The sequence below is a fragment of the Agelaius phoeniceus genome, chromosome 15 (assembly GCF_051311805.1).
Source record: "Agelaius phoeniceus isolate bAgePho1 chromosome 15, bAgePho1.hap1, whole genome shotgun sequence".
Lineage (NCBI taxonomy): Eukaryota > Metazoa > Chordata > Aves > Passeriformes > Icteridae > Agelaius > Agelaius phoeniceus.
Window position 1 is genome coordinate 270278 of NC_135279.1, and position 130578 is coordinate 400855.

At 51.8% G+C, this 130578-nt stretch overlaps 4 protein-coding genes across 8 annotated transcripts; 1 reads left to right on the plus strand and 3 right to left on the minus strand.

Annotated features, from left to right (window-relative positions):
• Window positions 1-1266: 1266 nt before the first annotated feature.
• On the minus strand, window positions 1267-20978 carry STK32A (serine/threonine kinase 32A). The gene is made up of 13 exons (XM_054643031.2): window positions 20840-20978; window positions 18272-18448; window positions 15548-15603; window positions 14760-14911; window positions 13146-13319; window positions 10530-10567; window positions 8550-8639; window positions 7917-8014; window positions 5931-6047; window positions 4072-4197; window positions 2985-3113; window positions 2585-2649; window positions 1267-2333 (listed from the first exon to the last, which is right to left on the minus strand). Exons 2-13 carry the CDS (start codon window positions 18321-18323, stop codon window positions 2246-2248), a joined length of 1185 nt encoding a protein of 394 aa, XP_054499006.1. The 5' UTR covers window positions 18324-18448; window positions 20840-20978; the 3' UTR covers window positions 1267-2245.
• A 3548-nt stretch (window positions 20979-24526) lies between these two features.
• PPP2R2B (protein phosphatase 2 regulatory subunit Bbeta) lies at window positions 24527-85463 on the plus strand. 2 transcript variants are annotated; one of them, XM_077186514.1, is made up of 10 exons: window positions 24527-24578; window positions 24749-24826; window positions 71631-71728; window positions 73059-73224; window positions 74492-74604; window positions 79780-79957; window positions 80898-81062; window positions 82176-82345; window positions 82840-82931; window positions 83448-85463. In XM_077186514.1, the coding sequence occupies exons 1-10, from the start codon at window positions 24569-24571 to the stop codon at window positions 83725-83727; spliced, it is 1350 nt and encodes a 449-aa protein (XP_077042629.1). In that variant the 5' UTR covers window positions 24527-24568; the 3' UTR covers window positions 83728-85463. The 2 variants fall into 2 exon arrangements, with proteins under 2 accessions (XP_077042629.1, XP_054498698.1); XM_054642723.2 differs by lacking the exons at window positions 24527-24578; window positions 24749-24826 and adding an exon at window positions 44338-44539.
• Window positions 85464-86792: 1329 nt separating this feature from the next.
• Window positions 86793-116417, minus strand: TCERG1 (transcription elongation regulator 1). 4 transcript variants are annotated; one of them, XM_077186512.1, is made up of 21 exons: window positions 116312-116417; window positions 115259-115484; window positions 112513-112665; window positions 112180-112417; window positions 109400-109642; window positions 105775-105837; window positions 104345-104542; window positions 102985-103100; window positions 101782-101867; window positions 101345-101505; window positions 100495-100561; window positions 99920-100055; window positions 98608-98697; window positions 97766-97884; window positions 95668-95818; window positions 91117-91281; window positions 90236-90418; window positions 89501-89680; window positions 88580-88663; window positions 88223-88323; window positions 86793-87893 (listed from the first exon to the last, which is right to left on the minus strand). In XM_077186512.1, the coding sequence occupies exons 1-21, from the start codon at window positions 116383-116385 to the stop codon at window positions 87692-87694; spliced, it is 3036 nt and encodes a 1011-aa protein (XP_077042627.1). In that variant the 5' UTR covers window positions 116386-116417; the 3' UTR covers window positions 86793-87691. The 4 variants fall into 4 exon arrangements, with proteins under 4 accessions (XP_077042627.1, XP_054498891.2, XP_077042628.1 ...); XM_054642916.2 differs by having other exon boundaries at window positions 101782-101870; XM_077186513.1 differs by lacking the exon at window positions 105775-105837 and having other exon boundaries at window positions 101782-101870.
• Window positions 116418-124674: 8257 nt separating this feature from the next.
• Window positions 124675-125928, minus strand: POU4F3 (POU class 4 homeobox 3). The gene is made up of 2 exons (XM_054643085.2): window positions 125809-125928; window positions 124675-125535 (listed from the first exon to the last, which is right to left on the minus strand). The coding sequence occupies exons 1-2, from the start codon at window positions 125926-125928 to the stop codon at window positions 124675-124677; spliced, it is 981 nt and encodes a 326-aa protein (XP_054499060.2).
• Window positions 125929-130578: the final 4650 nt, after the last annotated feature.

Here is a 130578-nt window from a genome sequence, read left to right on the forward strand (position 1 = left end):
AAAGTGGTTGTTGTTTAAAGACTACAAAATTAAGGGTCAGTTTTGGCTATGCTAAACAAATAACACTTTTTTCCCCTCTTCTTTAGTATTTGACCTTGAAATATTTTTTTTACATGTCTGCAACTCAGGCAGGGCAAGCTGTCTCTGCCGCAGTCCTTAAGGGGCCAGGCCATAATAGTTGTGCCAGGGTAGGGAAGGCTGTGCTTACAAGCATTGTGAAGTTCTTCCATCAAGTAATTTAGGCTTTTTCCTGTTGCCTGGTAGAGATTAAGCTGAGACTGTGCCTCTGTGTACAGAGGAAGAGGGGAAGAGAGAGATGGTTGTAGAAATATTTAAATTTCTACCTTTTAAAATTTTTAAATATGCAATGTTCTTTCCATTTAAGGACTTCATTTGTGTTGGGGCTTTTCTGACCAGCCAGTGGAGAGGTATTTCTGCAGCAGCAGATTTTTCCCTAGTGAGGAGCAGAGCTGGGATTTCAGATAAATACACTTATGGTATGTGAACCTCTGCCTGCCCCAGAGCAAGGCAGCGATGGCGATGTGCTGTGCAGGAGACAGGGACAGCTGTCAGCACAGTCTTGCCTGGTGCCAGACCTGCTGGAGGACTGGGCAGAGAGCAGAGGATCCATGGGGAAGGCTGGAGGTGCTCTGGATAGCCTTCCTGGGAATGAGGAGTCCAAGGCAGAGAGACAGGGAGTCTCCACCCCACTGTGAAGTCCAGCTGCTTGAAAGCCAGCAGGGCTGGGGAGGGGGAGAGCAAGCACACCATGACATAACTGGGGTTATAACTGCTCTCTATGGAGAGTAAGCAGGAAAAGGTGACTTTCCCATGGCAATGACACTCACTGGGGACGCCCATACCCTCTCCCTGATGAATTAATTCCAGCTTTACAGCTCCCTGCGCTCGCCTTCCCGGGGCTGTTCCACAGGCGGGGCGATGCGGAGGGAGGTGGTGAGGCTGCAGACACAGAGTGGGCAGCCTTGCCCTCACCCCCGAGGGGCTGGGCAGCAGCTGGCCGAGGGACACGGACCTGGCCCCACCACTGCAGGAGGGACCAGAGCATGGAAGACACCAAACTAAAGCTTGTTTTGAGACACAAACTGCACTGCAAGCCGCTGCACAGACACACGGGGCAGAGAGGACATTTACCTTCGGGTTAATGGAAGGCAAACTCTTCATCACACGTTCACTACATTGCTAAGAATGGGAAAAATGTCAAATAAAGAATGAAACCTCAGGCCTGCCAAAGCATTTAAATAAAAGCATTATTCCTGGCATTACCACATTAGCAATGCTTTTGTCAATCTCAGTCTTGGAAAGACCACACCAGCAGTGCAGTTGTTCCTGAAGACAGTTCCTGCTTAAATCAAGTGTGATTTCAGTGGTAGAGGCATTCAAAATACACATTTAAATTCCCATCTGGTTATGGAAGCCAAACTCCATCAGATTCAGTGAGCTGCAGCAGTTTTAACATGATGGTGAATGTATTTTTCAGGCCAGACTGGTAAAGCATCTGGATTCACCAGCACCTGGTTGTTACAGCTTGGTGTCCACATCTGTCTGCACACTGGCCACCAACCATGCCAGCCCTGCTGGGTACATGGAGAGAGCACTAAATGGGCAGGAAACCTTTGCTGCCTCCTCCCAGCTAAGGAAGGAGCTCATCTCCAGCCTCCTGTGCCCACCCTCACAGGATGTTTGCAGGAGCTGTCTGTAAGCAAAGGCCACTTTTGTCACAATGCATTGGTGAAGACCCTGCATCTGGGAGCCACCTCTTCTCCCTGGGGAACCAGCCATGAGCCCTTCCATGCGGGAATGCCAACATCTGCAGAGCCCTGTGGCACAGCTCTGGGCACCTCTCAGCACAGCGCAGCGCAGCCGCTCAGCGTGATGCAGCAGCTGCCTGCATGGCGACACCAAGGGCTGTGGCACCTGCCAGCCAAGCCAAAATAGTGAAAACTGTCTTATCCATTGTCTTGTGGTCCCATTCCTGGCCTCAGGAAAGGCAACACGATAGGATCTGAGTCTAACCAACTGTGGCCAATTGCAAGGCGACCCCCACAGCCTCTGCCCCCATGCTCAGGACCTTGGGCTGTGGGGATGAGCTGAGGGAGTGGTGCCCCAGCTCTCCTCTGTGCCCTGGGCTGCTGGCAGGGTCCCAGCAGCAGAGGACAAGTCCACGGCCTGACATTGCGAAGGTGGATGGGTGGGTGAGCCCCAGTGCCATGAGGCTGAGCTGCTCTCAGAGGTTGATGTTCTGATTGTCCTCCCTGTGTGGGCCTCCACTTTTTGTCGTGGTCTCTTGGATGCTGTCATGGTGGGGTCTTACCCTTGGGGATAGAAAAGGATGATTGAACTGTGAGGAAAAGCCCAGGCAGTGCCAGGGCCCCATAGAAGTACAGCTGCCTTGGAGCTCCCCACTGCCTGGCATGAGCTGCCACTCACTGCACAGCTCCTCCAGCCCCGAGTGCCCCAAGCTCCTCCAACACAGCCCCCCCGGCCCCGCCCTGGGTCCCCAAAAACTGTCAAAGGCTTTGCCAAGGGCCAGTGCCTCTTCTGCTGCCTCTGGACCAAAACTTACTTTTCTCTGTTGAAAACAATGAAGTCTCTCTGGAGCATTTCCAGGTGCTTCTGGAGGTGGCTGGCCTTTCATATTGGAATGGAAAAATAAAAGATATAGGGGATAAATTCACAGTTTACACAGAAGAACATTGCAAGGACAGTTTCAATGACACATGGCAATATGTTTAGGCACAGAGCATCTTTAGCCCTGCAGTGGGAAGAATGGCATTAAGGCTCTCCTCTTGCAGTAAAGCAGTGCATACAGATTCTGCCCTTCACCACAGAGAAGATGGAGAGAGTTTTAGGAATAAAGTTGGTCACAATAGAAAAAGATATTCTGTTCAGTTTACTGCGGTCTTGCTAGATGTCAGTCATTGAAAAATGAAAGGCCTACCACGCTTGTACCTGTTTGCTCTCACCTGGGATGAATTGTTTTTGCTTGTGTCTTTCTCCTTCTTAGCCAAGCGCTTTTTTTTTTTGTGAAGAGGTTTGGATTCCAGGATCATTTCTTCCAGTTCAAAGGCTGGGTCACAGTTCAGTCTGCCTTTCTGGAGGGGAGAGAGAAGTGGCCTTAAGTGATCAGAGCCTGTCTTAAGGAGTCTCTTATAAACTGGGCTGCATTTGGGAGCTGAATTTTGTAAAAAAAATGCACTAATTATAATTGCACATGCAGCCAAGAGCACTGGCTATCCTTCTGATATACTTTATCAGTCCTTTCAGATATGGACGATATTCAAGGTGGCTCCTTTTGTGCTCCTGCTTCTACTCTGCCCTTTGCCTGCTTTGGAGTGGCAATGAGGATGAGGACAGTGTCCTGGCTGGGTTGTGCCTTTTTGAGAGTAGCACAACAGCCCAGTGGAACTGCTCTTCAAGCAATAGAGAATCATACCCACCACAGAGAAACCCAGCAACAAGGGCAGATTTACAATTAACAAATATACATAGTTTAGCTCAACTTCTGCTGAAAACCAGTTGGAGTAGTTGGACTATTCTTTATAAGGGTTATGTTACTTATGTGTTGTTTTAATTCAATTTAAAAAGGCCCATAAATACAACTCTAGTGCATGTGCTATTTACTGTTAACATTGAGCTTGTTGGGGAAGCATTGCAGGAGAAAACAATTCCCATAAGATGGTGGGTGATCTCCAGGCTGCTGCTGAGTCCATCCTGGTGCACCAGGATTTTGGATATGGGAGCAGCATTGCTCAGAGCCTGGGTCAGCACGAGAGGGCTCACAGGCACTATCCCTCCCACACAGATGCACAGCCCAGTGGGCTGTAACACCAGTTCTGCACCCAGAAATTCTGGGAACATTACAAACAGGGCGGATCATTTTGGGGCACCCACACTATAGTCTCCCTCCATGACTCTTTGCGACACACTCACGGAAGAGACAGCTCTGCCTGGGTCTCTCTTTTCTCCTTGGGACACCTGATGCTTCAGTGGAAATTTGTCAGAATGTCCCAGTGCTGGGTGTGAGGAACCTTTACACTCCAATGGCCTTACCACAGGAATGAATTCTGGCAGTATTCTTTTCTGGAGAACAGCATCCCAGTTCACATCAGACAGGTACGGGAAGGACTGGATGTCCTTCAGCTGAGAAAAACGTTTCTCGGGGTTCAGCTCGAGCAACTGCAGCAAGAGTTAAAGGGGAGAGATGAGACCATCCCACAGGGCACACGTTCTGTGGAGCACGGCTGAGGACATGTGGTGCCAGAGACACTGCATCGAGGCTGGCGTTTGGAGCAGTGCCTCTCCTGCTCTGGCTCAGAGTCCCTTCACCAGGGTATGCGACAGGCTCACAAGCTCTGCCTCTGCTTATTCCTATTTTTACAAATTGCTTTTATCCCCATCGTAGGAGCAGGCAATGAGGCAGTACAGTGGCATTAAACAAATTGTCCAATGTTAAAAATAAGCGTTTGTTTGGAATGGGAAGTTCCACTCAGGTGTTTGTGCTCTGCTTTCAGTACTGGATCAGTAAAACATCCTCTTTTCTCACTCTACTAAAGTAATATTCTTATTCCAGTGTGAAAGTATGCCTTCACACTGCTCATTTTCATAATTTTTTAACCTTGCTGTAGGGATTACTTGTGTGGAAGGAAAGGGTTGAGGTGGTCTCTGTTCAAGGATTATACATTACATAAACTCCTGATACCTTGTGCTCCTAAAACTCAGCAGGAAAACCAGATGATCCAAACGCTTTGGGGAATTTCCAGGCAAGGTGACCTGCACAGCCCTGCCCTGGTGTGCAGCCAGGCACAAGCACTGTCCCCAGAGCCCAGCTCCCTCTGCAGAGCCCTGGGCTCCAGCTCAGCCCAGCGCTGCAGCTCCGCACCACAAACACAGAAATCCACAGGGCACGGCAGAGCCAGGAAGGAGCCACAGCTGGCGCCATATATAATACATATGGCTGCTAAACCAGATGCAAAGGAGCACTGGGACATTTAAATAATTGCGACATTGTATTATTTATTCACAAGGGAGCCTCCATGACTTGCGGCCTGCTGTGGTTCAGGTTCTCCTGCTGGAAAATCAGCAGGCAACACACTGTCAGCATAGGCACACACAGGACATCTGCAGCAAATATTCCTGTATTACTGTTAGGCTTAATGAAATACTGGCTTCATTGAATTTTCAGCAAATGGAGATATTCTGCAATTTTCTTCCTTGACAGCCTCTTTTTGTTAAAATGTTTGATAATCTATTTCATTAGAAATTACAGAATACATATATATATATTATTTGGAACAAAAACCAGTTGAAAGCTACATGAAGTACTACTTCATTGCCCACACTTATTTGAGATTAAAAAACTATTTACATACTTCCTTAAAATTTGCTGCCAGTGCTGCTATGCAGGGTGTAAGTGCTCAGCTTTGCTGCCACTGTTAAGCCCAAGTCTTGTTTATTGAAGCTATGGCTTCGTTTCAAATGGGATTTCAGCTTCAAAATTATTCCAGTAATGATTTTGAAGCAATTTTTGTAACAGCTTTATTGAAAAACAGTTGCAGTGGTGCATAAACCACATGGCATCAAAAGATTACAACAGTGTCAGCACTTCTTGCAAATATTTCCATTACTGGAAAAAGTGTTTCTTGAGGATTAAAAAAATGTGATTCTTGGACTAAATTTATTGACACATGTCTCAATATCTGCTTCTAAGTCCGTTAATTCCAGAGCCAAGGCTGCAGCAGCGGCTGCCCCGCTGCCCGCCCGGGACCAGCGCAGCTCGCTGCCATCGCCTTCCTGCAGCTGACGTGTGTCCCACAGTGGGCTCTGCAGGGACCTGGCCCCGGCCATTTGCAAGCGCTCCCCAGCGTGCAGGGCTGAGAGTGGCAGGAGCACTGGCCCTGCCGCCCCCTCACCTTCCTGATCAGCCCCACCATGCCCGGGCTCCACGCCGCCGGGAACGCCACCGCAGCTGTCTTGAGCACGCGAGCGATTTCACTTGGGGACGTGTTGGACCGAATGTGGTATGGCCTCTGTGGAAAACACCACAAGACAAGCATGAATTTATCTGCTTTTCAGACTTCTTGAGAAATCTGGTTAGAGCACAGAAGCTTCATACAGTCTCACTGTCCGGTCCCCAGCCTCCTGTGGGACATCTCTCCCTGTGTGACCATGGCTCAGTCAAAAAACCAAAATGTCAGCAAGAACTACACTAATAACTGGACATTTAACAGCAGGACAGGCAGGAGCAAACCCCAGAAGTCAGAGTTATCAGCCAGTGGGAATTTGCTTGGTCTTTTCACTGTTTTTATCTTACAAGGCTGTGACACATAGTGCTGTGGTTAGACCACTCCTGATACTGCCTGTAAAACGTTTTTCACTCATGCTGGGGACAATGCCAGTGAAAAGAAGACAAATATCCCCCAACAATAAAATCAGCTCAGAAAGGGATGTCCCAGGAAGGGTCATCAGGACTCAGGGTGACAGTCCCTTTTGCCCTGTGGCTACTGTCATGTCACTGGGACAGGTGAGCCACTGCAGAGGAGCACATGGCCCTGGAGCACCAGGGACCCCTCCACGTGCAGTGCACAGCCAGTGAGTGACACGGGGACACATGCAGTGTAGAGTGCAGGTGAGGTCACCTCCCTGTTTATTTTCCATCTACAATTCTGCCAATTTATCTGGAGAGAGAACTTGAAATGGCAGTGTTTCCATCTTGAAAGTTTTGATTCACAGATTTTTACCTTATTTTGTGGGGAAGAAGGCAGGAGTGTATTAAAGGTACATGTAAAGAATAGTAGCTATAAATAGTGAGATCAGATCAGGTGCAGTGTGCTTGACGTGTGCCAATGCTAGATGGACCTCAAGGCCCCTTCCCTTCCCCTGGGTGGCAGCACCCAGGTGCCACCATCTCGCCACAGCTGTGCCATCAAGCATGAGCACAAGACAGCATTTCCTCTCCTGCCTTTAGAAACAAGTCAAAACCCAGTGTGATTCACAGTCCTGCCATTCATTTAGCATTATAGGTGGAAAACTCAAATATTACATTGAGATGTTTATTGCTTCAGTTACCCAACAGGTCAGACAGCCACATCTCTTCAATGTCTGCTAAACTGATCTCTTGCAACTGAGACACACAGATTCAAATGAAAAAATCTGTTCATCAAAATGTCTTCTGCAAAGACTGCTGATAAGAGGTTTTAAAAACCATGTTTTGCATACTTATACTGAAAGAAGCTTCCAAGTCTCACAAGATCTTAAATGTTCCTCTTTAAATTACATTCTTTTGTTTAGAATACTGTAATTTTAAAATTTTTGTCCCACTTTTTTTCACAACACTTTCAAAACACTCATGTATTTGTCTATCTACAAAGATCTCAACCTTGCCCGTGTCAGCAGCAGAGCCCTGACTGCATAGGCAGGGATTGGGCTTTTCCCATCATTTGCTCCAACTGCTCAGTCTTGTTACAACAGCAGCAAGTTTTTTTTCAAGTTTTATTTTTCCTTGGAGAATAGAAGCTCCAAGTAAAGGATATTGCACCCCAAACTTCAGGAGCTGTTGCTTATTTGCCTTGGCCCCTTATATCAACCCAGAGGGCCTCAGCTGCACAGGGAACTGCCACAAGATGCTGTTCTGTATTGCAGCAGCTTCTCTGAGCTCTCAGCCATGATCACAAGAGCCCTGGTGAAGATGTGATCTCTGCTTCCTCTGCTGTAATAAGTCCTAAAGCCTTGAATTCAGCTTGGCCATCTCATCTCATCTCATCTCATCTCATCTCATCTCATCTCATCTCATCTCATCTCATCTCATCTCATCTCATCTCATCTCTGCTGTAAAGCATTAACCCTCCCAACAGCGTGTCCAAGGGCAGAGCGAGCCGGGCCATGAGCCACACACATACCCGAGTTCTGAGCAGCTCGTAGGCAGTGACTCCCAGTGACCACCAGTCCACGGCAAAGGAGTAGCTGGTGGGTTTTGTGGAGCTAAACATTTCAGGTGCTGTGAAATACAGGGGGGGAAAATTGCCTTGCTGCAGTCCCCAATGGAAATGAGCAACAGAGAACCCCTGACCCCTGCCCTTCCCGTGCTGCCATGCTCCTGCACCAGGGCCACCCAGCAGCCCACAGCCCTCTCCACATGAAACTCTCTGTGCTTCTCTGCCCCAAAGCCCAGAAAGAGCAAATTCCTTTTACTGACGCAGGAGCTGCCCACCATTCACAGTAAATGTGCTCCAGAACAAGCACATTCACTCCACCTAGGCATAAGGTGGCCTAAGTGTCTCTTCACCCCCCTGCGAAGTAGGGCACACGTTCCCCAGCTGCACTGAGGCATTTCTGGGGAGGGACTCCTGTCCCCACCCTGCATCCCCTCCCCAGGGTGCTCCTCACTTCAAACTCTGTGTGTTTTGATGTGGATCGGGAAGAAAAGAGTCCCAGCTCTAACCAAAACTGTCTTCACCTGTGTCCCACCACAGCCCTCCCCCCAAGCCCACAAAATGGAGATTCCAGAACATGGAACTGCCGTTGGTTCTCACCCATGTAGGGCTTGGTGCCAGCGATGGTGGTGACAGGGCTGTCCTTGGTCAGCATGGTGGCAATATTGAAATCAGTGATGTGCACGTGTCCTGAAAGACAGAGGCCAACGTGTAACAGGCTTGGCTTTAATTTCACACAAGAAATAGCTCTGAATCAGAAACATAAAGTAAAATACCCAATGGAAAGGAGTTTCCAGGTAAAAAAATCTGGTGGAAGAACTGATAGAAAATATTTCAGCTTGCAGGCTGTTTGCAGATGTCTCTTGTTTCAAATGCCCCCTTATTTTCCCTTTGGGGAACTAGAAAATACAAGAGCTCTCCAAAAAGTAATTTAGCAGTGATTGTTTTGAGTCTTCCTATATTTCAGGATCAGTCTGGGGAAAAAAATGAACTCTGTGTGTGTCCAAAGCTTTCTTAGCTTTTCTAAGTTTGTTGGAAGACAAACCTTTGCTGTCATGGATGAAGAAAAAGAATACTACAAGTCACAGTCAAAAGGACACTGGAGCCAAGGGTATATACCCAGAAAAAACACTCTGAAACCTCTGCAAGAGAGAGTTTAAAAAAATCACAGTGAGCAGAGAATAGACTCAAAATTCATCCCAAACTGTAACATCATTATAAAAGTTAGTAGGTTGTGTCTCCCTGTGCTGAATGCAGCTGTAGTGACTAACAGAGCCTTTTCCTCTTTTTTTCCCTCTTCAGGGAGTGCTGATCCACATTCCCGTGGCCATGGTGATCCCAGCTCCTCTCAGGAAGCTGTGTCATCCCCGTCTGAGCAGCACAGAGCTCTGGGACAATGGTGATGGGTCCCCAAAGCACCCAGCAGTGAGGACTGACCAAAAGCAGCCCCCCATGGGATGGGCAGTGCCAGGCCCTCGACGTGGCAGGGAGGACAGGGCTCTGCAGAGTCCGTGCAGGGAGCAACAGCCGGAGAAAGACGGAGCAGGGCGGGACAGGGGCTCCAGCACCGGGAGGCAAAGCCACGTTGCTGCCAGCTCCTAAATAAATAATCAACCCCTGCTCTGAAATGAGAGGTCACATGCAAACGGATCGGGTCTGGGCTCGGTGCTGCCAGGCAACCTTGGTCACACACACCCAGGCAGGGCCTCCCTCGGGAGCTGCAGCATCTCTGAAGTCATAACAAATGCAGGTATGCCTCCTCCCTGCACTGACTTTTCAAGCACCTTGCTCTAGCTACTAATGAAGATTTCTCACAACAATACAGTTACTTGAATTTTAAAAAAAATATGACCTAACAAAATGTTTCTCTTTACAAACTAAAAAATATCAGACAACTCTTCACTGTGAGATCTTTGCTGGGAAAAAATGTGACTGAAGAGCCATGCAAGAATATAGTCAAGAGTTTTGCCTATGAAAAACTATAGAAAAACCAATAGCAACATTTATAACATACCTAGCCCCTAATCCTCTTCAGAGCTCCCTCCCCATGCCAAATGCTCAAGGAAAAATTAAATATGTGACCAAGGCTTACCCATTGCACCATAATTAATTCTGTTTGTGCACAAACCCTGCAGTGACACAAGCATTGCCCTTCAAATGATGCATTTTGAATAAGTTTTAAACAAGAACCAAGAAAATGTTAAAATCAGGCTCCTGATCCCAAGCAGCACCAAACATAAGGTCCCTGCAGGTGTCTTGTAGGGACCATCAAGTCAGTGAGCCACAGAAGGTGTTGGCTAAAACACCAAGGCAACCCCAGAAACACCACAGCATCACAGGCTGCCCAGTGCCCTGAAGGTACAAGACGCTGCTGCTCAAAAGGCAAGAGACAGCAAGTGAGCACAAAAGGATGGGAAGATCCTGCTCCCAGCTGGGCTGAGCAGGAGAGCCCAACACAAAAGGATGGCAGCAGCAAGCAGCGAGAGTGCAGCTTGTCTCCTGCTGTACATTTATGTAAAGATATACAGGCTCCTGACTGCTGCTAAATCGTGGCATGACCACAGAGCACCTGGCACTTACCGTGCTCATCCAGTAAAATGTTGTCGGGCTTGATATCTCTGAGAAACAAAGCAGAGAAGGAGAGACAGCCATTAGCCTGGAGAAGGGGCAGGAAGCAGGGCTGCTGGCACCCCAGGAAAGCAGCTCTGGGACACTGGCAGGGACACTGGCAGGGACACTGCACCCTCACAGCCTGGGCTTCCCAGAGCTGATGCTCCCCCTTGGCTCGGGTGTAAGAGGGTGACCAAGGAATCAGCAGCAGCAGCGGCTGCAGGGGTCTGGGTGAGCAGCACTCAGCTAAGTGCACCCACAGCTCAGTTAGGAGGCTTCTTGTTGTTTTCCTCCTGTCACTTTTCAATCTATTTCAATACTGTATGAGAAGGGGTCCCCAGTACAAATTAAAGTATTTTAACATCATTGTTCTAGATACAAGTAGGCTACCCACAGGTTTTATTCCTAAGTTAAAGGACCCCAAAAAATAATACCTATAGCAATGCTGTAGGGAAACACTTTAACTGAAGGCAGAAAGCATACACCTGATACTCTGATACAGCCACAGTGTCACCTGAGTGACTTTACAAGCCATTACCTGGCTTTAATGAGCTCATTACACCAGTCCCCATTGAGCACCTGGCCAGCTGATGCCCCAGAGAAAAGGTGCCAGCCAGCAGGCAGGCAGCAGGTGCTGGTGCTCCCCACCAGGCACAGGAGGTCCAAGTGAAGAAATGAACACGTTTAGGATTTTATCTTTAAAAATTCAATCATTAGGATACAGTTTGAGTTCTCCAAGCCACCTGGAATCAAAGCCCCACAATATATCTAATTGTCATCTAATAGCTTACAGTTTTCTGGCATCTTGTTACCCAACAACTTCCAGTGGGTCATAAGCACTGGTTCCCTTCCTGGTGCCATCCCATCATACAGGTGGGTATAGGGACAGGTGTCATTAGCAGAGCAGGACAGTGTCAGGTAAGCAGCTGATTTTCCCCCTAAGCACAGTGGAACTGTTTACTTTTTTTTTTTTCAAAGTTATTACTTTTTAATTTCTATTGTGTCTGTTTCTGATCTCCCTCAGTCTGGCATACAGCCTCTGAAATTACACTAGCACAGTAAGATCATTCTCAGGATGCAAACAAATACCAGAGATAATTCTTGTTATTGCTCATTTATATATTTCATTTTATAAGCTGGTTCTAAAATTTCCTAACCTAAAAGATATTAATATTTCCCATTCTTTTACATCTAGGTGGGAAATAATTGCAGCCTGAGTTTGGTGTCTCTGCACAGTTTTGTTCAGCCAAACAAAACCATTGCTTCCCTGTCTCCTGATGTTCCCAATTACAGCTGTTGCAGTGTAATTGCCTCAGACGAATCACTTTATCAATCAAACACTATCCCACTGGGTTACAGTGTTAATTAAACAACTCGCATTACAGTGTTAATTAAATAACTTGCAAATTTTACAGCCTGCCATACATGTTTTGTTGTACTTGATTTACTTAAACACATGCAGCTGTGTGAAAAGCACACTGCAGCCCCACCTGCAGTTTCTCCCACTCCTATTGACACTGGGGCAAAGATCCATGCAGGTAAAGCACGAAAGCAGCAGCGTGAAAGAGGAGACCCTGAGGGGGTGGGAGCTGTGCCCGGGCCTGGCCCCTGGTGGAGCAGAGCAGGGCAGAGCTGCTCTGGGCTCTTGTGGTGGTGCAGGGACAGGCAAGGGTCATTGTGCCCTCACAGCCTGGGCATGGCAGCTGGACACCGGACAGGACAGGCACTCACCCTCACCAGCTCCTCACCAGTGTGTGCCTTCCCCACTACCTACCAGCACCACTTCAATTTTACACTTTCCATGCTTAATTCTTGTACTGCTCAAGAATGCTCATCTGGAGTGGTATTTCTAAATGAAATGTGCTCATCTGGAGTGGTATTTCTAAATGAAGTGACCTCCTTCCTGCAATTACTGACCCTGACAGACCCTCTCTGATTATCCTCCCTGACAGCAGCTAACTTGGCTAAACTCTTGGGCCCCTGAGCTTTGTGCTGCCCACGACAGCAGCAGAAGAGCCATGTGTCTATCCATCCACAGCCAAACCCTGCTTCCCAGCCAGGGAAACCTCTGCCTCCTCTGCTATTCTGCAGGTCTTCAAAGGTATGGGAAGAGCTCAGGCATTTTTTTCACTGGCCATGAGAAATTGTGGTAGCCAAAAAGAAACTCTCAGCATTTCTAAAAAGGGATTTACCTCATCCAGGAAAAAGTTGTGTTTGGGCCCAGTCCTCGTATTTTGGTGCAATACAGAGGGGGGCAAAGGGAGACATCTTCAAGCATGAACACAGGAGTTCTGAGTGCTGACACCTACTCTCCCTGGATGAGGATGGACATTAATGAGTTACAGCTAATTAAAACCTATCAGAGACATATTTTTGCAGGATCAGTGAGCAATCAAATATGCTATTTCACAGTATCCCAGAGGGACAAATCAGATGGTTTCTGCTGTATTTGAAATACTTTTCTGGGGGAAGCCTTGTGTTTCACAGAAAAGCAAATACACATAGGAGAATATGTTGTTTATCACTTCAGCTTCTATTTGTTGTTTCACATAAAGGAGTAACAAGCCTGCCTGTGGCCTGGCTGACCTGTGGATGATGTGCCTGCTCTGCAAGTAGTCAAGGGCCAGCACCAGCTCACAGATGAAGAGTTTCACAGTTGCCTCTTGGAACCGCACGTTTTGCTGGAGGTGGTAGCGCAGGTCCCCTCCAAGCAGCAGGTCAACCACCATGAACATATCCTCCTCATCCTGGAACGAGTACCTAAAACAGCACACGCGTGCTTCAAGGACAGCAGCATTGAAAAATGACAGGTAATAAAGGAACATGGGGTACCTCTGGGAATACTCTTAATGTCTTGGAATATTTCACTCCAAATTTCACGACCTTTCCATGCTTTGTTTCCCACTATTGTCACACTTGTGACAACAATAATTCAGTCTCAGGTCCGTAGCAGAGTCAGAGCAGATTGTATGAACAGCTCAGGATGGGCATTCTGCCCTCTCTGAGCACCAACAGGAGGTGACCACAGGAGCCAGGCAGAGGAGCCTGGACCTGCACCCCTGGCCAGACCCAGCACTGAGGGCCCTGTGCCAGGGCAGCATCTGCTCAACACCACAGGGTGCAGCTGCTCTCTGCTGGTCCTCTGTGAGTGATCTCATCTGATGGACTGTGTCTCTCTGAGAGGGGCTGACAACCAGCCATGAGCCCTTTTCTCATGGACTTTTCCTTATCAGCACACTGCTGGATGTGCTGACCAGCGCCACGAGCCAGACCCCTGCTCCACACAGAGCTTGGAGGTTTTGAATCACCCGGAGTGCAGGAAAGACACAGGAATGCTAAAGGCATCCTGAAGCCAGGGCTGGCAGGGCAAGAACAGCAGCAGGGATGGCTTGCTCTGTACAGATCTCTACACAGACACACCGGTCAGCTTTCAGCTGCTGAGAGAGCTTTGCCTGGAGCTTTGTGTTCAAGTAGGAAAGACAAGGTTGGAGATATTATATGGGAGGTGCAGCTGCACCTTTACCATTCATACCCCAATAAGAACCACTCGAAATGGCAACAGCAGCAAAATACCAAGAGTTCACTGAACTGCACTCAGGTTTCAGGAGATTTTAAAAAGGAAGAATTATTCAAAGATTTTTGATCTTCAGTGTCTTTTAGACTATTGTGTGTGTGTGTGTTATTAGCATTGATAATTTCTACTTTATTCTAAAAAGAAATCCAATTTCCAATAAATGAAATTACCCACAACCCTAGAGGAATGCTGAAACTACAGGATATTCGCCACTTTATCATGCAATATGTGAACTCACACCCCTTGGAATGTTACTGCTGTCCTCATAAAATTAAGAAAGAAATGTCAAGGGATAACCAGCAAAGAGCTCTGCTTGGCCATCAATCCCACGCTGCCAGAAGTTGCTGGTGATTGCAAAGAGCTCCTTTAAATACAGGTGGGGTTGTGGTGACAGCCAATACCTGCCTGGGGGACACTGCAAAAGGACACATGAATAAACTCTCTTGTGCTGTCTGAGAGGAGAAGGGTGATAACTGCTTAACCAAACAGGATTCCCCTGAAACAAGAGCCCCAGTCAGCAGAACACACCAGCTGCTCCCAGGACAGGCTTGAAGCAGATGAGGAGGGTCTGATCTCAAAAGTGTCTGCAATTGACTCAACCAGTGAGCCAAGGCACCGCCTCTTACCATAAATTAACCAAGAAAGGGTGTTCCAGGCCCTGCATAATCTGCAGCTCCTTGAAAACATTTCTCACTTCATTTCGCTCCACACACTTCTGTTTGTTCATGTATTTCATGGCGTACATTTTCTTGGTGTCAGTCTTCTGCACCACACAGACCTAGGAGAGCAGTCAGGGGATAAAACAGAGATGATTTGTCAGCAAATTTGGGCAGGTAAAACCCAGTGACATGAGTGTTTTCCAGCAGCTCTGGCAGTGCCGACACTGCCAGGGCACAACTGCATCCACCAATGCTGCAACACTGACACTGCCTGGGAATTTCTTGGGAATTTCACCCAAAGAGAAATTTTGTGGGGAAGATAAGAGGAAGGAATTTATCATGAACAACATGGGAGACAGGGAATCACAGAGAAGTCAACATTTTATTTAATGCCATTCACTAACCACCATGTCCATTCCTCCCACACTGATACTGCTGGGAAGAGCCCCCTCCACCACAGAGCTATGGGTCAAACACTGGGACCAGCACCTGATCCTCACTTTCCTGAGAAGTGTTACTCAGTCCACAGGTAATCTTGGGCTTTGTTTAAGGGGCACTGGGCTTTGGTTTGTGGCTACAGAATGGGAAAGTATTCAGGCTCTGGTTCCTTTCTGATTACCAGGAATTGAAGGTCAAGGCTCACTGATAGTGCATGGGCTTTGGTTCTGTACTCTCATGTGAGTCTCCAACTCATCTATTTCCACCCAGTTACATCTCCAGCTGCCCACATGGTGATTAATTTCCAAAACACTCACTTTTCCAAAGCTGCCCTTCCCAATAGCTCGCAAAATCTCAAAATGGTCGAAGGTAACTGCAAGAAAGAGCAACATTTCAATATTAAATGGCTGAGAAAGCATTTGATGAAATTATTTTATTTCTACTTTTTATCCCTATGAGCTTTTGCCCTTCAGGGACAAAACTCACATGCTCAGATCAAAATTCACCAGCTCAGATGAACTGGTTTAAGACATGCAAAGAAAGATAATACAACTGCCATAAAGAAGCAACTGGTGTATAATCACAAAACACTGTTTTGTAAACAGGGGTCATATTTCTAAACCAAGGTTTAAGGAACAATGTTTAGATAAAAAATACTGACCTAACCAGCCACAAAAAACATCTTTAGCAAAGAGCAGCCAACGCTGCTGAGGTCCCCAGGCTCATCTGCCAGGCAAAGTCAATGCTTGGAGGCTCAGGTTCCCTCATCCCTGCTGCTCACCCCAGCACAGCCAGCACAGCACCACATGGTCTGTTACAACTCATCTCCCTTTTCTCGCGGTGATTTCCCCAATTTTTATTATATTCCCTCCCTCGCTCTCCCCTCCTCTGCTCTGCAGCTTCAGGAAAACTCGGCCACACGACTGGGAGCAACCATGCCAGTCCCTCCCCACCAGGCAGAGGAGCAATGACACAGCTGATGCTCTGCTTGGTCCAAGGGTGATTTAACCCCAACAGCTGCTGGTGGGCTGGAGAGGACACTGGCAAAGGCCCACGACTGATGAGCATCCTTCTCAACCCACCACTGTCCTCACCTTTACCTATTTCTTCTTTATCTTGCAGCAAACTCGGCCAGCTGGGGGAACATCTGGCTGCCATCCCCAGGACACTTCCCACACCCTTCTGCCCAGGAGCAGCACAAACAAAATCTGGCTTCTTGAATGGTCTCATCTTGACTACACTGGGAATCAGATCACCTCATAGCCTTGAATCTTCTGTCTGGTTATTACATTTTCATTTCACTTGCTTATTATCCACACCTGTCTGCTCAGAGGAAATGCTGAGAGAAAAATAATCCTGTAACCCTACTTCAGCTGAAGGTAAACAGTGCCCTTCAAGAAGTTCAAACAGAAATTGTGGTGCTACAGAAAATAGTGAAATTATAGCAACAGCAATTTGGGAAAATATGCAAGAATTGTTAGGACTGTCACTGGAGCACCTACACAACACCAAAGGAAAAGTCTCCCTGTGCCACAGCTGCAGAGATGGGATTGGTGCCCACCACCTGCTGCCCGGGGGAGGAACCTGCCCGTGCCATGGAGCAGTGTGCTGTTTCCTACTGTACCTAGAAGCTCTTAATTAATTACAGTTTTAATTGAAATCAGAATGAGGACAAGATTGTGACATCTAAGGTGAGATAGCCTCTGGTTACCAATTTGCAAGATAATGGAAAATTCCCTAGGGGGCATCTCTGTTTCAGCTGGGTTTCTCTCCCCTCTGTATATTAAAACATGACTTATTAGAGAAAAAATGCAGTAGCACTTTTTAAATTTGTGCAGGGCCATGGAAACAGAACTGCACTGGTCTGCACACTGTGTCAGCATGCAAGAGTGGCCCTGAGCTCACTGAAACCCAACAAACTGACAGCAAACCACCGACAGGTCAGGACAGGGCCTTTCCTGGCACTGCGTTTCTCAGTCACAGAAGCTGGTGCTGTATGAACACTGAAGCCAGAGACAGACCCAGCAGAGACCAGCCAGGAAAATCCCACAGCCAGAGCACACTACCCTGAGGAAGGTGGTCAGGAACACAACTGCTCATTAACCCAAGCAAGCATAAGTGGTTGCTTATGAGAAATGCCAATAATGAGCATTTAGATGCAGCAGGAACAAAATCTTTAGGAAAACTTCACAGCACAGATATCTTTTGAACTACAGAAATGGAAAAAATATGAAAACCAAAGAAAAACTGTAAGCAGTTGCATTAATCATTTGGAAACTGAAGCTGGTTTTGCTGAGCAGCTGCAGACAGGCAGTGGCACTACAGGGCACATTGGATGGGTTACCCAGCTCTTTGTATGCTTTATGTTTATTACTATGTATTTGTATTTATCCACATATGCATTTTGTTGTTGTACCTAGGTGAAAGCCCATATGGCAGTCAGCAAGCTGACTCATGCAACAGCAAATATATTTATGGAGCAATCTTTTAATGACTGTCTCTGTAATCTTGGCAGCACGGGGAGCCTGGCCTCCAATACTGCTCCCAGCAGTAGTTTTCCAGCTCCTTTTCCAGCCAACCCAACTTGCAGGCTTGGCCTCCCAGTGCCTGCAGGCAGTCCTGCCCAGCTGGGCAGCCACAGTAGCACCCATGGGAACATCCATCGCTCCAGCCACCTTCCCACCACCCTTCTGCCACTGCTCCCTGCACTGGGACCCCAGAACAGACCTCTCCAGGCCCCAGAGCAGCAGCATTGTGTCCCTGCCCTCGAGGTGCCTGGCAGTGTCCCAGGGACTCCTCAACACCAAACCTCTGCTGACAGTTTCACTTTCAGAGCTGCTGGGAGGGGAGGCAAAAGGGACCCCAACACCAGAGCACAGCTCTGCAGGGACCAGGGGCACACTGCTGCTGAGCCCACAGCCCTCTGCTCACCTGGGGCACCCAGGAGTGTGCAGCCTCAGCACAGGAGCTGGCTGCACCCCCACAGTCAGTCTGCACTGGAGAACTCCGCAGCCCCAGACAGCAACAGGAAAAGTTCTTACCATCCTCATTCCCATCAAAGGGGGGTGACCTGCTGGAGGTGCTTGCCCCCATGCTGTGCTCAGCCCGGGCTCAGCACTCTCCACTCCTCTGGGTTCTGCTCCCACACCCGAAGCCTCTGGGACAGTTCTGCTGGGGGTCACTCCTGCCAGACCTTGGCAATGTCCTGCTGACGCATCCTGCAGAAGGCAGGAAGCAAAAATTCATCATTTACAGCTTGCAAATGTCTCACTGGGGGTTCTCTGCTCTGAGGACAAGCCTGACTGTCAGGGAAAAGCACATTGCAATGGAGCTCACTAGAGAAACCAGCAACACACAACCTTGCACCTCAGAGCAGGACTGCTGCCCACTGCAGGAAGGGCAGGAACAGACCAGCAGACCCAAAGATCTGGCTCGTGTTTTCTGTGTCATTCAGCATGTATTTTGTAGCTTCGGGGGTGACTAATTGTAGTGAGACCAATATCCAAAATAAATGGACATACTGACTTGGCTAGATAAAACCAAAAAGCACTTTTGACTGATGAGGTCATGTGGAGGGGTAAAAACTGCGGAAGAAGAAAATCACAGAATTCACCTTTTGATTTAAGCAGTTACACAAGTCTTTCATTTGAGAAAAAACCATACCATTCTGGTATTTCTAACAAAAAGATTCCATGTAAAATCAAGGTATAGTTTCCACTCAGGTTCTTCAGAGGTTTTTTTTGGATACGAACTATGAACAGAACAGTAAACCTGATTTCTGGCTTGATGCTGGCTGCAGTGACTGGATTTCCTCTCCCTCTGCAATGGGACAGGTCCGTTCATTAGCAGGGAGTACAGGAGTTTTCCAATCTTTCCTGACATGTCTGTAGAGTTTACTGGCAGCTGAGAGAGCTTGAACACTCTGTACATTACAGCAGCCACTATATTTTTTAAGCATTCACATGCAATGCACCTTTATGTGCTTGTTTTTGATAAACATGCCTGTGACATACAACTTTATACCTTGTTGCAAGTACGAAGCCTTAAAAGAACAAAATGAGGGAGTACCAGTGCAGCAAGATCTGGACCGGGTCCAGCCCAGAGCATTCTCCAGGGCATCTGTATGTTCACCGAACATTTCCTCAGATCTACATTTTGGAAACTACTAACTAACTTCACTTCTTTAAATTAACAAAATTATGGTTAATTTAAGCAGAAGCAGAAAAGCATCTAAGAAAGATGTTGGAGAAAAGAGAATTACTGGAAACTGGGTCTGTCATGGGATACAATGAGTTACCCCACCAGCATATGCAGCTCCTTTTCTCCAGCTAACCAATACAAAATCTTAATTTCCCATCTCAGAACTGAAACAAGATCCAGCAAGAAAACAAATGAAGCAGCAAATGTTTACGATTCCCATCAGTGCTTCTGGCAGGAACAGATCGAGCCTTCAGTCTCAAACAAACCAGCAGCAGTAACTCTTTTTGAGCCCCAAAACGTACTCTTCAGAATAAAAATAGACCTTCAGATGCAACAGCCATAAATCAGGTTCCCATATCCCGGGTTCCCAAGGAAACTTCCTTGCACAGCAGTTTGGAGCCAAGTTCATTTTTGAAAATACATCAATACATACAAGCTCTGAGGAAGGAGTGCAGATATTCCTTGAAGTTAAGCTAGCCTGAGTAATAGTTACAAGGATTTGCACATTTACAAAGTGTAGCCGGGGGATGGAAATGATAAATCTTTTACTGTTTCACGCTGCAAAGTCACAAAACTATTAAAATCATTACTTTTCCTCTGGCCGAATTTACTAGGTCTCCCACGCTAACGTCGTGCTCAGTCGGACCCTCGCTCCCTCAGCAGCGCGACAGCAGCTCCGCTCCGCAGCGCCCGGGGCTCCTCGGTCCCCGGCGGATTTTACCGGCGGGACGGCACTGCCGGGGCGTCCCAGCTCACAGCCCCGGAGCCGCAGCACCCGCACACGGCCCAGCACGCCTTAGATGAACGGAAACCCCGAGCAGAACTGAGGAATGCAGCCACGGGCGCGGGGTGCGCTCCGAGGGGACGGGAGCGCAGCGGGACCGAGGGAAGGGCTGGAGGCTCAGCCGAGGATGGGCACCGGTCGCACCGGCGGAGTCACCCCTGTGGAGCTGCCGAAACCCTGGAGGGGACGGCCGCCTCCGAGGGCTCACAGACAATTTCTGTCAGCACCTCCGCACTACCCGAGCGCTGCTCCGCCGAGGAGCTGGGACTGGGCGGCGCCACAGCCCGGAGGGACATCACCCTGAGCTTCGGTCCCAGAGGAACTAACGATGAGCCTGAACTCCCCCGCAGCCACAGCGGCGTTCAGCAAGAACGAGGGAGGCGCCCTGAGCTCCTCCATCGGTGCGCTGGGCGTCTCCCACGGAGCTACGGGTGTCTCTGCGGTTCTCCCCGCCGCAGCCGGTCTCGGGCAGGACCCCCGGCCCAAACGCTGCGGGCAGCGGCGGAGCTGCCGCCGGCGAACCCCGCGCGTTCCGAGCCTGCAGTGAGCGCCGTCCCCCTCTCGCCCCCCGCCCAACCCCGCGGCCAGAGCCCGCTCCGGGCAGCGGCACCGGGGAGGCGCCTACCTGGGGCAGCGGAGCGCAGGGACCGGCGCAGCCTGCGGGAGGAGCGGAGCGGGAGCCGGGGCGGCGGAGCGAGGGAGCGGCCGGGCCGGGCCGGGCGCCGGTGGCGGCGGGAGGAGCCTGCGGCACCGAGAGCGACACTCGCGTGGGGCCGCGCCGCCAGGAAGGTGTCCCTGTCCCTGTCCCTGTCCCCGCCCTGCGGCGAGGAACGAGAGTCCCTCCGGTGACCCCACCGCCCGGACCGCTCGGCCGCCCCTCGCTGCGGGGTTATCCTCCCCCTTCTCTGAGCCCCGCGCCCGGCCCTCTGCTGTTTTCGGGAAGGGGGATGCGGGCTCCGGGTGCATCCAGCCCCGCAGCCGCCTCGGGGCAGCTCACAGAGGGCGGTGCCGTCCGAGCCTCGGTCACTGATCTTGGCAAGGCCGAGCGCCGGGGTCACGCTGCCTCCCCTGCCCGTTCGCATTCCCCCTGGAAGGACCCCACAAGAAGAGAGACACCACATTTATTGAGTAGGCCAGAGATACAGCAGATGAGAGGACAAAAGGCAGACCTGCAACAGCTCCTGTGAAACAGCCAACTCTGTTCCCCACCGGGCAATGGGAAAACACCATTCTGCTTGCAGCAGAGGGATTCATTTTCCATGGGAAACAGAGAGCCTCCTGTCCCAGAGCTGGGGCTTCGGTCTGCAATAAAAAGAGGGCACACTTAGAAAAAAACCAAACAGTTAAACATGTCTCGCAGTTTTCTCAGGAAACGGAGCTTTTCTACTGTGTCAGCTCAGAAAGAGGAGGCGTGTCCCAAGCTGGGGAATTTTTTCATTCGTACTCGAAAAGGAAACTCAGGGGAGCGCAGTGGTCTTTCTGTCACGCGTCATGCACAACAGCCACCACGGCTTTCCTGGCTTGAGAAATGGGAGCGCTGTGGTGGATCTCTGGTGCCTTCTAATGGACAGGAGGCACGGCTTATCCCTCTCGTCCAAGAGGCTCCTGCCACCAGCCCCTACACTCCTCCAGCACATAAACCCCACCTCTCCCCCGGCCTGGGCACACCAGGCAAACCCCTGGGGTCTGCAAAGGTCAGAGGGGCAAAGCCCCTAATGGCTGCCACTGAATTAAGAAATAAGTTTTTAAAGTTTTATTCACCTTTACAATTTTAACTATTTAGCTAACTGTACTTTTGGTTCAATTATCAAACTAACTTTTATCAATGGCTTGCAAAAACAGAGAAGTTTTGCTATACTTATTCTATGTATTTTCTGGAACCACAAGTGTTTAAAGAAGTTAAATTATACTGAGCAGTCATAACTCAGCTGTAATCTTCCATCAAACTTTAACGTTATGGTATGCCTGTGATGTGCTAGATTTCAATACCCATTGCTGGCATCTCCTGTGATTAAAGTGGGCTTACCTTCACACACTGCCCACAGCTCCTTCAGAATAAGAATTGTCTTGTATGCTGTGCAGGTGGCTGCCAGTCCCAAAGTGTAGGTATTGATATACATACTTAATCAGGGTTAAAACTCACTGCAGGCTGTGCAGAGGTGGGGACCACCCAGGGCTCCCCTCCTGTAGCAGGGGCTCTCCCATGATCAGGGATTAAGTGTTTTCTGGATGGGCAAATCTGTCCCTGGTGCCTTATCCCATCCACAGCTTCCCCAGCCCCTGACTCAGCACAGATGATGGCACCTGCACCCACTCTGGTATATGCTGTGAGGTGGCTGCTTCTGAAAGCAGCTTGGACATCCTTTTCACAATGCAAACCACAGCGTTCCAGAACCTGCAATTTAAACACACCAATCCCAGCAAGATTTCTGTGGAGTCTGAGCTCCATTTCAGAGAACACACTGAGGAATGTCTTTTCCTGGCTGCAGGATGTGAAGCACTAGGATTCCTCAGCTAGGGGTCACTAGAATTTAAGGCAGGACAGGACTTCAGAATCCAAAGCGACAGCTCTCCTCCAGCAAGCTGGGTTGTTAACAGAGACTAACAACTTTTCATTTCAGAGAAATGGAACTCGTTAGTTAACACTGGTTCATTGTCACACAAGGTGTCAATAGGTGTATGTACTTCATTAGTGAAATTCCATCCTTAAAGCAAGAACTGGTGTGCCAAGAGAAAGAACTCCAAGAATTACAGGGGTGGTCTGCACTGTCCAGGCAGAAATTTCACAAATTAAGCTAGCAATAAACCTTAAAAACCACCACAGCTTTCTCTAAATCACTCATCTCCAACATAGACTACAGGCTCTTCCCAGCCTGGTGTCTGCAACAGTGGAGTGTCTGTGCTCTGGAAGTCTAGGGGTACAAAGACCTGAGAAACCCCGTCTGCTGCTGCCAGCACTTCCAGTGCAAAGCAGGAATAAGCCATCCCTGGTGTCAGTGGGAGAACCACAGTGGTGAGGACAGAGCAAATCCCGTCAGAGACTGCTGGGCAAAAAATATATTGATCAGCAGTGTTTATGAGAGTGAGGATGTGAGACAGAGCCCTGCAAACTGCCCAGAGGTTAGACTCACTGTCACTCTTATCAGTTTCTGCCCAAGCTGCAGGAAGCACCACAGAGCCTCTGGAAAATGGCCATCTCCTCATTGCTTAGATGCAGCATTTAATCCTTTCATACCCTTAAAACTCTATCTTTTCCTTGTATTTGGCTTGAATAATCCAATAAAGCTCACTCTTGACTTTGTACCTTTTGTGTATTCCAGATGATTACGTTACTTTTAATACATACCTGTATTAATATACAAAAACCTAAATAAAATCAGACAGAAATCTCACAAAGACATCCAGTTAGGCTACAGCATAGTCCATATAGCTTGGTCATATCCCCTGCTGGACATTGTCTCCCAACCCCATCTTTTCCTCTTCTTTTGTAGAGAAGTCACAAGTCTGTGTCTCCATGGCATGACCCCAGACTGAGCCCAGTATCACACCTGCCAACTGTGAAATACCTGCATTTTCTGTTACACATTTCACCTGTGTGTGAAACAGATGAGATGAAATTTACTGGTCCTTGTGGCTCCATTTTCCTGCTTTCCTCATGCCTGGAAATTCATTGAGGTAAAATGCGTGTTAGGATGAAAGGAAACAAGTTGGCCTTTGAGGCAGTGGATTTTTTGTGGAACAGTGAAAACGGTGTTACAGAAAGGGAAATTCTGCTGAGCTGTCTAGAAACAAGGAGCATTGGTAGATGAAATCCTAAATTCTCTCAGAGAGTCTTAACACAGGGCATTGCTGCAGCAGCCAACACAGTTGAAAGCACTACAGCTTAATAATGTGCCTTTCAATGGAAATGTCTGTAGTAATCATTTAAGTGCAGCTATCAGGCACTTGTGATTGCAGGCAGATTTTGAGGAAAGTGTTATAATGTATTGTAAAGCAGCTCCATGCTGCTTGGGTTCATTGCCAAGCACCTCAGAACTACACTGACCACAAATGTGAAAAAAAATTCTTGTGGTAGCAGGAGCAGTTCCTTTTCTCTGTTTCACTCCTTTAAGTGTGCTGGGAATGACTGGGAGCATCAGTATCATTAGTATTCTGACAGAGGGAGGCTGTGACAAAGCCCATGACTACAGGGCCTCCTGACTTCTGTGCTGCTGCCAGGGATGTGGAGGGGACTGACTCTGGTGGCTCCACTTCCCAACAGCCCTGCCATGGCACGGGAGAACAGAGGCTGATTCATAAGGCAGGCACGATGCTCTTGGCTCTGCAGTGCTAGCTCTGCACTCTGCATGGAACTATGACACCAGGTGAGCAGACATTTATCTCCATGCAGAGACTGCATGTGCTTGTGTGTGCATATATGTGCATGCGTGTGCCTGTACATTCATTAAAAAAGGACAAGCTATGTGATTGTGTCTTCACAATCACATTGTACCAATGTGATTGTGTCTTCTTTCTGAATGTGTTTTCCTGGCAGGATTTGGAAGCCTCATGCAGGATGTGCTCTGGTGCTTCAGTCAAGTAAAAGGAGCCATAGATGCTGGGGTGACAGAATGTAAGTTTATTTTTCCTTTTGTTGCTGTGACCAAAAATAACTTGTCACATACATCTTGCCTAGCTGGTGTGCAGGGAGGTGGTTTGGGTGCTGTTGGGAGCTGCTGGCACAGAGCTAAGCCATGCTTCTTGGTTTCTGCCCTCTTTATGTACTTGTGCATCTGACAGAGATGGGCCTCTTAAATTAGCTATTGATCCAAGAGTTCATTTGAAGGCATTATAGTTTAATCATATTAATAGCCTTTGAAATAGATTTTCTTTTGGTTTTCAGCTGTTATTTAGAATTTTTCAGGGAATTATGAGACAGCTTCTGCCACTATAAACTTTACCAGAATCAATTCTGGAACTGAGATGGACTATTAGACACTCTCCTTATATTTTGTTGTGGTCAGTGAAACGTGATGACTTTTTTAAAAGCACAGTCTTGTGAGACCAAGAGAACTGAGTTGGCCCAGGCCTGTAAGAGCCGAGCTCTGCCTGGAGCACTGTCACCTGTCCTGCTGTCCTGCTTCAGTGGCAGCTCTGTCCCGCTGCTTTTGCAGGAGAGGGTTTCAGTCTGGGATCTCTAGAGATTACAGCAGGGTACAACACTCTGAAGAATATCTAAAAATTTATTAAATCTCTAGAGAAAAACACCATGGTAGTGATTAAAGCAAAAATATTTTTAACTGATGTTTTGTTTTGTTGTTTTGGGTTTTAAAAAATTATTTACAAGTGTTTTGAGCTTTTACTGTAGAATCTGCAGATCACTGTAACTTGTCAGGAGTACTTGTTTGCTACTTTAGGATTAATGAAATGTTAGGTTGCCTCTCTTGTTGTCTATTTTCTTAATGTAACCACTTATGAGCTGAGGGCTGTAAGCATTTTTTTGGGGTTTTTTGGGGTTTTTTTTTTTGTTTGTTTTTTGTTTGTTTTTTGTGGGTTTTTTTGTTTGTTTGTTTTTTGTGGTTTTTTTTTTTTTTTTTTTTTTTTTTTTTTACCACTAGAGATTTAGTGGATGAACCCAGAGGCACGATGGCAGGAAAGGACTCCTGCAATTTTTTCTTGGGGTAATCTGGGCTCACAGAACAGTAAAGGCTGGTGAATAATACTTAAAAGCTGTATTCAGTAAAACTAGTAATGAAAAGGTGATGCCATTGGTACATTCAACCTGAACAGGCACAAACAGCATGGCCATGGCTGAGGAGGAAGCTCACACAAGTGTTACATTGGGATGGGCTTTGGTTCTTGTGCTGGTTTGTGCTGGTATGTGAATACACACATATATAGGTGCTAATGTGTGTACATGAATTAAGTCATAAATGTGGTATTACAGATGCCTCACCTTCATCACTAGTTCATCCATATCTTGTTACTATTATGCTAGCATTTGCAACGCATTTTTGACCTTCAGAACTCTTGGTAATATCCAAGCATGCTGAACTTGCACAGTATGATTTCTTTAGTGACGAGGAAGCACAGTTGTGTCTGATCAGGTGAGAGGTTGCTATTATTAAAATGCTCTGTATCTTTGAATGCAGTAGAGCCTACCTCCTCCAGCAGAACGGACTGTCATTCTGGCTTTCAAATGGTACTTCAAATGTTGCCAACAATAATTCTGCATTAATTCTGTGGTAATTTTGTGCTCTTATCTGCACAGAAGCCACACAAACATATCTACATAAACCACTTCATTTTGTTCTTTCCTTGTTTCTTGCTTTAACTTGGAGAACGGTGTCATAGTCTGTGGTACTTGTCCAGATGAAACCAGGGGTGTAATGGATCCTTTAACTGAAGCAACTGTGGGGATGAATGAGCTCCCTTGTGCATAGATGGGAGGCCTGATACATCTTTCAGCTGCTCAAACACTGATTTCAGTGTTAAATGTGAAGTACATGATGTTGCTGACTACCATTGTCATATCACAGTGCTTTCAACTACATTTCAGTACTGCCAAAAGCAAACAAGTTTTTGAGATCTTGCCTTATTCTGATATATTGACTATTAGGAGTCTATTGTGGAAAACGGATTAGCGGGAACTTTAGAGGTGGGACCCGCTGGAGGCCGGTGCGGCGCGGGGCGGGGGTGGCTCGCTCGGCTCCGGGCGTGTGGCAGCGCCAGGACGCGCGTCCGTGCCGCCGGCCCCGCCGGTCAGGGATGCGCTGCCGGGGCGGTGCGGCCTGCGCGGCCCCGCCGGCGGCTCCGGGGCGCGGGGACACTGCGGCGGAGCGGGGCCGGCGGGCCCGGGGCTCTGCGGGCCGGCCGCGGGGCCGGGGCTGTGCTCGCGGGCGGGACGGGCTCGCTCGGCGCTCCCGGCCGTGCCGCACCCGCTGCAGGGGCCGGCCCGGGGCGCTCCGCTCCGCTCCGGCAGCGGCGGGACCGGCCCTGCCGCCGGGCAGCCCCCGCCGCTCCGCGCGGCCCGGGGCGCCGCTCTCCCGCCGGCATCGGCCGGTGCCTTAGCTCGGCCCGGCGCGGAAGATGAAATGCCTGTCGCGGTACCTCCCGTACCTGTTCCGGCCGCACGGCGCGCTCCGCTCCGCCAGCTGCCACGCGGAAGGTACGCGGGGCGCGGGGCGCGGGCGGGAGCGGCGGGGCCGCCGGGAGACGCCGCGGGGGCGGCGGTGATGCCGCTGCACGGCTGCGGGTGCGGGGGGTTTGTGGATGTGGCTTTAAATGCATCCGGATATTCCCGAGGAAATGGAACAATCCTGCCGTGCTCTGCCCGCCGCCGGCCACCCGAGCCCTCTCCCGCAGGCAGCAGAGCGTGTTTCCCGGTCTGGGCGAAACAGCTCTGCAGCAGTTCGGGAAAAGGGAAATGTTCGCAGCAGTGTTTCAACTTTGCACTTCCATGGCAGGAATGCAAAGTAGCGGGACTGTGTTTGCCGAGAGTTCCGTGGGACTCCCGCAGCGGAGAGCCCATTCTTGCGGACTCATCCCCGTGTGACGCGGTGTGAGAGCTGTCGGACGGGTCTACGGATCATCCGCAGGCACCAAACAGCTCCGTGGGATTTACATTCCCGGCACTGCTGCTCCCCGTGCGGAACCACAGCGGTTTTCCTCATTTGCCCTACACAAAATCAGTTAGTGATGAAAACCATCACCCTGTCACCCAGTTTTCTGCAGACCCATCAGTCTGTGAACACGCTGAGTTGCCAACCTGACCCAAGAGGAAAATCCAGGTGAACGCGGGAGGGAAGTTTGGTTGCTGAGGGTGTGGAACGGAAGGGGCAAACAAGGAGCACTTGGCAGCAGACAATCACACTCCAGGCTAAGTTATTACAGCTACTCGGGCTGCTGTAGTTCAATCCAAGCAGACAGCATAAACTTTTTTGTTTTAAAGTTTCTCTGAAGTTCTAAGCAGATCAAATTATCCAAATTGATATCTGACCCTTAGCTTCTTTCTTTGAGAATTTTCCTGAAGATTTCTTTTGTTTTCAGGTTGACTTTATCCAAAGGTACAGTTCCTTAAGATATCCTGAACAAGTCACTTCTCAATTATTGTACGGGAACAAGTAACTCAGTGGAGAAGCACGCCTGTGTGCTGTTTAAAGGGAGGTCATATGACAGGACTGAGGGGAAAAAAAGGAGTTTAAAAATGTCACACTGGTGTGCTACTCATTCTTCTCCATAGCAAACAATATAGACAGAATGAAACTTGAACAGCACTCTTTCTTAGGCCATGATGAGATGCATATGATAAACTTGGGGTAAAACTGCGGTCTGGAGAGTTTAAAGGACCCTGTTCCACCCTAACTCATTAGCAAAACCAAAAAGAGAGCCCAGGTAAGAGCCACCTCCTGTCTGCAAAGGCAGTTTAATAAATAGCTTTCAAAAACGCGGTGGGGTAAATATGATGTATTTGGCAATGAATGTTTCTTTGAAGGCCTCTGAAGAACGGCTGGCCCCGCGCCGAGGCTGTGCCCGGCTGCAGCTGCGGGGACACAGGGCAGGGACTGTGCAGCCCCGCTCCGCTGGGGACACAGAGCCCTTGTCCTCGGCCTGCAGCACCCCCGGAGAGGGCCCGGCCTCGGGGCTGTCCCGGGCGGCCAGGACAGAGGGTGGTGCCTGTGGCCGGCAGAGGAGCTCGCCTGGCCGTGGGCAGCTCTCCTCCCGCCGGCGGGCCAGGTCTGCCTGCCGCGCTGCAAACAGAATTTACATTTGATCTTCAGAAATTGCATAAGCTTCCAAATTACACACCGAATGTCAGGAGAGCAGCACAGGTGAATTCTGATCCCTACTGCTTGATAAGTCACAGCAACTCCCCTGTCATCTTTTGAGTAGCTCCTGTGTCTTTTCCTGTTTGGAAGTTATGATAATTTCCAGAATATTTGTATAGTAGTACCCTGGCCCACAAATGTTCTGGAGAGTGGAGCGATGCCTGCATTTCAGTAGCCCTGAGGTAACTCTGTTTGTTTTCTCTGAAGCTTTTTACAATTTTCTGTTTTTTCACATCTCCCAGTTTGTGTCTAGGCTCTGAAGCAGCGTTTTAGGAAGTTCCAGTGGAGGTGATATGAAAGCTGGGATGTTCAGTCGCTTATGTTAGAGCTGATACTAAAGCTTAGCTCAAAGGTGCCCTTAAGCTAGATGGTGAGCTTTGTAGGGGTCTTTAAGATGAAAGCTCACCCAGAGGCACCTTAAAACTAAGCTCTTTACCTTAGGGGCACCTCTAGGCTAGGCTTTTGGCCTTTTAAATACTTTTGAGTGATACATGTAAAAAGTAATAATTATTTCCTCATACACTCCGGACAGCAGATTCCTCCCTGGGTAACCGCAGAAAGTGCAGTCAGGTTTCAGTGGGATCAGCAGGACAGGCCAATTAACAACATGAAGGAAGGTTCTGCTTGGGAATTGTTTCAAATGTGCCTCAAAGCTCCCGGTCCCTGGTGCCAGCTCGGAGGTGGGATGGAGCTGTGAAGGGACCAGCTGGCTGGGGGCTGACAGGCTGCTCAGTCCTGGCACAGAGCAACCTCTGTCCCCATGCAGGAGAGCCCTCACACAAAATCCTTCACCTGGAGTGAACCTAAAATAGTAAATTTTCTGGTTTGGAGACTTTGACTTTGTTTTTATGATGACTATTACGCTTACCACCAGATTGTCAGTTTTGTTGTTGCTGTGTTGACCACAAGTGGGTTTATTTTCCTGGTGAGTCATTCCAATGGTTCCGACCTGAGTTAATCAGGCACCAGCAGCTGTGAGCTTCATGGAAGTCCTTATGGCTCTGGAGAGAAAACCACAGAAATTGAGTTTACAGCAGACCTAATTTTACAGGATGGTGTGTGAATTAGAGGAACAGTGCGATTGCAAAAGCATGCAAATATGGTTTGGTATAATTAATAGTCTATAATTACATGAAAAGAGGCCATTAGTGTAAGGCTGATGGAGGAGAACACTGAGTTAAGATTGAGCTCTCTACAATGATTACATATCCTGATTTAGGTATTTTGCAGTTTCTCATTCTGAATGCTGCATCAACCCTTGCTTTTGAGTGAACATCAGCCTGGCTTTAATTTCAGGTCTCACATTTATCAGGACATGCACCACATGCAAGAGTCCAACTGCCTGGTCAGTTCATTCCCTAATAGCAAATGAGGTTAATTCTGTGTGTCCACAAAGAACTGGATTTTGGCTAGGGCGAAAATGGCTAATTCCCTATCCCAAATACAAGGCACAGTGTCAAACTGAAGCAGTGTGGAAATTATTTCTTCTCCCAGTGAGTTTAAAGGCTTGTTTCTGTGATACCCATTCCTTCTCTTTTATGTCTGCTTGCCTGAGGGGGGGATCCCAGAGCATGGCTCTGTTGCTGTGGCAGGGCCTGGCATGAGGCAGGTGCTGTGCCACAGCAGGGGCAGGACAGATGCAGGTACATCCTTGGGCTGCTTTAATTGAAGACATGAGGAACGGTGTCCTGACAGGATGTGCTGGGGAGCTCCCATGCCAGAGGAGCTGCTCAGAACATGATGGGATGCCCAACCCACAGCCTCAGGCTCGGGTGCTGGTGTTCAGGCTCAGCACTGGTGCAGGTAGGTTCTGTTTTCTCCACTGGGGATGATCAGTGCACCTGTACTGTTATTGTAGTGACTCAGGAGCTGGAATCTTACCTCTCCTTGGCTGCACTGATCGCATTTCCTTTGCACTTCTCCTTATTCTGCCCATATCAAGGCTTTTTACAAAAAATGACTTTTTTTTTGTGTGTGTGTGTCTGTTGCTGCTCCTTGTATGAGCAGGTTCCATAGCCATGTGAGCACTGGACTGTGAGCTGGGAGCTCATGAGAAAGCCAGATAAACAGGAACAGAGGTCTGTGATCCCACTGTTCTCTCATCAGTTCAGGATGGAATTTTTTAATTCTTATGAGTGACATTTCAAAACCTGTTAATGCCACATAAAAATGCTTTGTGTCTCTAAGAGACCTCTGATAGTATAAACATTTTTGTATTGAGGCCATGATCCCTCACATGATCTTACACTGCTGTAAGTTTACAGCCAGAAGTGATAAAACTCTGCTTAAATAGATGTATTTTAAAGGAAGAAAAAGTAAAAATCCTGGTAGCTCCTAGGCTCAGACATGGCTTGATGTGGAAATCAGCTTTAATTATTTCAAAACTCTGTGCTTTTTGCACCTATTTCCCAGGCTCATGACCTCATTTGTGCTCTCTCAAAGCTGTTGGGTAGAGAATGGGGTTGAATTTGGTTTGAGTCACGGGTGCGACACTGTTTTAAACAAATTAATGTTCATGTTCCCCTGTGACGCTTTGAGTGAGAAAGGAAGCATCGCTAAGGGCATTCTTGGGGTGTTCTCCTGGGGTGGGCAGTGGGTAACGCCGGCCCCGCCCCGCCGGCCCCGCCCCGCCGGCCCCGCCCCGCCGGCCCCGCCCCGCCGGCCCCGCCCTCCTGCGCTCCCGCCGGCGGCCGCGAGGGGGCGCTCTCGGTGCTCGGAGGGGTCCCGGTGCCCGCGGGGGGCGGTCCCGGTGCTCGGGGGGGTCCCGGTGCCCGCGGGGTGCCGGTATTCGGGGGGGTCCCGGTGCCCGGGGCGGTCCCGGTGCTCGGAGGGGTCCCGGTGCCCGGGGGGGTCCCGGTGCCCGCGGGGTCCCGGTGCCCGGGCCGGTCCCGGTGCCCACGGGGGTCCCGGTGCCCGCGGCGGTCCCGGTGCCCGGGGCGGTCCCGGTGCCGCGGGTGCAGGGCCACCCACGGCCAGCGGCGGCAGCGGCGCGTCCCGGTGCACGCCGGCTGCTGGGAGCAGCGGCCGCTCCGGCTCCGTCCGTTCGCCTCTCCCCGCGGGGTCTGACCCCTCCGGAGCTGACATCGCTGCCGGGATGCTCGGAGTGGCCCCGACCGGCGCTGACCCGCGAGACGAGCGCTCGACTTTAATGACACGAAATGTCGCTGAGGGATTTTTTTTCTCAAAAATACTTTTAGTTGTGAGTGCTCCATCCTGGCGTTGGAGGATTTTGAAAATTATTTTTCTTCTCCCCAGTTTGTGTCGGGATGCTGCTCCCCACACCTCTCCCTCTGATCCAATTCCTGTGTGACCATCGGCCACTGCAGGCTTCCTGGAGCTCAGACTCCCTGCAATTTTCCATGTCGAACGGCTCCAACAAAAGCATAAGCTGAATTATAAGCACATTTCCAAGATATCTCTGGAGATATTTCCATTCTGTGACTGTATTTTCCTCACTACAGATGGGTTCAGCTGTAGCTTCCCAGCGTTCCCCTGTTGTCTATATTTAGTTAGTGCTTAAATCAGCACAAAGGTGCCTTCTGTCATCCCTCCCACTCGGAAGGGACCTGATGGAGGTTGCAGGGAAATGCTTCGGAGCGAGAGGGAAGAGCAGCTGGCGGGGGCTGAGCTTCAGAGCAGATCTCGGGCTGCGGCTGCCTTTAAATGGAGTTATTTTGGGCACTTGTGGGGAGGGCAGGATGCTGAGTGCGGTGTGGTCAGGATGACCCACCAATAGGAAGAAATAGGGAAATTGTCTCTGTTGTCCCTGCCACGGGTGGCTTTGTCTGTGGAATTGCTGGAACCGTTCTCCTGCCCAGGGCCAGATCCAAGGGTGCCCATTTACCTGAGCATCAGGGGCTGCATTTGACACAGGCACAGGTCAGTGTCTCTGATCAGACCCACAGATGTGTTTAGCAGCTGTACTGGCTCGGTAGAGCAGATGGGAAACACCCAGCAACAGCCTGCAGCCCCTTGGGTTCTGGGTGCCATCTCTACCAAGCCCACCCAGGACTGTCACAGGTCACCACATGAAGGGTCACAGGGACTCAATGGAAACATTAAAAAACCTGATAGTTTGGGATTTAACCGTTTTTTCCTCTGCAGGCAGCTTTGCAAAACAAGGTCACCAAAAAGGTCCCTGAAATTGCTTAAATATGCTGATGTGGTGGAGCTGTGCAGGTGTGCTTGCTGTACATGAGATGCTGCTCTTACTGTGAACTCCTTGTGTTACACCAGCCACTCCACAAACTGTGTTTGATACTACAGTCTAAATAATTTTCTGACATGGATTATAAAAGAAAGCCAGGCTGTCAGAGGCTGATTTGGCTATTTTTGGGAAATAAACACCAAGCTTTGTAAAGCCATATGGCGGATTTATTCACAATCAGCAGTTCCTTTCAAATGCAAGTTCATCTCATTTAGTAATACATTTTCCAGTATACAGCTCAGCACTCTGTTTCTCTGTTTCCTCTTCCAGCGTGTGCTCTGGGAGCGGTCAGCTGGCTGCAGCCATGGGCCACCTCCTGTTTCAGCAATGCACACTCAGCAGTATAATTAAGCACTTACATTAGTGAGTTCTTACCAGCTCCTGTGGATTTCATCAGCAGTTTTTGTCCCTGCTCGTTTCCAGTGCTGCTGGCTGCTATTTTACTTTCTGTGCAGTGTTGCACAACAGTGCAATTTTTGGCTTGGTTTCTTCTGGACACGGGGCTGTAAGATCCTGCATGGAAAGTGTGTCTGGGCGAGTCAGAGCCACTCTCCTCCATGGCTTCAGGCACTTGCCTGTCCAGTCCAGCTCGGGGCTTGGGGGCCTCAGGGGCACGGGCTCTGTGGGAACGGGGACAGGGGACATCCTGCTTGTGCTCTGTGGGCTGGGGGCAGTCACATCCCGAGGGAGGGGCTCTGTGTCCAGAGCCAGTGCCGAGATGCTGGGCAGCAGTTCCTGCACTGCCAGGCTCTGCCAGGCTCAGCAGGCAGGTGTGCTGAGCGCCTGGCCGGGGCACAGCCAGCCCCATCATGGCTGTGGGGCTTAGTGGAGGGCGTGAGAGCTCCTGTGGCTGGGAGCAGCGGCTGCTCCCCGTGCTGGGGCAGCCTGAGTCCCCAGGAGGGGCCCTGGGGGGGCTTCAGGGCAGTTACCAGCTTGAAGATCCGGAGCTCTGCAGCTCGTGCGTGGAGAAAGTCAGGAGTTGCTGGGAAGGGTGAAGGATGGCAGAGCCAATTCCTGGTGCAGCAGCAGGTCCAGGCCCTAGGACACCTGGTGCAGAGCAAGAAGCAGGGCTTGGCCCCGTGTGGGGTGAGCGGGGCCTGCCCAGGGCTGTTGTGTGCTGCCAGGGGTGTCCTGTGCCTTCTCTGAAGGCAAACGGCTCCCCGTGTTTTTCTGAGGGCTCTGTATCCTGACTGTGCACGTGCACAGCTGCACAGCAAAGGCATTGCCTGCAGAATTACAGTCCCCTGCTGCTTGGGCTGCCCTGAAATCTTCTTCTCCTTTTTGTGCTGGCTTTGTAATTTCTCAAGGGTAGTTGTCCTTGAGAGGAAAGATATTTCAGGTTTGCTGTGCTTGACCTCAATCCCCATGTTGTTGAAACTTAAAAGCCATAAAATTCACACTGATGAATTTTCACGTGTGAGTCTGTGAAGGCCATGGAGAATGTTTTTGATGGGCTGTCATGCCCATATTTTTCTGACACCCACTTTTGGAGGGCAGGAGTGAGGGGAACCTTCCTGTTACATCTTTGACATTCTGTTCCCATAAATTTGGGTCTCAGGAAATGAAGCACCAGAGCATCTTTATCAAAGCCTGTTGGCAAAAGATGTGCATGATGGTGGTGGATAGGTCTAAAATAGACTCTGCAGTCAGCAGGATGAAAAGTGACTCTTCCTTGTAAGTTAAGGCAGGTTGGAGTGCAAGGGCTGAGCGAGCTGAGTGTGGGGAGTGCTGGGGTCGAGCTGGGGAGCCGGGAGCTGCCAGGGGAACGCCTGTGGTTCGTGTGGGGTGCTCTGCCTTCTGCCCAGGACGTCCTGTTGTGGCAGAGGGAGTTGCTAATGTGTGTGACCTCCTGTGAAATCCACTGTTCAGCTCTTTGTAACGAGCACAAGCACTTGCTCTAAGTCAGCAGTCGAGGTAAGACTGCTACAAGCTGGCAGCAGTAGCTGCGTGCAGACGTGTGAGGGGTGGGTGTGCAGCATTCCATGCACTGGGTGTCCATAGAACACGGGTGGATGGACAGTGCTCATGCTAATGATTCAATTACTCTTCATGCACGGATGTTTCTCCCTTTAAATGTTCAGAAATCACTCACAAACATAACAGGAATTGAATCAGTTTTGTTTATTCAATTGGATTAAAGTAGCTGTATTCCCATATTTACGAGGGCAATTGGATTTAATGTTACTTTGCATATTGTTCTGCCCTCATCTTTGGGGAGTAGTTGTCTGTTTTAGGAAGTAATTTTTTAAAAAAGACAATAAAATCTTAATGATCACATCATCACATTTCAATGTAGACTGCTATGCCTGATATCATGCTGACCTCATTGCTGATGTTGTTATATGTACAGGAAAAAGGGAAAAGCCTTGGGAAAAAGCCTATTTCCCTTTGGGAAAGGCACGTGTGTGTTCCAGTGTGCTGGAGCCCATGTGCTGCTGCTTGATTCATGGCTGGGCCGGGGCTATTAGATCTCCTTCCCCCAGGCATTTTATAATCTGTTTAACATAACACAGTCGTTTGTCTTGTTTGCTGACTGCGTAACAGATGGATATGTGATTTTCATAATTACTATACGAACATTAATAAGACGTGATATCTTTTATTAAGTAACAGTTTTCCAGGTTTATTTTTCCAAATGACATGAGGTAGATTATATGTAGATGTTAGTGACATACAAATATTAGTTTTACAGCATTTGCATTCTGAGAAGTCAGGCAAACTTTTAAGGCTCCTCATGGTGTCTCTTGTTTTTCCTTTTTCCCCTCCCCTAAGCTGTACTTCATGAAGATTCTCAGGTAGCACAACTGGGTTTATGTTTTGTTTAGGTTTATGTTTTGTTATGTTAAGTTTTCCTTAGTGTAAGGAAAGCCTAGACCTGGCTGATGTCCTAGGCCATCCTCCATATTTATCCTGCCAGTGCAGGTTCTTCCAGCCCGTTTCTGTCCCCGTGTGATGCTATCATCCCATTTTCCTGCTGCATATCTCCAAAAGGGGGAATCAGTGTGAGCAAGTAGGAAGGCTGTACACCACACAGAAGAGAAAGTTTCCCTCTGTGCAGCCAGGGCTGTTCCTGGGAGCTCTCTCTGCTCCGTGGCTGAGGAGGAGCCTGGAGACAGGAGGGCAGTTTTCCTGGAGGCAGTGGGAGGCCGGCAGTGCCAGGCGGGGCTCCCCAAAGCCACACCTGGCCCTCGCACTGGCACTTCAAAAAGGAGGAATATTTTTGTTTAGTGATGAAGCAGCCCCTTCTGCTACCTGGGAGGGACCAGCAGGTCCCAGGGATGGGGACCCCAGCCAGCCCCAGTGCCACCTTTCCCAAGCTGCTGGTTTTCGCTGGAGACACCTGGAGGACCCCAGGAATGATGGGTCACACTGGAATGCTGAATTTCAGGTGATCCCAGAGAATGAATGGCTGCTCTGGGGTGAGGCGGAGGGCAGGGCTGGGCAGGGCAGAGCTGGAGCTGAAGGGCTGGAGCTGCTCCCTGTTTGTGGCTCTGAGTCACGGAGGAGTAGTGCAAATAACTGGATTTAGGACCATGTGCACATAAGAAATGTAGAACAGGATCAGTGTAACACTCCCTGGCCCTCTGTCAATGCACAAGCTTGAACACAAACCCAGTTTAAGCTGGCACGTTCCCTTCTGGGGCTCTCTGTGTTTTTGGCTCTGCTGCAATGCATTGTAGCACACCCTAATGGCACACGGGGGGCTGTGAGGGGAGAGCAGGGCAGGGCAGCCCCCTGCAGCCCCCAGCCCGGCCAGGCCCTGTCCCCAGCCTGCCCAGCTCCTGCAGCTCGGTGCCCCTCGGTGCCCTGGCGCTGTCACTGGGGCAGGGCTGCCCTGCTCGTGGGGCCTGGGCCACAGATCCCACAGGGAACCAGAGCCTGCTGGGATGACCCCTTGTTATTTCCCCAGAAAATACCAGAGTCGTTTCATGCTTGGAATAATTCTGGGTTAACCAGAGCATGCATGAGCCAGGCTGACTCTCCAGTGCTTTGCCGGGGTCCAGACTGGTTTGTCATGGGGCATTGCCCACAGATGGGGACCCTCAGCCAGGGCACCACGGGGGGAGCACGGTCATTGGGGCAGCCCCTCTGCTCATGTTGGCTCATGAAGCACCACTGAAAATTGACAAGTTCCTGTTAATGTGGAAACAGTAGGTGAGTTGATCACTCCTGACAGGCTCTCTTGGTTCCCCAGTTCTCAGCATTGTAGCAGCAGCTGTATTTTGCTGTATCCCATTTTGCACTTTCCACCAGGCTGATTTTGGGTCACCATCCATCCTTCTGACAGTTGTGGAATTTCAGCTAATCCCTGTGCAGGTCAGGAGTGCTGCTCTGCCAGACATGCAGTTTCCTTTCCTTTGGGGAGTTACCTCTGACTGATTTGCCTTTTTGCTTTCCATTTTGTAAGGCTGGCCAGGCTATGTCTGTGTGTGCTCCACTCTGCTGCTGCTGGGTGACATCTGAGGACAAGCACAATGATTTTTATAAGATAGTAATCCCAGCCTCAGGTTCCCAATGAGCTGAAACTTACTGTGTTTGTGTTGCAAGACACGGGCAGCCCTACTTTAATTTATAGCATGATTTTATTACTTTTTGATGTGGGACATACTCAATTAACTGAAGGCTGTGAAGTAATTGCAGTTTAGGAAATACAATTCACAGTGACCTGGATGTGTTTCATTGGTGAACATTCTTTCAAATAAAAGCCACCTTTGAGGCCATATGAAATTTTGCATATTAATTACTAATTTAACAGAATAAATACTAAATAGTCATTCTTGCAAATAATATCCCAGGATATGTGGGGAAGTATCTGAGTGTCCAATGTAAATACATTACATGACAAAGTTTGCTTTTTCAGCACTCAGACTGATTCCTGTTTCTCTTTTGTTGGTTCTTCTGATCATCAGCTGATGGATTAACAGTTTGCAAATTGCTGTTTGTTTAATAGTTTTAAAGGTTACGGTTTTTTTGTTTGTTTGTTTTATTACCGTGGTGTGTGGTTGCCATCTTTGCTCTGTGGAGCTGGCTTTTGCCTTTGCCCTGGTGCCTGACCTGTTTGGGGCACAGGTGGGGAGGGCAGGTGCCACTGCCCTGATGCCCATGGGGAGGGTCTGGGCTGTGAGGAGCTGGGGCTGCGTGTGCAGCCAGTGACCACAAGCACTTGTGGCTGTTCCACTCAAGTGCACATGTGAGTTCACACATTCCCTCCCATAGAGTGACCTAACCTAATAAAAACATTTTGAGAGCTGTATTTCCATATGAAATACTCAAATTAACACAGTGATATTCTTCCCCGACTGAAAATAAATCATCAGGAAAATCCAAGAAGAAAAATACTGCCTTTATTTCTGGATTCTGTGCTTGCTCGGTTTATTAATTCAGGCGGAGCCCTCCTGCCACGGCTGTCTCATGAGCCACGTTCCCGAGTCCTGCTGTGTCCTTTAACCAATCCCCCTTTGCTGCAGCGAGCTGTGGGACACGGTGCCCGGACCCGGCTGTGCTCTGTGCCCAGGGCTCCCAGGGACCCGCACTCGTGCCCCCAAATGAGTTCCACTCCACACACCCCATCAGGGCCTGTCAGTTTTGGCCTTCCACTGTCACCTGCGGTGGGGTTTGTCCCTCCAGGTAAAACCCAAACCCATAGGAGCAGACAAAACACAGACATGGACAAGCCTTGACTGCAGCGTGGCTCAGAGTAGCTGTTTTCAAGAAAAAACTTCTTCCTCAGCGTAGACTGTGCTACACTGGCTCAGATGCTCCAATGCTGAAGCATGTGGCCTTAATCTTCAGAAGTGGCAAATCCTATTTACTGTGTAAGTATTTAAGCTAATTATATCTCTGATGTGAGGAACATGTGACAAACTGTTCACACTGTATCCTTTAAAAGACATTGATGTTTCAGACCCTCATGAAATATTCTGTGCCTCGTTCCATTCTTGGCATGTGGTATGTGCTCTGCAGTGTATTTAGCAATAGTCTAACTTAGTAATAATATAGAGGTAATAAGTATGTTATGGCTGGATCATCTGTAGAATAGAATAAGAAATAAGTTTTTCCTGCAAGCACCATGTTTATGTTGCTGTTGCACAGGTGCATTATATTGTTGCTGTGCAGCTGTTGCATTATAGGAGAAATCTGAGGAACAGGAGCACGTCTGGGCTTTTCTAAATCCTGGCATAAAATGCTTAGTAGGGAAAGACTGAGTCTGAAGAAAGCTGCTAAAATGTGGCAGAAGGTGGTTGGTCTAACTGCAGGCGGGAGGGAAAGCCCTTGGGGAGCAGCTGTCCCCCAGGCCAGGCTGGGTGTGTGGCAGTGCTCGTTACTGGCGCGCTGCTAATCGTGTGCAGCCTGTACCAGCACCTGTAACAGCATGGCAGGGGTCAAGGCCAAGGAGATCAATTTATCCTTTGACCTTTGGGAGGCAGAAGTCTTCGCCTACTTTGCATTCAATGAACTGATTCTTCCCTTTCTGCCCTGAGGTACTGACTCTTGTTCTCCACCATATGGGAAGAAGAGGGCTGCAGCTTGTCCTCTGCATGCAACCTGGCTTCCCAATTTTCTTGATCTTGGTTTAATCTGGTAAATTATTTGCCTTCCTCAAGTCATGCTAATTAAGGTTCATATGATTGGGACTTCATCACAGATGTGGGTTGTGGCTTCCCTAGCTTGCTTATGTGGCTTACAGAAGAAAATGTGAAAACCAAATCGACTTAGTCAGTGAAATCCCAGTCAGGTGTTGCTGCACTGCAGGAGCACAAGGGTAGGGCTCCAGAGGAGAGCAGAGGGAGCACAGGGGCTCAGTGAGAGTGTTAACATGTGGTGGGGGTTGTAGGCATGCCCTGGGGAGCAGGCAGCAGCCCAGCACACTGTCAGGGGATGGTCCTGCGTGAGGGTGCTCATCCAGAGAGGGCTCACCCTCATGCACGTCCCTCCCTGGCTGCGTGGGAATGGTCTTTGCTGGCTGGTGCCCTTCCTGAGCCATGCCCAGGCTTCCTGGGCTGGAAGATGAGAGCATCGGCCTCTCTGGGACAATATTGATAAACTGGCAGTGAAGGACTCAGTTGTCTGTGGTCCTCTGGATACCAAGATCCCTGACCTGGTGTCTGTGTCTCTGGCCATGCCAGGGAACCATGCCTGTGGTGTTGGAAGCTCTGGGTTCCTGCAGGGTGTGCAGCACGGGGGCTCTGCCCTGAGACAGCTTTGTCCCTTTGTGGTTGTCCCTTAAGTATGGGCCAGCCAGCCACCAGCCCAGGTGGCTGACACCAATTATATGTGGAGAATAACAGTATAATTGCCCCATTTTTGCTGCATAGTTAGCTCTTCAGATTTTTGAAGCTAAAGTGCTGTATCTATTGGAATCTGTGAGCTGAAGGACTTGTGGGCATTTTTTTTTCAGCAAGCATTTGCCAATAAATTTAGCAAAAGCATGGGACTCACCTACAATTTTTTAGTAAGTATACATGTGATGGTAATCCTCTCTTCATTTTTTCAGAGGAAGTTTATTTCTGTGTGTCACAACATTTGAGAATTACCAACAAAAGTGTTTTAAAGACCTGCTGAAAATCAGCTCACTGAGCTAACCATCAGTTAAACAACAGAAATAATTCTAACAAGTTTAAAAGAAATTTTGTTATCTATATTTAATGGTTAAAGGATGAAGGTATTGTTCAAAGAGTAATTAGGAAAATAGATTGAGTGCTCATGGGTGGGAGAGTAAAATAAATGCTGTGAAGGAAGTTCTGTACTGAGCATAAAATTGGAAGTTTGATTCAATTATTCTTCACACACTGTTTAGATCCCACAGAAAGCTGAGCATGGAATTCTTCAGCCTCTCTAATTGAAGCAAAAATCATTGGAGTGGAAAGTGTCCTGGCTCTTCAGGAGATGTCAAAGTACAGAACATGGCAGACACCTGAGGGTTTGGGGAACTGTGACAGCTACAAGCTGACCTTTGGCAAATTTAATCTACAAATGGATTCCTGCTTAGGACAGCTAATGCTTTTAGTTATTGTAAAGGCTTGTTCCTGGATTTTAAAAAGCTGAGAATAAATGGATTTCATGATGCAGCTCCTATGCGTGTTGCATAACAAACAGGTAGCTTTTAAACAGATCTGTTTAAATGATACACTGTACTGAAAAACTTTGCAGAACTTATGAATACATAAGTAGAGTTCATGCACAATCGGGGAATGAATTTTGCTACTTCAAAAAGGAGAAGGGACTTGGCACTTGTTAAAGTGAAAATACACTGAAGATGGTGTCTACTGAAAAGGAAGGGAAGGAGGTCACTGGTTGTGTTTATGATATTCACAGGCATTGCAGGGGCTTGTTACTCAGCTGGGCATTGCCTTTGGCCTGGGGTTTGGCATCTGGGGTCTGCTGGGAGGAGGTAATATGCTAACAATTGCTTATTCAAAATCTGTCTTTATTTCTCATGTCTGAAGCTGCTCTTGCCCCTTGCAGGACACCTGCAGGTGTGTGTAGCTTGCAGCCAGTTCCTGGGGAGAGTGCTGTGGTGCAGTTTTAACCTTTGCTCTCCATCTTTCCCTGGGACACAGGGCTCCAGGCAGAGGTGCCAGCCGACTTCCCCAGGGCCAGCAGCAGCTCCAAGTCCTCTGGTGTGCTGGGGTTGCAGGCACGAGGAGCTGCCAGCAACATAAAAATTATTTCTAAAGCATGATGTTAGTGCTGTGGCTCTCTTTGGCCTGCAGGAGAGCTTTGGTCAGCATTTCTGTGCTGTGCTGAAAGCCGTGGCCAGGTCCTGTGCCTTCCCACAGGGAGTGAATTCACGCTAACCTGTGGCTCCCACCCACTGCAGCCAAGAGCAGCCTCAGCCTCAAATACAATGTGTTTGCTTGACTTAAACATGTGCCTGGTGATTACAGCAAGCAAATCACATTGCAGTATAATTCAGGGAAGGCTTGGGCATGGAGACTTCAGGCTTATGCCTGTCTGATGAATGCTTCTGGCTTGTCACTTGAGTAATCCCTGTATTAATGAGTGGCCTGTGACATGATGTGGTTGACTGACAAATCCTGAAGTTATGTATGCATATGAGTAAGTGCCAGAGTTCTCCAAGGTGCAGTTTTACAATGTCTTGTATCAGCCTCTGTGTGACAGAAAACATCCTGGGGAGGCAGGCATCTGTGGGGCTGGGAGTTCACCGTTCCTCATAAGGTCACTAGGGGTAGAACAAGATTTCTCTCTCTTGCCCCTTGTCTGAGAATATGCACACACTCCTCCAAGGGACGTGTGGTGCTTGTGTGGCACAGGTGTGATGGCTGTGCTGGGTGTGCTGGGTGTCTGGCATGGGTGTGGAACCTGCTGTCCAAAAGATGGACATTCTGGACATACTGGAGTCCTTGAGCCCTCTTGCTCAGAGGTGCTCTCTCCTATGCTTCCCCTAGGATAAGCAGCCCCCAAGCAGGCAGTGAATCTCAACAGAATAATAATAAATCTTGTACCTTCCCAATGAGATTTTAATTATGATACCACAGTTGGGAGAGGAAATCAAGCTGCAGTGCACCACTGTGTTTACAATGTTATCCACCATCTTTGTCCGTTCCCTCTGCATCCTCCTGTTCCAGTAACAATTTCACTCCCCACTGAGGTGGCCCTGGGCTGTCAAGCAGCTCGTGTGCTGAGCTCTGCAGTTCCCCCGTGGTGTGGGGGTCTCGAGGGGTGCTGGGTGAGTGGGCAGGTGCCATGGGCCTGTGCCCACATGTGCCAGCTCGTGCTGCATCCAGCCAGTGCCCAGCACCGGTGATATTCCTGTGCACAGTGAACCAGGACAGTGCTCAGGTGGGTCTTGACAGCAGTGGAGCAGTGGGGTGCTGTGGGGTGCAGACTCCAGGCTGTGTCTGTGCCCATGTTTCCCTTCAGCAGCTGAGTGTGAAGGGACACTGTGGGTCAGTGTGAGAGTGGGGAGTAGTGGCTGTCCTCTCACTGCTGCCCAGTGTGTGCACTGCTGCCTGGCTGGGCATTTCTTGTGCCCTGATGCTGCGGTTGGATTTTACCTACAAATTCAGGTGCTGGAGTTGAGGGAACTTTTCCCCTGAGAATTTCCTCCCTGTGTCTGTCAGTGGCTCAGCCAGTGCCAAGGCTTCTTCCTGGACCCTACCAAGGCACACAACCCTTCCAGTGGGCCATTGTTTCCCTTTGGTGAGCACTGGATGATGAGTGCAGAATACAGCCTGTGCTTTCAGAGATGTGCCCTGAACACGAAAGCCCTCCCTTCCCCCATAGCCCTTGGGTTCATTTTCTTCTCTGGATGCCACCAGAGTCATAAATGGTCATAAATCACTGACCGTTCCTACCCCCTTCCAAAGTCAAGACAGGGTGAGCCTGAACCAGCTGCCTGTGGGCACACACCTCCTTAGCCCGGCTGGCATGGCCACCTGCATGGCCCTTACTGCATCCCCTGTCCCGCGACTCCCAGCGGGAGTTCGTGTGCTCTGGCTCTGCCAAAAAAGGGTCTGCTGCCAGCCCTCGGCTGGGACCTTGTGTTTGGGCAGGCAGGTCAGGGAGCGGCAGTCCTGCCTGAAGGCTGCAGGAGCGTCCCCATGGACAGGGGTGTCCAGCAGGGCCGGTGACGCCCCGGGCAGGAAGGAGCAATCCCCGGTCTGGAGTGTCCCCGGGGCAGGTGCGTCACCAGGTGAGACAGCATCCCGCGGCAGGAGCGTCCCGGGGCAGCAGCATCCCCGGGCAGGAGGGCACGTCCCAGGGCAGGAGCATCCCCCGGGCAGGAGCATCCCCGGGCAGGAGCATCCCCCGGGCAGGAGCATCCCCGGGCAGGAGCATCCCCGGGCAGGAGGGCACGTCCCAGGGCAGGAGCATCCCCCGGGACAGGAGCATCCCCGGGCAGGAGCCTCCCCCGTGGCAGGAGCATCCCCGGGACAGGAGCATCCCCGGGCAGGAGCATCCCCCGGGCAGGAGCATCCCCGATCCCCGGGCAGGAGCATCCCCCGTGGCGGGAGCATCCCCGGGCAGGACCGTCTCCGATCAGGACCGTCTCCGATCAGGACCGTCTCCGGGGCTGGGGCTGGGGCTGGGGCCGCGCCGCGCTCCGCCCGCCCGCGCGGTGCCGGTCGGTGCCGTATGGGAGGAGCCACCGGGCACCGCCGCCCCTGCGCCCCCCCCGCCGCATTTGGCGGCCGCCGCCGCGGAGCAGGGCGCGGGGGGGGATGATGGATCCGCGGCTGCGGCTGCTGACGCCCCGCGCCCGCCTGCCCGCCGTCAATGGAGGAGGACGCTGAGACCCGCAAGATCAGCAGCAGTTTCCTGCGAGACCACAGCTATGCCACGGAAGGTGAGCCCGGCCCGCAGCCCCCGGCCCGCCCGCAGCAGGTGAGGCCGCCCCGCAGCGGCCCCGGCCCCCGCCCGCCCCGCCGCGCATCGCCCCGCGCCCTCCCCCGCGGCCGTCCCGGCACCGGCACCGGCACCGCCGCCCCGGCCCGGGCTGCTCGGCCCCGCGGCGGCGGCCCCGGGGGCTCGCTGCGGGCGCGGCGGAGCCGCTGCGGTGACTCAGCAGCGCCGGTGCCGCTGGGTGGGCTCCCGGGGCCGGGCCGGTGCCCCGGCGGAGCGGGGCCGCTGAGCCCGGGCACCGAGAGCCGCCGCAGCAGCGCTCGGGACGCAGCCGCCCCCAGCCCCGCCAGGCCCCTCCGGGAGCTCCTGCTCCTCCTGACCCGGGAGAAAGGGGGGTCCCGACCCCCCCCCCAACCCTTCCCCGCCGGAGCGGAGCCCGCGGGGCCGGAGGGACGCGGAGCTCGCCGGAGCCGGAGGGATGCGGGCGGCGGCCGCGGCTCGGGATCGGCTTCCCCAGCCCCTGAGGGCGTTCGCGGTGCTGCAGGTGGCTGAAGCCGCTGTGGGGTGCGGGAATACGGCAAACGCTGGTGCAGATCTCGTCAATGGAGCAGTGGTTTCGGGGTTATTTTCAGTACAAGCTGCTTCAGGAAGGTGTAGTGAAGTGCATCCTGACTGGTGCGTTGCAGATGCAAGGAGATGCCAAGGCTGTTGCACATGGATAATGTCACAGCCCTGGTGAGGCTCATGGTGCATTTGAAAGTGGTTTCCCATAATAGCTCAAGAGCAGAGAGGATGGTGTGGCCATGTTCGGTTCAGGCATCAGAACATGAGCTCAGCCTGCACATGCTGCTGCAGCCACCACAAAGGCAGCTCCAGCAGCGAGGGGTGAAGGAGGGATGGGGATGGAGCTGCTGTTGCCTCTGCTATCTTCCCTGGTAGCTGAAGAGCTGTCAACTTCACATCAGCTCTGTCATAACCTCCCTTTGCTCTCTGGCTTCAGGAGGAAAGTGCAGCTGATGTAAAGCAAAAGTGAACCCCCACCCTTTCTGGTAGCACTGACACCTTCAATGAGGCTTCAAGAACCAGACTCCATACCAGAGTCTGAGCAGGCTTATTTGTAGCTTAATTAGTAGCCAAAGAGGCTTTCACTTATGGTGTCATCCTCATGAGACTTAGAGGAAGCTAGACTTTGGGAATTTTGTCACATGGCTAAAGGAGGGTTTATCTAGTGGAAAGTCTTTGGCTTGATATAGTAATGGAAAACTTGAATACCTGATGAGCCAAAGAAATGGTTTTTTTGTGTTGCTTGTGTGTAGCTGGAACGCAAGTGCTCAGCGTGACAGCCCCCAGGTGCTGGGGAGGGCTTGTCCTGGGGCACCCCTGGCTCTGCTGCTCTGCCTGGGAGTCTCACACTGTGGGCCTGGGGCCAGCAGGACGTGCTGTGGGGCCAGCAGGACGTGCTGTGGGGCCAGGTGCTGCTGCCCTCTGGGCTGAGTGGGCAGACCTGCCCTGGCGCTGAGTGAAGGACCTGTGGAGGCCACACCACGCTGATGTTTCTGCCGAGAGGGGCGGCGCGGGCCGGTGCCTCCGGGAGGCTGCTGTGGCCACGATGGGACCTCCCGGTTGTCTGCTCACATCGCCATGTGCTGTGCTCTCTGAAGGATGATTTTGTTGTTGCTGCGTTCTGAAAGGCAGCTGCAACAGCCAGCAAATGTGAAATGAGGCTGTAGCTACCTTGTTGTGACCTGCTGAGAGCTCAGGTTTCCTGGTGGGGAAGGGTGGAGGGTGGAGAGGAGCCCACAGTGATTTCTGGGAAGGCTGGTGGTTTTCAGTGGTAAGATCCAGTCTGTCTGCAATCTGTGGCTGTATGCTGGCATTTTCAGAAGGACCTTGTGCGTCGTACTAGGGAACCACAGCAATCCTCTCGGTAGAAATGAAACAGAGGCATTTGTGCAGTAGATGACAGAATCAGCCGGTGAGATCCCTGCTGCGGTGGCAGGGCAGGGGGAAGTGCAGGAGGGGATTTAATGGCTGTCTATCAGCTGGGAGTTTTTCTTCCCTTCGTGCTATATAGAACTCCTGACTCCTTGCAATGGTTCTGCTAGAGGGAGGCTGACTGCACTTTGAAATGGTAGATTCTGCTAAGATAAAAAATTTAGATAATTGAGTTTCATTTTTTCCTACATGTAAAAGCAGCATATGCCTAAAACGCTGTGGTATCTGGTTTAAAAAGAAGAAAATCCTTCCAAATACTATGCAGCAAGTGCACACTTGCTTTGGAAATGAAAGTGTCTCTGGTGTGTCAGCTGAGGGAAATAGCCGGTTATGTAATTTGCTTTAGTGAAGTGTCGTTGTCACTTAAATAGGTCTGGTATTTTCATGCAAATGTGGGGTGAGGATGGTATTTCACAAGTGCACATTTGAATGCCTTGTTCTTGTGCAGCTCGGAGTATTGCTGAGAAGAAGCGGGGCCCTTGCACTAATTCGACTCGGGTTGCCAGGGAGGTGCTGAGGTGCAGCCCACGTCCCCGGCTGTGCCACAAGGTCTGCCGGCCACGGGGAGCAGGACCAGTGGGTTCCAGGGCAGTGCCAGCTCAGATCTCACAGCACTGCTGCAGAGCGGCAGACCTCACATGAAAAATGTCCAGAAAATAGGCTTGATTTGTTCTTGTTTTGCTTAAATCTATCTTCATTGGCAATTCTGCCGAGTGCCCAGCCAAAAGTAGGACAAATTGAGACATTTGAATACAAACAACCATCGGAGCAGCTTCCACTTCTAGATGTGCTTGTTGGAGATGTGGCCTTAAGGCCTTGGTGGGGAGGTGGCCTGGCCAGGTGGTTGTGCTGTTGGAGAAGGATCCTTGGGAGTGCTCATGGTGTGGGGCTGCTGTGGGGTCCATCCGGGATCCCCTGAGGGATGTCCGTGTTTCCCAATGGCTCTGCCAAGGGACTTTCTCCCCTGCAGGCACGGGGCTGACCCTGCTGGGCAGGACAGTCGTGACACCTTGCAGCCACTCCTGGGCCCCTGCATGGCTGCTCCCTGCGCCCTTCCCTGGGGCTGGCTAAAGCCCCTGCAAGTGTTTAATCTCCTGAGGGGGTGTTTCCCAAACCGAGTAGGTTTTGCTGTTGCAAAATCTATCACTAAGCCTTTATTTCCTTTTCCTGCTTTAATCTTGTTACTCCCTCTGTAACTCTCTGTCAGCATCTCAGTCATTCCCATGCTGCCCTGCCATGGTGCTGCAGGAAGGGGCCCTGATGCCAGTGCCTCCCTGCCCTGATGCCAGGGAAGGTTGCCCCGAGCTCTCTATGGTACGGTGGTTGATTTTTTAAAAATCTGCAGGTTTTTTAGTCTCCAGAAAAGCACCAAGTGAAGCATCTCCCAGTGCTGTTTTAGGGCAAGAGCTGTTGGGTATTTCTGTTGTTGCAAACGATGCAAGTACTGTGTTTAGACATCCCTTCCTGTTCCTGAGCCTCTGCTCCCCAAGTGGGAAGGACCCACATACACGTGGGTCCATCCCTTGTTCTGTCTCATATGGGATCTCGGCAGAAGCACAGCATAACTCAACTGTTTGCAATGCTCTACGTCAAAGCCGATTTGGGGATGCTTTAATCTACAGATTAATGAGAGAATAGATGTGCCTAGGGGCTCTGTAATCTAGAGATTACTGAGAGGACTGGGAGCAGGTAATGATGTGGCTGACCCACTGCAGATGGACTGTGAGGAGGGTGCCTGGGCACTGGTAATGGCTTGCGTCTGTCTCTGTCCCCTCAGTTCTGTGCAAGAAGCAAGCTGCTGCCTCTCCAGGGCTGGGAAAGCTGGGTCACTCCCAGGAGGCACCAACAGCACCCGAAGGGGTCTGGCCTTACAGCCTGGAGTTAGCCTGGTCCCTGTTGCTGTGGGGTCTGCAGCTGCAGCAGGTCAGAACCCAGCACTGGTCAGGCCCTCAGGCCCAGCACCCCGAGCGGTGCTGTGGGCGCTTGCAGGTGATCCTTGGGGTGCCCGACAGGACAGACCCTCATCAGGTTTTGAGATGGAATTGAGGGTCTTGGTGGAGTGGTCAAGATTTATTAAATGTAGAGAGACCACCTCTGGTTGATGAGCCCCCTGGGCTGAATATTGCAGAGGGTAGGAGAATGCTAGTGGAAACGTTGCTGATTGCTGTTTGTGTATCACCTGTTGTGTGTTGGAGACAGGATGCTGGGTGGGATGTGCTCCTGATCTGGCCCAGCAGATTGCCCCTGTGGCTGCTTGTGGGAGAAGGAGTCTGCAGGGCTGTGCCAAACCCCTGACGCCTCCTCCCAAAAGAGCTGGTGAGACCTGGTGCCTGGAAGGTCGGTAGGTGGAAGGGCCTAATGCTGTGGCAGACACGGTAATCATCAGCTTCCCTAACTCTGCAAGCTGGGGCAGAGGTGTACCCCTGCCAGCAGGCTTAGACTCATAGAATCATTAAGGTTGAAAAAGACCTCCAAGATTATTGAGTCCAGACCTGCTTGTTAGTGATTGTTAGGCTGGGGCAATAAATGCTGGTGGAAAAAATCCTTTGAGAACACGCGTGCCCGCTGCTGGGTCACAGGGAAACGCTGCTGCTGCTGCCGGAGCTGGCGCCTGTCGGGGCGCGGTGCGAGGCGCGTGGCGGGTGCGGTGAGCCCCGCCCGCAGCGGTTGGCCGGGCACGGTGCTGATCAGGCGGCTTAAAAATAGCGGCTGCCTCTCGCCGCTCCTCCCCAGGGCGGCTGTGCGGCGCTCGCTGCGAGGCGCTGAGCCGGCACAAAGCCCCAGCTGCGGGCAGGGCCGGCCCGGGGCTCGGGCACCGCAGGGAGCGGCCGGGCAGGGCCGGGAGGGGGCACCGGGGGGGAGTACCGGGGCACGTACCGGGCACGTACCGGGGGGCAGTACCGGGGCACGAACCGGGCACGAACCGGGGGGGAGTACCGGGCACGAACCGGGGCACGTACCGGGGGGCAGTACCGGGGCACGAACCGGGCACGAACCGGGGGGGAGTACCGGGCACGAACCGGGGCACGTACCGGGGCACGTACCGGGGCTCCGGGCAGTACCGAGGGGGAGTACCGGGCACGTACCGGGCAGGTACCGGGCAGGTACCGGGGCACGTACCGGGACTCCGGGCAGTGCCGGGGTCACTCCGGGCTCCGGGCACGGTGGGGAGTGCCCAGGCAGCCCAGGCACGTACCGGGGCTCCGCGCAGCCGGTGCTGGGGCAGCTGCTGCACAGCCGCTCTGCCTGGAGCTGACCAAAAGGCCCCCGGACCTCTCACCTCAGCATCCCTGTGCAGAGCTGCCCTGGGCAGTGGCACCTGAGCTCTTTGCAGCCCTCCCGAATCCCCACGACTTGGGGAGCTGGCGATTGCTCTGCCCTGTGGAGGGGCAGTTGAGGCACAGCAAACCTGGAACTGGCCTGGGCCTGACCCAGCACTCTGGGAAAGGCTGAGATGCCACCGTGGCCACCTGCCCCAGCACCTGGGCACTGGAGGCCAGATGTGCACACTGGTGTGTTGTGGTGTGTTGCTTGTGTGCTGTCAGGAATGCTGTCCCCAGCTCACCTCCCTGCCATCCTCCCAGAAAAGGTGTGATTGAGCTGTTGGAGTCAATGAGGGCAGCGCTGGTTGTTGTTCTTCCCTGATGCATCATGCACCTGATTTCTTGAGGGGAAAGGGTTGCCCTGTCTGGCCCAGGGGGTCCCAGGATGGGGCAGGTGGCTGTGTGGTTTGTCTGGAGTTTCTGTTGTTTTGGTTTTCAGCTTTTATCTGCTTAAGCCTCCGGAGCACAGCCCTCACTGCAGCTCAGCTCAGTGTTTCAGGTTCAGCTTACAGAGGGTGTTGGGGTCCTCTGAGGTGTGGTGTGCCTTGGGAGGGAGGGGAAATGCCGGGCAGGTCAGGAGCTCTGTGCTGTGGCACCACAGGAAGCTGCAGGGGCCCCGACAGCCGCGCTCGGGGAGAGCAGAGTCAGCTCCAGGCAGCTGAATGCCCAGAAGGATCCTGCCTCCCTGGCAGTGCTGCTGGTCTGCATTGCACAGAACTGTTGTGCAGCCTTTTTTGTTTCCTTCAAAGCCTGTTTCCTCACTTCCTTGGGTGCCACGAGTCAGCTGTTGGACCATCTCTTCTAATGTCATGCTAAGGCAGGTCCTGGGAATGGAAATGTAACCAGAATATAAACCAGAAACCAAAGCAGCCGATTAATCCCGCATTTTGATCTGCTCTGTCCTGCATTTCAGCTGATTCCCTGGTGTGGTCATAAAACACAACCATTATCTCAGCTTCCCCAATGTGCAAACAAATTGCTGTGATTTTCCTATGCTTGGATCAGTCCATATCCATATTCTCTGAACAACAATAAAACATTAATGGAGATAAAGACTGTTATCTCCCTCATGTCTATTTTGTCATTAGAATAACAACTTTAAATGTTAAGAGTGCTGAGATTTATAATGCCAAGCCTGCTCAGCAAAAATAAATCATGTTTCATAGAGCACATTACCATTTATTGCTGCTGTATTATCTGAAGCCAAGAGTGGGTGTTAACCCTGTGATAACGTCCTCAAAGGGGATTTTAAATAATTTTGTAGTTTAATTTAAAAATTCTGTTGACTGCCTGGTTTGATCTGCAACTCATTTTAGTGCAAGGGGTATCAAAGCTGAACCTCTCCAAATGCTGGTAACGAGCTCGCTGAGATGTGCAACAGTGGGGGAAGCCCCGGACCCCAAAATGGCTCCTGGTTCATCTATGGCTTCAGTGAACCCAGCCCAAAACAGCCACACAAACAGGGCTCCCTAAATGTGCTCGCTTTCAAGGTGTTGTAGACTTTGGAAGACCAATGGGTTTTAAAAGTTTCATCTTGGTGTTTTCATTCTTGATATCTGGGTCCTCATCAGCTGATAGCAAGCTCATGGCAAGAGATGTGTCTCAGTTGTGATTTGACGTGTGACCTGAGCTGGTGTGGCTCCAGTCAGTGCCCTTGTGGTCCTGCCCTGCTCTCACCCTGCCCTGGCACCCTGACTGCTGTTGGGCATGGAGCAATGCTGTGCCCCAACAGTGCCCAGTGATGGTCAGCCAGCTCCAGAGCAGTGTCCTGGGTGTCCTCTGCTTGCTGCAGCTGTGTTTCAGTGGTGGTGCTGCCCCTGGCTGCCTTGGCAGAGCTGGGGGCAGCGCTTGGGCCCCTGCCTGTGTGCTGCTGTGTCACCAGGTAGCCCTGAAATGAGCAGTGCAGCCTCGGTGCTGAGTTATCCGGCATTTCCTGGCATTGCCTTTGTTAGCTCTGTGAGTAAAGGCAGGGTGGTTGGGGCCTGGGGAGCAGCAGCTTCCTGAGGAGTGCAGGCATTGGCCAAACACCACGTGCAGGGCCTGACTGCCCATTCCTGCAGCAGCCTGGCAGCTGGGGAGCAGGGGTGACAGATCCCTTCCCTTGCAGCCTGAGTCAAATACTGAGCGAGAAGGAGCCAGCTCAGGGAGTGCAGGGGCAGCAGCCCTTAAGTCTGTCTCACCACAGAGCTCAGGCTGATGGGGCTAGATGCTGACCAGTGCTGGGGAGGGGGGGCTGTAGCTTGTTTAACACCTGGCTCCTGCATTAAACTCGCACAGGCACACAGTGCACATCACTGGGTGTTCTCATGTGCTTGTGGGGCACTCACCTACTGCCAGGAAGACTGCCCATCGCATGCCTGGTGCTCCAGGAGCACTGGAGCCCTTTGACAGGTGCCCAGAGACCTGCAGTGTCCAGATGTGCAGTGGGAGGCTGTTCAGCCAGCATGGAGTCCCAGGCAAACAAGCTTTGCTTCCTGGGGTCCTGCTCTGCAGACCCCTGAGGTGCTGTCCTGAAGGGGAGGTGCATGGCATGGCCCCTTGAGGCAGGAGGAGCACCAGTGGAAACTCACCCACTGTACCTGCCTGTGGATGGGACACGCCTGCTCTTCCTAGTTCCACTGGAAACCCCCATAATGATTAGGGGACCCTTGCATTTGCTGTTTTGGAGCAGGAGATGGGGTCTGCTGCTGGAGGTTAGGTGTCAGCACTGGTGGAGGTTGCTCCAACCACAAGTTGTCCATGGAAACCTGCATCTCTGTGGGTTCTGGGGAATGGAAGAGAGAGAATTAGAGAGGCTGTTTTGGAGAGCCCTCCCTCACAATCCCTAAATAAACTTGGCCTTCGTTTCAGCAGGCTGACAGATTCTTAATTATAATAACAGCGTGAGCAGTGTTGCTTTGTAACTGGTTCCCCATTGAACATTTCTGGCTAGCAGGAATGGTGTGCCAGATGTCTGCCTGTGATTGCCTCTGCTTGGGAAGATCTGTTCGGGTAACACTCTCAGCTGGAGGATACGAGTCCTGCAGGGATCCAGGGGCAGTCTGCTTGTCTGCCTGATTTCTTGGCAGAAGCCAGAGTCCCACCAGAACCTTCACAAGCACCTCTGCAGCAGTTTCCTTCTACAGAATTGCTCTGTTTGAAGGCACCAGAGCAAACAGGGACCTGTGCCTCTCAGCAGTGACAAACTGTTGAGTTTTGGCTGAGTTTTGGCTAAGTTTTGGTGATGGTGTTTCTCCACGCTGGCCTCAGGTGAGGGCTCTGCTCTGGGGGTCGTGCAGCCACCTGACCCAGCATGATTTCCATCTGCAGGTCATGGCTGGAGTCCAGTGGGACCCTGCCTGCCCCTGGTGATGCCTGTGAGTCCCAGGAGCTCTGCTGGCTTTGCTCAGCCATGCTGTGAGCTGTGAGCTGTGCTTCTGCTGTGTTCTGTACGGAGAGCAGCCAGGGAGATGGGCTGGGGGGCTGGAGCTGCAGGCACTGTGGGGAGCCTCCGGACTCCTGCTAGCAAGTGTGTTATGGTGATGGAGCAAACCCCGTGCTGATGGGCTGCCATGCTGCTGGCATCCTGGGGGTACTGAGGGAGCCCCTCTGCTCCTGGGGAGCTCAGCACAGGCTCTCCTGCAGCAGAGACCTGGCTATGGATCCTGTTCCATACTGTCATGTGGCAACTTGATGCAATGTTTTTCATTAGGAGTCCTGCAATGTGCAGCAGCGAGGTGTTACTGATTGAGCAGCTCCAGCTGTAACAGGGTATTCAGCTTTTTGATGGAAGTCATCAGGCAGAAAAACATTGGGCATAAAAACAAAGCTAGGCGTCAGTACCTGTGGCACTAAATGGTTGAATTCACCCAAGATTGTGAAGATGATGCTGTGTAGAGATTACCTTGTAGCTGGGGCTGTTTCTGGTGACAGTGAGGCCAGATCCATGTCTCCCATGGACCTTTGGATGGTCAGAGTTTCTCACCATTGCCATCAGTGGCAACAGCTTCTGCTGACAGGCTGGTTTGGAGGTCAGCCTGAGTCAGAGAATTCATCTGGGTGTAGCATAGAAGGGAGAAGAGTGGCTCTTGGTTCTCATCCAACTCACCTCCACCAGCAGCTCTCAAAGCACTTCATAAACAGGATCTTACACGTGCCATGCTGGGCATGGGCCTTGCTTTGAAGTTGGAGCTGAAGTCTGCTGTGTTTCCTTGTTTGCATGGGGCTCTGGGGAGGACACTGAAGTCTTGTCATATTTGGACATTTGATCAAGTGTAAGAACTTTCTAATTAGGATGTTTATGAGTTAATCACATGTGACACTTCATTTGCTCCCTGCTGCAAGCCTGAGATGTGTGTGAGGATGTGGGGAAGTGGATCATCCTTTTTTTGGCTTTGTGTCACCCTAATGCATTATCTCCATCTGGTTGTCTCCTCCCTCCTTGTGTCCCTCAGCTGGAAGTGTGTACCAGTGGCTATTAATAGATGAATCCTGCAACAGTCTGTTCTTGCAGATGGGATTCTCAGCTTCCGAAGCCTAAAACTCATTACAAATAAAGCAATACGCTGTGTGGTCCTTAATACAATTAGCCCTGCTCTAAGTTGGGCTCTCAGGGCCAAATGCTGCTGTCAGTTTCCATGTGAAGGCTGCCTGGGCGTGTCATGGGCTGTAGATCCCAACCCTCGTGTTCCCTGGCCCTGGCTGAGGATGGACACGGCCATGGTGCTTTGTCTGCTAAGTGCAGGTGGGAGATCCTGTCCCTGTCATCTCTGGCTGTGTGCTCCCAGTGTCCCGTGTGCTTTACAGGGATGGGAGGACTGTGGTTCTACATGTCTGTGTTGCAGAAGGATGTTGTCTTTTGAGGCCTTTGACTTACCACCCATCCTGCCAGCCCCTTGAACAGCCAAAACCAGCACCAAGGCTCTCTCTCAGGCAGGCAGATGCCATCTCCCCCTTCCTGATGGGGTATTCTACCTGTGGAAGGAGGCAGAAGGACAGAGGAATGCTCACAAGCATTTTGGGGACCCTTTTCTCAGGGATGAGCAGTTGTGAATCGAAGAGCCCATATGGCTCTGGACAGTTAGCTGTGTCTCCACTTGCTGCTGCGCATGTCTGTGTGCTTGGCTGCACACACACACACAGACACACACAGACACAGACACACACATGCACACACAGACACAGACAGACACAGACAGACAGAGACAGAGACAGACACAGACACAGACAAAAACACACACAGACACACACACAGACACACAGACAGACACAGACAGACACAGACAGACAGAGACAGACACAGACACACACAGACACACACAGACACACACACACATGCACACGCAGACACACAGACACACACAGACACAGACAGACACACACATGCACACACAGACACAGACAGACACAGACAGACACAGACAGACAGAGACAGACAGAGACACACACAGACACACACACACATGCACACGCAGACACACACACACACACAGACACAGACAGACAGACAGACACACACACACATGTACACACAAACACACACACGCACACACACACAGACACACGCACACACACACGCAGACACACACACACACACACATGCACACGCACACACACACACACACACACACACACACACACACACACTTGTCACCACCTCTAGTGAATCTTCTGCTTGCTGGGCTTGGGGACATGGCTCTTGCCTTTTCTTTCACTCACCCTGTCCCTTCCCAGCTCTCAGCTTCTCGTGGGGCAAGGGGTGGGTCCAGCCATGGACCTGCTGGTGTGGGAGCAGCAGGAGAGTGGTGCAGGGTGAGCCAGAGCCCTCCTTCCGACGCAGGAGGAAATATTCTGCACAGAGCTGCCAGAAATTGCTCCAAATTGTGCTCATGTCTGGTGTGTTTGCCTTTGCCAGGGACCCAGGCAGCCTGGGCAACCAGAGGGGCTTTGGAGTACTATTCTTAAAGGCTTTGTTTCTTTAATTAAGAGGGCTCTGCTTTCTCTTGAGAAGGAAGCTGTGAGGCTGTTTTCAGGTCCATTTTACTGCACCTTTCATGTTCTGGAAGGACTCATCTCAGCAGGAATGCTCATGCTCCCATGTGCAGGAGGTGTCTGTCCATGTCAGGCTGGGTGTCTTGCCCTGGCTCAGCATTTGCTGGGGACAGGCAAAGCATCTTGCCCACTGTTCAGAGTGTTTATAGGCTGTGGCTTGACCCGGGGAGTGCCCACAGCAGTGAGTGCCAGCCCTCCTCTCCAAGCAGGCACTGCAGCACCAGCTCTGCCTTGCAGGGCTTTGTCCCACAGTGGTGGAGCAGCCAGGCTGAGGAGGAATATGTGCTCTTCACTTCCCTGGCTGGGAGTGATTTTCCTGGCTCCAGGGAGGAGCTGTGCCCTGGTTTGAGGTACTGGTATACAGCAGAATTCCAGACTTGGGAGCCACTTTGTTCCTGATCTCCCGATAGCTGCTGCTTCCCCAAACCTCTTTCTTTCCCTGCCATCTGTTTCTGACAATGTGCAAAGTTATTGATGAGGTGATGAAATAGAGGACAAGGGTTTGCCAGAAAAAGGGTTTTTTCCTCTGCATATGCAGTCTCAGGCCTTCAAATGAAAGCACCCCCTGGAAATCCTGTGTGTCAGGCTCAGGGCAGCGGCTGATGAGCAGTGGCTCCAGCCAGTGCCTTCTCAGTGCACAAGCAGGCCTGGGAGGGCGTGTGGGTGGTAATTAGCAGTAGAAAAAGCTCCATGGTATCATCCTGGAGAGCTGTCCCCGCTGGGTGCTCAGTGTGGGCTCCCACCATCGCTGCCTCAGTGGGAGCCTGCTAGCAGGCAGCTGGGCTGGCTTGCTGGATTTAGCCTTTGTTAGCCCTTGGCAGTGCTATTTGGAGGCTGGAAAGCTCTTTTAGGTATATTTAATTACAGTTTTTTCTTGCTTAGTGAATAGCTGCAGTTATTAACATGCCGTGGAAAGGGTTACAGGAGACAGCAAATATTCAAGGCATTCTTTTGTCCTGTTCTCCAAAAGACAGAGAAAACAGTTACATTTATCAGCAAGTGCTGTTTTCTGGCTAGCAGAGTTTGCAAGCAGTTTCCTGTGTTTCTTTTACTTTTCAAAAGCCATTGAATTTTGCAGTGTTGCAATTAGAAAACAAACCTATAAACTGATGTATTCCTGCATTTTAAAATGGACTTTCAGTCTCCTGCTGTCTTTTTATTGGTTTCCCAGCCCTGCTGAAAGTTGCTTAAGTCAGCATGTTGTAATTGGCCTGTGGAGATCCAGGTCTGGCTAGTGTCACTTAAAACCCAAATGGCTTTGCAATAATGTCAGTGTTTCTGGACTTCCTGCACAGGAACAAAGGTGCCCACTCCTGCACAGCTTGTACTGCATCTGTATTGACTGGGAGCACTTGGCTAATCGCTTCCTGTAATTAAATTCTTCACTAAGAATAAAGTTAATCTTCTCAGAGCATATAAAACCTGACCCTGCCTGAGCAGGCAGAAATGCTGCTGTTTATAGGCACCTTTATCCCAGTGTAAAGGGCCCATTCCCAAAGCAGAAGCAATTGGGATAATTAGATATTCCATGTCCTGAGTCAGGGATATAGAATAATGAACTGTAAGGGATATGGTATTTTTCTGCTTGAGGTTCCATAGACTCTTGAGGTTGGAAGGGACCATTTTGCCCATTCCTCATTACTCTGGTAAGACACCACTGAGCCCTGTATATGTGATGGGATCCAGTTCTCCTTGTCAGGGTGCTGGGGCTGGCTGGGGCTTTGTTGGGTTTTAAAGTTTCTTAGATTTGCATTTTCTCTGTTTGATGATGCTCAATAAGTTTGGCAGAGAGAAATGGATGAGACTTTCCCCAACTTTTTTTCTCTTTGTTTACATAAACACATTAATAAACTAATTGCCCAAATCCTTGCTGGCTGGCAGAAGCATTAAGCTTGCTATAGGCTGCTGACTTAAACCATATGGTTTGGTCCCAAGGCTTCTTTGGGTTTTTAGAAGAGGTTTAAAAAGTGCCTGTTTGCATCATCTTGAAACATTGACATTCCAAGCACAAATGGTTTTGCATAATTTCTTACTCTCACTGTAGCTTTGCTCATACTCCCAAGTTCAACGTCAAAGTACTGCATCCTCACTCCTCATTATTTATGTACAGCAAAACAAAACAACATAAAGTGCCAGCCAGGCATTGCTGTGTTTCATTGGATGGAGAAACTCAGACTTCTTCTGTGGCCATATAATTTCTTGTTCAATTATTAAGAGCCAAATTCAGAAGGAAGGTAACATTTCCAGCATCCTTTCCTGGAATGCAGGAGTGCTGCTGGAGAGAAAAAGTGTGTGATACCCGGAGGATGCCAGGTACTTGCCATCAGCTGCTCAGTTTGGACAATTACAGTACATTTGTCAGTTCCACTTCTCTTCAGAGTGAAGTCCACTTGCCAGTTCTCACACTCTGTTTCAGTGCAGCAGTATTTCATCAACAAACAGTGTCAACGGCGCCCAATAGGGCAGGGCCAATATCAATTCCCCTAGTTTATTTTGTAATACCCGTTATCTTTGCAGCAAATATTGTATCTGAAATCAGAAATGTGGGTGAAACCCGCAGCCATGCCCCAGTGAGGACAGCATTAGGGAGAGCTCGAAAGCAGAACCCTGGCCTGCTTCACTGTGAAACCTGGTGTGCCAGTTGGGTTCCCCTGCCATCATCTGGGGATCCTGCCCATCAGTGCTGCCCCAGCTGATGGACTGGCATGCAGAGGCTCTCATGGTCTGCATTCCTCCCATCCTTGTGCAGATATGGGTACCAGGAAGGTTTCAGCCACTGCAGTAGATGGGGGCTGAATAAATCAGAGTGCACGGATCATTGAGCCTCTTTGTTGTAAAACAAATGGCCTGTGGTCAGTTAATCATATAAAGAAACATCTCCCAGACCTCATGGCATTATTCATAAGTACTAAATCCTCTTGCAGTTTCATAAACAGAATCTCTGTTAAAATATAGGGAAATTACAATCTGGAACAGTGTTTAGAGATGTGGCTGCCACACAGTGCGGGAAAAAGGAGGAAGAGATTTTTTTTTTCTTGCAGAGGTCTTGTCTCTCCCTCATCTGAACCATCCCTTTGCCTTCAGCTCACAGGTGCTGGACACCTGTGCTTGCCGTGTCTGCCCACCTTGTTAGGTGCTGTGGGAGCCCTGCAGGAGACAGCACTGGGGTGCCCTGGCTGCTGGGCCAGGGTGTCCCTGTCCCTGGCTGGTGGCTGTGGAGCCTTCAGTCCCCCAGTGTCCCCTCCCTGTCCCTGGCTGGTGGCTGAGGAGCCTTCAGTCCCCCAGTGTCCCCTCCCTGTCCCTGGCTGGTGGCTGAGGAGCCTTCAGTCCCCCAGTGTCCCCTCCCTGTCCCTGGCTGGTGGCTGAGGAGCCTTCAGTCCCCCAGTGTCCCCTCCCTGTCCCTGGCTGGTGGCTGAGGAGCCTTCAGTCCCCCAGTGTCCCCTCCCTGTCCCTGGCTGGTGGCTGAGGAGCCTTCAGTCCCCCAGTGTCCCCTCCCTGTCCCTGGCTGGTGGCTGAGGAGCCTTCAGTCCCCCAGTGTCCCCTCCCTGTCCCTGGCTGGTGGCTGAGGAGCCTCCAGTCCCCCCGTGTCACAGGCTCTGCTGGGATGCCCGTGGGCTCTCAGCCACCGTGGCCTGAGCGAGGGCTGGCAGCAGCCTGGGGCCCTGGGTGCTCTGGTTTGTCTTGGCATTGCCCCTTCCATGTGATGTGGCCATCCTGGTACTGATAAATCCCCTTTGTTTCCTGCCCTCCGTTCTCCCTGCTGGAAGGTTGCCTGTTCTGATGGTAACTCCCAAACTCTGTCCACCCTCTGCTTCAGTGCCATCCCCACTGCTCTGTGGTGAGTGCCAGACAAGTGGGAGCAGCAGAAGGTCACAGATTCACGGTGTTGTTTTTATCCAGATTTACCTAATTCTGTGTTAAATGGCTTTGAGGCAGCTCCCAGCCATGCGGAGCTGGGCTCTCTGGGCCATGTCCAAAGGGGCAGTTACCTTCCCATAGCACCTCTCTGCTTGGCCTGTAGTCCCTGAAAATCCATTTCTTCTGCTGAAGGCCTGGAATTCATGTCCGTTGCTTTTCCATCATGATTTAAAACAAACCCCCTAACTGTGGTGTCCCAATTTACAGTTGGTGTTTCAAGAAAGTGGCTCTTATATGTTGCCAGCCCTCAGCACGTTCACTTGTTAAATTATGCACATGCTAATGAAGTGTGAAAATCAGCCAAATAACAACTCTCTGTAATCGCTTAATGTCCCCAGAGCATTGTGGCTTTTTTTATTATTATTATTTTATGATTTGTGACCCATTCTGAATAATGTTTCTGCAAGGCGTTCTTCCAACAACTGGGGTTAATTAGTATTTTCACTTTTCCCCCTTCCGAATGAAGCCCAAACTTGCTCACAGCCCGCAGTGCAGCTTGTTTTCTGTTTTGAATTAAATAATGCCTAGATTTCTCTCAGAATGGGAAGCAGCTTTCCAGCAGAACTGTTAAAATCCACACCCTTACCCGCAGCACACACCTGGGCATAGGGGCAGGGGCTGCACCCTGTTGGGTGTCCCGCAGCTGCTCTGGCTGTGGTGGCTGCTCTGCAGAAGTGTTCTGCTCCTCGTGCCCTGGGCAGTGCTCCCCAGCCCTGGGTGAAGCACTGCCCTGTGCTGTGCACTGACCTGCCCCAGGCGCTGTCTGGGGTGTGAGACCAGCTCAAATTGCCCAGCTCTCCCTTCCCTGCGTGGTGGAGGCCATGCAGACGTGGCTGATCTGGCTGTGCCTGTGCTAGGAGGATGCTGCAGGGGCAGCACGTCACTGTGGAGCTGCTGCTCTGCCTGCCTGGCGTGGGCTGGTGTCAGATGCAGTGTGGGATGGTGCTGTGCCGCCCAGGGGCTGTGACCCTGGTACTGAACCGTGGCCATGGTACTGACCCCTCTCTGTAGCAGAGGCTGTCCCAAACCCCTCAGCGTTCCAGGACACCTCCAGGCTTGCAGAGGCCTGGCTGGGCTGGCAGTGACATTGAGAGTCCCTGGAGGCTGATGTGTGTTGGGTGAGGCTGTGTTTGCGTGGGGAGCTCTGAGCTAAAGCTGTGTGTGACTGAGGCAGCTGAGATCAAACAATGTGATCCTCTCCTGCTGAACCTCAGCAGGCAGGGGCAGAGAGAGGGAAGCCCAGTGCCTTGTCTTTGGGTAAGTATTGGGCAGCCCATGGATGGTGTAGAGAAGCAGTGTCAGGTGATGAATGTCAGGTAACATCCAGAACCTGCTTTCTCACTGACAACAGCAGGAGGAAAAGAGATGAAGTACCTAGCTCTCACCTCATTTTTAGAAGGTGAGGGCTGTAAGAGAACATGCTGTTTATCACTGCAGCTTTTCAGTGGAAGTTGCTGGATGTTGTATGGTTGTGTCTATTGGCTGTTGACCATCTGACGGGAAGAGGGTTTTCACTGGATCTAGTGACTGTCCATGCTTCTGTTTGGAAGCCTCTGACATCCTAGAATTTATTCCCTGTAACAAACAAGGGTTTTGTTTCCACTAAAGATAGCTGTATATACGAAATCTGTTATTTTTCAAGCAGAAATATTTGTTATTTCCATTTGCAGTTTATAAACAAGTGTTTTTCACTCTCTGTAACTTACCAGCAGGAGCCAGGAATGCTGCCTTGCCCACAGAGACCTTGGGCCCTCCCCAGGGACTTGAGGCTTTTGGGTGCTTTCTGCACCCCAAGTGGCAAAACTTGTGAAGTTCAAAGACAGGCTCATTTATAGCTGCAATCTGCTCCTTCAAGCTGCTGCACAAATCACTTTTAAGCAATTCATTTCAGTGGCTCAGGACATCACTTAATGAACCCAACTAAATTGAAAGAAAGAAAGTTTAATTAAAGTACTGCAAGGAAAATGTCTTGAGACAAGCTCTTCCAGGAGCAGATTGAAAATGATGGCACAGACATCTGTCTTCCATGGGAAGAAATGTTAAAGTCAGCAGAAAATGTAGTTTGTGATGAGTTTTAGAGGGAGCAGATAAGGCGTGTGTTGTGGTCTGGCCCGTGCAGGGGCTCTGGGTTAGCCTGAGCTCTTGCAGGGCCTTGTGGAGGGTTTGTGCCCCGGCAAGGAGGGCTGGAAGTGGCTGGCAGTGGCCTTGAGCCGTGTGTGGAGGCAGCTCCCGACAGTGGCCACCTGCCACGGGCACCTGTGGCCCTCTGGGAATGGGGCACATCCCAGAGGGAGGACCCTGAGTGGCACCGGCTCCTGAGGCACCGGGAGGGCAGTGGGGTGTGCAAACAGGCCGTGAGAGGGGTCTGTGGGCACTGGGGCCTGGCTGGGACAGGGAGAGGCAGGGGAATGCTGCTGGGGCAGCGCTGGTGTCAGTTTGAGATCTCCTGTCGGCCCAGACACGGGTGCTGAGGTGGGGAGGGCACAGCCAGGGCTCTGGGCGGCAGGGCCTGCCCCAGTGCCATTGTGCTGCCATCTTAGCACAGCCCCAGGTGCTGGATTAAGCCATCTTGGGCTGATTAAATTCAAATCCGTGCAGCAAATGCCAGGGACTGTCTGCACAGTGTTGGTGTGTTTCCTTTCCTGTAGAATTGGAACTGGAGCGTTAAGAACATTTTTCAAATGCCACCACTCTGACGGGCGTGGCTGCTGTGGGTGCGCCCTGCAGAGGTGGATTATGGTAGAGAGGGGTCATTTTCCCATGCTGAAGGTGTCCATATTCCATCAGCCACATTCCCCTTTTGCCTCCCCCCGTTCCCCTTCGTGTGCCAGACCCTTTGTGTCTCCCTGCTGACCCAGCTGTGTTTCTGTCCTGGTGCTGTCCCCCAGGCTGCCCCACCTGCAGGCAGCTCATTCCTGTGCCCAGGCTTGCCCACGGGCCCCCATCCCTGCATCTCCAGTGCTCTGCAATGTGCTCTGTGATCCTCTCTCTGTGGCACCCAGGGCCAGGTGCCTGTGAGAAGCTCCTGTGGGAAGCAGTAGGTGCATGTTGTGCCTCCCATGTTCAGCCAAGGGGCTTGTTCCAGGGGCACCAAACTGGAATAATGTGACAGAGAATGACATCAGAGCAAGATGGTAACAAAATTGGGTTGTAAGCTGAAAATAGCTGCTCTACATGAGAGCAAAGATTGCTGCTTCTGAATTTTACTCACTTAGCTGACATTTGGGTACTTCTAATTAAAATTTTTCAACAGTCAATAGTTTTTGCTGATCAGCTAACAGATGGCTGCAGCAAGATGACCAGAAAGACAGACTGCACGGCACATGAAGTGTGTTGGAAATCATCCATCCCAGTGTCTGCACACCGACCCCTCGTCTGTGAGAACAGTCCAATGCAGGGCTGTGCACTGAGAGTCCCCTGGGTCTGCAAGGCAGCACCCCAGGACACAGGGGTGTGCTGAGGGTCAGAGTTACCTTTTGGGAAAAGCAGCTTCTGTGTTCCTGCTACAGACGAAGATCTTGTAAATAGTAAGAGCTCACTATTGTTACCATCTGTGAGTATCTTCCGCTGTCAGATGTTCAGGTTTTCAGCAACCAGTGATGTCCCTGGAAATCATAGGTTTTCAGAAGGTATTTTGGAACCAGGCCACTTTTTGGGTTGCTTATGCCTTTATGCCCAAGCATGAGAAGTGCCCAGACAGTTCTGTGACAGAAATCATTGGAGTTTTTAAAGATTTTAATGTGGAAAGGGTGGAGGACTTGATCAATGCTCAGCTGCTTTTTACAAAGTCTCATTATTTTAAGGGTGTATTTTGCAGATGGACTTGGATTTTCCATCACTATTCCTAAATCCAAATCAGCCATTTTGAGGAGGTTGTGTCTGCTGTGCAGCTAAGCCTCTTGGCACAGGGATGGCAGCTAAATCCTGCGTGAGCCAAGGGACAGAGCAGTGGGATGAGCTGCCTGGAATGCTCTGGCAGTGTGAGCCAGCACAGGCAGTGAGTGTGGGGGCAGCCCAGCACGGGGCAGGGGGGCAAGGCTGCTGCCAGCCTGGGTCACTGCCCCGGTGCTGTCTCTGACCCCAGCCCTGAGGGCTGCCCTGATGTGCCCGAGTGTGTGTGCAAGATGAATAATGTAGAAAAGAATAGTAAATAGAGAAAAAAATAATTCAGGAAACTGCCCAGCTCTCAGTCAGTTTGCTTTTAAACCCCCAAGGTTAGCTCTGTTGGTTAGAGCATGGTGCAAATATTGCCAATTTTGAGTCTAATCTCCATATGGGTCAGTCACGTGAGTGATGGACGCATTGATCCTTGCAGATCCCTTCCAACTCAGAATATTCTGTGATTTCCTAAAAGAAGTTGCCGTGCTCTGTAGACCATGGTTTGTGGTTATCTCAGGTGTGTGAGCAGAGGGTCTGTCCTGCCCCAGCCTGGGCTGTTAACTGAGGGAGCACCTGAGAACCTCTCCCACGCACCCAGAGCTGGGCTGTGTGGGGCTGGCTGGTGCCGCTGCTTGGGTCTTCTGGGGCACCCTAGAGCAGCTGTTGGTTTTCCTCACAAAGTCAGGGGTATCCGCACTGGTAGAGAGATTATTGGGTCCCAGGCTAATTGTCTTGATTTACGTGCTGTTCTGCCACCACAGGTGTGATGTGTAACAGCTTAATAAGGTGCTCATAGCCTGACCAATTAAAAATTGCCATTAATCCAAGAGCTAATGAGTTGTGCATCTTGATACAGATGGAAGAGTTTTGTGTTGTGTGCATACCCAGGACCCAGCAGCACTGGTGGGCAGGGATGGGTGCTGGTGGTGGGGAAGGGGCCAGGGCAGCTGGGCCAAAGGCAGCTCTGCTGCTCTGCTTCCCTCTGCTCACCTGCTCAGGTGGGCTGAGCTGTGGCTCTGCCTGAAAGGTTCCCTTCCCTTCCCTTCCCTTCCCTTCCCTTCCCTTCCCTTCCCTTCCCTTCCCTTCCCTTCCCTTCCCTTCCCTTTCTGTTTTATTGTTCTGTTCCTGTTGATGACCCAGCACACTGCATGGTCTCTGCTGGTGCACTGGGCTCTGGAGCAGCGCCTGCCCCACTCCTTTCATGTCCTGGCTCTGGGCACCTGGGGCTGTGAGAGCCTCTGTGCTGAACCCTTCCATGATGTTATTTCCTCCTGAACTCTCCTTTCCAGCAGTTCCAGTAAATTACACCTGGCCAGGATGGTGGAGTGATGTAAATTCACACTCTGGCATTCTGGAATGGGTGCTTTGGTTTGCTGGGGGATGCTGAGTGACACGAGGGCTGCTGCCAGATGGGAGTTTCTTTCGTCTAGGTTGGGTAGCACAAAATTCCTCTTTGCTGTAACAAGGGCAGAGAAATTTGGAATGTGCCAGTATTTTTAGCTGTTCGGTCTAGGAGTGTTGTTCCATTCTGGGGAAGAGGAGCAGCTGTTGGTAGCCCTGCAGCAGCATGTTGCTGTGGTGAGGAGCCGTAGGGCAGAGCTCAGCGGGGTCCGGCCCTGCCCGAGCTGCTGGGGGGTCCCGTGTGAGCCGTGACCCCGGCCCCATCCCTGCAGGAAGCAGCGCTTGGGATGGGCAGAGGGATGGGGCTGCCCAGGCTGGGAGCTCCTCAGGCACGGGGCTTTTGCACTTAGCCTGTCCTTCCCTCCCCACAGCCCTGGCCTGACTGGCATGAACGGGTTGGGCAGGTGCTGTGCCGTGCCGTGCCATGCCATGCTGTGCCATGCTGTGCCATGCTGTGCCGTGCCACGCCATGCTGTGCCATGCCGTGCCATGCTGTGCCATGCCTTGCTGTGCTTCACTTGGTGGTGTCAGCGAGCTGTGGTGTTTCAGGGCATTTTGCTGATGCTCCAGATCCTTACTGGGCTTAATGCAGTGGAATTGATTTCTGTTTCCCAGGCTATGATTCACCTCAGCAGGGGATAATCAATGCCAATCAATCACATGTGATTTTGCATGCCATTGGATTGCAGTTTAACCTCTGCTGTCCTCTGCCCTCCCACCTCACCCCCCTGCTATGGACCACACAGTTTGGGGCAGGATTGATGGCCCAGGCTCCCCACACTGCCCTGCACGTTGTACCCAGGCTTTCTCCCTCTTTAGCCTGCCCTTTCTGCACCTGAGGGGCCTCCCCCTGGCTTTAGTTCCTCTCAGACACTTTTTCATGGGAGTTGCATTCCAGTCTTTGGAGGAGCCTCCTGCTCTGCTGGGCTGGGGGCTGAGGGTCCAGCTCTGCTGTGGCCCTGCTGGGTTAGATCTGACCTGACAGAGGGGAGAGAAGGTCCTGGTTCCTCCAGGGTGCCTTGCAGTGTCCAGGCTGGGCATTGGTAGGTCCACAGCTCCCACCAGACTGCACAGAAAGCCCTGCCATGGAAGGGAATTCCTCAGCACTGCCAGCATGTGCCTTTCAGAGTAAACACTTCACTAGCTCTTTTTTTGTTTGTTTTAAGAGAAGCAGATAGAAAGGGACACCAAAGATGTCTTTTTTAAACAATGAAATGTAGAGTCTCACCATTTTCTGGGCAAAGCAAGACCCACAGCCTGACACTGAGGGTCAGACCTGGGAGTCCTCCTTGAGAGGCTGAGGATTGGGCTGTGTTAGTCAGTTGTAATTTTAATATTTGTGTCCTTCTCAAAATCCCTTTTGAGCTCAGGGTCCATCTCCTGCCATGGCATAGTGGGATGCAGACAAGGTGGGATGCACTGAGACCTCCACAGGGGATCTATGGGTGGACTTGTGCTCTGGCTCTCCCATTACCAGACATTGCCTCCATAAGCCTCCTAATTTTTCATTGCCTCTTTGATTTCTTCACCCTGAATGGTTTCAGATGTAGGTTTTGTCCTCAGTTAATGGGACCCGTATTGTTTCACTTTCTTTCTCCCTTGTGGGCAAGCAGAGTCATGGCTTGGTTGTGCTCCCAGTCAGGGCCCCCTCTCCATCTCCCTGGCAAAGCCCTGCAGCCACCACTCCCCCGAGGGCTCCAATGGGGGATGAGGGAGGTGGTTGTGGTGAGTTATTGCCCCACACTTATCAGTATTAAACTCCATTTGGCAACTCACTAGTCTGGGATTTGAATGACCTAAATCCTTCCTTTGGCAGCCTGGTTTGCTGTTATTTATGGTGCTTCCCAATTTATTATCATCTGCAGCTGGAGGCTTTGTGTGTGGTGCACCCAGTGATTTACACACACGGTGAAGAGAGCAGAGCGTCCAGAGCCCAGACCCCCAAACCCCTCCTGTCCCCTGTCCCCGGCTCTGGGGACAGAGCTGAGCGGGCAGGGGCGGCAGGGGCTGCCCCAGAAACGCAGAGTTCTGTCTGGGGAAGGAATTGGTGTCACCAGGAGAGCTCCTGGGGCTGGACGTGGCTGTGGGAGAACACCGGGGCCGGGGAAGGGGCCTGAGCACGAGGCTGATGAGGAGCAGCTGGGCAGGGGCTCAGCCTGGAGCAAAGGAGGCTCAGGGGGCCCTTGTGGCTCTGCACAGCTCCTGCCAGGAGGGGACAGCCAGGGGGGCCGGGCTGTGCTCCAGGGAACAGGGACAGGAGCAGAGGGAATGGGTTCTGGTGGTACCAAGGGAAGTTTAGTTTGGATATTAGGAAAACTTCCCTTCCTGAAAGGGCTGAGCAGCCCTGGCACAGGCGGCAGTGATGGAGTCACCATCCCTAGAGGGATGTAACAGATGTGTAGATGTCACACTTGGGGACATGGGCTAGTGGTGACCTTGGCAGTGCTGGGGGAATGGCTGGATTCAATTTCAGAGGGTTTTCCCACCTGAATGGTTCCATGGCTCTGTGTGGTCACAGCCCTGCCCCTCACTCTTTCCCAGAGGAGGCAGGTTCCCCTGGGAGAGCAGGCACAGCCTGGGGGCTGGGGGCACCCTCTGAAGGGGTTTGAGCCCAGGGGTGTCCCTGCCACCACGGAGCGGCTGCGCTGCTGGGGCCAGGGGCACCACCCTGTGCCTGCTGGGGCCACGTGCTCCTGGCACAGGTGTGCTGTCTGTGTGCCCTGTGGCCTCCCCACCAGGATAGGTGGGACCAGGGCCCTTCTGCATGGAGCTGCTGCTGCAGCTGGAGCCGATGGGATGTGCCAGGAGCAGGGATGATGTGCCTGGAATGCTTTGGGAGGAGGGCAATGCTGGGGATGCTCCAGGAGCAGGGATGGCAGCCCCAGGCCCCTGCCCTGGTGGGCAGAAGGAGAGGGGTGCAGTGTGGGCAGCTCCCTGCTTCAGACCAGGCTGCTCCAGGGATCCAGGGCTCAGCACCGACTGCAGCTTCCCTAGTTTATCTTCTTTCTTTTTAATAACAGATTCATTCCCTGCTCCTGGCAGAGAGCATGCCTTCCTCCACGCTGCGAGAGGGGGAGGGGGGTGTGTTGTAAATTTGCCATTTTTCTGATAAAACTGTATCGCTACGGCGGAAATCAAATCCCATCTTGGATATTTTTAGCATGAGAGGATGAAGGCTCAGAGATGCCGAGGGAAGGGAGGATGGGAGGGGAGGGAGGATGGCGGGCTGGGTCTCCATGGAAACTGTTTGCTTTAAATTCCCGCATTGGGGCACTGAGTGTGTAGGAGGTGATGAAGGAAATGAAAAAGCAAAAAAGAGGCAAGGTTTTTTCCTTTCTGTTGTCACAAAACTGCTGAAGGAACCTTAAGAGAAATGGGCATAAATTATTGATCACCTCAACAGGAATGCATGTGCATTTTGTGCATTTTCATTGGTGACCACCCTGTCTGTCCCTCGAGGGCAGCGGGTGGGGTGTGCAGCACCATGACCGACCTCTGGTCTGTTCAGAGGCACCTCTGGAAAGGAGCTGCTGCCACTCCTGAGCTGGCACCTCCATGGGACTCCCCCAGCTGCCCTCAGGATGTTCTGCTGTGCCAGGCTGCTGCTACTGCCCAGACACACCAGGGAAAGAGCCAGTGCCCAGACCATGGGTGCTGGGGGAATGATGCTTCTGTCAGCTGGGGTGGGTTTGGGCTTGGCTTGGATACTTCTACTCACAAGAGGGTTTTTGAATATTTAGGGTATTTTTTTAACACATGAAAGGTGTAGTTAGGCAGGCTCTGTTGGTATCCTTGTCTGAAGTCCTGATGATGGGCATGAGCCAGCAGCAGGTCTGGGGGATCTGTGGCATGAAAGCCCCTTCTCTGTGGGGGCAGTGTGTAAATGGGGCTGGGCTGGGGGGCACAAGGGTGTCCGTGGTGCCTGGCCCTGGTGTCAGACCACAGCCCTGCTCGCAGGCTGGTGCATTAGATCATGTCTGAAAAACTCCTCACTGCAGCACACAAAGTTATTTTTAATTCATTGAAAGGGGAATGACCTAAAACTGGCAGCTGGTAATGGAGAGGATTAAATAGAGCAAAACAGGTACATTTTCAATTGAGTAATTTTAGAAGGAAGCAGCATGTCCCATTATGAGGTGCACGTTAGCACTGCCCAGTCACAGCCACTGAGTGCCCTGGCTGCTGCTGGAGCAGCTGCTCCCATCCTGTTCCCAGTGCCATCCCCGTGACACCCTGGGGACACCTGGGGACACCTGGGACACCAGCTCAGCCCGTGGCTGCACAGCGATGCTCTCCAGGGTGGGGTCACCTGCTGCAGCACTGAAACCTCTGTGAGAGCCAGGGCTGAGCTGGGGCTGCTGAGCAGACTTGGTGCCAGACACAGAGGTCTCCAGCTCAGCTGGGATGCTGTCTGGGGCACACAGGTGCTGTTCTGGGGGAGCCCATGGGTGTGAGGGGGCTCTCAGGGGCCCTGTCTGGGTGATGCTGCAGCAAGGGGTGTGGGTTTGGTGTTTGGGCTGGCATCCTGGAAGGCAAACCCTCAGTGGTGTTTGAGCTGCACCAGGAGCTTGGGCCACTTGCTGCATTTTGTCTTTTCTCGTTTGCTGAGGTAGCTTTCTAGTCTGTATCTGGGATAGAACTCCTGGAGAGGGAGAGGGGACAGCTCAGGCTGTGTTTCTGAGGCTTTCTCTGCTGGCACACACCAGAGCTAACGCACAGGAGGGACCAGAGCAGTTGTGAGTGCTGGTGGCCGCAGCCTGGGCAGTGCCATGGCCTGGGAGCACGGCCAGTGTTTGACCCGTGGCCAGCACCCAGCCCTGCCCCTGAGCCAGGGCTGCAGCCCTGCCGGTGCTGCTCTGCAGGAGTGAGAAGGGCAGGCAGTGCAAAGGCAGCAGCGAGCTGGCAGCTGTCATGGCCGAGTGCTGTTCATTGCAGGATCCATCCTGCCCCGGTGCTGAGGCTCCAAGGCTGCAGTCATTCTTCCAGTTCCCAGCCTCGTGCTGCCACAGCCTGGCTCCCCAGGCAGTGGGTGAGCACCAGTTGGGCAGTAATTGCTGTGGAATTAACCTCTGACATTCTTCTAAAAATAGGCCAAATAAATCCAATCATTAGCAGCTCTGCCTGCGTTGCCTCGAGGGTAAACATGCAGATTAAAGCAGTTACAGGTCTCTGTGTGTCCCCTGGCTTCTGCCACCAAGCCCAGACCCTGGAGATGGTACCTGGTTTGTGGGGAAGGGCAGCGGTGTGAGTGCAGTGGCTTCTCAGCTGATGGAGGGCTGAAAGGCACCACCTTAATTTACCTTGGAGGTTCAGCAAAGTGCAGGGGAAAGCAGCGATGTAGACGTGGTCACCTGAGCTGTTCTACCTGAGAGGCTCGGGGACAGAGGACAAAGGTGCCTTTATTTGTCTGCTCCCTCTGTGTGAGGGTGAGGGCAAAGCACCGGCCAGGCAGAGGGTGGCACCGGGGCAGGGGCAGCAAGCTCTGCCCAGAGGCCCGGGGCTGAGGTGAGATGCTGGGGCACCGCTGGCACCAGGCCCTCCCCAGGTCCCAGGAGTGACTGTGCCACCCCAAATGGTGTGGGCAGCCCCCCAGGGTGTGAGGGGAGCCTGCTGTGCCGTGCTGTGCTGTGCCATGCTGTGCTGTGCCATGCTGTGCCATGCCATGCCATGCTGTGCCATGCTGTGCTGTGCCATGCTGTGCCATGCTGTGCTGTGCCATGCTGTGCCGTGCCGTGCCGTGCCGTGCCATGCTGTGCCATGTTGTGCCATGCTGTGCCGTGCCGTGCCATGCTGTGCCATGCTGTGCTGTGCTGTGCCGTGCCATGCCGTGCCATGCTGTGCCATGCTGTGCTGTGCCGTGCCATGCCATGCCATGCTGTGCCATGACATGCTGTGCTGTGCCGTGCCATGCTGTGCCGTGCCATGCTGTGCTGTGCTGTGCCATGCTGTGCTGTGCCGTGCCATGCCGTGCCATGCTGTGCCATGACATGCTGTGCTGTGCCGTGCCATGCTGTGCCGTGCTGTGCCATGCCGTGCCGTGCCGTGCCGTGCCGTGCCGTGCCGTGCCGTGCCATGCCGTGCTGTGCCATGCCGTGCTGTGCCATGCCGTGCCGTGCCGTGCCATGCCGTGCCATGCCATGCCGTGCTGTGCTGTGCCATGCTGTGCCATGCTGTGCCATGCTGTGCCGTGCTGTGCCGTGCTGTGCCATGCTGTGCTGTGCCATGCTGTGCCATTCTCTGCTGTGCCATGCTGTGCTGTGCCATGCTGTGCCATGCTGTGCTGCCCAGCCCTGGCCCCTGCTGCTGACAGCAGTGCTCAGGCTGCATTTAGCACAGGCACAGCACCTGGAAATCCCTCTGGAACCAGGGCTGGGGCACAGGCCAGGGCCCTAAATGCCAAGCCCATTTAGTGTTGAAGATGGTAGGAAAACAGGGATTTATGGAGATGCCACAGGGTACCAACCAGGCATGTCGCTGTGCAGGGCATGGTGCTCCCTGGATGCCTGTGGAAAGCAGTTACTTAAATTGTCTTTGTCTTCTCTTTACCAGCTGACATCATCTCCACAGTTGAGTTCAACCACACTGGAGAGCTGCTGGCCACAGGGGACAAGGGGGGCCGGGTTGTGATATTTCAGCGTGAGCAGGAGGTGAGTGCCAGTGAATGCAGAATGCCCCTTTTACCCTTTCCAGTGAAGTGTCCTGCTGCTCCCTAATCCGCCTGTGTCACTCCTGAGCTCAGGGCTCTCCTGGCATAACACAAACTGAGAAGGAGCCATTAACATCAGCAGGGCCAGATTCCCTCCTGCCAAACACCTTCCAAAGATCACATTGCCTGCATTCTTCTGCTCCAGGTGTAACAGGGGGCAGGCAGCACATCTGGGCGTGTGACCAGCGCCCACCCCACGAACCCCTCCTACCACCAAAATTCTGGAAAGTGTAGATGGATGCAACATTAGTTTCCCTTTCAAAACTTTGCTCAGGAAGTGCTAGCAAATGCTTTGTTGGAAGCTGGAGGTTGTGCCTGCTGGAGAAGTGTGTGTTTGGCCCTCAGCATGGCCCTGCACCTGCCACCTGGGATGGCCCCACCATTTCCAGAGCTGTCCCTGTTAGCTGCTCTGCTCTGAGTCAGTGGGACCTGTCCTCAGCTGTGCTGGAAGGAGAATGCATCAGACCTGGGCATGAGACAGGCCATTGTCTGATGATGGTTTTACATTTTTCTCAAAGTTAAGGCTTTAAAATTATTTCTACATACACTGAAGAGAACTCAGTGGTTAACCATCACATGTGCAGACACCTCATCAGCCTTTCCAGCACTAGTTCATTTCTCCTTTTACTCTCATTTCATTATTCTACTGCTTTTCCTGAACTTTGGGCCTCCAGCATCATTCTGAATTTATCCACTCAGCTCCTGTTGAAGGGGACATGTGGGGCTTCACCCACCCACCCAAACCAAGGCTGCCCATCCTAGTACTTGTGGCTGCTGCCAGCAGCTCTCCAGTGCTGGGTTCAGCACCTGGCAGGAGCTGGCACTCGGTCCCAGCCGTTTACCAGGGACAGGCAGTGGGGTGGGATCCATCCCTGGCATGTTCCCTCTGCATTCCCTCTCTGTTTCCACTCCATTCCCTCTCCATTTCTTCTCCATTCCCACTGTGTTCCCATTCTGTTTCCTCTCCATTGCCACTCCATTCTTGCTCTGTTTCTGTTTCATTCCCTCTCGTTCCCTCTCTGTTTCCACTCCATTCCCTCTCCATTTCCTCTCCATTCTTGCTCTGTTTCTGTTTCATTCCCTCTCGTTCCCTCTCTGTTTCCATGCCATTCCCTCTGCATTTCCTCTCCATTCCTGCTCCCTTCCCTCCAAGCACACCTGCAGCTGTGGTGCCAGCCAGGCTCTGCCCGGGCACTCAGCCCTGCACTCGCTGCCCCCAGCCCGGAGCCCCTGAGCTGCTGCCAGCGCCTTCCTCCTCCCTGTCCCTGCAGAGCAAGAACCAGCCCCACCGCAGGGGAGAGTACAATGTCTACAGCACCTTCCAGAGCCACGAGCCCGAGTTCGATTACCTGAAGAGCCTGGAAATTGAGGAGAAGATCAACAAGATCCGATGGCTGCCGCAGCAGAATGCGGCGTACTTCCTGCTCTCCACCAACGGTGCGTGGCCATGCTGCCCTCTCAGGGCTCCCTCTGCCAGCTGTGGTCCTCTCTGTGCTGTTTACTCGGGGAAATTGCCATTGAAAACTCTCCCTGCAGGGTAGCACCTGCAGGGTGTCCTGGGGGAATGGGTCTGGCAGAGCTCAGTCCCTGTGCACCAGGTGTATTTCACACAGCCCCTCCCTTTGAGGGACAGAGGGAGGCTTCTGCCCTGACAACTTGTAGTTTTTATTCTCAGGATCCTGGGAATTTATTTTTTTTTTTAAGACAAACTGCAGGTGTTTAGTTTCAATTTGCAGTCATGTTGGGCTCAGCAGTTCCATGTTATGTTCTGATAAATATCATGGGGATCTAGGAATATTACTTGGGATGAATGGAACCTTAAGATGGATGTGACTTAATTACTTCAGGGGAAAGGGAGGGGGTCTAATTATATTCCATAACCAACTTACTTTGTGTTATAGAATTGACTCTATTGATCATTGTAATAAAATTCAAAGACTTATTAAACTCATTTGGGGGAGAATCATTGAAATGAAATGAAGATTAATTATAAAGCATAATGTTCTGTTAATTGAGTTTTTAAATAGTTTTTTGATTAACAGGGATTTACACCTTCCATTTGGGTTGTGTTCCACATGCAGGCAGGTTATCAAAACATTAGTTTGGAAATACTTCTGTGTTATTCTATTTCTTTTTGTTCTTACTGTTGCACTAACATTTTATAGTGACCCCCCCCCCCCAAATAGCGCATGTTAATAAAAACAAAATTAATTGGCAATGCTTTGGAGTGTAAGAGAGAAAATGAAGATGGATGATTGGGTTTTGTATGAAACCTGGTGGAAGTGATGATAAACTATGGATGGAGTCCCTGCCAGGAGGGAGCAAAGAAAACACCGTTATTCAGAGTAACCCCACGTGTTCCTGGTGCTCTTTCACGGGGGCTCTGTGGCACAGGCGCTGGGAGGAGGCAGGGAGGCTGGGAGCTGCCCTCAGTCCTGTGAGTGCTGCGTGGGGAAGGTCAGAGTGACCCCGGGTGAGCCACAGACGCCCTGCCATGGCTCAGGGGCGTGCCCAGGGCAGGGTGCCCTGCACAGCTTTGTTCCTGTGCAGGCTCTGCACCAGCAGCCTGCTGTGGGCACGGGTGCCTCTATCACCACGTCCAGCAGTGGCACTTTGGGCACGGGAGGTTTTTCCAGCCTTGGTGTGTCCACCAGTGGGTGGCTCAGGGAGCAGCTGCCTTGATGCTCTCCCTGCTCCTCCCCAGATAAGACTGTGAAGCTATGGAAGGTCAGCGAGCGGGACAAGAGACCGGAGGGATACAACCTCAAGGACGAGGATGGCCGACTGCGAGACCCCTCCATGATCACCGTGCTGCGGGTGAGTGTGGGGGCCAGGGTGGCTGAGGATGTGGGGCCTTGGATGACAATTGCTGCTGGTGCCACCTGCATGCCCTGGGACCTGTGTGCCATGGCATGTGTGCCATGTCCCCTGTGTGCCCTGGGACCTGCAGTGCTGTGTCCCCTGTGTGCCGTGTCCCCTGTGTGCCATGTCCCCCATGTGCCGTGTCCCCTGTGTGCCGTGTCCCCTGTGTGCCCTGGGACCTGCAGTGCCGTGTCCCCTGTGTGCCGTGTCCCCTGTGTGCCATGTCCCCTGTGTGCCGTGTCCCCTGTGTGCCCTGGGACCTGCAGTGCCGTGTCCCCTGTGTGCCGTGTCCCCTGTGTGCTGTGTCCCCTGTGTGCCATGTCCCCCATGTGCCATGTCCCCTGTGTGCCGTGTCCCCTGTGTGCCGTGTCCCCTGTGTGCCGTGTCCCCCATGTGCCATGTCCCCTGTGTGCCGTGTCCCCTGTGTGCCCTGGGACCTGCAGTGCCCCTGTGCCATGCTCGGGTGGTGTCCAAGGCCATCCTGGCACCCGGGGCCGGTGCTGTGGCCAGTGCACGGGCAGGGCAGTGGACGAGGGAGCTGCCAGGGGTGTCTGGGCTGTGCTGGTGCTGGGCAGAGGTGCTGCCAGTGCCATGTGTGTCCCCTGTCTGGTGCCCAGTGCCACAGTGTGCTGTGCTGCCCTAGGGGCTGGGCCCATCCCAGTGAGGAGGCAGGGCAGAAGCTCTCCCAGCTTGGAGCATTCCCAAATGGAGCTGCTGCTGTAGGAGCAGAAGTGCTTCCTCCAAATGAGTTTTCCTCCTGGTCATGACCTTAATCAGACCAGACCAGCTTGTAATTTATTAACACCCTGTCAGAATTTGCTTTTTGAGTACTTGTGGATTTTATATTTATACATATGAAATTATTACTACGATTGTGCTTACCTCACTTTATGGGTCCCAGCTCCATTGTGCATGAAGCCACTGAGAACCCTGGGCAGGAGTTAATTCTTGTTTCTGTACAGGGCTGCTCCTGGTGACTGGCAGCGTTTTTCTTTACAGAACAAGAGAGCATTCATTTCATGTAGATGTGTATCTGCTGTTATGTTTCAGGCAGCATTTCCAGCCTAACCTGGTGATATCTGACAGCCTGTTGGAGAGGTTTGCTCAGTGCCTGGCTGTCAGAGCAGGGGCTGTCAGCCCTTGGCAGGCTGGGAGGCAGGATTTGAAAGGCAGCAGTGTTAAGGGTGTTATCCCAGGTGGTGCTTCCTTCTCTGGTCAAACACACTGGGAAGGCCCTGGGATTTCTCTCTCCCGTGTAGAAAGTCATACTGAAATATCAGAGAACCAAACAGGGTTGGAGTCCACTCACTGCCGCCAAAGCTTCAGCCTCTGCTTTACTCTCAGCCATGCACTCCTGGCAGCAGCTCAGCGCTGTGTGCCTGCAGGAGCTGCTGTTTGGGGTCTGCCACTGCTCTGGGGTCAGGCACTCCTGGGTTCCTACCCAGGGAATTCTGCCCTGGTGAGTGGCTGGCGGAGGCGCCGGGCACTGGGAGGGCAAACACGTTTCAAGTGTTGGTGTGATGCTTATTGGGACCTGCTAGGCAGTGCCCCTGGTCCCTGAGGACAGAAGATTGAGGAGTCTTCCACCAGCCCTCTTTTATCTAATGTTTTGATGATTTTACTTAGACAGATATTTACAATAGCTGTAACCCTTTGCTGCAGCTTGGTGTAAATCTGATGTGTAATTGTCCTGTGATGGGTATGTTTTAAATTAAAGCCACATCCATCCATAGTTTAATTTTCAACCACAGATAAGTGAAAAAAGGGTTTTAATGCACTTTGCTGCCATAATTTCTCATCCATTTGGCTAAATGGTTTAAATGCACTTGATGAGCATCATCCTCTGAGGAATTTCTAACCCACACAGTGCAAAAGGAATATTTAACTCTGCTCAGGCTGTGTAGTGAGGTGTTTGCTGTCATCAGAAGAGCTCTGGTTATTTGCATTGCCCCCAGTCTAATAGCTGCAGCCCCTTGTGTGAGTGCCTTGGTGTGCTCCCGAGCACCACTCACAGTACCTGAGCCTTGGGACGTGCTAGGAGATAATTAACAAGTGATATCCAGGGCTCAAACCTTTCCAAGAGGGGATGTGTTGGCTTTGGCAGCTCCCAGGACAGGGCAGGCTGGGGTGAGAGCCCCAGTGCCCCTGTCCCAGGGGCAGGTGCTGGGTGCTGTGGGTGCTTGCTGCAGCCTGTGCCTGTTCTGTGCCTGTTCCTTCATGTTCGTGGCTGTCACAGAGCCCTCTCTGAGAGCTGCCACTTCACTCTCGCAGTTCCAGCAAATTCCATGATAAATCCTGGTTTGTGTCTCCATTTTGGGGAAGCACTCAGATTTCTTGGCCCCTGTGCAGTTTCCCAGGGAGGCTGTGCCATGCCCCGCTGCATCTGATTCCCCTGTTTGGGTTGTGTTCCATATGCAGGCAGGGACAGTCCCAGTGTGGCTGGGATGGGAGATGCCTTGGAGGGGGTTGGCTGTGCTGCTGCTGCCTTTCTGCCTCTTCTCCTTGTGCACATTCTGCAGAGCATTTCAGTGACAAGGCAGGGCCCAGAGATGGAAGCAGCAGCTCCATCAGCTGCATGGATGAGCAGTGAGGCAGCAGCTTTGTCCTGCTGCAGGAAGGTCCCTTCTGCATGTCACAGGGCAGGTCAAATGTGACACAATTCTGTTGTCACTTCATACTGTGAACTCTGCCATGAAAACAGTGTTTGATGCTCATTTTGTCTGCAAAATGCTAAGCTTGAGGTGGCATTGGGCGGTCACATAATGTAACTGATGTAGGTAGGAAATGAATTCTGGGGGGTGTGCCTGGAGGAGCTGGGGCAGGTGGAAAACTCACTGGATTTATCCCTGGGCACTTCCCTGCTCCCTGATTTGCCAGGGACCGGATTACAGCTTCCCTCTCGGGGACTCAAGGCTGGGGTCAATCCGAGCTTCAGCTTGGCTAATCCCCCTGAGCAAATCCTGTGGAGCTCGCTGAGCTGTGCTGGTGAGGAGCAGGGGCTGTGCTGGCCTGGCACTGCTGCTGTGCTGCCCGGCACTGCCCCTGCTCAGCCCTCAGCAGAGAGGAATGTGTGTCCTGCTGTATCTGCACAGGTGTGCTTGGAGGGAGTGGCAGGCATGGGGTACCTGCTAAAAGCAGGAATCAAAATTAAGACTTAAGTTGTTTTAAATGACAAGTGACTGGCATTGCCCCCCTTCCTGAAAACAGAAAGTAACTGAATTTATTAGTGTTTTATTTTCTTTGACACAGTATTTCTGCGTACTTCATGCGCTTTGTTAAACTGAATTACCATTTAATAATGGGTGCGTGTGACACCAGAGCCTGTCCTGAGGTGGGCTCTGGAGCTGGAGAGGCGTGCACCAGGAGGTCTCTGCTGTTCAGGGTTGTTCTGGCAGTGCTGATTGATCTGGCTGAGGTATGCAGAAGTTCATTTGGCCTGTGCCTGCTTCAAAAAACCACAAGACCCAGTTCCAGTTGGTGTCACACTGTCCCATTGGTGTCTCGACTGTTGCTGAGGCCTGGCTGGGCAGCTGCTCCCCTTGGCTGTCCCAAGGCAGGGTCCCCTGTGCTGCTGCTGGGGAAGGAGCTCACTGTCTGCTCCCCGCAAATTCCTGACTGCTCCTGCCTCAAAGTTTCAGTGCTTTCGGGGTTAAATCCTCCTTGCTGATCCCCTTAAGCAGGAGTTTGCAGCATGTGGGCACACTGGTTTCCATATTTCTGTGCAGATTCTTGCCACTGTAGCAGATAAAAATCCCCACTTCAGCAAACCACTCATGTATAACCAGGTTTGTCCCTCTTGTGGGGCTTTACCTGCTGACAGGCCAAGTCCCAGACATAAAAAAAGTCTCCCCAGGACTTGGCTCTGAAGTAATGTGTGGAGAATGTTCTTGGCTTAAGGTTGAGAGTGACTGCAAAGTAGGAATGAGCAGGGAATTGTGCTGGGGCACCGGGAACCGCAGGTGCCAGTCTGGGTGTCAGCCTGGCCCGGGGACAGGAGCTAGCCCAGGGTGTGGCTGCGAGCTGTGCTGGCCACAGAGCCATCTCACTGAGCAGAATCCACTGCCCAAGCCCTCGCTGGGCTTGTTTGCATGCCCAGGCTGGCCCAGGGCAGTCACTGAACCCTTCCTCTCTGCACAACCCCCATGCTGCACTAGTGCACTGACAGCCAGGCCCTGTGCTCCCCGTGCTCCCTGTGCTCCCCGTGCTCCCTGTGCTCCCCATGCTCCCCGTGCTCCCCGTGCTCCCCGTGGTCCCTGTCCCCCGTCCCAGCTGCCTGAGCAGGGTCTGGCAGTGCAGATGATGCCTCATTGCCCGTGTCAGGTGCAATTAGCTGCAGGCAGCACCAGAGCTCTCGTGTCACTCGAGCTGGCTGTCACTCCCCTCCCCACCTCTGCAGCCAAGGGAATCTCTTCAGGCAGCACTCACACAATACAAGAAATGGAGCAGCTGGAGGAAACACCTCACTGGTGAGCAGGAGCATGGGCTGGCCCATTCCTGGTGTACTGAGTGCCTCCAGAGCACTGTGTCCAAAGTTATCACTGACCCCACTTCTCACACACATGGTCCCCTCTGCATCTCCCCCCTCCTCAGTGGGTTATGCTGATTTATCTAAAGGCAAACACCCACAGCTCTGTTCCTGGTCCTTCCCTCTGTCCCTTCTCATCTCTTGTCTCCATCACTTCACTGTGAGACAAATGCAAAAACGTTTAAAGAAAAAACGTGCTGGCCTGGCTCTGTCAAGCAAGGTATTTCTGTCAGAAATGCTCCAGGAATTTCAGATCCTGGCTAACAGTGACAAAATGAGGTAGAAGAGGTTCTTTGGTTGTTTTTTTGTTTCAGAGCTGGAACAGTTGCTGCAGCAAGATCAGAGCCTGGTTTACTGGGCTCTCACTGCTTCACTGTGCTCTAACCATCCTGGAGCCTCTCTCAAAATCAGATGGCTTTTGGGTCTGCTTGTCCTTCTGTCATACATGTGGGAAGGCATTAGTTTTCCCGGGAGGAGCCTGTTGGGAGTGAGTGGATAGAAGCCCTGGCAGCCAGAGCTCAGAGGGACCCTGTGGGGCCATCCCCTGTGCCAGGTGCTGGCTGGAGCCTGTCCCTGGCTGCTGACGCTCTCTCCTCACCCTGCAGGTGCCTGTGCTGCGGCCCATGGACCTGATGGTGGAGGCCACTCCCCGGAGGGTGTTTGCCAACGCACACACCTACCACATCAACTCCATCTCCGTCAACAGCGACTACGAGACCTACATGTCAGCGGATGACCTGAGGATAAACCTGTGGAACTTTGAAATCACAAATCAAAGTTTTAGTATCCTTTGGTGTGTGTGGCTCTGGGGATGGCTCTGGGTACCAGTGAGGTGCAGCCCCAGGGGAAACAGCCGGGCTGTGCCCATGCCTCTGGGATGGGGACAGAGCAGGCAGGGCTGCAGCTCCTCCACTGCTGCTGTCAATGTGTGGGTGACACATTTCTGAATTGCCTGCAGGGTCTGGTGGGGCAGGCAGAGGGGGGTGGTCTGCAGGTGATGGAGGAGACAGATGCCTTGGGGAAGATGGAAGCAGGGATGGTGTGGTCCCATTGCACCCTGCAGCAGGTGACAGGCTGCCAGTCACTGCTCTACAAATGAGGTTGTGACAGTCACGCTTGTAACAGCCACACTGGAAATAATAAACAGGGCACGAATCATTGATGGTGTTTATATGGTGTTTCCTGCTGAGAAATCCCTGGGGCATGATTTAGGCAGATGGAGAGGATTTTGGCAGTCACAGGCATGTGGCTATGGGAGCTCTGAGCAGCTGCAGGAGAGTAGGGCTGTGGTGCCTGCTTATTTGCAAGGATGAGGGTGAGCAGTACTAAATCTGTGACAAACCTCAGGGAGTTCTCCTGGCCCAAGGGACTTAGATAGGAGTTTTCTGTTGGTTGTTGTGCCCCAGGCTTTGCTGCCATTGCTGTTTTCAGTATGGTTACTCACCATGGCAGAATGTTGCACTAAAAGACATTTACTGAGGCCTGGCATGGGTGGGCAGATCAGGTCTCATGTGCCACAGAGGGTCTCCAGGCTGTGGTTCCCAGCTGGATCTTGGCCTTCCCCTGCTGGGGTGGCTGGGCCCACTCTGTGCTGCAGGTTTGCCCTGTGATGGTGGTGCCTGCCCAGAGCACGCGGTTTGCATGGGTGAGGGGAGGCCCCGGTGCCCAGGGACATCGGCAGGGTCTGGGCTGGGCTCGTGGGCTCCTTGACTGGCCCTGCCAGACATCGTGGACATCAAGCCAGCCAACATGGAGGAGCTGACGGAGGTGATCACGGCGGCCGAGTTCCACCCGCACCACTGCAACACCTTCGTGTACAGCAGCAGCAAGGGCACCATCCGCCTGTGCGACATGCGCACCGCGGCGCTCTGCGACCGCCACGCCAAGTGTGAGTGAGCGCCAAGGCCCTCGCGGGAAAGGGGCAGGAAAGGGACTGCAGAGCCCCCGGGCTGGGCCCTGCCCTAGCGCCCCATTGCCTTCCCCCGGTGTCCCCATGGCCGCTCGCCCTCAGGGCCGCCTCGGGGCTCACCTGCTCCCCGGGGAGCTGCGGGAGGAGCTGGTGCGGGCAGGGCAGCACCTCTCAGTGCCAGAGAAAGGAGGTTTGTTGTGTAAGAGGGAATTAGTGCTCAGAAATCCTTTCCATGAGCTCAGCAGCCCAGATCTGCTTCTGCAGCAGGAGCAAAGCCACACAAAAGCCTTCAGCCCAAAGCAAAAATAGCTGGCCTGAGCCCCAGCCCTGCCCAGCCACTGGCTTTGGGTCACAGACACACTCAGGGACTGGGCAGTATCAGCTGTGCGCTGGGACCCACATCCTGGCATCTCCTGTGTGTGTGTGTGTGTGTGTGTGTGTGTGTGTGTGTGTGTGTGCTGGGAGCCCCATCCCCATCCTGCCATCTCCCTGTCTGAGTGTGCTGGGAGCCCAGTCATGGCCCTGCCTCTGTGCTGGGAGCCTGGTGCCAGCAGAGCCCCTGCTGCTGCCAGTGCAGGCACGGAGCAGGGGCCACACGTCCCCCAGCAGAGCTGTGGCCATGGCCCTGCTGCCCAGTCCCAGAGGCACCCAGGGACAGAGCCCTCACAGGGAGACCAGGGCATCATGACTGACGGGCTGTGAGCAACAGAGACATGTCCTGGGTTCAGCTGCTTTCTACCTGCTTGAGCTCTTTGTTTTTTCTTGTTGCTATCACTTTTTATATGAAAAAAGCCTCCAGGTTTCTGCTGGTGGTGAAAGGCCGCAGCTCTGCGTCCTGCTGTGGGCAGTGCCTTTTCTGCATTGTAGAGATCATTATATGGGCACTTCAGACATTCTTCCCACTATAGTGGAGCTCCAGGACTTGGTGGGGGGGTGATAAACATAAGCACGTGTGGGTGCTGGGTACAGCATCATGCAAGTGCTCTCCCAGAAGCTTCCTGTGGTGCCAGGACAGGGTGGCAGTTCCCTGGCCTGAGATCAGGGAGCTCCTCCCTCAGCTTATGCTGGGGCTTGTTCTTTCCTCCTGCACAGTTTTTGAAGAGCCTGAGGACCCAAGTAACCGGTCATTTTTTTCTGAGATCATCTCCTCCATCTCTGATGTCAAATTCAGCCACAGTGGAAGGTACATCATGACCCGGGACTACCTCACTGTCAAGGTGTGGGACCTGAACATGGAGAACCGACCCATTGAGACCTACCAGGTGAGCGTGGCACAGCCAGGTGCATGCAGCAGTGGGGCACCCAGAGTTCCTTCCTGAGCCACACTCTGGGCCAGTGGCAGGAGGGGCAGGAATGCACCCGTTGTGTGGGAGCTTTATGCCCGTAGATGGTGGAAAGCAGAGCGCTTAAATGTGGGCTCAAGTGGCCTGGGGAGTTGTCACCGTGTCCCCAGGCTGGGGGTGGGTGAGGAGGGAAAGCTCAGGCACTGGCAGCTGGGAGAGCCACGTGGGAGGCCTTGTGCAGAGCAGTGGCCCTGTCACTGTCACCCTTTGCCAGGGGATGTCCCCTGGCACTGCCTGGGGTGCCCAAGCGTGTGCAGAGTGTGGCTGCGGGTGGGCACAGGACGCCAGGCAGTGCCCAACGCTGCCAGCTGGGCTGTGGCGAGTGTGGGGCACACCCTGTGGGCCAGGCTGAGTGTGCCAGTCCCTGGGCTGTGTGGCCACTGTGGGGCTCATCCTGTCCCTCCCGCCCACAGGTCCACGACTACCTGCGGAGCAAGCTGTGCTCGCTCTACGAGAACGACTGCATCTTCGACAAGTTTGAGTGCGTCTGGAACGGGTCTGACAGGTGAGCAGCACGTGCTGCTGTGCCTGCCTGCAGCCCCAGGACGCTGGCTTTGGTTTGGCACAAGGCTCTGTGGCCCCTTGGCAGCCCCTTCCCTGGCCTTTGGCTGGGTGTGGGGTCTGGGCAGGTGCAGCAGGAACCACCTCCACCTGCAGCCTGTGCGCAGGTGGGGATGTCTGAGAGTCCCACTCTCTCCTGGACAGAATCAGTCCCACCTCTCTGTCACCCGCTGCTGGAGAAAGGTGGTGATGGGTTTAGCTTCAGATTGCCAGAATCTGGGGATAATGAGCACTGGGTGTGACTTACACCAAGCTAGGTGGCAGGAAGTGTGTGAGCCCCTGGCAGGGCTGTCATGGTTTTGTCTGAGCCATCAGTGAGATGACAAAGCAGAACTGGGCCCAAGACAAATTCCAACGCTTACCCAAATCTCATTATGCCTCTGAATGTTCAGTCTTGCTCTGGTCACCAGCAGTTTGCCTCTGAAAAGGTGTGAAAATCACCTGTCCTTCCCCGTTGCAGTGTCATCATGACCGGCTCCTACAACAACTTCTTCCGCATGTTCGACCGCAACACCAAGCGTGACGTGACGCTGGAGGCGTCGCGGGAGAACAGCAAACCCCGTGCCATCCTCAAGCCCCGCAAGGTCTGCGTGGGTGGAAAGCGCAGGAAAGACGAGATCAGTGTGGACAGTCTGGACTTTAGCAAAAAGATCCTGCACACAGCTTGGCACCCCTCCGAGAACATCATCGCTGTGGCAGCCACGAACAACCTGTACATATTCCAGGACAAGGTTAACTAGGAGGACCAGGTCTTCTTTAGGAGTCTCATGTACTGATACCAGTAAACACATTTCAACTGTTCCTTTTCCTTTCCCTTCCTTCCTTCCTTCCTTTCTTTCTTTCTTTCTTGCTTTCTTTCTTTCTTACTTTCTTTCTTGCTTTCTTTCTTTCTTCTTTTCCTTTCCTTCCAGTTCTTTGTTCAGTTCCTGCTCTGCAGATCGCGGTTGTGCAGAGGAGCACTGGGGCACTCTGGCCCAGGGGCCACTGGGGGCACCCCCGACACCAGATTTACACAGGGAGAGCTGAGACTTCTTACAGGGCAGTGTGAGGATGTCAGGCCCGGCTGTCCCCTGTCCCCAGGCAGTGCTGGGGTGGCAGCAGCCAATGGCTGAGGAGGTGATGTGGAGGGGGCTGTCAGCAGGGAGGGGATTGATGGGGTAACACACCATGGGCTCTGGCCAGCTCTGGTGGCAGTGGTCCCACTCCAATTGCTTTAAACCTGATCCCAGAAATATTCCACCTGTTGTGTGGAAGATTGGAATGTGGCCTCCCTTTGCCATTTTCCACATTTGTCTTTTTATTACAATTATTTTGTTTTACTAACAGAGACAGCAAAACCAAACGTAAAATGGAGAAGTTCAGTTTTGCAATGGACAAGCTTAAGGGGCAGGGGGGGCGTGCTGCACCTCCAGATGTGTCTGCTCCAGCCAGGTTGCCCCCCAGCCCCAGAACCCTCCTGAGGATTTGGCTTTGTAGATACTGTGGTGCCTTCTTTGGTATATGAAATACCTTTATAAATGATGCTTCTGACCTGCATTGATCGCAAACCAAACCAACCCTGGGCTCTGCTGCAGTTCTGGGCTTTGCTTTGGTCATTTTTCTCATTCTGTTGTGAGCTCTTGCATGTTGTGACTAACTGTCTCTCTCTCTTTCTCTCTCTCTTTCTCTCTTTTTTAATTAATTTATTTATTTATTCAATTTTTTAAGATAAAGTATAAGTTGCTAATTTATGACCTAAAGAAAATCCAACTGTATATTGCTGTTAGCCCCTGACTGTGTCAGAGAGAGGCTGTCTGCAGTCCTACATTATAATAACAATGATAATAATAATAAAACCGGTAACTCTTTCTCTTTGCATGGCGAGGCTGCCTCTTTCTACTCTACAGATTGGTCAGGTCCCTCTTTACTTGAGCAACTGTTCAATAAAAAGATTGACTGGATTTTCTGTAAATCTGAAAACTGCTCCTGCAGCAAGAAGCAAATGAAGTCAATTACAAAATTCAACACCATCACTTTGGCAGTGGCTCCCCAAGGGTGACCCTGCTGCCATCCTCCTGAGGGGACACCTGGCACCCCCAGCACCCAAGGCCTTCAGGGATCGGACAGAGTCACCAAGGCCAGGTGTCCCCTGGGACAGCCTCTCTGCAGGCACCATGAGCATCACGGCACGCCCTGATCAGGGAAAGGAACTGCTACACACCCACAGAGCTCATGGACTGCACGGAAAACCAGGAGCTGCTTGGAGGCAGGGGCCCCCCCGACGCCACTTTCAGAGGAGCCATTCCAAGGGAAGAACAAAGTGCACTGGCTTATGGATTTATTCCAAGGGATGGCTTTCAGGAGTAACTTTTTTTTTTTAATGAAATGGTAAAATAAAATAGCAAGTAAATGCACCATTTTATAAGAAAATGCTCCTTTTTGGTTGTGTAAGGAAAGCCTGCGCTGCGGTGTCAGAAGTAAAGTTGTCCCAAACGTGTCTGTGTGCAGTCCGTGCTGTTGTGCCTCGCGCGGGGACGCGGCTCCGCGGTGGCTGAGGGTGCCCAGGGCTGTGCTGAGAGGGGGGAGCAGGGGATCCCCAAGGCCCTGAGGATTCCCAGTCCCCCTGAGGGTGCAGGACAGTGGGGCACTGTGTAATGTGGGCGTGGGAGCACTTGCAGGTGCCCCAGTGCACAGGAACCTCGGTACTGGGTCCAGCCCTGAAGGAGCTGCCAGCCCCGCCCCAGTCCATGCCCTGATTCTGGGCTGCTGCTGGTGATGAATTCAAACAGCAGCCCTTAATTAGCAGCTGCAGGGCACGGACTGTGCAGTCAGGGAGATGTTCCTCAGACACTCATTTACCTCCACATTAGCTGCAGGACCTTAATCAACTGGAGCAGGAGGAACCCAGCCCTGGCTCTGCTTCCGTGTGTACAGCACATTCTGGGTTGCTGGATCTGGCTGCTCCACAAGGCAGAACTCAGTTCAGCTTTTTTCAAAAGTGGAGTTTCTTTCCCTTTCTTAAGCTTTCTTTCTCTGCCCTGCTCTGAGGGCTTGGCCACAGAGGGAGGGCCAGCCAGGGGAGCTCCTGGGCTGCCACAGGAATGGTGCTAGGGAAGATGTCAGCATCCCTTAAATCCAACCTTCTCTCTGGATGAGGATTCCACAGACTGTCACCTGCCTCTGGGGAAACTGGGGACTCTGCCTAAGGGGATGCCAGGGGGGACCAGCTCCATGGTCCACCAGCAGCACCCCCAGCCAGGAGCCCTGCATATGGGCATGATCGTTTTATCCCCAGAATAAGCAAAAAAAAAAATTTTTTATGAACATCTGGTCTCCATAAACCAGATCAATTAAAATTAATAGCCATCTTATTTAATGAACAAGTTCACGATATTCTAAACCAGCCATAACAGACACACAGCTTCCCACTGGGCTGTGTTGAGCAAGAGGACCCCTCGCTCTTGGTGCTCAGCCTGCAAGTCCTGGCCCTGGCCACCACCACCAACTGCTGACAAGAAATCACTTGTCAGGATGAGGGAAGAAGGGACTTCTTCCCCAGCCCTCCTCCAAAAGCAAGAGACATGTGTAAACACTACCAGCAGAAAGAAACCAGCTCTGCAAGCACTGCCAGACAAAAGAGCTGAACTGCAAAATCATTCTGCTCACCCCCCTGGCCCAGATGCTGACCCCACACTGCTCAGTGCCACAGGCCCTGTTCTGCCCAGCACAGCCAAGAATGTAGGCAGTATCACTTCAGTCATTTGCTTTACTCAGAAATTCACAAGTCCAACAAAATCCAACACAAATTGGGATTAGGCCTGTACAATCCATATATAAAAAGGGTTGGTTTATTGTAGTTCAAATACATAAACTGAACAATCCCAACATTTCAAAATTAAACTTTAGAAACACAAGTTTAACATTCAAAACAGGAGTATAGTTTACAAGAATTGCCCAGAGGGGGTATGCACAGTCTAATCCAGAAGTATGTAAAGATCACTTTATTGTAAATAAAAATGTGTTTATACAACCGTCCTGGCCTGCTCGGTCACCTCTGGGATTTTCAGCTTCGAGCAAAACTCATTAGACAGAACTTCACTTGGGCAGAGCAACCTGACTGCTGCAAATCGATGGCTGGGGGCAGGAACAGAGCAGCCTGTGAATAAACCTGGTTTGGTCTCCACGTCCCTGCTCTCTGCTCAGCTCTAACCCTGGCTCTAACAGGTTTAGTTCCATTCCCAAGGGTGGAAGCAGAGAACTGGGCTGGTGCTCCCAGAGTGGGCTGTCAGTGATCAGCAATGTGAGCGTGTCACCTCCTCCTGCCCGGGCTGCGGGCACCAGGAGCAGCTGGTGGCACACGCGTAGGACACGCTCAAACCGCAACAGCGTCACCCTTGGGGCTCACACGGAGGACACTGCTGAGAGGAAAGCCCCAGGTACCAGACTCACACCTCACAAACACACCACTCTGAGAGCCACAGCCACCAGACAGCCCACACCTTGGGATTTGTCACTCATGCTCCAATTAACTCATAAATATCTTTAATGTGAGTTTTTGTCGTTGGTGGTTTTCCCCCCAGAGATCATTCTACGTTCACTAAAGCTGCTTCTGCCTCTGCTCCTCGGATGTTTGAATATATTCACGCAATGGATGTGTGTGACCTGACGGATGGCTCATGCAAGCGTTTGGATTTACCAGACACCCGTGGTGAGGAGCACTCGCTGCTATTTGGTGGTTCTGCGCGTGGGCTCGGAGGCCGTGGGCGGCGGGGGCGGCCCGCGCCGGTCCAGGTCATCCACGTAGGACACGATCAGCTTGCGCCGCTCCTCGGGCACACAGTCCAGCACCAGGTACCGCTTGTCGTTCTGCAGGATCTTCTCCACGTCCTTCAGGTGCTGATCTGACTCCTGGATCAGCTTTTTGGATCTGAAAGCAAGGGTGAGAACGGCACTGCAGTGGGGTGCAGGCAGGGAGCCCTGGGCAAGCTGCCCCACCGACAGGCCAGCCGGGGAGGCTGCAGGGCTGGGCCATCCTCCGAGCAAGAAGGGTGTCACACCAGCTGGGCACTGGCACGTAACAGTGCTCTGGGCACAGAACACACAGGCTCGTTGCCTACACTGGTGCTGTGTTAATTAAGCACCATTAAAGATTTCAGCGACAGACATCAACTAGGAAAAAACAGACATCAGTTTTGTGCTGTTTGGATGGCAAAGCAGAATAAAAGCCACATCCTGCACCAGCATGGCAGTCCCCACCTGTAAGTGATGAATTTGGTCTCTTTGAGCAGCGTCCGGAAGTCGGCTTTGGCAGTGATGTATTTGTCTCGGATGTACTCCTCAAACTCCCTCTGCTTTTTCTGAAAGACCAAAGACAAACACAAATCACTGGGTGCAGCTCCAGTACTTCCTGCAACTGAATACACTGAACACCAGCAGTAATTACATGTTAATTATACTTTTCCTTACCTTCTACATTTCTCATCTTTTAAAAATCATATTTAACTACTAACACCTGTGTCCACACAGAGCTGAACCCATTGCAGCAGCCACCAAGTCACTTCTCTGTACCCTGCACCAGACTGGAAGTTGGCAAGAGCAATGCAAACCACTCACCCTGTCGCTCGAAGAGAACTTAATACACCTTGGATCTTCTTTAATGATTTTTTTCACTTCCTTCCATGTTGATGTTAAGGTTATCTTTCAAAAGAAGCAAAAACAGTTAAATTAAAAGTAAATTAGACTCTATGAATAAGGAATGCAAACACTACTAACCTCTGAAGCCTTTAAATATATCCCAAGTCCACTGATGAACTTGCTGGGTTCTCATTACTTATCCTATTACAGCTGTATTTCTAAAACGAGTTGATTTTATATAGCGACTCTTCTTTCATATTTTGAGATGGCATTTTCAGATCAAGGTCCTCCAAATATCATTTACTTTCCAAAGTCTTTTTCTAGTACATTAAAAATTACCTGCAGAAAGCTTGCCTCTAAACTAAAATAACTAATGCATTAAAAATCACGTTAAAACCTCCAGTTTAAATGAAATCTGCCTGAAGCTGGCAGAGAACTAAAAAAGAGGAAACCTCACTAAAACCCCAATGCACAGAATCAGGGATGCATTCCACAGCATGAGCAGAGTAAAAGTTCAGGTTCAGCAGGAGAACATCAGAACAGGTGAACTGGGTAAGACCACACTGGTGGCCATTAAGGCAAACACCCTGCATGTCTGAAGAAGCCAGACAGTGAAGAGTATCAAATAACTCAGTACTGAAGAAATAAAAAGAAGAGGAAAAGATCACAGATTCAAAGTTTATGTACAAATTAACCATATGTTCAATCAAAGTAAAACTCCAGATAAACAGGTAAGGAAACATAAGGCACAAATTTTGCTATGAAGGAGAAAAGAGAGCAATGAAGCAAAAAGGCCCCGGAAATAAAACCAAACCAATCAGACTGTGGGACAGAAAAACAGAAAAAGAGAAATTCCAATGGGTTGCAAAGATTGTCAATTTGAACATCAACAGCTCTCACCGCTGAAGTTTCATCCAGAAGTTGCCTGAAATGTTCTCTCTTCTTTTTGGTAAGTGCCTCAATGTGTTCATTAAAGAGCTTCTCCTTCTCCTCTCTCTCAAGCAGGGACCCCGACTCCCATCGGTGATCTTTGCGCAGAGTCCTCCTGGTGTCAGACCAGGACACGTCTGAGGAACGCACCTGAGCCAAAGAGGACTCGTTTTAAACCAGCTTTTCCACAGTTCACTGATAATTATTATATGCTTATTCTTTTCATCTTGTTTGAAGATAAGGTTGAAATGAAACAGAAACCCTCAGCTTTTAAGAAGAGACTGTAGCAGGTTCCCCACACACACTGAACAGGCAGTGGCAGAAGGAATCCCTCTGCATTGGCTCAGAGCAGATGGAGATGTCCCACTGACCCGGCTGAGCATTCCCAAAACTAGAAAATCCAAGCACCCTCCTTTCCTTCCTGTAACACACTGTGTTCACCAGAATGCTTGGAAAGGCAGCCCTGGAGATCATTATTTCCAGAGACACCAGGAGCTCTGCAGAGTTTCCAGAGCCCTGTTTCCAGCCTGGAGAGCACCCTCTGCATGAGAGCCCTGAATGCACAGCCTTCTCTTCCAACCAAGGCAAAACTCTTAGTGGGATTTCACCTCTTTGGAGCTGAACTGCAAATGCCCAAAGGCTTTGAGGGGAACTGCAAATGCCCAAAGGCTCCCTGAGGAGCCGAGGCGGCTGGCAGTGCCTCACCATGTCTGAGAGCAGTGCTTTGAAGTTCTGGATGGCCTCCTCCCGCTTGTGCTGCTCCCGCTCGCGGTCGATCTCCTTGGTCTGCTCCGAGCGCGCCTTCTGCACCTCCCGCTCGCGCTCCCGCAGGCTCGCCTCGATGCGCGCCTGCCGCTCCAGCTCCTTCTCCTTCTCAGAATCTAAGTTCTGCAAGTCAGCAACACACTTGTCTCAGGAAAAGCAACGCTTCTCATTAGAAAGCAAATTAAAGGGCAATCAAACTAAAGGCAGCTCAGAACAAAAGACTTTCAAGGGATTTGGGTTCTGTGGATTACAAAATTCTGCTTAAAGAGCCACGCTGAAGCGTTACAGGGTTTACATGGGGGAGAGACAAATTTGGTCACAGATCAACTATTCCCAGGAGCTGTGTGCAGTGACAGACTCTGAATAAGGGAGGCCAAGGGGATCACTGTTTGTTGGCCCAGTTTTACATTCTCAACCATTAACTGCCTGGAAGAGAAAGGCAGGAATATTGGATCAAGAAAGGAGCAGCACTGAAGGAACTGGGTACGAACACACATCCCTGAAGGAAGCTCAGCTGACAGGGAAAATCACAGCAAGGGAAATGCAGCCCATCCTAGGAGGAAGTAATCAATGTGGTGTCTGTATCTGCTGCAGTTTTAGCACCAGTGATTTCACAGGAATCTTTGAGGCATAAGTTCTCCCAGCTATCATGTGTGTGCATGCACACAGATCCCACAAACATTCCACCAGGGACAGAACTTCTAAGTTCCAAGCTGCTATTCTGGGGTACTCCTACAGCAGCTCTGGTATGGAATTCTCTTCAGCACAGATCAGCCTGCCCTCAGCACACCCCAGCCACACTCCCCGTGCTCCCCGCCCACCTTGGCTATTTTCTCAATGTACTGCTTGAACAGGTCCTCCCTCTGTGAGGAGCTGTCCACCGCCTTGTACCGTGGGTCAGTCTCCACTTTGTCCTTCACTTTGCTCCAGCGAGACTGACTATCCAGGTGGTGGTTTGCCAGCAGCTCAAAGAAGTCCATTTTGATCTGTTATACAGACAGAAACAGAAAGACAACACTTGAGAAAGACACTTTAATATTCCACAGTTTGCTCTTATGACAAAAGGAGTCAACTTACCTTCATTAGAGGGATCACATTAACATTACATACCATTGCAATTTAAAGCAATCACCAAAACTCTGAATTTAGTCATAACTGCAGTCCAAATTCACTGTTCCTTGAGACAATTTTGCAAAAGCAGATACATTTAGGTGATCTGCTACATCTAAGATGAACTCTATAAAGAATGATCCACCAATACACTCTTTATTATTTTACTCCAATTTAAGGTTGGCTTTTAGCTTTTATCTATGTAGATTAACAAGTTACTGATGCTGCATGATAGCATTTTGCCTATCAGTATTCCAGAAGCCATGCAGCTTGAAACAAGGTTCTGGAGTGCTTATGGATTCATCCTTCAGATGTACAATTAGCAGAGGTAAATGCTTGGATCTCCCAGGAAAGACTGATGTCTTAAGATGGATCTAACCAATAAAGAATTATCCACATATGGTAATTAGGTAAATTATATTTAGGATGGACATGCACATTTACATAAAAGTTTAAAGAAAATGTTTTAGTCATTTTTTCAGTTGGAAATGGCATGTCATGTTTCTGTCCCTAGCTACAGCCGCTGCATGGCTGGCAGAGGATCCATCAGAGCAGGTTTTATTTCAATACAACCAGCAACATGTTTTCATCCAGCCTCCCAGAACCAGCAGCAGTAAGGGCAACTACTGTGCCTTTATTAGACAGCTTGATTTCTGGGGAAGGTGATGTCCAGCTCCTGCTCCACTTTAGCTCTTGGGTCACCATGCACTCCTGGCAGGCGGGCTGGCCTTTCAGCCTCCCCCTCCCACAGCAGAGGCGAGGGGCTGGGGCAAAGGGCTCTGCCTCCACAGCACCCCACACCCTGCCGGGCCACAAACCCAACACAGCTTTATGGCACATCGATTAAAGGCCCAAAATCCAGGAGGAGGACTGCTGTTACTTGCTACTTATCTCCCCTCCCCATCCCTTAAAAAAGGGAAACCAGGAGAAGCAGTTTAGCTGCAGAACACTGAGGCTCCTCAGGGAAGGGAGCAGATGGACAGAGCAGGCTCCAGCTTGCCAGAGACCTGGCACATCCTTTTCCTCTAAAACATGCTCAGTTACAGAATGCAAGAACGGAATGAAGATCAGCACCAACATTCTGCAACCTTGCCCACCAATACTTTTAGTTCTTCAAAATATTAACATATAAACATAAAAGGCTCTATAGGCTTTCTTTACCAGGAGACTAAGACAGTAAAGCAGAGCTCAGAAACCAGCCCCTTAGTGCCAGTGGGATGTTGTGCTACAGCTACAGCACTACTGCTTTATCTTAAAGGAGCTCAACAAAATGCTAAGCAAACTGTTTATTCATTCTAAAATTAAGAATGTTGTTTCAAAACATCATAAAACATGCATGCAGTTTCAAAATATGAAGCTTTCTAAGCCATGGCATTTGAAATATCAGTTAGAAACCAAACAGTTCCCAGCTGTTACTACAGAAGTCTCTAAGGTAAGGGTATCGCCAAGCTCTTGCTCAAATCACCCGTGCGTGTATTCCAGAGGATGAGGTGCCACACTGCCAGGAGCACCGTGGCACCAGCTGCCACACAGAGCTTCACCTGAGGCCACCACCAGGGGCTGCAGGAAGATGCTCCTGCGGGAGCTCCAGTGGCACCTGTGCCCAGCTGTGGGGCTGCCAACAGACCCCTGAATCCCCCTGGAGCTCCTGCCAGCTGTGGGGCTGCCAACAGACCCCTGAATCCCCCGGGAGCTCCTGCCAGCTGTGGGGCTGCCAACAGACCCCTGAATCCCCCGGGAGCTCCTGCCAGCTGTGGGGCTGCCAACAGACCCCTGAATCCCCCGGGAGCTCCTGCCCAGCTGTGGGGCAGTGGGGCCAGCTGCAGCCTTGCCAGCTCCCACTGGGCAGGAGACAGGAGGGCACAGCCAATTCCCTCCCAGGAATAACAATGGCACTTCAGGCCTTGGGGCTCTAAAGCAGTTTTCACTTCACTTGGGTGTCCTGTACACAGCACAGGCGTTGCCAGCTCATTTTAAATTTTAAAAAGATGAAAATGTCTCAAATAATTGAGTCTGAAGCATCTCACCGAGGAGTAGCGTTTTCAGATGCCAGCTGTGGATGGTGATTTCTGTGTGTCTGCACACAGGGACTGCTTGACCAAGCGGAGTCACCAGAGCTCTGGGCTGGGGACAGCCACCAGCACGAGGTGCAGGGCACCTGCAGCCCGACAGCCAGCCAGGCTGTGTCACTGGGACAGCTCACACAGCTCACCCCAGGGACACGGCAGAAGGAGCAGCTAGGGCACCCTGATATCCTTAACCCCCTGTACTCCTCTCTGCCATGAGAAGCATGGGATGGCATGGATTTTACTCACTGAAAATGGGATTTACTCACTGAAATCAGGCACAGGAATAAAACTGGCCATTGGAGAAGCTGGCTGTTCCATCCCCATCCCATAAGCCATAATCAAACATTATATATATAATCTAAAACCCTTACGTTAAAGATTTCTGTAAAGTTGATTCTCCCTAAGTAAAGACTTTGGACAGACTGAGAAAGCTTCAGGTTAAATGTCTTAAATTTTCTTTTATGTTTTAAGCACTTTCAAAATCAAAGGAAAATAAGGCTGAAAACATTTCAGGTGTATTTAGAAGTCTTTTTTTTTTTTTGGCAGTTAACACATTGCAGGTACAAGTCTCATCACTTCACAAGGAAAAAAACTAAAAAAATGTAAAGTACCGGAACTGCGGGAGGCTAAAGTCACCACACAGAGATACCAATGCTTTCCTCACTAGGGAATCCCATAATATTTGCGTGTCAGTGATTGACAGCTGTCAGACTGAACTGATTGACAGGCCGCACAGCACATAACTGTAAAGTCTATCCACTTGTTATAAAACAGAATACATAAAATGGTTACAAAAGGCTTTTGGAGAAAAAAAAAACATTATTTAAAGCAAAGAAATACAATCTCTTAACTTTTCAACTTTAGAACAATCATGCAACAACAAAACTAGTATTCATTCTTTAAAGTCTTCAACTGCACTATTAAGCTGCAAAAATGCTTTAAAATTCCATATTCACAATCGAACTGCAGTATGTAAATTCTAGTCTTAAACTACATCAGTTCCCCTCTGAAAGCACAATCATTTATGGAAAACAGTAGCAATAAGGCAATGTTTGAGAAAATCAAGTACAGAATCAAATTATATCAGATCACCCAGATTTTAAAAATACACTTCTCAAAGAATGAAACTGCCCCCAAATCTGACCTGTCCCCCAGCATTTCTCTCTCCTGCAAGCATTCCAGGTAGGGAAACCTGCAATAACTTCACACTACATAATGAAAATAGCAGACTTGCACATGTCCAAAATGATTGGCCTTCAGAGGTGACCTTCTCCACTCTCACACACACAGGGACGTGGCAGTAAGTGGCCCCAGGTTTGGTGACCCCAGGTTTGGTGACCCCAGGTTTGGTGACCCCAGGTTTGGTGACCCCAGGTTTGGTGGCCCCAGGTTTTGGTGGCCCCAGGTTTTGGTGACCCCAGGTTTGGTGACCCCAGGTTTGGTGGCCCCAGGTTTGGTGGCCCCAGGTTTTGGTGGCCCCAGGTTTTGGTGGCCCCAGGTTTTGGTGACCCCAGGTTTTGGTGACCCCAGGTTTTGGTGACCCCGTCTGAAATCCCGTCCCCACGGGGGAGAGCTGCTCCCCACCACTGGCAGTGCAGGCACGTCACACTGGGTTCATTAATCTCTAAAAGCTGACCTTTAAATCTAATAAGCAGCAGTTTACACATAAGATCTACTTATTCAAAACTTAAGAAGTCCCTCCCTAAGTGCCTGCTTTGAGATGGAAAGGAACTGTTTGAAACTTGAAGAGACTATCCTCAGGGAATTGCAAGTCCTGCCCGCCCCCAGTGAGGGAACAGAGAGGTAATGCCCAGCTTTGGGGTTCCAGCCAAACAGGGTAAGACTCCTTTGCCTTTTCATGCATCAAGATAAAAGAACTTAATAAAAAAAAAATCAAGCATTACTTCAGTTAAGAAGATAATGTTACTGCTTGGGTGAATTAAAGAAACTAGTGTTTAAGCAAGCTCAGCTTCACAGGTAAACACAATTCAGTTCTAAATATTCTAGAAGTTAGTAAACTGCAAACTTGAAATTGTTCAGAAAGACCAGGGGGACACTCCTGAAGTGTTTGCCTGTAACAGCTCTAGGAAAGTGCAGGCCTGTGTCTTGGGGAAGGCTCAGGGAAGCCAAGCACTGGCTCTGTCCCATCTCACTCACACCACTCACACTGCTGGAACTCAAGAGTCCCCTTACCTTCTCTCCCCTGGTCTTCGAGTCTTCCTTCTCCTTCTTTCTTGCCGCTGTGATAAACTCATTAAACAAGGCCTCTCGATCTTTCATCTTTTCAATTGCCTTGAACCTCGAGTCTTTAGCATGCTTGGCTGCAAATTCACTAAAAGTAGTTCTGCAACAAAATGGCAAGTGAACTCATTTGGCAGAGCTGTCTGGGCTGTGAGGCAGGTTCAGCAGGGAGGTATTTCCTCTGCTGCAATACATGCCAGAGCACAACTGACAAAAACCCAAAGTGCAAATCCTATGGTGTCACTATGGAGCTGCTGGACCAATGAACTCTATAACAAGAGTCAGCACTCACACAAGAGGTGTTTGTCAGAGACTTACAAGGGTGGGTTGGTTTGTTCAGATACAGCCACCTGCAGAAGGGGCAGGTGTAGAGAGAGACTACAGCGCAACCAAGGAGAAGAAACGAAAAAAATCTCAGTTGTCTACAAAACTCTTCTTTTCTTTTCTGTGGGTTAGCAGTTCAGCCACCAGTCTGTCCAGGTATTTCACAGCTGTGAAACTGAAAATCTCAGGTGCATTCACTTGCAGCCAAACCATGCTAAGAGTTCACCAAGAAAGCCAGCCTTTTGCAGGAGTCCCCAGAGAACGCTGGCTGCACCAGCTCTTCCCCCTGCAGTGCACATTGCAGAGCCTGAGCTAAAACCAACAGGGCTGAATCCCCTTCAAACACTCTGGGCAGAGGCAGCAACACTGGGCTTTCAACCCCTCATCCCACAGCGTTTCCCTGACCATTCTCTCACCTCCAGGGCCAGATTCCAACCTGTGCAGTAGGTACATTACTGCCACTTACCTCGGAAAAAAATCACTACTGTGCTTTTTCCAAGCTCTGATGCAAATCTGGCCCCAAGAATACGTGAGACACTTATAATCATACGAATGTTTTCATCACAGCATGGAAATAATTAGACTTGGAAAATCCAGCCTACTGTTGCTGTAGGGTAAATTGAAACAAGAAGAGAATTTGGTAGCTTATTCAAAAGGATTAGAAAGTGAATGTACAGCTAGATTGAAGAACAAGAGCTGCTCAAGTGAAGTGGAACACAAACTCTTGAGCATGTTGGACTGAGATAGATGATAAAAAACCAGTCTGGCACTCACAGAAGTACAGCAATATCTTTAGACAAACACTGAAACCAGAAGACAAAGGATAAGATTAAACAAGACAGTATTTCAGCTGGAATTCTCTTTCCCACCCCAGCCCATAATCAGGTAAAGAATCAGTCCCAACACGACATGCTGAAGATATGCTGAAAGCTGAGGATGTTAAAGCTAACATAACTGTTTCTTAAGGCATTTCCATGCCTCCAGCCTTCCAGCCTACTACTGAGTTATTAGTCAGATCTGAAGCAATTCAAAAGTTACCAGAGCACCGTCACCAAATTTCCAAAATGAGTCACTGAAAAAAACTGAGCTGAAGTGAAACAAATGAGCTGTTATTTCACTGGGAAAGAATTAATGCCAGATGAGCCAAGAGATGCTGAAAGAGGACGGTTTGGAGCTTATCTGGTGACATAAGCATGAATCTCATGACCTCTATGTGCGGAAGCTGTGAACCAAATAATGCCAGCAGTGAAATCTTGAATGTACATTCACTGTCATCCCCTCGCTCTTACTGCTGCCAGTGGTCTGAATGTGAGGGGGTGTAATCAGTGCTCTACTAAAGCAACCAGAACATTTTATCACATCATCATTGACATCGTTTGTAACAAGAAAAACATCCCTCCAGCCCCCTCCAAACCCAAGAAACCTCCCTAGTACTTCTCAAAGACTTATTAAGAAGAACTGAGTTATTAAAGAAACTTGTGGTGGATCCGAGGAGGTTCTCACAATCCAGGGAGCATGCTGGGTATTTCTTCAACTTGAAATATGTCAATCACAAGTTCTATTTTTTTATGGATTAGGTGAATACAAGCAAACAAAGGAAGATTTCAACAATATCTCATGATTTTTCTCCTCTTTGCCCATTTTGAAAAGATTAATCAACCCAATACCACCCAACATGCTGCATCCTAGTAGAGCTTATGCACATGAACCACAAAGAAACTCCTACCTTGGATTAATCTTTGCTTCTTCCATCATTTTCTTGAAATCCTCCTTGGCCTGCATTATTTTATTTTTCTTCTCCTTGCGCTCTTCCTCTGCTCGGGTTTTCACATACTGATCAAACACCTACAGAAACACCAGTCACCCACAGCAAACACACAAGTGACACACAGAAGCTCTAGGGATAAGGGAGGAAAAGTCCCACTTCTTTCCTTCGCCCTTGTTTCCTTTCCTCTCACCACAGAATCAACACAGAGGAGGCAGAAATCTTAGAGACCCTTTGCATTTCAATATGGAATTGATCCAAGCTGCTGCACATGCAGGGTGCTGTACCTAACACACCATCTGAGACCTGGGAAGAAGTTCCTTACACATTCCACTTAACATTTTCCCGGGTCCCATGTTTCAGACACTTCCCATGTTCTCGAAGCTTTCCATTTCCCTACATTCACTTGAAGAAAAGCTGCTGAAGTGAGAACTTGCTGAACAATAAAAATGCACTTTAGATTTCCCCCCAAACACTTTTTAAAAGAAAATAGCTAGATTACTTATTATGCCAATACTTTGACAAGATACTGATGACTCTCACTATTTCATTCAGGTTTCAGCAGTGCTCTGTTGACATACAACTTCCACTGTGTCAAAATACGAGACCTTCCAACCACGGGAAATAAAGCAACTATCAACACTTTCCCTTGCTGGTTTCTTCCATTTCCAGGCAAACCCTAATCATGATAAAAATCCCTTGCAGCACTTATTAGTCTGAAAGGTTTGCAGAAACAAAGACTGAGGATTCAGATAAACCTGTAGTAGCTGTGTCTGGATGGGAAGTGAATTTAACTTTTTTACCTGTTTCCTTTCTTTTGGGTTGAGCAGCAAGTAACGAGGATCAAAAACGATCTTGTGCAGCTCTTTCTCCCATGTTGAAAAGGCAGAGACCTTTAATTAAATGAAGATGAATATACAAACTATACAGAAGTGGTAGAGTTTTCCTTGAAAACACTAAGATGTGAGGAAAAGAGGGAACCAAACTCATCCTGCAGTTCTCATCACTAATAGATGACAGAGGCTGTCATAGAAAGTTTCAACATCAATTTCCTCTGAAAACTTCTAAAGAATAATACACATTACTGCTGTGTGACATTAAAAATGTATATTGAAAGAAAGCCTTGAGCCTGTGTTCCATAGGCAGCTGGAACCACTTCCATTTTTCAGTTACTATCCAAATTTATATTCAACTAGTTTAATTTATCAAAATTGATTGGCCTCAAGTACATTTCTTTAGTAAACTAAAAGCAAAGAGTCTCCCATTTAAGGATAAGTCTGTAAAGACTAGAGTGGAAGTCGATGCTTTTCTCAGTAGAACATTTCCAAAACCATTAAGGACATGTCCACTCTATGTGTCCTATTCATCTTCAATGGCAATTTCCACTTATGTAATTACTTAATTTGGGAAAAAAACAGGATGGGGGGAGGAAATTATCTGTCTTGACTCTGTCATTTCAGTTACAAAATCTTTGCTGTAATTGTAAGTTTCTTTGAAATCTGGAGTTTTGTACCAAGACCATTCATTGATCAGAGGAAGGATGAGATAGTTTCTGTACACAAAGTGCCACAGGTTTGGAATTCACCAAGAACTCAGGAGGCTCTGCACGGGCCTCCCTCTCTCCCCTCCTCACACACACACACACAGTTCTGCTCTGAGCCTCCCTCTCTCCCTCCTCACACACACACACACACAGTTCTGCTCTAAGCCTCCCTCTCTCCCTCCTCACACACACACACACACAGTTCTGCTCTGAGCCTCCCTCTCTCCCTCACACACACACACACAGAGTTCTGCTCTGAGCCTCCCTCTCTCCCTCCTCACACACACACAGAGTTCTGCTCTGAGCCTCCCTCTCTCCCTCACACACACACACACACAGTTCTGCTCTGAGCCTCCCTCTCTCCCTCCTCACACACACACACAGTTCTGCTCTGAGCCTCCCTCTCTCCCTCACACACACACACACACAGTTCTGCTCTGAGCCTCCCTCTCTCCCTCCTCACACACACACACACAGTTCTGCTCTGAGCCTCCCTCTCTCCCTCACACACACACACACAGAGTTCTGCTCTGAGCCTCCCTCTCTCCCTCACACACACACAGGTTGCTGACCCCTCTTTCCAGCAGCATGTCCTTGAACTGCTTCATCCGAGCCTCCAGCGGGACGATGGCTCTCTCTCGAGCAGCTTTGATCTCAGCCTCCATAGCAGCCTCCTTCTCAGAATCAATGTCTTTGATATCATCTTTCCTGAAAAAAAACAAAAAGTGTAAGTTGAGAAGTAAAATGTCAGCCCTAAAGGTGAGAACCTGAACCACATCAGGACAGGGCAGATATCACTGACCATACCAGAAGAACAGGCTTGTAATCCACGAAAGCCATTCTCAGAGGTGGACATGAATAGTTTCACACCCAGAGCTCAGGAGCCAAGGTATTCCAAGTAACTTAAGTGCCATTTCCGTTTCAAATGACTTCCAAAACATACGCTATTCACTCTCTGCACAGGTTTCAGCTATCTCAGGAAAATATCAAATACCTGATCTGCTGAGCAGCAGAAAGCTGATGACTCTTTTCACCAACCCTCTCCATTCCAATTATACTCTGCTGGACACAACATACATGGCTCAAGTAACAAACTTCAGTTATTTTACCACACAGATCACTTGGTATTGAAGAAGCAAAAACTTACTTGCGCTTTTTTATTTTAATAGGCTCATCTTCATTTGCTTCCTCTGCAGCTTCATGCTCTTCTCTAACTGTAACAGATTTCAGTAAGACTTTAAGTTTTATATTGATGAAAATTTTTATACTCATGAGTGAAACCTCATGCACAAACCAAGGACAACATGTGCAGCAATTGTGTTCTGACAAAGGGAGAAGACACACGGTTCTCAGTCACTGCCAGAGTCACACTATGGGAATTTGGGGACAGGACCAGTGGACTTTAGCCAACTTGAAATTGAAAATGACAAACACTGAGCTCTTATTTTTAGGGGAAAACAACTCAGGCTTAACAGTCTAATGAAGCACACTTGGATCTACCTGATTACCTGCACTTTGCTCTCCTCCAACTACAAAGCCAACATGTCATGCCAGGGCCATTTCCTAGAACTCAGGCCAGAGAGAAATCTCATCTCAGCAGCCTTTTGAATGTTCTCTCTCAGCAGCTATTTCCAAACTCTTTTCCAACTGATAATCTCAAAGTTAACTCATCTTCTGTAAGAGCCCATTCGTACATTATGATTATTCTTTTCTTGTCTCTTTCTTATAAAACAAACACAATCCCTTTTTTTTGGTCAATAAAAACTGTGGGGTTTTTCAACTTGTTGGCATTTAGCAAAACAATTAACCTTGTTAGTATCTACTTTCTTCAACAGGCTATCTTTTCCCAAAAAGACTCCACAATCTGCATTTCACATTTATGCACCTTTTCAGTAGATCTTTACGTTTCTGTCACTTATTTAAACGTTACAAGCTTTGGAAAGCAAAGTATTAAGTTGCGTTTACACTTCCTAAGAAGGCAATAAGACTGCTCTTACTAAGCTTTTTTCCTTCGTCCATTCCCTTTTTGTGAGGAGGCTCTTGAATGATTTTGTCCACGTCAGCTCTTCCGATGAGGTCGTCGGGTCGGTCCCACATGGACAGCCGTGTGGTGGGGTTGTAGAAGAACACACGTTCATCACCAGTCCACACCACACACCTGGGGAAGGAAGGAAGGCTTGGATCACCCTCACCCGCTGGGACCTGCTGCGTGCTCACAGCCTGCAGCACCATGGTCGCACACAGACCCAGCTTCCACTGAGTGCACAGCTGCCAGACATTCCCGCTGCCCAGCTCTGACCCTGAACTGCTGCCAGATTTGAAAATGCAGTGACTGGATTTGAAGCTGAGATATTAAAAGTGCAGCACACTAAGAACACGCTCCCCACACACTGTAACCTGCTCCAACTCCCCAGCAACAGCAGCAGTTACCTACCACGGGGTGCCCGGAATGGGGGTGGTGGCCACTGGCTTGGCCTTCTGAGCTGCCTTCTCTTCCTCTGTCATTTCTTCCTCTTTTGGCTCCTCAAGGAAAAAACAGGTTTGAGGATCAGGCAATGCCAGCTGGCTAATTATTTATTACACAGTAACCAACCTGTTTTACTGAAACCATGCTGACGAGCAGCTTACAATGACACTTCATCCATGCCTAGAACAGAAGCACTGGAATTGCAACAGCAGCTGCTATTCCAAAAATCTAAACTCCAAAACCTCTAAGCATTTAATTAACTTTTGACTTTGACAAAACCTTACTTAAATACTTTCCTAGATCTGTACGAATCCTGGAAATCTAGCAGGGCCTGGATACAGGTGTAAGGGTGCATTTTCTGACAAAGGAATTTTCATTTATTCATAAAATTTGTTTGTTTGATAATGAGACACACAGTAGGAAACAGTGAAAACCTGAAATAACCTCTGTAGCAGAAATCAGCAAACTGGTAACTACCTCAGAAATAAACAGGGCGGCTTGGCAGCAAAATCCAGTAACTGAATTCTGTGGTTTTCCCTATTAAACTACATTGAAGTTCACAGAAATCAGGCTAAAAGCTTTAATTTTAATTTTTATTTAAACACCCTTTAGTATCCTCAAAAACTATGCTGTTTAGCACAGCAATATGCCTCCAAAAGGAAAAGTTACTTTTGTTTACTGGAAACACTACAGCCCTTTCTAGGACACGTGCTCCTAACAGCCTAAACTTAGCAGTTACAGCACAGGGTGAACATGTGAGCTTTGTGTCAAACTGCTAAAAATAATGAAGCAAAGAAATAGGGAAAAAAACGATTCAATATTAAGTATTTCAAACATTCAGGACAAGTTCCATTTTATGAGTACCACAAAATCAGTCAGAGAACACCACATCTTGTGTAAAAAGTTAACCTCTCTCCCATGCTCTTACTAACTTCTTAACTGACATATTATGTATGGAAAAGGACTTTTGAAAGTCCTTTTCTCCTTCCAAAAAAAAAAAAACAAAAGAAAGAAAGATCTGAATCCAAAAATGGAGGCTTTCAAATCCCCTCAGGAATTTAAGAACTTGAATTAGTAACCATGGCTCCTGACAACCTGCCTGGGCTAAGACGCAGCCACAGCCGAGAGATGTGAGACTTCAAACTGGCTTTTGGGTTCAAGGCCTTTTACCTCCTTTATCAGTTCTTTTATAGGTTCTTCTTTAGACTCCTCTTCTTCTGTCTCCATTGGTAAAGGCTCCTCTGAGGGTTCTTTAATTGGCTCTTTGACCTTCTCCTCCATTTTTTCTAAATAAAGGTAAGAATCTTCTTGAGTATTAAGAAACAACTATAGAACCATGACAATTTTCTTTTTATCGGTATAATTTTCCAAATTCAATACGAACCCAAAGCTTCTTTTCAATATATTCTCACCACTTTCTGTCTCTTTTGGGCTTTACAGTGTCTGCTTGTGAAGTTGTAGTTATCTCCTGTGCCAAGATACTACTTGGTACTGGAAAATGAAATATCATGATGCAGCTATTATACTAAAAGGCTGGCTAGAGGCTACTAACAGAAATGCTAAACCAATAATAACTCTCAACCAACAGTGAACACTGAAGACCATTTTCACATTTTAAATGCTGTGGACAAAACCAAATAAATATCAATGCAGAACCACCCAGGAATTTCTCTGCACACAATTTTTTAATTTACAAAAAGTATAGAACATCTAATATTCTCTCAGCAAAATTAGTATTTGCTGTCTCAGATACTGTCATCTCAGTAAAAAGACCTATTTAACCTGATTCATTAGGAAGATGGGCATTAATTGAACCAGCAGTGTAAGTGTCCTGCATTTGTCTAAACAAAGACTCCTTGTAACTAAAAATTCAGGAGACAATAAAAGGCACAACTGTTTGGATTTGCTTTCTTAAAACACTTTATGAACATATAAGAGCCACAGGACTTTTTCCCCTTCCTCCTTATTTATTATACAAGAGCAATTGTATCCACCCGTGGATCTAACGTGCATTTACATGAACACAGTGTAGAGATGTGGACAGGGGGAGGTGACATTATTTTACTTCATACTCCAAATCTATTTATACTTTATCTTTATATACTTTATTTATATTTAGTTTTTCAAGATCTGAAATTCAGCACAACGATCTTCATTTTGTCCTAGTCTACAGCCCTTGGTACGACTGACTTTTCCCCTCAATTCCCCTCACTTTCTGTCTGCAACTGGAACCTTCTCCAGCATGTGTGCAGGGGAGGTACTCGCTTTCTGCTGGCACAGGAACATGCACTGGCCCTAGGCACAAGATCTGGGAGCAACTCTAGAACCAAACACTCCTGCAGTACAGTGGGAAACATGCTGCAACTTTCAGACTGAAGACCAACTCATATGGATCCTTGTAATCAGAACTCCAAAGTGTTCTCAAGGGAGATCAGGGATTAGAAATACACCGCTCACACTTTCCAACACAACCACTGGCGGTCTGAGCCACGCTCCCAGTACAAAGCTGCAGTAAAATCACCCAAAGTACCTTTCTCCTTCAGCTCTTGGGGTTTTTCCCACGTGGACTCCAGGGTCCTGTTGTTGTAGTAGTAGGTCTTGCCATCTGCTGTCTTGTACTCTGTCCACTCGGAGACGGCGGCTCCGGCCAGGGAGGCGGGGGAGGCGGCGATGGCCACCTGCGGGTGGATCATGGGCACGATGGGGGGCGCCATGCCCGGCAGCACTCCTGGGCAGGGAAAAGGAACAAGGAAAGGGACAGTCAGCGGCGCGCAGGGCCTAAGCACCAACACTAGCACGTACTGACTTAACTCACAAATATCCAACCCGGAGAATGAAACAGAAGGATTGTTTTCACAATTAAATTGGAAAGCAAGGCATTGTTACCAAATTTCTTTCCCGTGTTCTGCAATCAGTAATGCCCACTCCCAGGCAAACTGGATTTTAATTAATTTGTTTAATTCTGCAAAGCACAAAGCTTGTTAGCTTTTAGGCATTTATTCTATTATTTTAAAATAAGGTTCTCTATTTATTAGAAGTCTTTATCAGATGCCTGCAGCAAATAATTGGGGTTAAGTGTACTCCACAGCTTAATTATGCTGCCGGTGTACAAGATATTCCTATTGCTCTTAAAAAAGGCAAGAGTGGATTGAATTTGAGCCATAGAACATAGAACAGAACTCTGATAAATCTTAAATACTGGCATTAATTCATAGCCTTGGATAAAACCTGATGAGAATGAAACAGTATCAGATTGTTGGGTTTGTTTAATACTGCAAACTGATTGAAAAAAACAACCATTTTATTGAAATCCTAAAGCAAAATGGCAAGTAAATATCCAAAGATAAGAAAGCCAGAATGCTGCAGTGTCCTCACTCTCCACTCATCCCAACAAACTGAGGATAATGAATAGATTTGGAATGACAAGTTCTAGAACAACCAATTGGATAGGATTGGAACTTCAAGATCATAAATTTGAGCCTTTAACACTGAGGAAGTCTCACTTTAAATAACGGAAATCACACATTGCACACTGCCGTAACGTGTTCTCAGTGAGTGAGTATTTGTAAATCCACAATTGAAATATGAAAGTTCACACTCAGACACACAGACACGCACACAACATGCGAGCACAGCCAGCCACTGCACATGTGGAGCAGGAAAACAAAAATTCACACAAGAAACTAGGAACTAAGTATGGGCATGAGAGTCACAGTCATTACAGAACTCAATGGTTACAGAAAACTGTATGGGAGTCTGGGTACAGAATAAGCTGACACTAACAGTTATTTGGGGAAGTTATCTCCTGACCAAATACGATATTTCATTTATACTGGTTTTGAAAATAAAGTATATGTAATCATTGAAGTGGGGAAGCAAATAAAGAAATAAAAGAAACAACCACATTCACTACCATGCCAACTTACAGACAAAACGAACTAGGATGGGTTTGGAAATTACCGGTCTTGGTGGTAGCGACTGTCTTTACATACGGGCAGCTGACTATTTGCATCATTGCTACACCTGCAAAACGGATAGGAAGCATGTTGGAAAGCTGCCATGGGACGTCAGCTACCACGGGCTGCTACGGACTGACTTCCTGCCACAATTTGGAATGCCACTTGCAGCTGGCAGAGGAGAAGCCTTCCAGCAAGATAATGGGAATTACTTTTGCTTCAACGTTTTATGCCAGATCAAATATAAAACTAATTTTAACCTGCAGCAACAGTCTCTGCCTATGTTAAACCAGCTGCTTAGCAAGTTACTGGGATGTCATTAAAAAGAAAAAATGTATTTCAGTGAAGACTCAGGGGTTTAAGTTCATCCAAGGGGGAATGCGGCTCCCCTTGTAGGGCAGCACCACAAGAAAATATCCCACAATGGGGCTGCTTCCACAGGCAGCCCCTGCTGGGACAGACCTGTGGGGAGCAGCAGCACAACAAAACGGGCTTTGAGGCTCCCAGTCTGCTGCTGAGTTCAGAGAGCAGAGTAAGGGTAGAAGGACAGGTCTGAACTAGTCAGAGCAGCAAAGCAGGGCAGGGTGGGCAGCCAAGTGCAACCCAGCGGGAAAGCTGAGGGTAGGAGGGTCACTGCATCAAGGCTGGAGGTGAAGAGAGGGAGTAAAAGAAATCAAAGCAATGAAGCTGCAGACAGAGGTACACAGAGCTGCACTAGGTCAGGGACATTTCCTTTATTTTTCATTATCAAGAATGGCATGAGCTGAAAATGCTTTAAAAGCCAAAACTTGCCCTGAAAGAGGTGGCACCATGCACTGGTCTGCTCTCCAGCTCTCCAGCTGAGTTAGAAATGGCACAAAAAGGCACAAAAAGGCAAGCAGCTCATCCTCTTTGATCAGATCAAAATCAGTGGGAAATCAGACAAGGCTGAGGGGAATGCATTTCCAAAACCTCCATTTTGGGTGTAGAAGGCAACTGTAGAAGTGCTCTCTGGCTGGTCCAGTCTGGATGCTCAGAAACTGAAACACTTCCCTTCAAAAGTTCAAATTCATCATGTGAGGTGGGAAATGCTCCAGTGGAAAGTGAAATTAAACCCCTGTTTAAACCAAAGTAGTCTCTGGATTTGGTCATTAGAGATCTAGTATGCAGAGCATACATAAATACTGCCAATTATTTGAAAATAAATTCGTGAGAAGACAAAATTGTAATGTTTTTAAAAAATAATTTCAATGAGAGAATTGCAACTAGTTTTCTTTTTAAATGTATTGAACTGAGACATGAAAACATCAACTCAAACAGCACTGATTGAAGTGTTTGCCTAAACTGGAAGGGTGATCATGTTATATACTTGACAATGGACCTGAAAATTCGTTTTGTTAAGGAAGTTACAGCATGTCTCCAACATGAGTCAGTACAAATAACACTATCTGGGGATTACAAAACACCTGCTGGAGTTAGGGATGCTGCAGCATAGATTAGACTGAGCAAACACCCAAGCTGTTTCTGCTGCCAAGGTCATTCCCAAACATAAAACTGACTTAAAACATAGGAATTGAGAGAAAGCAGACTTACTTTTTAAGATCTGAGATTATGAGATATCACTAACAAACTCTTCCATTTCTCCTTCTTACTACAGTTTAACACAGAGATTAACTTTGAAATCACCTGACATTGGTATTGTTCAGCTCTGTCCCTGTGACTTCAAATCCTCTGGCTGCTATCACACCTGGTGTTGAAAGCCCCAAACATCTATAGCCTAACCTTCACATGACCTTCTGACTTCACTGATACTGTCTTGAAGTAATTTGACTTCTCTTCTGTTTCTTGTTATTGTAAAATATTTTACAGTTTTCCTTTTCTTTTACAGTGCTTGAAACCATCCCAACCAACTCAAGTCAAAATTAGCTGAAAGAAGCTGACAGATTTCATTCTGTAACTAAGCAAACTGACAAATCAGACCCACTAGTGGGAGCCAGGTGTCCTTCCTACATGCTATGGGTTCCACCTGCAGCCCAGCTCACAGGAAAAAATGGTCAGAGCAAAGACCTCTTACCAGGAAGTGCTGAAAAAAATAATTCTTAAAAATGAGTTTCAGGAGATTGATGTTCCTACTCTGTCTTTGCTCCTGTACTGCATTACTCCCAAAACTTTTTTGGGTGAGAGCTCACAATAAAGCCCAATGTGGGCATACACCCAGAATCTCCATTTCCACTGGCACATTTCTACTGTCCTGACCATCCCATTTTACCCCACAGGTCACACCTGCATAGATCATATCCCTCACAGTGTGTAAGGGCCCTTTATTCCATGCTGGTCCCTTGCTGGCAAGGTTAGAAATGGCAGTTGAGGGCACTCAGCTGATCATCTTTAAGGCTTAACTGTTTTGATTATTCCTGCAAACCCCATCAATAAACAGACTTCTTTCTCCTACCCTTTATTCATTTGTTGTTCAGCCTGGAATATCACATTCAGAATAGTATTTGTTTCCTGGTTTAATCCAAAGAGTACTACACTGCAATTTCCTTTTCAGGCCAATACAGATTAAAGTAGCTTTGCCCAGTTATTTTAGAAGACTATTCTAAAAGCAGAGGCAGCTAAAAGCTGGTGCTCTCTTCTAGTCAGCACTTTAACTGCTTTCAGGCTTTTTTCTCTCATCAAAGGAGTGAAGGGCTACTTTTCTGAAGGGTTACTTTTCATCCATGCAATTTGGTGGGGAGGTGAAGGCCTCCCTCCACACCCACTGGGTGGCTGCATTAGGAGGACAGCAGCAAAGCTACCTCACTCAGCTTGTACAGTCAGAAACATCAAGATGCTGCTCAGAGCTGCTTCTTTTGTCTTTTCAAATCTGAAACTAACTTGGATCCAATACAACTGCAGTCTCCTACCTCCCTCTGCAAGACAAAGTCATCAGTTCCTGGTGTATGCTTAGTGCCTCTGTGCACTGAAACACATCAATTTAGTATCAGAACAGGAACTCAGTGGTATTTGTGCAAATGAAAGGTGGTGTGTAAGTGCTAGGTGTCATTAGTGATCTCTGGGAAGCCTCTGCAACAACTACAGGCTGCGAGTCCAACACTTCACCAGCCTAAAATTCCTTCCTTATGTACTTAAATATTTCATAAAAATTTAAGCAACTATGATCTATCCAGAAGAAGTGTGCTGCCATCTAAGTTTCCTTGTCTATGTTCTTTAAACCTAAAGCCTGTGAATAACAACACACTGGCACCCTAAATGCCTCATTATGGTCCTCAGGTCACACCTTAACACTCAGCATCCTACCCAATGGCTGCAGCCTAAGAGAACTGGGAACACCTTATATCAGTGGGGTCATGATTTCCATGGCAATTCCTCCTGCTCATCCATGTCCTAGTGAATATTTATGCACAAGAACTTCAGATCTAAATCAAGTAAGTAGAAAAAAATTAAAGCAATATTGCAGCTAGTAAAATGTAATGCTCAAAAATATATGTTCTTTGTTAATTAAAAAGTCTGTCTGCTAACCCTGAATTCTTTCAGAGATACTCTGAGGAGAGGATCCAGGCAAGTTCTGTACACAGTGGACACATGAGTGCAAACAACTGACAACATGGACATGTAGCAGACAAGACAATTACAGTTTGCCAATTTACCTGGAAGTGGAATAGGCATGCCAGGAAGGGGGACACGAAATGGAGGTACCATTACTGGTGGAAAAGCAGGAATTGCTGCAGTTGGTTGAGGTACTGCATGAGGAACTGCAGGAGGCAATGTCTGTGGGACTGGCTGGGGTACAGTCTGCACAGGTGTAGCAGAAGGAGCAGAGGTTGAAACACTGACTGATGGTGTGGCAACTGAAACACCCGAACTCGGGGTCTGGTCTTGTGTGGTAGGTGCTGATAAAAAAACACAAAGAACACCTTGTATCTTAGACACTGCAATATATTGCTGCAAACATACTGGCGCTCTGTTTCCCGGTACACAGCAGCTATGCTCGGATATAAGCAGCAGGAAGACACTCCTGGACAAAAATACTTGGCCTTCTCTGGAACATTAAATATTCACAAAGAAAGTCAATTTCCAATTTCAATTTGTCCCATTCTTTCCACTTAACATGTCTCTACAGCAGAAGCAGGGCTGTATTAAAGGACAAACCCGGGCTGAAATTAGGTTCTATTCTGTTCACAGAAACAGAACATTACAGCAAGTTTCCAATGGCAACAGGCTGTCCTTGTGTTACACGAACACAGGTTCTGCTTTTAACAGCAGCAGCATGTGCATGACAGCAGTCTGCCTTAAACTATGCTGGGCTGCACCCCCAGAGCAGGAAAATAGCAATAAAAATGTGTAAATAAGTAAGGAAAAGGAAAATACTTTTCTTTAAGAGCTGCAAGAACTTTTTAGTCTTCAGTGCCTCCCAGCTGGAAAACACACAACTGGCATTCAGTTCTATAATCCTTGCAGCATGACTGGTTTCAATTTCAAATTGTTTTAATTGGGAGCAAACAGTCTCACAGCACAGGCCAACAGGAACTTGAGACAAGTCTGCTTAAACTTGCAAACTCACTCTGGAAGATTTGGTGCAGAGGTGAAGGGAAAAAGAAAAAAAAATAAAGAAACCACACCAATTTACAGCCATATTCCAATGGGCACACCGTGCATTTTCTATTACTACCAGAAACATTCCAAACAATATACCAGCATTAGCATATTTAAATAAAGGTTTTTGATCTTTTGATAAGCGTTTCAGAGTTCTTAGCAGTGCCTAACATTTAGGGAAACAGAGCAGACAGTCAGTATGTGATTTGTAAGACCTAGGTCAAATCAGTACAAGGCAAGAATGAAGCTCAGCCAGAAGTCCCAGGGTTGTTTTTACAGGTCAAGTCTAAGAGTTATAAAATTATTTCAAATTATAAAATTTCATCACCTAGGCACAGACACCAACAGTAACAGTTCTTGGAAGCAAAGACAAAGTTTAGCAGATAGAACAGGTAGAAGTGGAACAGATTGTCAGCATTCAACATCAGGAAATTCAACTCAGAGAAGGTGCATAAAGTGCTGCTCCCAAAGCATGACTAGCTGTCCCCAGCCTGCCACTGGGTCAGGAGCTGACACTGACCTCCCACCTGACTTGTTACTCAGCACAACAATTAGAGCAGACCATAGTTCAACACAGCGAATTAACACCGTTCTGAGTTACCCTTCAAATTAAACAGAAGCCCTAAAATGCTTTGAGCAATACAAGTTCTCTGCTACTCTAGTGACGTGTCCTCCTTCCAGCTTTAATGAAAGCAGAATTGAAGGGTTACCTAAATTTGACTCCCTCTTACACAGAGATTCTGAGGTTCAGGTTAAATGGCGAGTTCAGTTGACTTGTCTCGCCTGTTAGAGGAAAAAGATGAATTCCAGAGGATGCAACTCTGCCCCACAGCAGGAGTTGGAACAGCTCACCTCCTGCACACTCTCTGGCCTGGCTCAGTGCACACCTCTGAGCCACTGCAGCTACAATGCCCAATGTGCCAGTGCCAGCACCAATGGTGCCTGTCTGCAGCCCTGCATGCAAGACAGGACATTCTCTGAGCTGCTCCTTGCCCTGCACACCTGGCTCTGGGCACGGGGACTGACCTCACTCACCGTTTGCTGCTGATCCACTCACAGCAAACAGACCCACAGTACTTAACACACACCTCTATCCACATACACTGAGGCACCTGGGCAGCACACAGGTGCCAAAGGGCACTGCAAACCACGCTGGTGTGTGCACAGCCATGCATTTATGTGTATGCTGCACCATTCAGTCCCCTCTCCTTACTTGGAAAACCCCTACAAGCAAAGGCTCAGTCCATGGAAGCAGCAGTAATCTCCAGACTATCATTCAAAGGTCACAAATGAACAAAAATGGCTCCAAGGACATTTTTTTTCGTCTTTGTGGAACTCTAGAAAATAGGAACTGAGAAGGCTTAGGCAGAGGAGTAATGCTAATAAAACTAATACAACAAAGAAACTCTATTCTGTAATCAACCAATGTTCACAGAGCAGCAGCTCTGAGACCCAGCCTACAGGAACAGATGCCATGGAGAAAACGAGGAAATTGCTACAACTAAACTCCTACATCAGATCAACATTTCTTGTGAAACACTTTTAAAAACAATTTAGCTCTATTTGTAGTTGAAAGGAAATAGATGTGTAATAGCTCTGAGATGATGTGATAACAGCAGAAGAAAAATTAACGAAGACCTGAAGAATTCTTTGAGACTGGGGAGAAAGAAGTTTGCATGCAAGGTTCTTCTGGACTAAACCCTGTACTTTAAATTCACACTCCATGCTGAAACAACTTTGTCCTGAATACCCATGCTTTGCTGCAGCAATTCCCCATGCAGCAACCCCACCACCAGCTCCCACCACGGCAAGGCCGAGATGCCCAGGTACTCACTGGAGTTGGTCTGGGACACCGAGGTGGCCGTGGTGGTGGTGGAGGTGGTGGAGGACTGCGTGCTGGAGGAGGTGGATGGAGATGCTGCCGATGCAGGGCTGCTGGTGGTGGGGGTGGAGGCCCCCACGGCCTGGGCCTGGGCTGCCAGCATGGGCGTCAGCTCTGACTGCTGGATGACCTTGACCCCGTCCGGTTTGCTCCACGCCGACTCGCGCGTGCGTGCGTTGTAGAAATAGACCTGGGGAGAGCGGCCTGTGAGCCACAGCTCACTGCAGGACAGTGACCCAGGGCACCCCAGCCCTGCCCGGGCTCCCAGCACGGCACCCAGCTCACCTTCCCGTCTGGAGTTTTGTTCTCTACCCAGATCTCCTCAGCTGGGGGCATTGCTGGTGTTCCCGGCGCAGAGACCGGCGGCATTCCTGGAGGGAACATCATACCAGGAGGTGGTGGCATGCTACCCATGGGAGGAGGCATAAATGGTGGTCTCTAAAGGCATATAATAACAATAATGATGATAATGATAACAACAATGTCATATCAAGCAGTTTTCCTTTCTTAGAGAAACAGCACACACTACACGAACAGTAAGGACAGCTGTGCCAGGCTTGGAAGCTTCCCTAACAATCCAGGGCTCCCAGATCAGGGAATGTGCTTCCTGCCAACCCCCCACCCATGGCAGAACAGCTGAAGCCATCACTTCTGAGATACAAACATCCAGGCACCTACAAAAGGTGGAATGAACAGAAACGTGGTCAAAGTCCAAAAGTCCTCTCCTGGAAAGGAGAAAATATTTCAATGGAAGGAAGAGAAAGAATGGAAGAGCTGTTCCCAAATAGCTGCTGCTCAGACATCACCATCTGTGAACCAAATATCCCAGAATCTCGACGTCCCTCCCAGGAATTAAGATAGGTTAAAAAAACCTAAATTACAAGTAAGCACCCAGTTTGTCAGTACAGCTGAGCAGTGAGCTTAATTAAAATCCATTATACTCCTAAATTTCTCACTAACTAAAATTCTAGCTAGTGCCAATTAAAACACAAATATGGCAAAATTACATGTTCATTATTGCATGATAAGAAATTCTGACCTGTCCTGCACACAGTTACCTGAAAGCCTGAACACCTGTTTGGAATTCAAAGTACATTCAATTCTTTCATTTTACTTATTTACTTGGACTGTCCAAAATTCCCTATATGCAACAAGTACAGTGAACACTCCTGTAAAACAGATGGCAGAGCTCACAGAGTTCTCTGGCTTACTCTGCAAACACCTACAGCTGCCCTAATTGTCCCCATCACTCCAGCTGTGAGTGTCACCCTGAGCCCTGCTGCTGGGACACCCAGGGCTCCAGTGCCACAGGGAGGGGGTGGCTCGGTGACAAGCTGCACCCACAACTGCAGCTGTACCCCTGGCAGCTGCCAGTGCTGCCACGTCCTTGGCTTCTGTTGGGAGCTGCCCTGAGATCCAACTTTCTGCCCTAAGGGTGCTGTTTTAAACTGCTCTTTAAATCCACATACCAAACTAGTAACAATCATTTGCATTAAATACTACTAAAAAAGGAAGCCAAGAGTGCATGGATGGCATTCTACACAAACAAAAAAAGCTCTCAATTCAACTGCAACCTGCATTCTCTCCCTTGTTCCTCCCCAACAGCTCTTGCACCTGCTTTACCATGAGCTTCTTCTTTCTTGCTGCTACAACTGTATGAAGAGTCCAATGAGAAGAAGCCCCCCTTCCACCTGCTACATCTCCTTTCCCCAGTCCAGGAGTAAAACCACGTGGGCATTCGGTGCCAGGTGTGCAGCCAGGGTGCCAGCACAGCCTGAGCCCTGAGCACAGCTCCCCCCATTGTGACCACAGGCTGTCACCATCCCGTCTGGCCGGGCACGGGGCAGGGAGTGCAGCCAGCCCCGAGCAGAGCTCAGTGCCAGCCCAGCTCAGTGCCTGCCCAGCTCAGTGCCTGCCCAGCTCAGAATCCCAGCCCAGCTCAGAATCCCAGCCCAGCTCAGAATCCCAGCCCAGCTCAGTGCCTGCCCAGCTCAGAATCCTGGCCCAGCTCAGGATCCCGGCCCAGCTCAGGATCCCGGCCCAGCTCAGGATCCCAGCCCACCTCAGGATCCCAGCCCAGCTCAGAATCCCAGCCCAGCTCAGGATCCCAGCCCAGCTCAGAATCCCAGCCCAGCTCAGAATCCCAGCCACAGCTGGTGCTGCTGAGGAGCTGCAGAGCTCACGGCCTGTGTGACAGCCGGGAGCAGCAGCACACCCTGGGTGGAAATCAAACACAGGAGACACCCACAGCCAGGCCTGGGATCCAAAGTAACTCTGCTTGGTTTTCCAAACTGCAATTAAAATAGTGGATTTAATCAATAATGGCACGTGGGACCGTTCAGCTCCTCAGCCTGCCCACAGCCCACACAGCACTGACACTGCCCTAATGGGAAGGCACCCCCACAAAGCAATTAAATATCAGCACAAGGCAATTAAAACAATCCATTTCTCATTCACAAAGGTGCTGTCCCTTGCAAACTGTTCAGGCCTCAGAAAATCAGACACAAGACCTTGAAGCATCCATCAATTTAGCAGCAGAGGAGCTGAGCAGAAGCTGTATTTGCACACCACAGGTATGCAGCGGTGTGTAACACCACACCTGAGCCCTGTGTTCTCATCTTGCCTTGCTGTTTCCTTCACCCATTTCCGTTCTCATACTATTTCCACACAATCACAGAATCAATTACATTGGAAAAGACCTCCCAGCCCATTGAGTCCAACCTGTGCCCAATGCCCACCTTGTCACCCAGCCCAGTGCCATGTCCCATTGTTGCCTGGACACCTCCAGGGATGGAGACTCCAGCATCACCCTGAGCCCCCTTTTGTCCAGGCTGAGCCCCCCTAGACCCTTCAGCTGCTCTCATCAAACTTGTGCTCTAGACTCTCCACCAGCTTTACTGCCCTTCTCTGGACACGCTCCAGACCTCCATGTGCTTCCTGAAACTGAGGGGCCCAGAGCTGGACACTTCCACGTGTGAAAACAAACGAAAAATCCCTAAATCCACTTAACGAGCCCAGGAGAACTCCTTACCTGTAGGTGTGGAGGCCCCATGGGCGGGGGGATCCCCCCCGGCGGCGGCATCGGGGGCATGCTGGGGTCGAAGGGGGGCCGGCCGAAGGGGGGCCGGGGCGGCGGAGGAGGGCCCCGCATCATGCCGAAGGGCGGGGGCGGCCGCAGGAGGGGCGGGGGGCCCCGCAGCACCGCGCTGGGCGGCGGCGCGGGGCCGCGGAACCGCAGCGCCTGCTGCTGAGCCATCCTGGGGAGAGAGGCACGGGAACACGGTCACTGCTGCTGCCGGCGAGGAAACCGCTGGGACCGGGACCGGGAAACCCGGGCGGCACCAACAGCAGAGCACAGCATGCCGTGTTTAGTGGGTGAAGTCAACTGTGCAACTATCTCAAGATGCACTTCTGCTACACAATTCAGGGTTATCAGTCCTCACAGTGAATTTCCCCCCATGTTAGTGGATACCCAAAGCTGGGATGGGGTACGCAGCCCCTAGGAAGCGCATCCTTCCTTATCTGCCGGAGCTCCCCGAGCACGGCCGGGGCTCCGGCTCCTGCTGCCGGTGCGTCCCGAGCCGCGGCAGCCGGCGGGGCCCGGCGGGGCCGGCTCTGCCAGGGGCTGCCGGTGCGTCCCGAGCCGCGGCAGCCGGCGGGGCCCGGCGGGGCCGGCTCTGCCAGGGGCTGCCGGGGACTCGGTGTCCCTGCGGGCGGAGCCTGGCCCTCGCACGGGCTCTCGGAGAGCCCTCAGCCTTCAGGAGCGGGCAGAACGGCTTCGGAGCGGCTCCCCCGGGGCCCGGGGACGGCTTCACCCGCCCCTGAGCGCACTGCGGTACCACAAGCGCATGGGGAACAGACCCGAGAGAACCCAAGGTTATCAGACGGAGGGCCACGCCAGACACGGTGTGTCCGCGCCCCGCCGGCCCCCGCCCCGGAGCGGCCTCGGCCCGGCGAGCGGGAACAGGGCCCGTCCCGCCGCACGCGGGGCCGGGAAAGGAAGCGGGAGAGCTCCTGCCGCCCGCCCCCCCGCACCCGGCCCCGCGCGGCAGCCAAGTCCCGGCCCGGCCTGGCCCAGCCGTACCGGAGGTCGGTGCCGAAGCGCTCGCCCGCCGCTGCCGCCGCCTCCCCGTCGCCGCCGCCGCCCCGCTCCGCCATGGCCGCCACCGTCGCGCGCACCCGCCCCGCCCCGCGCGGGCCCCGCCGCCTCCCATTGGCCGCCCCGCCCGCCCGTCAGCGCGCGCGGGGCCGAGCCCGCGCCGCCATTGGCCGCCGCGCCCGCCGGCTTTGAATGGGGGGAGCCGGGCGCGCCGCGATTGGCCCGCGCCGCTCGCGCCTGGGGTCACGTGAGGCGCGACCCGGGGAGAGAACCGGAAGTGACTCTCACGCCGTAGAGGGAAGGGGAGGAGCAGCATCCAAACAGCGGTCGGAACCGCGTGCACCAATCACCGCCCGCAGCCGGCGGTGCGCGCCCCCCCCCCCCCGCAACCAAATAGGGAATGTCCCGCCCCGTGACGTCACGGATCACGGAGCCAATGAACGATCCTGGAGGGGGAGCCCGGCGGCCGCTAGGGGGCGCTGTGCGCACGGGGGCTCCGGGGTCCCGGGGAGGCTCCGGGGGGTCTGGGGGGGGGCTCCGGGGGATGCGGGGGTCCGGGGGATGCGGGGGATCCTGGGGGTCCGGGGAGTCCGGGGGCTCCGAGGGGTCCGGGGGGCTCGGGGGGTCCGAGAGGTCCGAGGAGTCCAGGGGGATCCGGGAGTCCGCGGGGTCTCGGGGGTCCGGGCGATGCGGGGGCCTCCGAGGAGCGTGGCGAGTCCGCCCGGGAGCACGCGGGACCGGGACGAGAACGGAGCAGCGGGGGAGGCACCGCCCGCCTGCGCCCGCCCTGTCCCGGGTGCCCGTGACCCGCACCCTGGCACGGGAGAGCGAGCGGCTCCTCCTGGGGACGCTCGGCAGCGACACCGGGAAAGCCCGGAGTTACGGGTGAGCCGTGCGGAGAGCGCTCGGCACGGAGAGCGTGCGGCACGGCGGGGACATCAAGCGGGGCGGCTGCAGCGCTCGGTGCCAAGGAGCCCCCGGATGGCCGAGGGCAGGGCCGCGTTCCCGGGACACAGTCCGGTGGTGACCGTCCGTCAGGCCCTTCCGTCCCCAGCTGTTCTGTGATCCCACATTTCCCATTCCTCTCCTGCTCTCAATAAAAAGATCTGTCTTTGCTTAGATCATGGCAATAAGGAATTGCGGGGGGGCCTTTTGGCGGTGCTGAGCCACAGAGACTTTTGCACGCTCTGAGTTTGCGGCGGGGTCTTTATTCGAGTGTTTGGCTTGAGGCTGCTGCCTCGGTGAGGGTGTGGGGCAGGTCAGGGTGTGCTGGGGCTGCCCGTGTGTCCTGCTCGGTGTCCGGGTGGTGCAGCCAGGGGCTCAGTGCCGGGGGATGCGGGGCACGGTGCCCGCTCGCTGTGCCAGGGCAGGGGATGCAGTCGGGTGTCCCTCCCGCCCCGTCCCCACCGCATCCCCCTCCCCGGCCCTTTCTGATGGCAGACTTTAAAACCGGTTTTGCCCACGAGTGCTCAAATCCCCCGCACACCGTTGGGCTGCCTGTCTTCCCCGCGTCTTTCATCCTCTTTTATCTCCCCGCTCCCCGGTTGTCTCCATGTTTTATTGATGCCAAGCTAGCAGGAGCAGCTGCAGGGCCCTCTCGCAGGTTCGGGGGGGCTGGAGCTGCTGCTGTACGCCAGCCCCCTCACCTTTGTGTTCTCACAACGTTCCAGTCAGGAATTGTCGAACTGCAGCTCCTTCAGGAGCAGGTAGTTAATGTGAGCTGCAAAACATGAGTCGCTTTGACGAATCTGCTGGCAGCTCCCTGTGCTGCAGGACGTGGCTCCTGGCAGCAGTACAATTTACTGTGATTGATACTCACTTCCCTGGATTTCATTGAAAACAAGAATTCCAGTGGCTCAGCTCGCTGTTTGCCTGGACACCCTCCCTGGCTCCTGGTGGGCTCTGGGGTGCAGGTGCCAGGGGACTGAGCAGAGGCTCTGTTAATCCCTCAGGAAGCTGTGACACTGCTCCTGGAGCTGGGAGGATATTGCTGGCCGTGCTCCTTGGGGAATGGAGCTGTGGCAAGCTCTGGAGCCAGGGGAAATCTCTCCAGGGAATCCCAAACACACCCACACCCACTGCAGAGCCAGTGGATCTGCTGATGGAATTCTGCAAATGGCTGTGGGTACACTGGGTGTCCAGGTTTTCCAGAGAAGTCTGCAGCCCTGGAATCCCTGTCTGTGCTGCCAGTCCTCCCCAGGCCCTGTCCCTGGCTGGAAAGCTGCTGGCTGTGCTGTGCCAGATACCAGCACAGAGCTGCTGTGCTGCTGCCCCTGCTGCTGCTGCTGCCCCAGAAATTGTTCCCAGGGAGGTTTTAAACCAGGAACTTCCTCAAATATTTGGATCTCTGTAGTTTTTAAAAGGGTGTTTGTGACACAGTCTGACTTCTCTGCCAGGCATATAGGAAGGAGTCCTGAAACCCTCCAGGGTGGGTGCTCCCTCTCAAACCTGCCCATGTTCTTGTGTTTTCTTGGTCCAAGGTGAGTGGTGTTCCTCATCCACATTGCAGCTCTGTGCCGTGGGCTGGTTTCTGCTCCAAGGTTCCCTCTGGCTTAGTGTGGCAGCCCCTGAGCTCTGTGGCTCCCACTGCTGGCACTGGCCCCTGCCGTGGAGCTGCAGCAGCTGTGGGGCTGTGTCGTCTCAGAGACGCCAACATCCTGCCATTCTTTTTTAATTTTTTCAGATTTCAGGTTGAAGTGTGATGACAAATTAAAAATTTTGCCCTGGGCTGTCTGCAGGGCCTCTGGGCTGCTGCGGTGCCAGCATCTGCCGGGGAGAGCCCCAGATGCCCCCGTGCTGGGGGTGGCAGAGGGGGAGGCTCCTGCTGGCGCCGAGGTGCCCCCGATTTCCCAGCCCCCTCACGGTTCACTGCTGGGGCTGAAGCCATTGGGGGTCCCCCCATCCCCTCCAGCCACGGGGACCTTGGGGGCCATGGCTGCTGTGTCCCTGCTTGGCCTTGGAGCTGGGCTGGCCCGTTCTGAGGGCATGTGAGGCATCATCTGGGCATTGTGGGGAGCAAATGGGTCTGGGCATTACTGAAATTTAACAGGGCACCTCCCTGTCCTGGGCACAGCATGGCTCAGTGTGCTGCACCCAGGCTCTGGGCACGGAGCTCCCCGGTTTGGTCCCAGGCTTTCCCTGTATTTACCTGAAAACATCTCATTTGTCTCTACACATGGAGCCTGCAGATTCCCTCCTACACGGGGAAGGGGAGTGCAGGCTCAGCCATGGTAAGAGCAGCAGATGGGCGGGAGGCCTGGGAGGTGCCCTGAGTCAGAGCAGGGGTTAGCCCAAGCGAGGTGATGGCTGCAAAGAGCCCAGCAGGGCAGAGCCAGCCCGGCTGCCGGCAGCACAGCGCCTCTCCCCGCTCCTTGGCCAGCGGGGACAGTGCCACTGGCCCTGCGAGTCTTCTGAAAGCGTCGGAGTCCCGTGGCTGCATCAGCCAGGGCAGAGCTGGGAGCGGAGCCTGGCCGGGAGGGCGCTCGGCCACACCCCGAAATTCTGGGAGCGTGCGGGGAAAGTTCTCCTGTCTGAAACCAGCCGCAGAGCTGACACTAATAGAAAAAGACCAGTAAAAAGCTGTGCGATATTCTGCTCTGCTCCCCGTCCCTCTCTCCCTCCGTTGCTGCTGGCATTTTATGAAATATTGATGTGCCTGGGTGCTGCCGCTCTCCCGTGCTCTCCGCGCCGCTGCCGCGGCCGCGCCGGCCCCACGCCGGCCCGGGGACGGGCCACGGAATGGGGCACGGAATGGGGCACGGAACGGGCCACGGGACGGGCTCAGAGCCGGGTCCCTCGGCTGCGGAGCCGAGCAGCTCGGTGCCGCGGCTGGGGCTGCTGGCCGGAGCAGGCGGGGGCTTCCCACGGGCTTGGAGATGCCGTGCTCGCTTCCCTTCTCATGCCAGGCTCTTCTCCGGCTCCTGACCACGGGTTCTGGTCCCCCCGAGCGCCCTCCTCCAGCCCGTCCTGCCGCGGGCTTCTCCTCCGGGCTGCGGGAGCTCCGTCCCCCGGAGCCCGAGGCGCACCCGGTCCGGACGGGGCTGGCCGGGCTCCCCCGGTCCGGTTCGGGGCTGGCCGGGCTCCCCCGGTCCGGACGGGGCTGGCCGGGCTCCCCCGGTCCCGACGGTGCTGGCCGGGCTCCCCCGGTCCGGTTCGGGGCTGGCCGGGCTCCCCCTGTCCCGCACGGGGCTGGCCGGGCTCCCCCGGTCCGGACGGGGCTGGCCGGGCTCCCGGAGCCGGCCCGTGCTGCCCCAGAGCAGGCAGTGGCGCGGGCTGGGCTGAGGGGACAGCCGGGGCTCCTCCGTGTCCCCTCCCCGCAGGACACGCGGGTTTGTGCTGGCCGCGCGTGACATCGTCCCCGCAGCGCTGCGAACGCGCCTCCTTCCCCCGGAGACCAGGCGCGCTCCGGCTCGGGGTTAATATTTCATGAGGTTCAGGGCTGGCTCCGAGCTGCGGCCGGACGCGCCCTCGCTGCCGTTCCCGCGGCGGGGCGGGGGCTCGCAGGGGCCCGGGGGCCCCGGCGCTGCGGCCGCTGACGGCTCCGTGCCATTCCAGGGGCTGCTCCCGTCCGCCGCTCCTTTGGCTGCCCGGGACTGCGGCGAACCGGAGCCAACCCGCTCCTCAGGCCCCGGCTCGGCTGTCCTGTCTCAGGAATGGCATCGGTGTGAAATCCCAGGATGCCTCATCTCGTGGCCAATTTGCTCAGGTTTCCTCGGCGGGGGCTAATGTGTTTTCCATGTTAACGTGCCTGCACGTGGCGTTCAACCTGACTGCAGCATGGAGCCACTAATCCTACACGACTGGCACACATGCCCCGCTGGCAGGGGACAGCGCTGCGTGCCCGCCCCTCCAGGGGCTTTCGCCTGGGCTGACCCGGAGCGGCTCACCTACCCGGCGGGAGCATCCACCCCAAGCACAGCGATATGGGGAGCTGCACCAAGGTGATTCCACTGAAACCAAAGACCTCTCCACTCCAAACAGGGACTGAGTTATTCACTCCCCTCGCTGAGCTCCGAATGCTGAGCTCTGATGGAAGGTGGTGCCTTGGTTCCCTTCCCAGCTGTCCAGAGTAAATGGACAGAGATCTCTCTCCTCCAACACTGACAAACAGTGACCCACACTGGCCCCAGCACCCTGCTGCTCTCTCATCCCAGAGCCCCAGCTCCCCCAGCTGCAGACCGTGGGGACCACAGCTCCCAGCCCAGGGCCCGGAGCAAAGCCTGGGCAGCAGCAGAAACCACTGTCCTAAGGAACATTTTTCATCTCAAACTGAATGTGTCTCCTTGGGAGGACAGAGGTCCTTGAAAACCCAGGAGAAGGGAAACACTGAGGGCAGAACGTGTGAAGGAAAAGGGGACTGGAAGTTTGGAATTGTGCAGCTGCAAACCAGTGTTCTCTGGGAAAGCAGCATGGCTGCAGCTCCAGCTCCCGCTCTCCTTGCCAGTGGCCGCTTCTTGGACCGTCATGAGCGTGGGCTTGGCTCTACGCCAAGCCAGGACCCTCAGCAGCAGGTCCTGCTGCTCCCCCAGGACATTGGTGGCTGGTGGGGACGTGCACACACCCACTCACACGTATGTGCACACGTATGTGCACGCACACACACACACACACACACACACACAATTCCCACCTGCCCCACAGCACCTGCTGCCTTGCTCCCGAGCCCCCCAAGCCCCTGAGCCCTCTCTCCTCTCCCCCCTCCTTCTCACAGATGCTTTTGTACATCTAGGAGCTCCCCCCGGCCCCTCGTGTTATCAGATGTGCTGCTATTGATTTCCTCCCTGCATTTGTTTTTGTTATTCATTATTAATGGGATCATTTTTCCATCCTTTGTGCATGAAGGCAAATTTTGTGTAAAAATCAATTGAGTGAGTAGCGCCAATGGCTTGTTTGGTTTTCTGTGCTTTCATCTCCTGTGCACAGGTCCCGGGAGACAGAGAGCAGGATATTAAGGAACAAGCATGGAATGGGGAAAAATAATAAATCAATTGTTAGTGGTTCAGAAACCATAGACAGGGAGTTTGCCTGCTGAGTCTCACACGTGTACTGGGTATTTCCTATTTCAGCAGGTTTCCCCTTCCCCTTTATCTGGGCTGTCACTGAGAGGGAATTCCCTTTCTCAGCAAATTTCACCGGCAGTTTTCATTTCACCTGTGGGAGATGGGGATTTGTGCATGGGGTGTGTTTTGAAGAATCAAGTGTCCCAGGTGGATCCCACAGACCTACTGCCCAGGACAAGGAGCCCCAGCCCCAAGAAAATGGAGAGAGAGATGGGGCAGCGGGGAGAGCGGGGCTGTGATGTGGTGGCAACTTCCCACAAACCCGGAATTCCGAGCGCTGGCTCCATCCTGCTCCCATCCCCGGCTGGTGACGCTCACTGGCTCCGGGGCACTGCTCGTCATCCTGAGGGAAAACGCGGGCAGCTGCTTTGTGCCTCTTCAGCATCAGATACCGGTTCCGAACTCTTCCGCCGATGCTGAGAGAAGCTCATCCCCAGCTCCAGGAAGATTAAATGAGCTTCCTGCATCACAATGGGTTTAACCCAGAGCACCAGAGCTTTGGGAGCCAAACCCAGGGGCAGACGAAGGCATCAGTGATGACCAGCCGGGACGTGCCTGACCTCCAAAGTCAATCTCAAACGAAGGGGTCAGGTCCTGTGTGTGAAATCTGGGCAGAGCCCCCCGTCCAGAGGGCTGCCGCGAGAAAAGGAGCCGGGAGGGAGGGAGGGAGGGAGGGTGAGCTAAAAGGTCAAGGGGCTTAAGGTGTCCCTGGCGAACCTGTTGGAGGTGAGGAGGAGCTCAGAGGAGCTGCTTTGCGGGACAGTAGCTGCGGGTCTGGGAAAGTTCGTTTAGGATTTGTTCTGCATCTTTAAGGCACTCTCCAGAGCTGTGCAAAAGGAACAAACATGGAAACGTCCAAACCCACCAAGCTAGGCAGCACAAGAACAGCCCCAAGAGAGACAGCGGCGATCCCTTTGCCGTTGTGGGAGCAAGCCCGGTCCGATGTCCCCTCTGCAGGTGTGCAGGGACGGAGGTGGGGCCGTGAGCCGAGAGTGAGGGTGTTCTGCACTGCCGGCGAGGCTCGCACCGGGTTTAACCCGAGCCGGGGGGACACGGATCCCGCCCGAGAGCAGCGCTAGCGGTTCTTTCTGCTGCAACACAAAAGACGTGAGGCGGCGGTGCCCCGGGCAGTGGCACCGCCTGGATCTGGGCTGGGTCTCCATTCCCGTGCCAGGAAAGGCTCCCGGCCCCGCTCCCGCCACCGACCCCCGGCGGGGCCGTGCCCGCTCCTCCGGCGCCCCGGCGGCCGCGGGGCCAATCCCCAGCCCGGGGCAAGGCGGGGCAGCTCCCGGACACACACGAGAACGAGGGAAGAGATAAAGGCACATCCTACCTGTGAAAACACGGGCCTGGAGCCCGCAGCTGCGGGGGAAGATGCCGTCGGAGCTGCCTTCTTTATTGTGCGTTGCCCTTACTCTAAATTTTCAGAGCCCACAATATAATGTAATGGCATAAGGACATTTTTTGTTAAAGGACGTTTGATTGGGGAAAAATCGCTGAGGATGATTGGGAAAACGCGATGCGAGGAAGAGAGTTACCCGCGAGGAAAAGGTGAATTCGTGAGATCGTTTCCCGACGGGGGAGGAGGACGAGACCCAGTTCTCAAGTTCGATGTTTGTCACTCATTGAAATGCTAAAGTGGAACATCCAGAGGAGGCTCACGCTTCGAACATTAATCTTTAATCGTTAAGGTGGTTCTGGGAATCGCAAATAAAAGCCCTTTCCCCCTCCTGAACACTTTCAGAAACGAACCCGGCATCGGTTTTATCGGTTTTGGCGGGGGGATGTTTCCGTTTCCCCGGGGCCGGGGGCGGCGCGGGGCCCGCGGGGCGAAGCCGGTCCCGTGTCCGGGGCGTCGCCCCGCTGAGGGGCGCTTATTGAGGGTGCGATTGCTCTTGCAGATCATTTCGGGTATTCCCGTCGGCGCTGCGGCGCGGGGCGGCGAGGAACGACACGTCCCGGCGGGTTGAAAAATAAAGCTTTATTAGGGAGCGAGGCGCGGGGTTCGCTCGCTGCGGCGGGACGGGGCGGGACGGGGGGCGCGGAGGGAGCGGCTCTGCCCGGGCGGCGCCCCCGAGGCCTCGCCCGCCGCCAGAGCAGTTCGGGGACCCGCGGAATGCCGGCCCCGCCGCTCCGCTCCGCGGCTCCGCGCCCCGCCGGGCTCCTGTCCCGGGCCGGGGCGCGCTCAGGGCAGTCCGTCCCTCCCCGCCCCGTCCCGTCCCGTCCCGCCCCGTCCCGTCCCGTCCCGGCTCTCGGGCCGCGCCGCCGGGGCGGTCGGGGCCGGGGCCGTCAGTGCACCGCCGAGTACTTCATGCGCTTCTGCTTCTGGCGCTGGTTGCAGAACCAGACGCGCACCACGTTCTTCTTGAGGTCCAGCTTCTCGGCGATGGCCGCGATCTTCTCGGCCGAGGGCCGAGGCTGCAGAGCGAAATACGCCTCCAGCGAGCGCCGCTCGGGCGCGGCGATCGAGGTCCGCCGGCGCTTGCGCTCGGTGCCGGGCGGAGGGTCGGGGCCGGCGGGGCGGGCGCGCCGGGCGGCCTCGGCGCCCTCCAGCCAGGCCTGGAGCACCGGCCGCAGCGCCGTCATGTTGTTGTGCGACAGCGTCAGCGACTCGAAGCGGCAGATCGTGCTCTGGCTGAGCGAGCCCACGCCCGGCAGCTTCAGCGCCGCCAGCGCCGCCCCCACGTCGGCCTGGGTCACCCCCAGCCGCACCCGGCGCTGCTTGAACCGCTCGGCGAACGCCTCCAGCTCCCGCGGGTCCGCGGCGGGCGCGGGAGCCCCCGGGGCGCCCACGGGCACGGGCAGGGCTCCCGCGGCGGCGGCGGGCAGCGGCGGCGGCGGCAGCGGCGCGGGCAGCGCGGGGGGCTCGGCCAGCCCCGCCACGGCCAGCGACGGCGAGAGGTGCTCCAGCAGGTCGCCGCCGTCCAGCGCCGGGTGCGGGAGCGGGTGCGGGTGGGCGGCGAGGGCGGCGGGGTGCGGGAGGGCGGCGGCGGCGCAGGGGACGCCGCTCATGGCGTGGAAGGCGGCGTCCGGCTTGAAGTGAGGGTGCAGGTGGTGGCCCTTGGCGTGGGGGGCGATGTCCGCGGCCGCCAGCGCCTCGGCGCGGGCCAGCAGGCTCTCATCGAAGCTCCCAAATATATTGCCCTGCAGCTGCGAGCAAGAGCACGCATGGCGAGGTCAGTGGGGAATTCTGTCATCTCCGCCTGAAAAACCGGCCCCGGCACCGCGGGTCCTCCCCGGAGCTCAGGTCATAAAAATTAATAGCAAGACAGCGGCCCCGCTCCGCATGGCGCGGATCAGGGGCGGGCGCGGGGGGGGCGCGGAGCCGCGACGCGCGATGGAGCTGCCGACATGAAAAAAACATTAACCCGGTGCCTGTCAGAAAATGCGGCTCAGAGCGGGAATTGCGCTGCATCCACGTACCTGCGGGGCCGGGAGGCAAACTCTGCGCATCGCCTCGCTGCCAGCGTGCAGGCTGGGGAACTTGGGCTCCTGGAGGGCGGCGGGCACGGCGAAGGGCTGCTTGGCGTCCATGGCCATCATCTCGGCGCGGCCCGCGGGCGGCAGGCCCCGGGCATGGGCGCGGGGCTGTGTCTGCCCTCGGCACTGCCCGAGCGAGCGGTGTTCGATGGCAGAGCTCCGCCGGCGCCCGCCCCGCCCGCGCTCCCGCGCTCATCTTACACCGGCCGCGCACGCGTGATGCGCCCCGGCAGCACCGGCGGGCACGGGCGGCGAGACCCTCCGGTGCCCCGGGGCCCGCCGCCCTCAGCCCCCGCTGGGGCCGGGAGCGACTCGCAGCCCCCGGGCCGCTCCCGCTGGAATCGCGCTCTTCCCTCGGCCGGCGGGTCCCGGGGGAAGAGGGGAGGAGCGGGAGTTTCTCCGTGGGCTAAACCCGCGGGCTGACGTTCGGAGCAGAGGGGCCGCCGTCCCCACACCCAGCCCCAGGAAAGCGGCTCTGAAGTTGGCATTGTTCTACTGCTGAGCGGCCCTTTCAGTTTTGCTCTCCCAATCTTCACACATCTTCAGACATTACTGTACTTTAAAGCACCAGAGATGCAAATATTTTGCAAAATTCGAAGTTCTTAAGCAAAAATAAAATTTAGTCCGAGATTTAAAGTTTCCAAGTCTTATAAGCCTCGGTAAACACAGACCAAGAGCCGAAGGAGCTGCTGTCTGGTTTCTGACAAACTGACACTACTGACTCTGATCGCGGGCAGAGAAAAGAAGCGGTGCTGTTGTGGTGAAACGGATTCCTTTGGGAAACACGCACCGAGCCCAGATCGCAGGATCAAGGACGGCTCGGGCTGGAAGGGGCTCCCAGGGCGGCTCGGCCCGGCCGTGCGGACAGCGCCGGCGGCGGGATGGGAGCGCGGGGCGCAGCACCGTGGACAGCGCCGGCGGCGGGGCCGTGCTGCTCCCTGCCCGCTCCACTCCCATGCCCGCTCCGTGCCCGCTCCCTGCCCGCTCCGCTCCGCTCCCGTGCCCGCTCCGCTCCCGGCCCGCTCCGTTCCGCTCCCGTGCCCGCTCCGCTCCCGTGCCCGCTCCGCTCCCGGCCCGCTCCGCTCCCGTGCCCGCTCCGCTCCCGGCCCGCTCCGTTCCGCTCCCGTGCCCGCTCCGCTCCCGGCCCGCTCCGCTCCCGTGCCCGCTCCGCTCCCGTGCCCGCTCCGCTCCCGGCCCGCTCCGCTCCCGTGCCCGCTCCGCTCCCGAGCCCGCTCCGCTCCCGGCCCGCTCCGCTCCCGTGCCCGCTCCACTCCCGTGCCCGCTCCGTGCCCGCTCCCTGCCCGCTCCGCTCCGTTCCCGGCCCGCTCCGTGCCCGCTCCCGGCCCGCTCCGCTCCCGGCCCGCTCCGCTCCCGGCCCGCTCCGCTCCCGTGCCCGCTCCGCTCCCGTGCCCGCTCCGCTCCCTGCCCGCTCCGCTCCCTGCCCGCTCCGCTCCCGTGCCTCCCGCTCCCTGCCCGCTCCCTGCCCGCTCCGCTCCGTGCCCGCTCCTCTCCCGTGCCCGCTCCGCTCCCGGCCCTCTCTCCCCGACCCCTCCTCTCTCCCGGCCCGTTCCGCCCCACCCGGGTCCCGCCGCTGGGCCGGGGGCGAGGGGCCGGGCCGGGATAGCGGCTCCCTCCCACCGGGGGAAACCGGCGCGTTGTGGCGAAGCTGCCTGCCCTGATTTATGATAAAACATTTAAAGGAAATCATTTATATTTCAGAGGCCCTAAATAGCTGCATGAAAGTTTTATCTGAAGTGGCACCGCTTTAAAGGCGGCCCTGCTTGCTGGAAGTAATTAATAGAGGGATAAATTTCAGGCCTTTGTTTTGTTTTGGTTTTAACCCTCCCTTTATTTAGGGCTGTCTGTGAACGCCAGTAAACAAGAAGATGCAAAGGGAGGATGCAGAGCCCGACCAGCGCCTGCTCGTCAGGGCCCGACTCCCCGGCTCCGAGGGTGCTCGCACAGGACTGGCAGCTTTCTCCGTCTCTCTGCTCTTGCTTCACTCTCTCCCAGGCGAGGAGAAGCTGCCGGGACCCCGCACGCTCCTCCTGCCGGTCCCGCTGTCGCACCGAGCATCGCCTGTGTGACCCCAGCGCCGGGCTCGGGGCCGCTGTCACAGCCCAGAGGGTCCCTCTGCCCGTCCCAGGACAGCTCCCCTGGGCACCCGCCTCAGGCGCGGTCCTCCCCTCCCGCAGGCAGCCGGGCTGGGCGATGCCGCTGCTGAGCTCCCTTTAATTAATGCTGTAAAATATTGATGCTCCTGGCCCTGTCTGCTGCCGTTACACCTTACAGCCGGGGGAGAGGAGTCCAAAGGATAAACAATAACAAGTTAAAGGAGCCCAGATGGTTTGCCATCAGAAACTGTCTGCAGACTCAGAGGTGTCACTGCAATAGATTTCAGAGATCATTCACCTACTGGTAAATAATTAATGACATTTCTGGAAGAAAAAACCCCAACCCATACTCTGATGAAACATTGCTGGTGACTCATTGGAAATCTGAAGGCAAAAGTCAGATTAAAAGCATGTGCTATTTTACCCTTTGTCACAGTTCATGGGTTGTTATCAATTTTCCTAATTCATCAAATTATTCTGTTCTTATTTAGATTTTAATTCAAATCTCATCACAGAGTGGTGCCAATAGATTCTAGGTTTCATTGCATGAACTCCATGTAGTTTAAAAAATTTGCAGTACATGCTGACACAGGAGTGATGTCCTGTGAACGTTTGTGAAAGTTTCCTGGGAAGTTTGAAATAAAACCATGAGTTATTTAATCCACAGTTCATGCTGGTACCACGGGCTGGGGGCAGCACGATGTGTTACAGTCACAAAGCTGACAGAACTCCTGGCAGAATCTTTAAATGCTCAGAACAGCCCCAGGATGTCCTGCACACCCAGCTTCCCCAGAGGAGGCTGCTGCAGTGTCTGCCTGTGAGGCAGCTGAAGCACACACAGGGACAGCTCCCTGCACCTTCACACCCAGCACCTTCTCCCCTTCTGCTCCTGCTTTGGAGGCTTTGCTCCCCTCCCCAGCTCCCCTCGAGGCCTGGCCAGTGTTTGTCTTCACTGTGGATCTGGAAAAGAAATCCTGAGTCAAGGTTTATGTGATAAAATAACTTCTGTTGCTAAAATGCAGCCAGTTACCAAAATCATAGAATCAGGGGATGGTTTGGGTTGGAAGGGATCATCCCTGGGCTTTGCTGAACCTCAGGAGGTTCCATGGGCCCACTGCTGGAGCTCGTGTGCCTGGTCCATGTGGAGGAGGACTAGAGCTGACTCTGGAGGTTCCTCCTGTGGGCCTGCACAGCCCATTTCCAGCAGCCCACAGCTGGGAGCCATGCTGCACCCCGGATGATGCAGTTGTTCCACTGCACAATCTGATCGAGGAAATATCTCCAGTTACCCAGACAGTCAATTATTCATCAGCTAAATGGCCAAGCATCAATTACCTGGCCTGATTCTCTTATTCATTAAGGAGATTGAAGAACCCACCTTAACAGAGCAAAGAAAAAGTTGCTAAGTTACAGGAGCTGTCTGGCCGAGGCAGTGTGGGGCTCCAAAGGAAAGGGCCCGGCACTGGGACTGCCCTGGGTGTGCAGGGTGTCCTCCAGAGCCCCTGCTGGTGTGGAGCCAGTTCCACTGCAGGTGTGCAGGAATGGGCTCGGGAGAGCAGCCTGGGGTCAGACTGTGCTCTGCACAGTGGGGGCCACCCCACACAAACCACCAGAGAGAGCCCCAGAGGGACTGAGCCCTGGGCCAATTGCTGAGCTGCCTTCCAAGGAGAGGCAGGGGGAAGCAGCTGGGGCCTGTGCATTGCTTCAGATGAAGTTAGGAGCGCTTTCTCTCCTGTTCTATAGTTGAAATCCAAGCAGAGCTTTGCTGGCTGCAGACAGGCTCTTGCCAAGCAAAGCCTTGGGCACGTCCTTGGCCCCAGGCGTGGCACAGGTGGCTCCAGGGGCTGAGTGGGCGTTTGTGGGTGTGAATCCCAGAGCAAACCCCAAGGCCTTTGGCATTACAGAGCATTGTGGCCACCTCAGAGCACAAGAAGTGCTGAAGCTGTGCTGCAGCTCTGCCGTGCTGGGTGACAGGGGCAGGACAAACAGCCTTGTCCAGCAGCAGCAGGTGGAAAGTTCAGCAACTTAGTTTTGAATTTTTCAGGAAGCAAGGTTTTTATTTGAGATCCCAGGAAAACAGGTGGCCACTCTCTTGGGAGTGGCATCCTTTACTCTCTTGCAGTGTACATGAATTATAGAATTTTTTACATGTATCATTCACTGTAATTAAAACTGCAATAAAGGACACATCAGTCCTTGATCAGAACAAGCTCTCCCCTTCCTGCCAGAGAGGATGGGAGCAATGGGGCTTTCCACGGGTGGAACAGAACACTCTGCTGCCAGGCATCTGGTTATATTTGCTCCTAATTCTAGAAATACATCTAAATGCATCTAACAGGACTCTGCCACAAGAAGTTAATGAGGAACAAACATTAATTATTCATGCCCTGAAACAGTAGGTCTCCTAATGTTTTTGCTAATCAACAAGTGAAACAGCTGTATGTTCTCAGGGCAATCTTGGGGGGACAGAAGAACAGCTCTGGCACGTTGGGCTGCCCCCAAAGTCTCACCCTCTAACTCAGTGAAGGGTGTTTGTTCCCAGCCCAGCCCAAGTGTGGGAGCACGAGCAGTCCTGGCCCTGCACTGCCCAGGAGCAGCT

What these genes read in the sequence shown, in the direction of transcription:
- STK32A (XM_054643031.2), bottom strand. Translation starts at nt 18,323, where the DNA reads ATGGGGGCAAGCACCTCCAGCAGGTCACCCCCCTTTGATGGGAATGAG. An exon ending in AGCAGGCACATCATCCACAG is followed by an intron (nt 10,568 to 13,145) that starts GTCAGCCAGGCC and finishes TTTGTTTCTCAG; the next exon opens with AGATATCAAGCCCGACAACA. An exon ending in TGGCACCAAGCCCTACATGG is followed by an intron (nt 8,015 to 8,549) that starts GTGAGAACCAAC and finishes TGTATTTCACAG; the next exon opens with CACCTGAAATGTTTAGCTCC.
- PPP2R2B (XM_077186514.1), top strand. An exon ending in AATCACAAATCAAAGTTTTA is followed by an intron (nt 79,958 to 80,897) that starts GTATCCTTTGGT and finishes TGGCCCTGCCAG; the next exon opens with ACATCGTGGACATCAAGCCA. An exon ending in CTGCGACCGCCACGCCAAGT is followed by an intron (nt 81,063 to 82,175) that starts GTGAGTGAGCGC and finishes CCTCCTGCACAG; the next exon opens with TTTTTGAAGAGCCTGAGGAC.
- TCERG1 (XM_054642916.2), bottom strand. Translation starts at nt 116,385, where the DNA reads ATGGCGGAGCGGGGCGGCGGCGGCGACGGGGAGGCGGCGGCAGCGGCG. An exon ending in CATGCCTATTCCACTTCCAG is followed by an intron (nt 105,838 to 109,399) that starts GTAAATTGGCAA and finishes TCCGTTTTGCAG; the next exon opens with GTGTAGCAATGATGCAAATA. An exon ending in GAAGCAAAGATTAATCCAAG is followed by an intron (nt 95,819 to 97,765) that starts GTAGGAGTTTCT and finishes ATTTTGTTGCAG; the next exon opens with AACTACTTTTAGTGAATTTG.
- POU4F3 (XM_054643085.2), bottom strand. Translation starts at nt 125,928, where the DNA reads ATGATGGCCATGGACGCCAAGCAGCCCTTCGCCGTGCCCGCCGCCCTC. An exon ending in TTTGCCTCCCGGCCCCGCAG is followed by an intron (nt 125,536 to 125,808) that starts GTACGTGGATGC and finishes TCTTGCTCGCAG; the next exon opens with CTGCAGGGCAATATATTTGG.